At 41.1% G+C, this 144,179-nt stretch overlaps 1 protein-coding gene across 1 annotated transcript; it reads left to right on the forward strand.

Annotated features, from left to right (window-relative positions):
• The first annotated feature begins 271 nt into the window (after positions 1-271).
• Positions 272-98,750, forward strand: PRDM6 (PR/SET domain 6). Its single transcript, XM_061188093.1, has 7 exons — positions 272-908; positions 9,872-10,179; positions 68,104-68,231; positions 71,754-71,878; positions 82,937-83,279; positions 91,775-91,951; positions 98,636-98,750. The coding sequence occupies exons 1-7, from the start codon at positions 272-274 to the stop codon at positions 98,748-98,750; spliced, it is 1,833 nt and encodes a 610-aa protein (XP_061044076.1).
• Positions 98,751-144,179: the final 45,429 nt, after the last annotated feature.

Raw genomic sequence — 144,179 nt, forward strand, 5'->3', positions numbered from 1 at the left:
GGGTGGGCGCTGGGCGCCTCGGGCTGGGAGGCAAGGTAGGGTGCACACAGCTCCCCCCGCGCGGCGCTGCGGCTTCAGAGTAAACTTTGCGCCCCAGCCGAATTGGGAGGAGGGAGCCTCCGAACCGGGTTGCCGCCGGCGGAGCCAAGGACTCAAACTCTCGCTCCAGGGTCTTGGCGGCGGTCCTCCCCGCCCCTCTCGCAGCAGGCCCTGAGTCCGGCTCACGCGCACCCTCCTCTTTGCCCTCTGCCCCCAGCTTGAAGCGTCGGACATGCTGAAGCCCGGAGACCCCGGCGGCTCGGCATTCCTCAAAGTGGACCCAGCTTATCTGCAGCACTGGCAGCAACTCTTCCCGCATGGCGGCGGCGGCCCGCTCAAGGGCGGCGGTGCCGCGGGTCCCCTGGGCGCACCGCAGCCTCTCCAGCCGCCGCCCCCCCCGGAGCGCACTGAACCCCAGCAGGACGGCCTGCGCCCGCGGCCCGCCTCGCTCTCCTCCGCCTCCTCCACTCCGGCTTCCTCCTCCACCTCGGCCTCCTCTGCCTCCTCCTGCGCCGCTGCCGCCGCGGCCGCCGCCGCCGCCGCCGCCGCGCTGGCCGGTCTCTCGACCCTGCCCGTGGCGCAGCTGCCAGTGTTCGCGCCTCTGGCCGCCGTCGCCGCGGAGCCGCTGCCCACCAAGGACCTGTGCCTCGGCGCCGCCTCGGGCCCGGGGCCCTCCAAGTGCGGAGGAGGCGGCGGCGGCGGCGGCGGCGGCGGCGGCGGCGGCGGCGGCGGCGGCGGCGGCGGCGTCGGGGATGTCCGGGGCGCCCCGCGCTTCCGCTGCAGCGCGGAGGAGCTGGACTATTACCTGTACGGCCAGCAGCGCATGGAGATCATCCCGCTCAACCAGCACACCAGCGACCCCAACAACCGTACGTAGCAGCAGCCCGCGTGCTCTCTTTCGGGGCGCTGGCTCCGTCGAGCGCGGGCGCCGGTCCGGGAGGCAGGTCGGATGAGGGGGACACCGGCTTGTGGGCTTTCCAGGCCGCGGGCCCGCACTTCTCAGACCACTGTAGCCAAAGTTTTCTGGGTTAGAGAAGGAAGAAGAACGGTTGGGACGGCCGGGTGACACCTCTGGGTTACCTCTTCCCCCTCCGCTCATTCCCTGCTTTCCAGCCCCGAATCTTTAAGACTCGAGTTGCTCGCGGACCGGGGAGTACAGATCACAGCCCTCCCGCGGCATACTGCGCCTCGCGCGGGGCGGGTACTAGCGGCGCGCGATGGGAGTGTCTGGGGACCGGCCCGGCCTGGCCTTAGAGGGGACAGGGCAGGGACTGTCAGCGGTCCTGGGGAGCGTGGATTCCAGAGCTGATTTCTCCTTCTCGCTATCTTACCTCTGGGGTTAACTGCGTCAGCTCATTTTCGGACCGCGGGGTTGTCGGGGGACCGGCCGGGAGCTGCAGGCTGGCCCGGCCTCGCTGGAGTAGGAGTTTTGGATGACACTGGGTCAGTCTCTCCCTGCAGGCAGGCATTATTCTTAGGTTTACTATTTATTTTAGAAAAGAAGGAAAAGAAAAAGAATGCCAATTGCTTAGTGAGAAAACATTTCCGACTTCAGGGCAGGGTCGTTCACTGCGGATCCCGCATTCTCCGTGCACCCTTGACCCTGCAAACGTTTACAGTCCGTAGCCACGCATGTCGGCTTACGTATTGTTTTTAATGAGGGTAACAGTAATTTAGTATAAGAAGCTTGCTCTTCTTTTCCCGAAATAAATGACAAAATGCCTAAATTAACATCAATTTTCTTCTAGCTTCCGTTCCTGTATTCACAATTTCAAACTCTTGATCCCAAGTGTAGTTCCATTTTCAGGTTTTGAACCAAAACTCTAAATGAAGATCAAGGATGTGTTATTTATTTTTTATATCCAATTCTTTTTGGTAATTTCAGAAGTTATGCTGTGTTTACACTTAATGTGTTGAGATAAATGCTAAGTATACTTCCAGAGACCCCAGGAGAGAACATTAAAGCAGGTCAAGAGTTAGGTTGAAAGCAATACGGGGTTTGAAACAGCGCTCAGCTTCTTTCTTCGTCTCATTCCTTCATCTAGCTTCTGTATGAGGAAAGTTAATTGTAAATGTATATGATCATTCTATTTTGAACAAGTACCTTCTTGCAGAATGTCTACTAATCCGTGAGCTGCTTAATTCGTTGTAAAAGCAAAATAACTACAGGTTGTAGTTATTTAAAGGACTCCCAAATTTATTACTTTGATTAAAAACACTGAGCATGACCCTAGTGATTGAGGTGTATTAATCTTTTCATAATGGTTGGAGATAATTGTTCTAATGGAGATAATTATTATTAATAAAAAGAGTAGTTGTATTTACTTTTTTCCTTTCTAGAGTCTGAGGGTAAAGTATTTGGTTTAAAATGAGGGTTTCAACTCAGATTTGCTCTGCAGTTAAGAAAATTCCTATATTTCAGAGTTCCAGAAAATTTTATAAAACTATGTTGTCTTAATGGATTTCAAAAAATACTTATCTCCTACTGAATTTCTTGATTGTGTTGTTTTCAAAGCAGTTCTTTAAAAATGTAAAATAAAAAAATAAGAAATGCTTTCATAAAAGGTATTTCTTACCCCTAAGTGAAAAATAGTCACTGTGGACTGAGAGTGCTTCATCAGACTTGCAGTCTTTCTTCTGAACTAAATTAGTGCTGGAAAAGACACCAGCAGTGCACCCCAAAGCCCTGGCTGTGCGCTGAGCTAAATGTGTTGTTTACAGTGCAATCTTGAGGTTCAATACATTTTCACCAGAGAAAAACCTAGACTAATCAGAGAAAGAATTGGGACAGATTCCTAATTAATACGTGGCTATTGAACTAGTTTATTGTCTAGGTACCCTTTTTCCGTGGCTGGAGGAAATGAATTATGATTTATTCAGATTCTTCCTATTGTGTTAACCTTCTCATATCTCCTTTTGAGTCGACTGGACTGCTTCAGTGTGCAAAGTGCAGGGGCAAGGACAGGAGAGAAGGGAAGTCAGATTGTCCCATTAGAGTTACACTTCACATTGCTCTCTAATTAAAGGGCAACTGAGAAAGAAAATAGAAAGCTGAGGTGGCTCTCCATGTAATGCTGGGAGACTAGGTCTGCCATGCTTCCAGGAACTTCTCTGGGCAAGAGTAGGCACTCATTTGAAACCATGAGATGTGTTTTACAAAGATGAAGTGAGAAGCGATTGAGTTTAATCTAACTAGGGGATCAGAACAACTCAGAAATGCAAACAGTGCGAAACTGTTTTTTCCCTTGGCAGGGAAAGTTGATGTATCACTTGAAAGATGGTGAATAACAGCTTCTCCCCATTCCCAGGTTGTATGTGGGCCGGGGGTGGGGTGAGAGGCGGGCAGAAGGGAAGCACCTATTAATTTATCAGTCACAGATCTTCCTAGTTTTCCTTTTAGTCTATTGCCCTTTCCCTCTAAAAGAATTCTGTGAAGTGACCACTCAGCATTGCTTCGTTTTATTACTTTGTATTTAAAAACGTATTGAGTCCTATTCTCTTTTTCTTACAAGGCAAAGAAAGGGGCCTCCGTACTTCTCTTCTCCTTTTAGAAGAGTAACTTTTTGCCTGAGATCAGCAACCCAGTAACACCTGTGAATCAATATCACCTTCACCTTGAAACTTTATTGCCACCTATGGCAAATGCCATAAGTGAAGGGTGTTGTAGCTCTCTTTCACACATAAAAAGATTTAAAACCAGCAGAAACTATACAAGCTGGGCCGGGTTGAGCTCTTCCAGTATATATCTAACTAACTCTGTGTATGAAGTTATTCTATGATTGAAGTACACTTTCCACTGAGGCTCTCAATGCTTAGTTGCCTCTTCCTTTATCTCTAAAGTCAGGTGGAGCTTGTGTAATGTAAATGGGGGATGGGGACCTTTCTTCCTCCTGTATTACTGCCCTCATTTGCTGCCGGTTTGCCTGAAGCCATTGATTCCGTCAGGCTCCGTTGCGGTGGCCTCTTCTCGGGTTCCGGGAGTTGGTGCGTTGTTTGAGACCCTGTCACTACTCTTGGAAGGTATTGAGCAGCGGCCAAGAGGGGCGCCGGACGTTTGTTTGTTCGGAGACAGCCGGCCGAGCCAGTTAGCTTTTCATACCTTTTTTTTTTTTGGTTAAGACATTCCTCCCTCGTACCTGGGAGAGAGCAGGGGACTAATCCCGCCTGGGGTCTCTCTGCGGAGAATTGAGTCGGGGCAGTCCGCAACTTCCCCAGCTGGAGGTCTCTATCTCCTCCGTATTTCGGGGAGGCCTGCTGCGCAGGGAACAGCACCGGCGTGTGCGCAGGTGTTGGAGTTGGGCCCGAGGCTCCCCTGTTTGGTAGCGCCATCCTTTCCAAGGGTTTGAGGAGAGATACTGGGGAGAGAAGGAAATCTGGGGTTTGTTTGGTTGAGAGGTCAGGGAAGGAGAGAAAAGGAGGGCGAGTGTTTTCTGACCCTCCCTAATCTCTTCCCACCCAGTTGGAAAACGCAGGTCCTGTTTGGGAAGCTCCCGAGCCCAGTAACCCACCAGTGGGATTCTCCTGACGCCAAGGCACACTCGCTGCGCTACTCCCCGCTGTCAATGGCCAGCAAGCGACTTAGATTTCAGACCTGGTCCCCGGTGGGAGGGAGGCTCGGCCTCACTGTGTGGGCTTTTGTGTTGTTCTCTTTTTCTTTTTCTCTTTGCTCTCTTTTTGTGTGCACGCCCAGCCCCATCCCGTAACACACATAATTTAGCTATTTTACATCATTCGTTATCTAGCGCCCTGAAACTGAACATAGAGCCATATATTAGATTGAGGTTAGAAGAGGTGGCGACTGTTTATTTAAGGTGATAAAACGGTTCATCAGCAGTAATCTCCATCGATATGTGCCACCAGAAGATGAAGGATGAGGGGACAAGCCACAATTAATTGCCCTATAGTTTTGTCGGAGAGAGTGGAGCCAGCCCAGACCCGCTTCGATCTCCTCTCGCGTCTCCTATTCATCATCTCCGCAATGTATATGGCGGCCTCGCAGGGGCAGGGGCCGGCGAGGTTTATCTCGGCGCAATATTCTCTCACCCTCACACACTGGCGCTGCCATTTAATTTATTAATACAGTCATCAGGAGACACATAAAACCCACATTTCCTCCCTCTTTCTTTCCCTCCCCCTTTTGTCTCTCCCTCTTGATCCCAGGGCCAAGCCGGCAGCCAGGCAGAGCAGGGAAAGCCCAGCGCGTAGGCAATTCGTAGGGAAGCCTTAAACTCGCCTAGAGAGAGGCTCCCAGGAGGTTCCTGGGAGCTGGGCCGCCCCGCGGGGGCGAGACCACAATCGGTTCCCCTAGCGGGCCTGCCTCGCCTCTGGATCTGCTCCTAGACCCGCTCCCGGGAGCCTAGAAGACCCCTTCCCGCTGGCAGGAAAGGGGCAAGGCCTTCAACATACAGATTAACTGCTGGGGGGCCTGGCGCCCACCCCGTGCACGGTCCACCGCCATCCCAGCCAGCCAGTGGCTTGGCGCGGGGAGGGCTAAGCAGGGAGTGCGGGCTGGAGGAGGACGTGGAACTCTGCCGCGAGAGACTCTCAGCCACAGCGCTCCGCCTGCCCTCGGCCTCGTCGGCCGGCGCCCTCGGCGACCCCAAGGCCCAGTGCCCCCACCACGAAGCACGCGGAGCTGCCAGCAGGCGGCACTCCCGGGGCCGCGTCGCCGTCACCGGGCGGCGATCGATGGGCGCCGGCCCCCACCGGGCTCGGCCTGCGGGACAGAGGGCCACGACCTCGGCGGCGGTCGCAGAGAATTTATAGCCGGGCGGTTACCGCCGCCCAGGCGGGGAGACAGGCTTTTCAGCTGCTCCTTGGTTCCCTTCCTGGAGGACACGTGAGGGCAGGCGAAAGCGGCGGAGAGGCTTTGGGGAGCGAAGGCCCAGCGCGGCAGGCGCGTCCCGAGGGTCCCCGCTCCGCCTGCGCCCACGCGCTCCTGCCCACCTCTCGAGAAGGCGAAAGAGCCCTGAGACGTTTTATATTTCACCTTTCCTAGAACGAGAAATGAGATACCAGAGAACTCTGGCTTGCTTTGCCCCTTTTACCTTAAAATAGATCCATTTTCAATTACACAAGTCGCACGTGCCCTTGTAAAAACATTCAAACAATACAGAAGGATAAGGAGGGAAGAGTGAAAGTCTGGTCTTCACTCCACTTGGCCTGGCCTTCTGAAGCCAGTGGGTGAACAAGTCTATAACTTAATGATACCTCCTTCTCTTACTTAGAGACCCATAAACAAGAGTATTAACAGATCTATTCAAGAGAGAGAAGAGACCATGATCTCTTACATTCCCTAATGCTAAAATGGCATTTTGAAGTATCTTGCTTGGGGAATATAATATCTCTCACAGATACAGACAACATTTTATGAATAATAATTATGAAGTTGTGAAAAAACTTACCCTGATTTTAAGAGAAAATAGGAACATTTATTTGCCTATTCTTTATGAATACAAATAGACGTACTATGTATTGTTTGGCCTGGAATGCTATATCATATATATAATACATATATATTTTTTATGTGTAGTTTAGGCATCTAGCCCACTTTTTTCCTCAAATCTTTTCATGTAGGTGTTAGTGGCTTGCTGTCTAGAAAACACTCTGCTAGAATGTTTGTCCACTTGGGCCACATTTGTCAACCCCAGCTAATCAGTTACTTGTTTTAGTCATCCTCAAGTTCCTTTGGGACTCCAAGACATAAGTCAGAAGCCACATGTTTTCAGTGGCGGAAGTTTTGTGTATTAAGAAACAGTAACATTAGGATATAACATGTATTTTGACGTAGCCTTTCAGGTAGAGTATTTTGAAATAGCATGAAATGGTTTATAAATGAAGAAAACTTATACTGGATGGACTAATGATGGTGGGTTGGCCTTGCCTACCCTGCAGGTATTCTTCTACCTATTGGGAGAGCCTCAGCTTGTCACTCTGCAGAATGCTACTATTAAGTATTTCAGCACTTCATGGAGACAAATGAAATTTAATAAGTTGAAGAAGTACTTTAGAGGACTTCTTAGAGAAAGGACTAGCCATACTCTATCATGCATAACAAATAACAGGAGTATGCTTGTTGTCTGTGTGGGTGGTGGCCGGAGTTGGCACCTTTCCTCCTTATTTTATTGCTGATGTAGTGGGTGTGATGTTACAGGTTGTGGAGATCTTGTAAGTTGACGGAATCTCTGGTATGGACTGTTAGGGAGGAAATACCAAATGCTCTTTCTTCTCACCCTTTGTTTCACTGAGCCAACCAGAAAGGGAAAGTCTGTTAACTCCCTGGGGTGATTTATTTTTATTTTTATGGGCATATTGCCTTTGCTTATTGTCATTTGTTTTAAGCTATTTTTGCTAAGGTGCTGAAAGCCCATTTCTGAATTTAGGCACTAAAATTCAAAATTATGGACATGATCTACTTACTTTTCAAATCATCCTCTTACGTTAACCTCCCCAAACCCAAGAGTGTGGGAAAAAGAGAGAAATCTCTTTAATTCAATCATGCTACAACAGTTTTGCAGCCCCAAAATAGTGACTTCAGTGAAATATTTCAATTATATTGATTGAGTTATGAGTTTGGATATAAAATTCTCCTAGTTTTCATTAATCTTAGATCTCTAGGTTTGGAGGCTTTGGAGTCAGGCAGACTTGATTGTGAATCCTTCTCAGCCACTTTCTAGTTTCTGGTCCTTGGTCAAGTTACATTGCTCATGAAGCCTCAGTTGCCTCATCTGCAAAATGGGAATTGTGATATTTAGATAATATGGTGGTTGTTTGGTTGAAGGTAGGTGTCTGGCACATAGTAGGCACTTGGTAATTGTGAGTTTTTATTGTCTTTCCTTCTATCCCCCCTTTATCGTAAAGTTTTTGTTTTCACAATCAGAAGCTTGAGAGGGTGTGTGAAGTGTCTGCATTCTGGAGGAGTTGACTTAGGGTAAGGGTGAGACTACCTCCCTCCATCTAGCTCTAGGGTCAAAAGCAGAGCCTGGCACAGTTTTGACATTAGTTTGTGTTGCTGAAAGAGGGGCCTTTGTGTGATGGAGGTCCAGGAGGCATGGCCACTTCACTACCAGAAACAGGTTGCTACTTTTCACTTGAGAGGCCTGGGGACACCCTCAAGAAGCTGAGGTGAAAGGTGCGCTCATTCCCTGGGCTCTTTTGGGGGAAGTGGAGGAGTAGCTGCTGGAGGGGAAGGCGCCGTGGGCTGCAGCCCTTCTTCAATGAAATAGGATACTCACCTAGTCAACCTTCAGTTCGCCGTGAAGCGAATGGCAAAATGGGATCGCACACCATGCTGGGTTGCGATTTCCTCGAAGGTTCCTCAGTGACTCACTTGTCACAAGTTCTTTGGGCATTTCAATTGTTCAAGCACGGATAGGGCACACCCAGGGCGATGCACCAGGACTGGCTGTGACCAAGGCTGGGCGCAGGTGCCCAGAGGGCGACCCGCCGCCTAGCGCTGGCGCATCCGCTGGTGCCCAGCTCTTGCCATCTCCGCCAGTCGGGGCTCGCCCGATATCAGGCCCAGTGCCACAGGGCTCTGTTGCGCAGGGGCGCCGTGGCTCCCCAGGGAAGCTGGGCCAGGGAGGCCGGTTTCGCCGGCGGGCGCCGAGGCCGCCTTCCAGAGGCAGGTCCGCCAGGCCAGGGCGCAGACACGGCGGCTCCGCCAGGCCCATTAATAACCCGGAGGGCGCTGCGATCCGACAGCATGGTCGCCGCAGGCCTGCTTCCCGCGGCTGCTTGACCTGTTCCTGCCCAGTTTGAGTCGAGGGACACTGGAGGTCCACGGCCGGCCGCCCAAGAGGGTGGGGGGGTGCCCTCGCGCGCCGGCTGCTCTGAGGAACATAGGAGAGAGTAGGCTTTACTACAGCTCTCACTTAATTTATAACGCAAAATAATCGCATTTAGCCTCGGGCTCAACCGTCTGGGCAGGATTTGGGGCCCTCTCCATTGAACCTTTATCCTCATCATTAAAGACCCATTATCTTGATCGTTAAATTTGCTGTTGGTTTTTTTGGGGGGCGGGCTTCCGGGAAGAGCTTGCACGCAAGCACAGGGCACCCCAAACCCGACAGAACAGCCCCCCCTTTCCCTACCCGTCCCCACGTGGCTGGAGTGCCCGGTGCGGGCGCTGTCGGGGCGCTCGAGAGACCCTAGCGCCAGTGCGCCCTCTGTGGCCGGGGTCTAGAACTGGGGCTCCGCGGGGCCAAGGCCGGCTCCGCCCACTCGCGTGGACGTTCTCGCGGGAGGGGAGCGTGGGTCGAGGAGTGGGGATGGCGTGCAGCGCCGGACCGGTCGCCCACCTGCTCTGGTGATTTTGAAAGTCTCTTCTATAACTGTAAAGAAAAGAAAACCAGACATACCCTGGCGACCAAGGTAGAATCTCTCCGAGATATCAGATTGGTCGAGAGACCGCCTTTTCTCTCGGTACAACGATAAATACACTTTGAAACACCGCTGAGAGAGAGAACCCGAGGGAACAGGGGAGAGGGTCAGAGGGAGCCAGAGGCAGAAGGGAAGAGGGAGAGAAAGGGGCAGAGGCCGGGGAGAAAAGCCGAGAGCCATCGGTTCCTTGGAGACGACAACGCCGTCTGCACCCAGCTAGGGAGGCTTTTGGAGGCGCCCGGGGCCTCGACCCTGTGCCAGGTGGATTTGGGTGCGACGAATTCCAAGGGAGCGCGTCGGGTCACCTCTCCCCCTGCTCCCAGTGGCCTCGGCGCCCTCCGGCGTCACCTCCCTCGCAGGTGGCTCACCCGGGCGGGGATGCTGTTGGCGCGGGGTTTACCCGGGGTTAACCCTCTCCCTTTCCTCCCTCCCTCTCGCGTGTCTCCGGCAGGTTGCGACATGTGCGCGGACAACCGCAACGGCGAGTGCCCCATGCACGGGCCACTGCACTCGCTGCGCCGGCTCGTGGGTACCAGCAGCGCCGCGGCCGCCGCGCCCCCTCCGGAGCTGCCCGAGTGGCTTCGGGACCTGCCACGGGAGGTGTGTCTGTGCACCAGCACCGTGCCCGGCCTGGCCTACGGCATCTGCGCGGCGCAGAGGATCCAGCAGGGCACCTGGATTGGGCCCTTCCAGGGCGTGCTCCTGCCCCCGGAGAAGGTGCAGGCCGGCGCCGTGAGGAGCACGCAGCATCTCTGGGAGGTAAGTCGGCCGCCACCGAGAACCTTGCCACCCAGCCGGAGCTTTGGCCGGCAGAGAGCCTCCCTTGTTCCCCATAGGGTAGTGGAGGCTCGATTTCTCTGGTCACGCAGATGCCTGGTATTTGCAGCACCTGCAGTGAAGAGGTGCAGAGCCAGGCCCCGCACTACAGCAACCCAGCCAGGAAGACAGGGCTTACAGGTTTCTGAAGATGGAATCACCATAACAAGCTTCCATTCTAGCTGTGATAGATTTGACTGTTGTCTCCCTTGATCTTGAGAAAAAGAGAAAACACCTGAGGAGATAGAACAGAGGAGATTGGGCATTGGGATGTGAGCTAGGTGAATTTTGTGCCCTATTTTAAGCTCTTCCAACATGTTGTTTTTGTTTTTGCCCACTGGGCAAGAAAGAACATAAGCATCAACAGGAGGAAGGAGAGTCAGGTTCATTTTCTCAGATAAAAACAATTTGGTAAACGCTGAATGTGAGAGACTGTAACATCTTTCACAACTTTCACGGTGCCCAAAGTAAAGCAAAATCATACTGTGAATCAGATACCACAAATTATGCTTTTTCTGACAAAGTACAGTTATTCAGTCTTCAACAAGGTACTGTAGGAAAACTCTGAGCAGTTTGGTGTAACGCAATTGATAGTACTTCAATGGTACAATCTTACCTGATGCTATTACTTAAAAGTCAGCAACGTATTTGAAAACTATTAACCTGAGATTTGTCTCAAAGCTTCATGGTTGATTATTGAGGTCCATTCCGGAAGAGACAGACCCTTAATGTAGGTTTTCCCCACACCAGTTTTAGATACTCCCACCATGGAGAGTTATTTATGAAAATAAGGTGCCAGAAGTCTTACTCTTAAGCAATATGTACAATATGTACATCTGACTGAGGCCAGGCAATATAATGGAGTGGGATTTGCCAGAACTTTTTTAAATGCCAGGGGCCAAGTTGGCATGGACCTTAAGGCTCCATTAATGGCTCATTTCTGCAACAGCTTGCCCCCCACTCTTGGCTCAGTAGCCTGCAAGATGATCATTTTTCACTGCAAGTTGCCTTATAGTCACTAACTAAACTCATGCGATTCAATAATCCACTCAGATTTTTGCTGAGCACCCACTCTGGCCAGCACTATGACTTGGTCTCCAGAACGCTTGTATGACTATTGGCAGTGGGGTACTGAGGCCTGTGTCTGCAGAGCTGCCTTTGATTAAAGGGGAGGAACTAAATCTATGAGCTCATAGCCAAGCAGCCCAAGATGACCACATGGTGGCCATTGGGCTGTGTACCCTACAGTTATCCACTGGTGCACTGCACTGTGCCCAGGCTCCCAGGTTCCATTTCACACCCAAACTATTGTGAAATTATTACTGGAAAACAATTATACATTTTTAATCTTTCAGAATAGAATTCTTGAATGAGGAAAAAAAGAGGCATATTTATGTTGCCAAATAGTGCTTTTTTTTTTAAACAGAAATTTTATATAGGGAAATGGGGCAGGAGAAAATGGTCAATACATTGAGTCAAGTTAGACTTTAGAGCTTTTGGATAGGAAAAACGGACATGTGGGAAATAAAGCATCTGGTTTTGAAATATTTTCTAGTTGGTTTTTGTTTTTGACTAATTAGTTGTTACCTCCACTGTGGTTTCAAGTTTATAAAACAATTCCAGTCACTTTTCGTGTTCCAGTGGTATTAGGAACTCTATACCATACAGTTAAAGATCTGCCAATACTTTTCTGAGGAAATCGTAAAGCAATTGCTTAGTGGTACAGATTTGTTCTATCTGAAAATGTTAAAACTGAGCACTATTACATTGCCCTCTGATGCCTTGGGTTTAGTGCCTGTCTATTTTTAGAGTGCCAAGGGACAAAGCCATAAATATGAAAAAAATTCCATAGCTTATTGTAGTTGTTGGTTTTTGTTTTCCTAAAAGGCTTTGAATGATTGGGATGTTGGCAGGAGACCACTATACAGATAGAATATGATGATATATATCAATACTGAAAACTGTGGAGCCTTTTTTCTGCACCTTTACTTGTACTTGATGAAGTTAAAATTCTGTTGTAGCAAAGAGACTGGGGAATTTAATTAGTTTGTTGTTGTTGATGATACTTTGATGGATATAAAGTGAGTTTTACCTGTTGTTTAGGGTATGTGAGTTGAGTGTGTTGGGGGGTGGTACATAGACTTGGTTCTGTGTTACAAAAAAAGACTTGCTGAGTTTATGCTTGAATGATCTACTTCCAAAAAGGACATTATTTATTTTTATCATCTGTAAGAATAGTTACAATAACATGCATTTAGGGGATTGAAGGGATATTAAAACTGAGGCCATGTAATATGTATCAGACTCCTGGGAGATCATATAAATGTGACCGACCAGGGTCAGGTAACTTAGTGCCAATGTCCATGTGTAAGATAAAATACTTATTTAATAGGTTTCAGAGTTTTACTAGTATAATTATTTTTAAGATATGAAGTGTAAGTTTATTTTTAATTTTTAAGCATTATGATTTATTATTTTTATAAAATGTGACTGCTTGAATTGTTACATTTATAACGGAAAATTCTAAATGTTGGATTGTTCCTCAGATTTTAGTCTTTCCTTTCAAATCTAAATTTTATTGTGAAAAATTTTTAATTATATTTTTTATATTAGAAAGAATCAGTAATTGGAATACAGTGAAGGTCTATAGGAAACTTTTGGCAATAATTGTTTAATGACTCATGTAATAATTATCCATTTTGAAAACATACTTTTAAAGATATCTTCCAGACTATCAGATCGACATAAAGCAGATCTTGAAAAAATTAAAAGCAATCGATCATGACTATTTCATTTTAAAAGTCAACTGGAATCGTTTCTCTTTCTCACATTTTTTTTCAAGTCACTTGCAGGTGAAGAAATGTCTTTATATTTAGAGTTCAATACTCAGGTCCTGATGGATCTTACCAAGGTTACTTATCTTTATTTCAGTACAATAAATGGATTGCTAATCCCGTCACTGTTTCCAAGTAGATGATGGATTTTTGTTTCAGTTTACAGTTCATTGTTTTTAGTAAGGTTGTACTTTATTATACACATGATGGCTTATTACAGAAACAATCAGATTCACTTTAGTTACTCCTTTTGTTGAATCATTAAAAGCTCTTTTTTTTTTTGTAGAAAAATGACTTTTTAAATATTTAACATATATCATTTACGGAGAGCTTGTTTGATTGGTTTGTAAGTGTGCTATCATCTTTTAGTTAATATTTTCTTTATGTAAAATCCTGGTTCATAAAAGTACAATTTAAAGAAAGTTAAATATCATTCCACTACCTTCATTATGTTTTGACTCTTTTGGGTATTTGTAGTTTAAGGAGGTTAACAAGCTAAAAGCCAAATTATTAGTCCTTTTTTGGGCCAATTTCTTTTAGAATCAGAATTTTAATGTGTTTTACAAAAAAATAATAAGTTCAGATACTTTAAAACAGAAATATTGCAGGATGGATTAAGCAATCACTTGCCTTGCTTATATACCTGTATTCCAGCAAGACTTGGATGCATGATATATTTCTAGCTATTTGGCCGTAACGGGAAAGATCTTTCTGAATGTTTTGCAAAGAAAACATAGTCTTTCTCAGCAATTAGGTCTTATTGATGAGAGTGAGATAATTTTGTCCTAATGTGTTTTCTAATAAAGAAGTGAAAAGGCACATTTGATTCCAACATTTATGAAAACATTATCTCAATTATTAATGTGCCCCTTTTCCCTTGAGATAAATTAATCTAGTCGTACATGGTTTCCCCTTTCTGCTTAACATCAGAATTTAATACGACTGGAGCTGAGGAATGTACACGGTGTAAACTTTAAATTCTACTGGAAGAAAATACGGAAATTTAAAATTAAGTTACAGTTTAAGATAGCCTAGAATTACTCAAGCCTTTCAACTCAAAGTCTGATTTGACAAGAAATTTTACCAACATTGACAAAATAAATTGCACTTATTTTCACCCTAGAAAAGTTTTTCTGTTAATTGAAATAATGCAGTAACTTGTTAGGATTAGAGTCAAGGTACTAATTTTACAGAATTTCTCTTTGCCTGAGTAAAATTTGAGTGTCTCATTTTCAATTGCACTACGTAGAAAGCTTCATTATTTTTCTTCAGAAAATCAAAGGGTATAACATAATGTGGTCCTTTTTGTGGTTTGATTTTGTGCCATCATATTTTAGATTTAATAAGAGTTTTACTTTGAAGCAAATGGTCTATTTTTCATCATTACTATTTAGCTTAGGTCAAAAGACATTAATGAAAACCAATTTTAAAAATATATTGGGCTTCCCTGGTGGCGCAGTGGTTGAGAATCTGCCTGCCAATGCAGGTAACACGGGTTCGAGCCCTGGTCTGGGAAGATCCCACATGCCGCGGAGCAACTAGGCCCGTGAGCCACAACTGCTGAGCCTGCGCGTCTGGAGCCTGTGCTCCACAACAAGAGAGGCCGCGATAGTGAGAGGCCTGCGTACCGCGATGAAGAGTGGCCCCCCACTTGCCACAACTAGAGAAAGCCCTCGCACAGAAACGAAGACCCAACACAGCCAAAAATAAATAAATTAATAAATTAAAAAAAAAAAAAGTCAGACGCTTTAAAAAATATATATATATATATATTACATGCTGCTAAATGTTTATATTTCAAAGCCATCACAGGTAATTGGTGCTAGAAGGAAATGAATTGATTTCGTATTTTAAGTGTACTCTGTATGTTTCCATAAGCGACCCAACTCCATCTATAGTACTGTACCCATTTGTATATATTTAGATGTTGAAAAAAATCACTTGAAAATAATAATTTTAAATTCAATAAAAATCATTTTTAAATTCAATTAAAATCACTGAAAAATTGTTCCAGTGATAGTGCTGTAACTGTATACTCCATATTTTGCTTTATAGACCTGGGCTCATTTTGGCCTTGTTCACCAAAACACCAGGGGACAGAATTATGTGGCTGTCACAGCTATATTGAAGTAAAAATTGTGTTTCTTAGCAATTTATCATTTAATATAGCAGAGTGCTTGTCATTTTAGTTTTGAATATATCGACTCCAAATATATGAAATATATGAAATCCAAATAATGTCTCCTTCAAAATAAACCATAGTCATGTTACTATTATGTTTTTAATTATGCAGAGTAACAGCTGGTGCATCTCTTTGGCTTTGCCTCATTTGATTTGAAGATATCTTTTATAGTGGTGCCCATTTGATCGAGTGTGAGCATTTTGTAGTTTTACATAAACTGTAAAACCATCTGCCGCCTCTTGAAATGGTTTCCAGAATTGTGTTAAAAATCAAAACTTAGTACTTAAAGTTGGCTTTGAAAAGGTCCATTTAAAGTCCTGGTCCTCTTGGTTTATGTACCAAATGCCACCCTTGGTTTTCGAAGTCCAAAAATGACTCTGCTTTAAAAAAAATTATAACAGCCATTTGGAAATTCTCGTTAGTGAAGTTTAATCCAAATATGCATGTGACACTACAGTGTTTTAGTTGCAAATACTTTATAAAGAATGATGTGTTCTGTATCTGCAGGACTATTTTTCTCATTGGTCAGTTCAGTTTATCTATTGTTTACAGATTGCTTCTTTTGATAGCATTTTGTCCATGTGAAGAAAGTAATTCACAAGTATTTCTTGGTCCATAACTGCATATTTTCTTACATTGTATAATTTTTTTCCTTTTTCCACACTGCCTTAAAAATAGGGTATGGAAATTAAAATCAGAATTGCAGAGGTTACTGGACAGATGAAATCTGCTGTCCCCAATCACTGCGTGGCAGCAAGTGATCTGATGAAAATGTGATTTTGGTAACACTGGGTCAGAGAAACCTGCAGGGGAGCCTTTTAATTTCACTGTGTCAATTAAGGCAGTTTTAATTATTCAAGGAAATCTACTGTGTTACCCAGAAACCACTTGTAGTTGTCGTATAATATTATGAGTTTTAAACGTTTTTGGTTGAATACAGAAAAGTGCCTGTTACTCAGCTGAGGAATCATGTCCACAGTATCAAAATCCTCTTTTCTCAGAGGGTGGATGTGATACATTGGTGTCTGGCTTTTCTAAAAAGTGCTGTGCATGGGACCACTATGAGACTGCCTTGCTCTCCTTTTTTCTTTTTCTTTTTTAGAATCATATATACTCCACAGTTTCATGAGTTCAGACATTCCTTGTGTATTTACACAAGAAATACAGACTCCGGTATAACTACTTAGCATAAAAGCCAGAGCAGCCAGAACAGTGTATACTTTTCCTTGTAAGCATTTGCCACCTCGCTCAGATAAGTTACAGAATTCCATTATCCAAATTGTTACACATGTGTGACAGAGGTTGACCTTTCGTCATGTCAATCCTTTTTGTGTAGGCCCCAGGCTCCAGCCTAATGGCTCAAACCCTGATTTACTCACTGTAATAAGGGCAGGAGGTCGAGCAATTGTCAGGCTGCCTGTTCGTACTCTTCTTGGAGCCTGGTTGAAGGCTGTTAACACAAAGCTTTTCAAAGTGAATTTACAACCAGCACCACTGACAGAGGCCAATCAGTGCACCATAAATGTCAGGTTAGTGAGATTGAGCAGTAAGTAAAGTACTGACAGCACACTATTGGCTGGAATCAATTGGCCAAGGTTTAACTGAGAAGAGCAATCTCTGTGTGGTGGGCTTAGGGAAAGAGCTAAGTGTGCAGTCTGGGTTTCCAGGTGGAGTCTGTAGATTTACCTGTAAGGGTTGGGATGGATGCCACCCATTAGCTGCGGTGCATCCAGCATCATCGTGCCGATATGCTTCACGATCTGGGAGTTCAGAGCGGCAGAGCCTGCTGATTCTGAGTTGGGTGGTAAAAAATGCCCCTAGCATTAGAAAGGAGAGAGAGAGAAAAAAACTATTAAAATATGGGGCTGTCGGAACTGGGAGACACATCCAGTGCGTTACAGTTCAGTGAAAGGTAATTTGTTTAAATTGCAAAACTGTAACAGGGCTTTCTACCAAGGCAGAGAGACAGATAAGCCTATTCTTTTGCTCTTCCTGGGGCTCAGCAGGGTGAAACTTTCATGGAAGTCACTAATGAGTGATTATGGGTTGAGGGTCTGAATATCCATGAAATGTGGTTTCCCCACCAGACAAATGTTTTTATCATTTTATGTAATGACAGCCTGGACAACAATTCATTTAACTCTGAAGGCATCAGCATTAAAATGGAAGAATCCATTAAAATGCTGTATGCAAGGATTTATAAATTAGGCAATTTCCTTGATTATTGCAGTCATTTACAAAATTGATTGTTCCGGTGTGGTATAGGCAGATTTCAGCAACGATCATTGACAACAAGCACATTCTGATATCTATAGCTACTGGTCACTAAACCAGGTCAGTATTCCTCACCCCCCTTCTGTTCTTGGCCTCAAGGTCAGGCAGACTGATTTCAAAGAAGCTTATAATTATGAAGTTTCATTTGTCTTCAGAGGAGACTCACCTAGGCTGTGAGGGTAGGTGTGGGTTGCTCTTAAAGGTTGTAGCATTCTATTTACAATAGCCAGGACATGGAAGCAACCTAAGTGTCCATCGACAGATGAATGGATAAAGAAGATGTGGCACATATATACAATGGAATATTACTCAGCCATAAAAAGAAACAAAATTGAATTATTTGTAGTGAGGTGGATGGACCTAGAGTCTGTCATACAGAGTGAAGTAAGTCAGAAAGAGAAAAACAAATACCGTATGCAAACATATATATATGGAATCTAAAAAAAAAAAAAAAAAAAAGATCATGAAGAACCTAGGGGCAAGACGGGAATAAAGACGCAGACCTACTAGAGAATGGACTTGAGGACACGGGGAGGGGGAGGGGTAAGTGGGGACAAAGAGAGAGTGGTAGTGTATATATAGACATATATACACTACCAAATGTAAAAGAGATAGCTAGTGGGAAGCAGCCGCATAGCACAGGGAGATCAGCTCACTGCTTTGTGACCACCTAGAAGGGTGGGATAGGGAGGGTGGGAGGGAGGGAGATGCAAGAGAGAAGAGATATGGGGATATATGTATATGTATAACTGATTCACTTTATTATAAAGCAGAAACTAACACACCATTGTAAAGCAATTATACTCCAATAAAAATGTTAAGGGAAAAAAAAAAAGGTTGGAGCATTGTTTTTATATTTTAATCATACTTTGTGGGGAGGGTATTGATGATCCCGATATGCTTCAGATCAGTAGCACAGATTTTGAGATATTTCTAACTTAAAAGGAAATAATTTTTGCAAATTGCATCTGTAAATATTTGTTTGATTGAAGATCTAAAAGTCAATAATGTGTTTTATTTGTTGGTCCTTAGAGTTCTAATTACCCAATAGATATATCAGAGAGTCACTGGATTTTAGGTCAATTAATTCTGGAAAGCCTAATAAAGACATTGTTACCAGTGTGAAATGCTGCAGATTTTCCTATATAAGAATGCACACAAGTTCACTTGGTGTTTAATCATTAACCACAAACCACAAAGTTGTCTTTATTTCTGAAATATCAGAGATGGGCATGCCAAATGTGTCTGCAGAGCTCTATCCAATGAAAGCTGGCCGTGCAGTTTATGCTTAGTACAGAATAACTAACTTTAGACATTTGTTTTCAATCATCATTTTGTTTTTAATCGTAATTTCCCCCTTTTGGGACTCTAACACAAACTGGGGCTTGTAAAACAATAACACTTTAGAAAATTGTTTAACACTGTTGGGAAGGCAAAAAATTTTCAGTTTGTCCTGATTTGAATATATAATAATTTGATCTCAAGGTAGTTCTTTGTTTTAAATTGAATATATATTTTTTGGGAAGTCCTGTGGCTTGGGGGCACTTTGCACTTATTTGGCTGTTACTTAATACTGTAAGCCAGAAGTTCATTTTCATTTTTAATTAGTTGTAAAATTCACTACTTAAAAATTGAGTAAAAAAGGCAGTGTTTCAGTTCAGTGTCTTGATATGATCTCTTCATTTTTATTTAAATTTTTTTTTACACAGTATTCTGGTTTCTGTTAAGACTTAAAAGCCATGTGACTAGATCTGTCTCGGGGGAACTCTGAACGAAGCACTCAGTTTTATAGGTGTTTTTGCCAGTCCCCTTGTAAATTTATTTAATAAACCAGCACCTACAGCATGCAATTGTGAAATAATGATATGGGATTAAGCCCATTTTATTAAAATGAACAGTGTTTTTCACTCTCTGTGATCATTTTAAATTAAGCCTGCCTCAGATAATGAAGTGTCTGTAGAAACATTCGGTGTAATCTAATTCAGTAGAAAGTTCTTAAGTGCTTTTTATAATTGGAATCAAATTAAATGTAATCAAGTCATGTTTTCAGTATCTTGTAAAGCACCAGGGCCTCAAGTGTTGTTAGCACACTTGGGAATATTAATGTTTATCGCAAAAGTAACAGTACTAAGTTCCTAGATATACTTGCAAACTCCAAAATGGTAGATAACCCGTAAATAAATTCTAGGTTAGAATATAATGTTTTTAGAACCTGTTGTGTTTGTCCCACACTAATATTAAAATTTATTTTTGATATACAAAATGCACAAATAGTTCCTGGGAGAGAAGAGTCCTGAAAAATATTGGTCTACTGAGGAAAACACTTAATTTCAATTTATTGCAATTAATTGCAATTTAAAATGTGACCTGGATAATCTACAAAGTAGAAAATCTAATTTCTAAACTTTAAAATGGTAGAAATGAAATTTTCTATTAAAAATAATTCTTAACATAAGAAATTTAAACTGTATGAAAGTATAAACCAGTGGTAGCCATTATTGACAATTTTTATAATGGTCTTTTGAGAGATGCCTATGTAATGTAATATACATTTGTTTGTATATGCATTGTATATACATTGAATCACAGTTTTGCTAAAAGATACTTGTGCTATCTCCTTGATACTGCAAAACCCATTTTAAAAGCAGCAACTAATGACACTGTTTTCATAGGATCTCCTGCAGATGTTTAAATTTGGCTCACCCATGAACAGATTTTGATTTTGTGTCTAGTCCCACCCTCCGCTCTCTGTATCTTTCCTGGTGGGAAATTTCATTAACAGTCTGCAGACCCTACTGATACCATAGAAGCATTTCTACTGATATTTTCATGTTTTATAGCACATCTTTAATAAGACCAGAGCCTTTCTGAGATCTATAGGGAGATTTTCATAGTCCTCAGGGAGGAAGGAAAAAATTTCTGTGTTTCTTTTAATACATCAAGGTATTAACAAAAAAGAATCAAATCTCTTTGAAATGCTTTTCTAAGTAAGAAGACTCCTTGATTTATGTAGCTGTGTGTGAGACTTGAGGGAAACTACTTAATTTCTTTGTACCTCTTATTTCTCCATATGTAAAAGAGAGCCATATTGTACTATTACACAAATTAGAGTGACAATATTTATGATGCTTGTTTAACAAAAGAGATTTTCCCTTTTTCAATTGGGGTTTTAATAATAATTTTTAACTCTGTAGTGGACTTGCATATAGTAATAAAAAATCTCATTATTTGTCTGTGGAAACAAAAGATTGTACATGGTAGCCCATGATACACAGTTTGGATTTAATTACTTACTATAAAATCAGGCTTAATAGTTAAATGCAAATTTATTTAGCACTGCTTACAAGTAAGAAAGGATTATGTATTAAGGGGATAACATACAACATGGATGTACAAAAAATCATTGCTGGCTTTAATTTTTAAAAGAACATTTCTAATGGAGGGCAACAGGGTAACTACAAATATTAGACACATAAACAACATTTCCTAGAGGTACATGATTTCAGTAAGTGAAATGGTCACTCATAATCCTCACAACAGAGAACTGACTTGCAATATGAACATGCAAGGGGAAGGACTTAGTAAAATCACCAAGCAGCCCTAAACCTGAAGGTCTTTTGACCATGGACCTTGAATCAGGAGCAATTCATTAGGTAGGTTTGACCCTGGATATTGAATTCTGAATAGAAAAACATCTCAATGCCCAGCATATCGTGACTTGTCAATAAATATTAAATGACAACAAATCAACATAGTGGCACTTTTGCCACTGTCCATAAAAATGTGTGTGCAGCTATGTGTGTACCAGTGAATACCTACGTAATAGTACATTATACAACTTATGAATATGTGTCAGTGTTGATCATATGCAAAGCAAGAATTCCAAGTGACAGAAAATTTTAAATGAAACAATAAACATAAATGCCAAAACTTGTCATAGAGAACAAAAATTAAACTGAAATTAATATTTTTCTAATATATATTTATTGAATATTAACCATATCTCTCATGTTATCTGGAGTTTTTACTTTGATGATCATCTAATCAGGGGTGATAGTCAAAATATTTGACAACCAATCCAGCTTAGACCCTGCCTCATAAACCTGGATGCCTACAGTTGTATCTGTGCTCCGTGGGCTACATATCAGCTCCAAAGCTAGGATAGTTAGCAGAGGTTTAGCAAAGCCAGTAAACAAATAGTCTGTAATGGGTATAAGTTTCAGTTTTGCAAGATGAAAAAGTTCTGGAGATTGATTGTACAATATTGTGGATATTCTTAACACTACTAAACTATATGGTAACTTTTATGTGTATTTTACCACAATAAGAAAAGAATAATAACTATATTTTCAGTGATTTTTCTTCTAGCTCAGTGATTCTTAAACTCTCACATCCTGGAGACAAGAATCTCCAGGTGCAGGGAGCCCAGCAAAATTCAATCTGGATACCTGCCCCCAAAAGATTCTGATTCAGTGGTCCTGCATTGGGACCCAGGAATCAATTTTCTGAACCAATGTCCCACGTGGTGCTGGAACTGCACTTTGAGAAACGAAATGCCAAGTTCCACCTTTCTCGGCCTTACTCCTGAGGTTGTCAACTTCCCTTTGTGCTTCTTCCCTTGTCTTGGCTGCTCTTGTGCAAACCTGGCATCTCTTCGGTTTCCCTTCTATATCTGGTCTCGTCTGTTCCTATGTTAATTCTAGTCTCACCCCTTGCTTTCATTCCTGCTACACCTTGCTAATCTCTGGGCATTTCCAATCTCCTCCCTTACCACCCACACCCCAAGATAGGTAAATAGACAGATAAAAATAGATATAAATATTAAAGAACTACTAACAGATAGCAAAATGGACTTCCCTGACTTTCATATTTTCTGTCTTTCTGAAGTCCATCTGGCCAGGTATAAGGAAGCAGCCAAAAAGGCAGAAAGCTTTCCACTGCGTGTCAGCTGCAGTGTGTAATTAGCCCCTTAGCAATCAAGGTGTGCTTCAGGAGGAGGTGGCCCTCTGGAAGGCATTTGGTGGCGTTCACAGGGCCTGAGTTCCAGCCCTCACTGGGTGTGAGCTGTGTGACTGCAAGCAGACACCTTCACTCCCTCGGCTCTTACCAGTACTACATCTGACGGCACTGTCCTTTCCATGTCTCCTGCCAGCCCCTTCTGTGCAGCCCTATATCGTAGAGAGGCCATATACTCCTTGCATGATATTTGTGATTTGCGGTCTGTAAATTTTCCATATGCTGACTTTATCTGCAAATGTGCTGGTTGTTTTCTGTCTTCCTCTTCGGGTTCCCATTTCTGCCCGTTGAGGGAGCATGCAGCCTGTATTCTGATCACAGCGTACCGTACCTGCTCTTACTGTTTCAGTTGTTCCCTGTGAGAGGTGGCTCTCAGACTCCGTTTCCCGCACTGGGTCTGAGATCCTCTATCCTCGCTTGTCCGTGGGACATCTCCATTTAGGTATCCTGACATTGTTTCAAATTGAGTTCACTAATGGCGGCCACCTCACACCTCCTCAAATAGGAATCCACTTATCCTTAACTTACCGTTCTCTCATTCTCCTTTTTGGCCTATGAGCCTAACATTTTTGGAGTTACTGTAATGGCTTTTTAAAATATTTGTATTTCTGGCAACTAACAGAGTATCTAGTACACAAAAAGCACTTAATAAACACTGTTGATCTTTTTTTTTTTTTTAGAGTTGGAGTTGTTATATGAACAAATTTGAAAAAAATTAAATTTGAGGATCACTCAAGTAAAAGTTAATAGTGCATATAAATTATTTTGTAAAAAAAATCAAAGTCCAAATATGAATCCTAAATTACATCCTTGCTTCTGGCCAGAAGTATCCATTACTGAAAGGCAAATATCCTCTGTTGCTAATAAAAAATAAAAGAATATTTCTTTTTATTCTTGAAATTTGAGAACTCATTTGACATTACTAAAGATGTCTAAAGAAATCTTATCTCTGACACTTTTATAAACAAGGTATTAAAAATTGCAGTGGCACATCTTAGACACAAGCTGCAATTGGTGCTAAGATCCACTTTCAGAGCCTACTTCTGTAAAAAGTAAGGAGGTAATAATCTGACACTGGAAACGCTGTTGATCTGACAGCAGTAATAACTAATACATTTAAGCTGAGACTTTGTGCCAGGCGTTCTGCTGAGAGCTTTATAGGAGTTATCTTAATTCACCCTCAGAATAACCCAATAAGGTAAAGACTACCACAGTATTTTTCAGATGAAGCAAGTTTTTGGGTGAAGGCAGAGAGAACTTAAGTAACTTGCCCAAGGTTGTAGGTAGTAAAGGTAGGATTTCCACTGAGTTGTGTGAGCTGCAGAGTTTTTGCTCTGAACCCATCTGTTGCTGTGCTGCCTGCCCTTTGCACTCTCAGACCTGAACTCCCATCATATTACAGGGCTCCAGTCTCTGCCACAGACTTCTCTGTGCATCCAACCTGGTCTCTGGACCTGGCTGGGAACACTCCCTCCTTGGTGGGCACTGCTTTGGTTTCTCAGACACAGCCCAGCCAGCTTCACAGAGACCCCATAGCTCAGGCCCTTGAGATTAGTCCACCTTGTGTTCCAGGATCATGGGCTCCACATTTATCATCCCAGAAAATGTAAACTCCCCAGCATTCAGAGAAGCACATTTATGGAGAAACTACTGTGCATGAGATGTTGTGCATGTCACAGAGATGGGCAAGACCAACTCTGCCCTCAAGTACTGTAGAGTAGTAGGATTGCAAGTAATTCCAGTTGAAAACAGTGTCCAGAAAGTGCTTTTTGAGGTGCACAGAGGGGAGAGGTTCCTGCTGAGATCAGGGAAGGAGGAGGAATTTGACCTCGGGACATAGATAGTTAATACTCAGAGAGTCAGGGATTGGGAGGAAAGATGCTCCTAGGGGAAGCTCAGCCATCCCCTCATAGTCCTTAGAAGCCCAGCTTTCTCCCTCTCCTCCTTCATTCTAAGTGAACTGCTTCCTGTTCTTTGTCAATGTCTTGCTAATTTCCACTGCTGTGCTTTTGCCTAAACTATTACTTCACCTAGAAGGTTTTTGCTTCTTATTCTGGTCAACCTATATCTTTTACTTTTTTAGAGTCATATCTTCCAAGAATTCATTGGGGGTTAATCCCAGGTCTCCACCACCCTTTCCACAGTCTCTTTCCTTCAACCCTGTCCTTGACAGTTGTTAAAGTTTTGCTCTTTCGCCTGATATTGCTTGCAGCCTCGGTTTGGTAAGCTCATTTTGGGGACGTACTTTGACTAAAAAATTGCTTGTTGTTTGTCTGTGACTCAGCTTTGACTGAGTGTCCTGTATTTTTACGTGTGAAATGTGCAGTCCTATTAAGGTGACAGTTGAGGAGAGACCTGATGAAAAAAGGAATGAACTGTCAGGGAGGCCAGTGTACTGGTAGCCCAGTGAGTTCAGAGGAGCTTGGTGGGAGAGAAGGTCAGAGGTATCTGGGATCAGGTAAATTAGACCATGGGAAAGACTGCATTTTATCCTGAGCAAAGTAGATCTTGAGAGAGGAGTAGCACAGGCCAACTTATGTTTTGTTGTTTTTTTTTTTAATTAATTAATTAATTAATTTTTGGCTGCGTTGGGTCTTCATTGCTGTGTGCAGGCTTTCTCTAGTTACAGTGAGCGGGGTCTACTCTGTTACGGTGTGCAGGCTTCTCGTGGCAGCTTCTCTTGTTGCGGAGCGTGGGCTCTAGGTGTGCGGGCTTCAGTAGTTGCAGCATGTGGGCTCAATAGTTGTGGCTCGTGGCTCTAGAGCGCAGGCTCAGTAGTTGCAGTGCATGGCCTCAGCTGCTCCGCGGCATGTGGGATCTTCCTGAACCAGGGCTCAAACCCTGGTATTGGCAGGCAGATTCTTAACCACTGCGCCACCAGGGAAGTCCCAACCTCTGTTTTAAAAGGATCACTCTGGGGTGCTGTGTGGAAAACAAGTCTGTGGCGGGACAAGGGTGGATGCTGGTAGGAGGAACTCAGAGGACAGGATGTGACTGGAGAAAGAAATAGGAGTTGTGAGCGTTTGGCTGTTATTTAAATCCATAGGACTACTTGAGGTCAGCTGGGCAGTGTGGGTAGGCAGAGCTTTGACTAGAGGAGAGCTACGATGTCTCTAGTTCTAGAAACCTCTGTGAATTGGATCTGCAGGTTGAATGTGGATGAAGGACCATGTAGTTAGGTATAGCTGTGGATGCCTCACCTCATTTCCCTCCTGCGCCAGTAATGGGAACTGTCTTTACTCTTGCCTCTGTGGTTGAATGGCAGTGAGGCAGTAATACAGCGACTTAGAATGATGCTGCCGCTCTGAAATGTGTTGGCATCTGTGAACCATGAAGCCATTATATGTCCTAGATGCGGTCTGTACCAGGATCCTTCCCCAAGGAGAGGATGCTTAATCTGACTCACCTACATGTTCTGTGGAAAATCTCATGCATGTCCTCTATTCGTAGTGAGTCATCCCCATGTTTTGCATTTTTCACCATGCTTCTTGCGAGGTCTTTATTTTTTTTTACGATTATAAGTGCTAAACATATTTATGAAAGGGAATTTGGAAAATGCAGAAAAATATTTTTAAAAGAAAAGAAAAATGAGCTGTAATTAATTTGGTGTCATTCTTATTGCAGTTAGTTTTTTTCATTTACTATACAGACAAAAACATGCCGTTTGCCTTTTATCATAAAATCAATAAGCATTTTCCCCATTTTGAAAATTCTTTGAGTATATAGCCACTGATGTTGATTGGCTATATACTCTTAATATGGTTGAATCCAGTTGTTGAGTACTTGTGTTGGCCCTCCCTCCCTCCCTCCCTCCTTCCCTACCTCCTTTCTTCCCTTCCTTCCTTCCACCCTCTCTCCTTACTTTGAAAGTATTACTAATCATTTGATATTCTGAGTGTATTGGATCATGCTTGCCAAAATACCTGCAGGAAAAAACACACACAGAAAAACTCTGTTTATACTAACAAAAATAACATTAAGAACAACAGGAGACATTTGTCCTGCACTTTCTAATTTATTCGAGATTTCACAACCGGCTCACTGATTTTTGTTGCTGCTGCAGCCTCTCAAATGCAGGGAGTGCTCTGTCCTGCCTGGTATGAGTGAGATGGGGAAGCTGGGTCCTGGGGGCTGCCTGCTCTGCGCTTCAGAAGGCCTGGCGGGTGGAGCTGGCTCTTTTGACCCGACTGCTCCAGGGGAGCTTTCCATCTGTCCAAATGTTAGCCTGGAACTAAACGCCTCCATACAGTGATGAAATCCCTAACAAATGTAGTGACAACACTGAACATAAGGGCTTCATTTTTTTTCAAATTGCTTGCATTTACCGTTAATTCAATTTGAATTATAAGTCACCTCCACGTGAATGACTCACGCACTCATTATTATGAGCTTTGTTTTTGAAAATGTGCAAAACAGGAGAAGTTGGTTTGCAAACTCTGCATTGCCAAGGTAGTATTGAACTGGTTTCCAACTGAGAAAATTGTTTTGCGTCTTTGCACATCTTGTATTCCAGGCCTGGAGTTCTACAAGAAAACAGGAATATCTTTTATGTTTTAATTTAATTTAATTTTTTTTAACATCTTTATTGGAGTATAATTGCTTGACAATGGTGTGTTAGTTTCTGCTGTATAACAAAGTGAATCAGCTATATGCATACATATAGCCCCACATCCCCTCCAGAAATATCTTTTAAAAGCACACTTGGATCACTGTCCGCAGTAGCTCTTGGAGGGGATAAATATGCAAATCAAACTTAACTGTGTAGCAAAATGAAAATTCTTTTTCTCTATTTCAGGACATTTCGTTTCAGGCCAGTTGAAACCCTTTTCCAAGTCCGGACCTTCTGGGATCTAGAGGGGTGGATAGATTAGGCCTTATAGGTTGTGACGAAAGTGGGGAAATGGTTTCAAAAGCAAATCACTTTCACACTGTATAAAAGACCAGAGAGAAACAGTAAGGATATATTCAGAAAACAGCCATATAAATAGGTAATTGCTGAAATATTTGGATAATTTTGAGAATAAATGCAGGCTAACATTTTTGGACAGTGAAATCAGCTTTTCATAATAACTCTGTCTCCCAGCCAGTAATTTCCTTGTTCTCCCTAATTTACTTCACTTTTCTGTAGCTGACAAATTCCTGTGTTCTGTACCTCAAATAAACCGACTTTCCAGCTACCAAGTTCTGTTGTGAGACTCTTGTGTTACCTCCTGCTTTTATGCACAGACTGGTTCCCGCCACCCTGCCAGGGAGCTCTGGAGCCCTGAAAGCTCTGGGCTTTCTGATGACTTTCCCCATGGCGCTTCCAAGGATGCCCGATATCCCAACAGTTCATTTAATTTTGGACCCAGGTCCAGAGTAATTCTAGAGTTATGCAACTTTTAACAGTCTTAGGGCTCCTAATAAGGGGTGTGGGTACTGGGAGAGGGCAGTGAACACACCCAGCAGTCTCTGCTAGGGGGCTTATGGCTAAGTGGTCACAGCCAAGGTTGGACTGCCCTAGAAGGCAGTGGGTCATTTGAGGTACGTTGGGTTTTTGGCTTTTTTTTTTTTCCTGGCCAAGGAAGAGGAACGGTAGTGACTTCTGAAAACTGTTTAGTAGCCTGGCATGATGGAAATTTTCACGCTCTTAACTTTGGATCGCAGCAAGTTTGTGTCTGGAAAGTTTAAAATGGCTGTTTTAGGAACACATTCTAAAGGACTAGGTAACCAGTAGGAAATAAGGTGGGTTTCATTTTGGTGTCTTATCACCTCTCCTGTTTGGCCAGAGTCACCGATGGGTTTTGCTCAGATTTACCCCACTGGCATAAGATGTCTAATGATGGAAGTTCTATTTAAATCTTGCTGAAGTTACCAGAGCAGAGAGCATCACTCAAAGCAACTGTGGAGAGTGTCACATAGGAATGAATGTAAAATCCAAGTAGCATTTGCTTTGCATGCATGATGACTAGCACGCTGAAAACTGGAGCAGAAGTTGTGGAGATGTGTGAAGTGTTAACAGAGGCAGTCCCAGATCTGGAAGAGTTCACACTGTGACCGAGGAGAGCCGCTCAACCAGTCAGTCTATATACTGGGGCTGGCCAAAAATGTTCGTTCGTTTTTTTCAGTAAGATGGCTCTAGTAGCGCTTAGTTGTCTTTAACTTCATTCAAAACAATTTTGTTAGGTCGTGTTGTGACAGCTGTCATATCAGCGTGGAAGTAAAAAAAAACTTATCAAAATCGGTGAATTTTTGTGTAGCCATTTTAATATTGAAGATGGAAGGAAAAAAGCAACATTTTCGGCATATTATGCTTTATTATTTCAAGAAAGGTAAAAATGCAACTGAAACGCAAAAGAAGATTTGTGCAGTTTATGGAGAAAGCGTTGTGACTGATTGAACGTGTCAAAAGTGGTTTGCGAAGTTTTGTGCTGGAGACTTCTCGTTGGGCAATGCTCCACGGTTGGGTGGACCAGTTGAAGTTGATAGTGACCAAATCGAGACATTAATTGAGAACAATCAGCATTATACCACCTGGGAGATAACCGACATACTCCAAATATCCAAATCAAGAGTTGAAAATCATTTGCACCAGCTTGGTTATGTTCATCACTCTGATGTTTGGGTTCTACACAAGTTAAGTGGAAAAAAAACCTTCTTGATCGTATTTCTGCATGTGATTCTCTACTTAAACGTAATGAAAATGTTCCGTTTTTAAAACAAATTGTGACGGGCGATGCAAAGTGGATGCTGTACAATAATGTGGAACGGAAGAGATTGTGGGGCAAGTGAAACGAACCACCACCAACCACACCAAAGGCCGGTCTTCATCCAAAGAAGGTGATGTTGTGTATATGGTGCAATTGGAAGGGAGTCCTCTATTATGAGCTCCTTCTGGAAAGCCGAATGATTAATTCCAACAAGTACTGCTCCCAGTTAGACCAACTGAAAGCAGCACTCGACGAAAAGCGTCCGGAATTAGTCAACAGAAAACACATAATCTTCCATTAGGATAACGCAAGAGCACATGTTTCTTCGATGACCAGGCAGAAACTGTTATAGCTTGGCTATAACTGCTCCTCTCCATTCCTGCTACAGTGACCGGCAGCTTCTGCCTGTGATGCCTAGCCCTGCCCCCTCTTGGAATTAGAGGAATGCATCTGTTTGTGGGCTGGAGATTAGAGTTTCGGGTGGGGGACTACAAGGAAAGCTGTCTTTTTGGGTGGCCTCACAAGACATGCTTCAGACCCGAAGCTGATACTTCTAAACTTCCTTCTCTGATAATCTATAATTTTCTGTTTTTAGAACTACATTGTCAGCGATGTCAGAGAGACCCTTCTCAGATGATTCATCCATTTAAGACTAGCAGTAATATCTCTTGTTTGGAAATTAAGCAACAGAAAGGACTTCAAGGGGGCAAGCTAAATAAAGACATTTTAAATTAAAATATGTCTCTGCTTATACTACCAAGTTAAGTCAGGTCAGTTTTATTCCAGAGCTTTAAACAAGGTTGAAAATTTATATTTTAATTTATATTTTTAAATTTCTTTAATCTGAACATTTTAAGTTAAAAATTATTTTTACAGGTTTTTCCTTCATCATGTCTTCTACAGTGCCCAGTATACATTAGCTGTTTTGTAAAGAGTTATTGCTTAGTTTTTAACATCTTTCATTTTTTCAAGGTGTTTATTTATTCTCATTTTACCTTGTTCCAAAAAGATTTAAAATGGCTCTTAGAAAGTCTACATTTAGAGACTGATAAATATTTTAGGGATATGAAAATGGAAAATAGCAACAAATGTGCATAGCTTAAAAATATTCTAGGTATTGTTTTGGTGCTAGAATGTGTTATATCCAAATAGTGTTGTCTTGACATGGTTACCTGATTTACTCCCCCTCCAAGTGTTCTGTTGTTTATTTGCTTGTAGAATGGGTATGATGTTACCATCATCTGGAGGCAACAGAGCAACACATGCAGAGTTGGGCAGGCTGAAATCTGTCTGTGGGGTGTAGCTGACTGTAGCTGTGCAATGCTGTGTTTCTTTATTAAATTGTTTTTTTTTTTTGCTTATAAAACAAGTAATTGATGTTTATTATCAAAAATTAAAAAAAAAAATTAAATTCTCATAGCCCACCTGGCAACAAACTCTAAATTTTATTTTATTTTATTTTATTTTATTTTATTTTACAAACTCTAAATTTTAAATGTATTTTTAAAGAAAGATATATATATGTGTGTGTGTATTATGTTGAAAAAAATTTTACTTAAAATTATTGCCTAAGTGTGTTGGAGTATAATTAATATTCTTGTAATCACTTTATTTAATATATTGTCTAGCAAATGGATGAGTCAGAATTAGCTTAACTGTTTCCTTATTGTTAGATATTTAGCATCTGTGTTGTTTACAGGTTTTCATTATTTTTATGAACATATTTAGACATGTTACTTACCATGCTTTTGACCTCTGTATATTGGGAATTATTTCTCTCTTACAGGGTTATTGATAATAATGAATAAGGTAATATCTGACAAATAGTAGGTTCTTATTAAATATGGGCCCCCATTTTCTTTACCTTTGGCCTGAATAGGGCTGTCTTAAGATCTGTGAGTTGATGTTTATAAACAGTAACTTACTGATATTTTGAAAATGATAATTACAAAAATGTAAAATTCCTAACTTTATACAAGAGAGAGTTCTGAAAAGTTGCTTTAGGTTCAGTTTTGCAAACTGAATATTTTTAAATCACTAGGGCAGTGGTTCCCAAGCCACTGGGAAGCTTTTTCCCTAACTTTCTATAGAAATTTAAAATCTACCCAAAGGAAGGGAGAGCTAGTATAAGTCCTCTTGTACCCAGCATCTGTTTTGAATAATTTTTCTTTCCATTCTCTTCCTTCTGTTCTATCCTGCCTTTTTTTTTTTTTTTTTTTGCTTGTTTTAATTTTGTTTTGTATTTTTTGTTATTGTTCGAATATTTTAAAGTAAATCCCAGGCACCATAGCATCTTACCTACAGATACTTTCTCTAAAAGATACAGATTTTAAAAACCCACATAACCATAATACCATTATCGCACTCAGCAATATTAACAATAATTTCTTAATATTATCTAATTTGCATATTCCCTAATTTCCTCCCAAGTATTGTTTTTACAGTTGGTTTGTTTGAATAATGATCAAAACAAGATCGTCACATTGCACTTTGTTGAAATTTCTCTTAGGTCTCTTTTAATCTATAACTGTTGAATAGTTGTGGAGCTTTTTTTTTTTTTTCTTTTATGAGAATTCTTGAGTCTTCCCCTCTAACCTACTGAATCAGGATCATCAGGGAGGTAGTCTGACGGTCTGCATTTTGTAGAAGCTCTAGCAGTGATTCTGATGGAGAAACAGCTTAGAGAATCTCTGTATCAAGGAGCATAGTTAAGACACCTTTGGAGTGAATTTTTTAGTAGAGGAGTAAACTTTTTGAAATATTAAAATAATTACCCCCTAATTCCCCGCTTTATTTATTTTATAAATGTGAACCCTTTATTTATTGGATTTTCCCAAAATGAGAATTACTTCTTGTATGGGTGATGATTGAGGTGATTTATGGTTTCTTTTCACAGTAACTTCTTTTTCTCTTGATGATTGTTCCTTCTGATAGGTGTTTTTACTGTTTCCTGTTAAGAAATCAGTACTAAAATTTCTCAGTCTATTTGCATCATATATGTGGTTATCTATCTTTGTAAAAATTTTTTTAAATGAGAATATGTAGGGAAATAAGAAAATAAAAATTATCTATACTCTCTGTTTAGAGGTAATCACTGATAGTATTTTCACTGTATTTCATTCTAGTCTTTTCCTATGACAGTCAACTTTTTAAAAAACAAGGTTTTAAGTTCTATTATGAGCATTTTGGTAACTTTCTAACATGATATATTGTAAATGTTTTTTTCGGTGACTAAACATTCTTTACTATAAATTTAATGGCTGCCTAGTATTCCAGCATATGGGTATGGTCTAATGTTGGGTATTTGTCTTGTTAATTTTTTTCCCTGGTATGGATAATACTCTAATAGAATCATTATAGATTTTTTTACGTATGTATGATTGTTTTCCTGGTTTAACTTTTTATATTTCTAAGCTAAAATGTTTTTACACTTTAAAGCCTTTTAATCTTGCCTAATTTGCCTTCGGAAGGGTTGTATCAGTTTACATTCTTCTGAGTGGATGAGAAACTATTTGTTTCCTTGACCCCATATCTACATTGTACTCTTCTTCTATCATAAACCAGTTATTTGTCATTCCTTCTTTCATATTAGTGGTTTTTAATATAGGACCTCACTTACACTCCGTTATGCTTTCTGAAGCACATGATACCTGATGATTCAGTATTTGATCCTTTTGACTCTTGGAGTATTAGGAAACACACTTCGGGGGTCAGGGATTCCACCTGTGGTCAGTTCAAAACCCTCAGCTCTCACTACAGGGATAAAGGATGGTAGAATCATGTAGCTGCTATTGAGTTTTTTCGTGTAGTTTGATCATTTTAAATATTGCATTGTGGCATAGATAATGAAATATCCTAGTTCTAGAGGTAGCTGCACTTTGTGGATAAGCAAAATGAATCCAAAATAAATGAACTTTGTCAATTATCTCTAGTAACCTTAGAGACCAAATTTGCAGACAAAATATTTTACAATTGGTTGTATAGTTTCCATTTTTATTACCCTTCATTCCTTTTGACATTTTTTTTTCTTTTTTTTTTTAAAGGAAAAACTGTTCTTAAATTTATTTATTTATTTATTTATTTTTGGCTGTGTTGGGTCTTCGTTTCTGTGCGAGGGCTTTCTTTGGTTGTGGCGAGCGGGGGCCACTCTTCATCGTGGTGCGTGGGCCTCTCACTGTCGTGGCCTCTCTTGTTGCGGAGCACAGGCTCCAGATGCGCAGGCTCAGTAGTTGTGGCTCACGGGCCCAGTTGCTCCGCGGCATGTGGGATCTTCCCAGACCAGGGCTCGAACCCGTGTCCCCTGCATTGGCAGGCAGATTCTCAACCACTGCGCCACCAGGGAAGCCCCCTTTTGACATTTATTCTGATGCCATAATAGGCATATGTTCTGTCTCTCGTCCCATGCAAACTCTGATACCACTCTGATACAGTTTGAAACTTTAGTCCTGGGTGACATAGACCCTTAATGTACCTGATTTCTTATCTAGCTTTTCTGGCTCCCCTTCAGTCCAGTCCCTTGTGTCAGATGGGAGCTCTAGGGGCTGTCATTATAGGGTGACTGAAAAAGGAATACCATGGAAAGACAGCTAAGGTTTGGATGGGGAAAGGGAGACCTGGGGTCTTTGAATATTTTTTGAAAACTGTTGAAAACCATGGTTTGGAGTAGATGACAGTCCTTAAACAAAGCTCATCAGAGTGGAATGAGCAAAGTCAGGGAAGACAGGATCCCTTGTAAATTTCAACTTGGCCCAGGGTGGGCCAACTTTGGAGCCTGACCAGACAGGCTGAGCTGCTGTTACTTTTGTGTTGAAGGCAAGTTGGCTGTGCATCTCTGTTGTGTGCGGCAACTGTCCTGAGCAACCACACCAAAATACTTTGCATTTGTGACTTTTTATGCAGCACAACAGGAAGAGTCAATCTGGTGATTTTCTGAATAATTATTTCAGTCTAGATGGCTAGCGGGATAACTTAGACTCCAATGGAAATGATTTTATCTTAAATTGTCCAGTGTAGCCACTCACATTGGTACAATGAATGTTGCCAAATTTTAGCTTACTTTTGTGCTGTTTATACACACTTCATATGGTGCTTTGTTTTAAAAGACCTCAGAGTATTTTTATGGAAGTATTTACAGGAAGTTTGGTTCTCAAGGGCTAAGGCAAAAATATTATTACTTCATTGGTAAATGTATTTATCCAAATCTGCTTTTTAAGACAATAGCCTAATAGAGCTGGCATTAAATGGAATGATTCCGGTCTTTCACAGATACAGTGTCTAATTCAGAAACTCTGCTGTTTTTGGCAATCACACTGCCTTGATTTAGGTGGGACAGGGATCAGGGAATAAAATGACTCCACCCAGGAGCAAAGTGGACAAGTTTGACAGCAGTGAAAACTAAGACATTGCCACATCCGGAATATTTATGGTTAAGACCAGGGAAGTCTGGAAAGTTAGACAACTCTGTCATTTATTAATTTATTAGCCTTTGCATCATGCTTTACTTTAGAAGACTGATCTATGGCCTCTGAAAGGATATGTCTTCTACCTCTGTATTTTTTCTCTTCATATAAAATAAAGATACTCTACTTAGAGTTTTCTAAAAAAGTAAAATAAAGGGAAAAACCATCCATGCTTTTGCATCCAGATCTGTGAAAAAACTGCTTTCTCTCTAGTCACATATTGTGTACCCCAAAGATTCGATGCTAGGACCTCATCATTACAGATATTTCCCTGGAGACGTATAGTGTGGGCAACTTATAAAACATTTTTTTTTGAACCTTGTGTTGCGTTTTCCTGAAAACTCTCCCAGTAGTACCCTGCTCAGTGCACATAAACACACATACACACACACACACAGCCCCCCCCAGGGACTCTTCAGCTGTGGGTGCCTTTCGTGCTGCTAACCCAGCTAGACTTGTAGTACATTTTAAGTCTGATGACTCACAGTCTATTTGGGTTTTTTTTTTTTTGCCTTATTTAAATTGCGGTGTCATAAATCACTCCATTTTTAAAAAATCATTTGAGTAGCAGACACCCCAAAGCATTAAAATTAAACAATGTTAATGGGGATTTACTTTGGCTGCTATTGTTTTAATATGACAAATGGCCATGCATCAAGCTGCGTAGCACAGTTTATTTATGCAGACATAATTGGGCCTTTGAAATGAAATATGCAGTGAGCCATTTGCCAGAAATTCAAAGTCGACTTGACATGGTCCCTCCTCCAATCTTACTCCTCCTGTGTGCTTGATAAGTTTACAGCAAAATGTAAGCTAGATGAATACTCTTGGGTGGGGGACATTGTAATTAGACTTAGGAAAGAAGCTACCTGATATTCAAAATGGAACACTTCCTCCTGCATTTCTTCGGCGTTTTTTGGTGACTTGTAGTGGGAGAGACTTGAAAGTTAGAAAAAAAAATATTTTTGGTTTCAGATGTCTGAAAAAGAGGCCGTTTCCCAAAGTGTTCTCATTGAAGACTTTCGTGGTCTGAAGGACACTGAGCCCTAACATGCAGGCTTTTGGAGAGAAACCATAGAATGTCCTTTCTCAGAGATCATGGAGAACAGTGTACACGCTCTCATTTCCAAGTCCTTGTCAAGCCCATATAGGGTCCTGTCCATCTCTCTCTACGTTCATTCTGTTGTGCTTATGTGAATGGAGGGAGGGATAGAGATATAGTCGTTCATTTATGGCTTTACAGATGTTACTTTAAGGTTGTAATTTCTTACTTTTTAACAGTTAGGAAATAGGGACTAAGTTGGCACAGCAGACAAGTTCTGGGAATGAGGAACCAACCTGTCAGGAATTCTCCCCAATTCATTTCAGCTTCTCACTCTTGTTCATGCCTAACTAGGCCCAATCCCTCATTAATCTGAGAGGGTATTGGGTCGTATCAATAAAGGCAAAGAGAAGGGAGTAGGAGTCCATGAGTTATGTCACATTCGTGACAATCACTATATCTCATGCTTGGAATGAAATGTCAAAGGACACCTCCTTTGTCCTTAGGTGACTGCTTTGAAGTCTGAAAGAAGGGATTTTTTTTTTGTTTTTTTTAACATCTTTATTGGAGTATAATTGCTTTACAACGGTGTGTTAGTTTCTGCTCTATAACAAAGCGAATCAACCATACATATACGTATATCCTCATTTCTCCTCCCTCTTGCAACTCCCTCCCACCATCCCTATCCCACCCCTCTAGGTGGTCACAAAGCACCGGGTGATCTCCCTGTGCTATGCAGCTGCTTCCTACTAGCTATCTATTTTACATTTGGTAGTGTATATATGTCGGTGTTACTCTCTCCCTTCATCCCAGCTTACCCTTCCCCCTCCCCGTGTACTCAAGTCCATTCTCTACCTCTGCGTCTTTATTCCTGTCCTGCCCCTAGGTTCTTCAGAACCTTTTTTTTTTTAGATTCCATATATATGTGTTAGCATACGGTATTTGTTTTCTCTTTCTGACTTAATTCACTCTGTGTGACAGACTGTAGGTCCAGCAGGGATTGTTGACTATAATTGATGATGATTTTCGTAGTGAAGTTTCGAATGTAGCTTCTCTGTAGTGGATCTCTGTAGATCTGAGACCCCTGGCAGTGACCAGTGAACTAGTTCTGTTTGGGAAGAGCATTTTCTCTGGGCTTAGCTAATTAGTTATGGAAATGGTCTCATACCAGCCACCACCATACCCGGGTTCTGAAACATTCTCAGAACCGGTCCAGTTCTTTTTAAGACATTACCGATTTCTTAGATTCTGTTTTAACCAAGTTTTGTTTGTTTAAGCAAGATATATTTCCTAGACAACAGGTCATATATATTCCTACATTTTCTTAGAATGTAGGAAATAAGATTAATTTTAAGGAGAATATTCCTTGCCAATGACAGGAATATCCAAAGGTTTTACACAAAAGAAATCTTCCAGATACTCACCTGATCCTAGTCTCCAAAGATTTTTTTTTATCATAAACATAATTATTAATAAGATTTTTTGTCTTATAATGTGATACAAAGTGGTTTCTTCTGTTGGTGTAAGGAAAGTTGATAAATGTTTTTGTTGTTTTGGTACAAATGACTTAGCAGTAAATTTAACTGAAAAGCCAGACTCCCAAAGCTTAGACAAAGACCGCACCCCACTCCCAACACTTACTTCCTTTTACTCCTATTAATCAGAAGCACTGGGAAAATCTGATAGTTGAGGTGGAAGGGGAAAAAAATCAAGAGGTTGGGAAAAAGTTCTCATTTCTAATCCTTAGAATTGTAAGTTTGAGGGTAAAAGATGTGGTCTTTGTATGCAGCACCATTGAGAGAAGTAAATGGAGAAGTGACTACATATTTGGGGTTGAAAAAAATGAAAACACTGTTAGTAATGAGTCTTATCCCTTTTCAAGGTTTGTTAACTTTTAAATCCATGCCTTGGCAAGACCTGTGGATGAAAATAAAGCAAAGGATTTTGAGCCTAAAACAGAACTTTTAGAGGAATGATATTCTAAGGGATTTCTGGGATAACGTGTTAGTATTTTGAAGTCATTTAAGATTATATGGAATTCAGGACTAAGTATATGGATTATTATTAACAAACAACATCTCCAAAATCTAAGCATAGTAAGAAACTCCTGGGGTGTTCATTAAGCTTTAGTTCTACCCTGAATATACTGATTCAAAGTGTCTGAAAAACACTTTGCATTGTAAACAAGCACAACACCATTTGAGGACGTTAAGTAAAGGTTGTTGTGTGATCTTCCCAGGCATCTTCCTTCCTTCCAGTGCTGTATGAAGAATGAGCCTTTATGTGAAAGGAGCTACGTGGGGTGATGTAACGAATAAGGCCTTGGTAATCATGCAGGTTGTTCAAACCCTGACTCCACTTCATGTGATTTGGGACAAGTCACTTTTAACTTTTCTTAGCCTCAGGTTTCTCATTTGTCAAATGAGGAATACCAGTCTTATCTAACTTTGATAAGAATTAAATACAACTAAGTTACATAAATGAAGCATGCTGCTTGTCACATAGTCAGTTCTCAGTAAATGTTTCCTTCCCTTCACTGCATTTTCAAAAAAAATCTAGAGTATGAAGTTCTCCTCCATTTAACATCTAAGCCAGAGAGAATCAGCAAATCTACTATGTCAGACCTAAGCAATTCCTGTTTATAAAAATAGCGTCTGAAAGGGCTGGCACCCTTTCTTCCTCCCTCCCTCCCTCCCTCCTTCCCTCCCTCCTTCCCTCCCTCCTTCCCTCCCTCCTTCCCTCCTTCCCTCCCTCCTTCCCTCTTTCCTTCCTCCCTCCCTTTCTCCCTCCCTCCTTCCTTCCTTCCCTTCTCTCTTTATCTTTTTCTCAACAGCGGTTAGCCCTGAAACACATCTTGAAGAATCAGGAAATCTTCAACCATGGGGAATAACTCATTTCTTAATACATGCAACAATGCATGTATATTTTTGGATTAGGATCAGACACAGAGGATCTCTTTTGTAATGACTTTATTTAAATACTCTCATTTATTTAGGGATTTTTTTTTTACATGATAAAGTCCATGTGTTCCATTAAAGTGTTTCCAGTATTAAGAGATTAAAAATTGCATTTGAGCCAAATGATAGTCAATAAGCAGTTATGAATTCTCTCAAGAGATGGTCTGAGAAGTTAATACAGCTGCAATTCCACTTGTATTCTTGACAGCGCACAGTATTCCAGGCTACTACATTCTGTTCATTATGTTAAAAGTTATCGTTATTAATATTAACAGCGTTTACCATGTGCCAGGCATTGTTCTGTGCACTTTGCACACGTTATCCATCTTAATCCTTGAATCATCCCTCTGAGGGTGGTTTAATTATGCCCATTTTATACATCAAGAGCTGAGGTCTTGGGAAGCTATATCTATCATAACATCATGGTGCATTGTAGTCATAAAGTTTAATATCTGTATTTCTCAGTAGACTGAATAAAAGCAACTTGAAGTCAAAGGTCATGTCTGACTCAAGTGTCCAGCTGACTCTTGAACATCGTGGGGTGTTAGGGGTGCCAACCCTCTGCCCAGTTGAAAATCCACATATAACTTCCATTCGCTCCTCTGTATCTGTGGTTCCTCCCCATCGCGGTTCTGCACAGAGATTTCAACCAACCTCAGATCTGTGGTACTATAGTATTTACTATCGAACAAATTTGTGTATAATGGGGACCTGCTCAATTCAAACCGATGTTGTTCAAGGGTCAACTGTATATTTTCAGTTTTGATAAATATTTGGTGGATGAACAATGATGATAAGAGTTATCATTTTGAGTGCTTACTCTGTGCCGAGATGTTTTGCATCTAGAATGATCTAGGTTTGTGTCTCAGCTTAGTCCTCTAATAGGAGTGTGTCCTTGGGTAGGTTGCTTAGCCTTTCTGTGCCTCAGGTGCATCAAAGGCAAACTGGGCATAATAATAGTATCTTTTCTGTAATGCAGCTTGATGAGTGAATGAGTTAACATATAAAGCTTTTAGTGCCTGGGACAGAGCAAGCAGCCTGTAAATATTAACTATCATTATTATTTCCAACCCGGGCATGTCTCATTCCAAAGTATGTGCTCTTTTTATAAAAACACCTATACTTCTTTTAAAAAAATTATTTACATATCTTTAAATAAAAATCGTGTATATGTAAGGTGACAGCTTGAGGATTTTGAGATATATATATATATATATATATATATAATATAGATATAGTGAAATGATTACATAGTTAAGCTAATTAACAAATCATCTCCTCGCATAGTTACTGGTTTTTGGTATGTGGTCTTGAAATCTATATTTTAGCATATTTCTACTGTTCAATATGGTGTTATTAAGTATAGTTATCATGCCTGTACATTAGCTTTCTTGCTGTTACGCTTAGAAATGTTCATGTAGAGAGATCCAGACTTCCTTTGTCTATTACTCAAGCTAAATTCCTACATTGTGGTCTTTTCAGCACTGAGAAGCCCATCCGTTAACACACAGGATACATAAATGTGGAGAAACACCTCAGGCCTTTCAAAATTAGAATTATTGCTGGCTCAACCTTCACATAGCGGGATAAACACATTCCTCTGTCCAAGTAACAACGAGTTATGTGGGGTTTTTTGTTTCCTCTTCCTAACTTATCAAAGAGAAGTTTCCAAATCCTGGATGTTCTGTAAGTACTTTCTAATGGGTTTCCTTGTTTAGTTTTCCACAAGAGCAGGTATAACATCCCCATATCTCTGGTGGAGCACTCTTAAAGTGTGTTGACATTTCAGGAAGCTTTGAATGTTTCTAAATGCATCGGTGTTTTGGGCTGAGTGGTTGGCCCAGACCCAGAGAAATGTGCCTACACGAGATAGTTTCCAAGATGATTTCTAACATGGTAGAATTTTGGTTGTACACACATATGTATTATACAGGTTGATATCTCTTCCAGACCACTGCCTTTCTCTTATCGTCATTATTTTAGAGGTTTTAATTATTTATTAAACATTTACTCTCTCAGATGTGTTAGGTTTTGTTAATTTTTTTCTATTTTTCCAGCATGTAGATATTATATCTTTACGGTTGAACTTTGATAAACTCCTACATATTATCTTTGGCAAATATTATCTAGAAGGCTATTTTCTGACGAACAGGACATATTGTCCATCCAATTCTCCAAGCCCTGGAAATGTACAGTATATCCTAGTGAAGGGCCTTGTAAGGAGAAAGGACACATTGATATTGATAACACATTTTAAGTTTTGGAAAGAAGATACAAAGTCAGCGACACCTAGTGTGAGATGGCTATAAATATGGAAGTAAAAAGAAAAGAATGACTTGATTGCAGAAATGGTGGTAATTACCTTTGTTATAATCTCCTTTTCCATTTAAAACAAAGTATTCTTATTATCATAGGTTATGCATTTTGCCAAACTGAGGAGAGAGTAGGAATCTCATATAAATTCTTCCTGTTCAAACGTGTATGTTCCTCCTATAACTGAGAGAAATAACCACCTTTGATAGTACTGGTAGTTTTCTCCTTTTGAAGTGGAATCAGAGTCAAAGCTTCCATCATAGAAAAGGACAAAAAAAAAGAAAAATGTTCTGGTAGCTTATTACACCTTCTTAAAAAGAAAAAAAAAAAGACAAAAGAACAAAACACAACCAAAATATCTTTTTTCATTAAAAGTCATAATTAGCATTGCAGATACAAGCCAGAACTTCAGCACTGTCACATAGGGTGAACCTTTTGATAAATTGAATCTTGATATTTACAGAATCTATTAAAACACAACCTATAGTATGTTTGTTTATATGTTGACAAGATGATATACACCCTGAAGGTCAAGGGTGATGTGAACTGTTATGGTGTTCTTGTCAAAGTAGCTAAGGAAGGGGGGCTATTTAAAGAGTTTTGATGGAATAATGGCTTCACCAGAAGTGTGACAGCAAATACAAGGATCATCTTGAAGAAGTTCAATTGATTTGAAACAAAAATCTGTGATGTTTATCAATCAAAAAAATAAAATGGAAAGTTTCTCTTCCTTCTGTAGCATGTTAAAAAATTGGCAGCTCAAATGGAAAAACAAATCGTGAAATTAAACAGAAAAGCATTGATTTAACTTCTTGGGTGGTTTATCAAATGCCACACTGAAATTTTCATTCTGTCTTGTCATTTATTAATTACCCTCTTTTAATCAAACCAGTTAAGGATCACTTTATAAACTTTTGGGTTACTTCTGTATAAATAGTTCCAGCAACTCAGAGTCACTTTGTCTTTTTACAAAGAGCTTTCTCTAATTGTCAGCCAAGTTGTAGTTCTTTTCCCCTTGTAAAAAACTCAGAATGTATCTGAAAAATAAATGTGAGGTTTACATAATATTTTCCTAGCGTGATTTTACCACTGCATTTGGGTTCCTTGTTTTCTTTTCCTTAACAGTTGTAATGGCTTTAATTATTGGAAACGTTAACTCTAAAATGTAACACCAAAAAGAATGCGGATGCATTCAAAATCAGTAAGTTTTTAAAGAGATCTTATTTTGGTACTTCAAATGAGCATCTAGAAGAAACATAGTAAAAATTGTACATGTTAATTTCAAAGTAATAGATTAAGCTTACTTTAATGAAGAGGGTTGGTACAGTCTGTTAACAAAATATGAATTGGTATAAGGAAATAGATTTAGATGTTCGATCCCCTCCATCTATTTAGAAAGCTTTTTAATTTTTATGTATTTTAAATTATTGTAGCACACAGAAAGCTAATTTACGGGCATATTTTAATTTATTTTTGGAAGGACCTGAACTTGTTCATGTGTTTGTCATAAAATGGAGTCATTAAATGAAATTAAGATGGAATAACTGTAAACAGACATATAAAAATTATTAACCTCACATCTCCACCAATCATTTTTAGTTAAGATTTCTGCTAAACAGTCTATGTGGTTTAGCTTGCAGGAATTAGTTCTTTGAGTACATTTCTATAGACTGGTTCATCTCCAGTTACTGCTCAGCATGCAGAGATGTGTAATAGAACGTTAGAGAAGATGTCAGCGTTTTAAGAAACTGATCACATTGCAGTGCAGGAACGTTTAAACTGCAGTGGTTGACACATTCAGCCTCTGCAGGATATGAGGACACCCAGATCGTACCAAATAAATGCATAAAAAGAGGCAAAATATTCTTTAAGAAAAGCTCATGGATCCCTGTTCTCCTTAAGTAATTAGAAACTTTTGCTGAAAATCAATCTCTATGACTGTCTTGATTTAAAAGATCATGGTCATCCCAGAATTAGCAATTATTGGATGGTTTACACAGGCTGGAAACTATAGTGAGGTAAAATGTATGAGAGTGTTTGGAGAACAATAAAGTTCTACACAAATGCACCGTGATGTCGGATAAACTTGGATGAAACTATAAGCATTGAAAACGTTTTACTCATCTTAACAGAGGGAGGGTTAGAAGTCAGCAGTTCAGATAAAAGTGTTCGTGGAACATCTTTAAGGCAATGTAGGATTGTGAAACTCACCACACTGAAAAAGCTAAGGCCATTCCCCCAAACAAAACACAACAAACCAGAAAGCCATCCCTGGCTCCAAGAGTGAATGCAGGAGTTTCTCCACTGATGTGGCTCCACTCTGTGTTCATGTCTGAAGGCTGTATTTCAGCTTCGTATTAAAGACCTGTGGATTTAATAAAACTTGAGGGTGTGTCCTTGAATGGTCACTATAGATAAGATGTTGGTAATGCAACATTACCCCAAATCACCCTCATCTTCCTAGCCCAGAGCCCCAGGAACTATATCTAAGCCACTAAACTATTACTAAAGCTGATTAATCACCCCTGACTGCTTTGAAATAAGACAAATGATTTAAGAATTAAAGTTTCTGTAGCCTATTATCAAACTCATTAAGTCATCTCAAACTGCTGGATTTTGGATGAATTTCTGAATTCCTTAGAATCTATTCATGCACCATCACCCCCCAACACACACACACACACACACACACACACACACACACACACACACACATATTTATCCATGTTACACAAATATTAAAATAACGAGACCAATCTATTTGGACAGCAGAGTACAACATAATTATTTAAGAATTTCATTAGTTTGTTTTGTTAACTGTCACATTGCCCTGGGATATTTTTTTCAATTTTTTATTACTTTTTCACTCTCACTAAGTGAAGGAAAGTATTAAAATTATATTTGCAGATGGTCTAAGATCTTGTTAGGCCAAGTCTCGCTGTTCTGCTGACATTCATGGGTTTTCAGAGGTCTCTGTGACTTGAGAGCGACCAGGTTTCTTATGAGAACTTTTGGGGAAGAGTTAAATTATAAGGCTGTCTTTTAAGCCTCATCATACTATGAAGTCAGACCTTTATCTCCTTTTGGACATCGTTCCATTTAAGTTTTAGGGCTGTGATCATATGACTGCAACTCTGAATGTATTCTGTGGCATGTTGCATGGTGTCATGTGAACTATGTAGGCCTAAGATGAGCCACACCACTTCTATTTTATTTCTGCTCTAATTGTTTTAATGTGTTTATAGGGTTCGTGTTGGCCAAGAATGGCAGTGAGATATATGACGTTATTCGCCCAATACAGTAGACTGTTTCACAAAGTAGATACCCAAGAGGCCAAAGTGTTTCCAATTGTTATTATTTTCTGCTCTTTTGTAGAAAGAATGAACATGTAAAAAGAAAAAAATAACCTAATTACAAATTATTTAATTAGCCAGTAAATCTAAGAGACTGCAAGTACATTTTCGGCCACAATTTTTCTTTTTAATATGAATCCTTTTGCGGGGGAGGGGCAGGGAGACGCTGGGTATGGATTATTTGGGTTTTTTATTTTTCAGTTGATTGTAGTGCTATTAAAAGGTTTAATATTACTGATGTCATTTAAGCTAAATTTAGTCTAAAGAATATATGTTGCAGTGTATTTCTTTTCAGTTTCCTTTTCATTTTCCAGCTGTCATTCGCTTTCCATATTACTTTTTGGTTCTCTCTCTGCCTCTCCTACTGCTCTCCTCACGTCCTCAGAGTTCTGTCAGCACAGTGTGCATGGGAACCTAAAAGTCCACACTGCTGGCAGGCTTCTGGGGCTCCAGTTCCCAGCTACATCACCTCCTACCTAACCCTATAATCTTGTGCAAGTTCCTTCTCTTCATGCCTCAGTTTCCTATCTGTGAAATAGGCTAAAGAATGGTTGTGAGGATTAAGTGAGATAATATATGGTGCATCCATGGCACCATCCCTGAAACAAGGTAAGCACTAGGTAGATGTTTGCTGTCATTTCCCAATATGCTCATTTCCAAGCCACTTGCAAATTTGTGTGCAAGGTAGGATGAGGATGAAGGAGCACTAAATTGGGAGTCAAGAAACCCGAGGTCTGGATCTGGTTCTGCTCTGGCTTTCTGTGTGCAATGACGGTGCAGATCATTCTAGGAGTCCTGGGATCATCACATTTTAGAATTTAGAAGAGACTTAAGGTTACCCTGACATTACTTATGGCCGAGCAAACCAGGAGATCCACAGAGCCTGTAATTACTCCCTGCGTGCCACATATAACTAGGGCAGAGGTGGCCTTGGAAGCCAATGCAGTGTTCTTATTTTTGAAGTCAGTGTTTGCCAAAGTGTGTATGTTGTTGTAGTTAAAATAATTTTAGGTAGTATACAGAAAAATGTTTTCACTACTACCGTATTAGTGGTATTAAAGTAGTATTAAACTTACTACAGGATTAGTAGTATTAAAGTAGTAGCATTAGTAGTATACAGCAAACCCACAATTTTATAAATAGTGTTGATTACGTCAAGGCTAAGTTATGTGAACAAATTAAATTAAAGTCATTTAAAAAAGGACATCAAGTAGTTAATGGTATAGATAGTGTAAAGATAAAGCAAAAATCATTAATGCCGACGCTGAGGTATGGGAAATCCTGCTATTCCAGGTTCACCCCTGTCCCTTCAGATACTGACAGAGGCCAGAACTATGTGACAGCCCACACAGTTTTCTATGATTTAAGATCTTTTTTTTATTCATGATTATATGCCCAAAGAGACTTCTTTGGCCCGAGGAGTTTTTCCTGTTCTAGTAACTTAAAAAACGGATAAATGGATATTGGTTAACCGTATGACATCCTGTTCTAGAATCCTAAGTGCAAAGGGAAGCAGTAGTTGTTGGCACTGGCACTGAGCTGAGGGAAGTGTGAGATGCACTTTAGAGGGAAAAGGGAGATATGAAAACCCAAATGTCAGGAATGGTTCTGATAGTGGGTTATCTTATCACACACAGATGCATATTTACTCATTCACGTTCCACAAAGATTGTGAAGCGCCCATATCTTCCCTTCTCTGTAGCTGTATGTGCACACACAGGTAAACCCTCTTTCACACAGTAGCTATATTTTTGAAATGTTATAAATACTTTGAATTTGTTTTATTTGGGTTATCCCTTAGGGCTCTGCAGAAGTCGAATATTCTAAGGAAAACTAGTAAAGCTTTTTGTCAAACAAAATCACCCCTTTATCTCGTATAAATTTGGATATTTATGTATCACATTTTTTTTTAAAGCAAAGCAGACATAATTAGAATGTTCAAGATTTGAGCATATTAGGTAACAAATACTTGGTTTTGTTTCAGTTATTTGTGCTGTTTGTTGATTGTTTTTGAAGACATGGAGGGAAGCCCTTGGAAATGTCAGCCGGGTTCATGGAGAGGAGTGACAGGGCTCTCACCCACCCTTGTTTTTTTTTTTTTTAACTTTTTATTTGATATTGGAGTACAGTTGATTAACAATGTTGTGATAGTTCAGGTGACGTTATACATATATATCTATTCTTTTTCAAATTCTTTTCCCATTTAGGTTGTTAAAATATTGAGCAGAGTTCCCTGTGCTATACAGTAGGTCCTTGTTGGTTATCTATTTTAAATATAGCAGTGTGTCTATGTCAATCCCAAACTCCCTAACTATCCCCCTCCCCCTGGTAACCATAAGTTCATTCTCTAAGTCTGTGAGTCTGTTTGTGTTTTATAAATAAGTTCATTTGTATAATTTTTTTTAAGATTCTGCATATAAGCCATATCATACGATATTTCTTTCTCTGTCTGACTTACTTTACTCGGTATGACAATCTCTAGCTCCATCCATGTTGCTTCAACCACCCTTGTTAAGCACCATTTCTCTATCTCTCCCTCCAGGAAAGTGCACTAGGTCATTTTTTTTTAAACATCTTTATTGAAGTATAATTGCTTTACAATGGTGTGTTAGTTTCTGCTGTATAACAAAGTGAATCAGTTATACATATACATATGTTCCCATATCTCTTCCCTCTTGCATCTCCCTCCCTCCCACCCTCCCTATCCCACCCCTCTAGGTGGTCACAAAGCACCGAGCTGATCTCCCTGTGCTATGCGGCTGCTTCCCACTAGCTAGCTATTTTACATTTGGTAGTGTATATATGTCCATGACACTCTCTCACCCTGTCACATCTCACCCCTCCCCCTCCCCATATCCTCAAGTCCATTCTCTAGTAGGTCTGTGTCTTTATTCCCGTCTTGCCACTAGGTTCTTCATGACCTTTTTTTTTTTTTTTTCCCTTAGATTCCATATATATGTGTTAGCATACTGTATTTCTTTTTCTCTTTCTGACTTACTTCACTCTGTATGACAGACTCTAACTCCATCCACCTCATTACAAATACCTCCATTTCATTTCTTTTTATGGCTGAGTAATATTCCATTGTATATATGTGCCACATCTTCTTTATCCATTCATCCGATGATGGACACCTAGGTTGCTTCCGGTCATTTTTTAAATGAATGAAATTCTAATATTAAATTGGCTGTTCTTTGACAAATAAGAAAAAGGAGAAGTTGCTTATTATCCCTCCAACTAGGGAGCTAGCCTGGCTCAAATCAACTTTAAAGTATAACTTGGAATCTTGGTAGATTCTGAAAGCCAGTTCTTTTTTAGGTGGTTTGTGAACTAATCTCCTCATATGGATGATTCAGAAGCACAGCTGGTCATTTACAGATAATATTTAGTGAAAGTTAGGTCTTGCTGTTGTGTTAAAGTTAGCACCCATTTTTTGGGTAATTTCTTTTGTGTGTAGTTTGGGATAGTGCGCTTGAGAGAGAGGAGGATACAAGACAGTGTGGGCCACAGGGTCTTTGCCGTTCTTGAAGGGATCTTTGGAGAGTCATTTCCTTACTGGTATATGCTGAGCCCATCCTTGAGGTCACAGTCTTCCCTTGGTGTGTGCAGGCTGTGCTGGACCCTGGTGCCTTATTTCTATAAAGTCACTGCACCTACTGTTTTGATTCCATTGACTGATCCAACCAATGCTTAAAATGTGGGAATTTGGGGACTTTGGGTTTATTACAGAGGCAGAGTTGAATTGAAAGAGGGCAGAACCTCTTGCTCATTGAGTTGAACTAAATAGGGGAGGGAGGAGTACGAAGGTTGGGCTGAGTGATGGGGGAGGATGACCAGGAACAGGGAAGGATGGGTGGCAAAAAGGATGCTGCAGGAATGGCCTCTATTTGATGCAAATGTTTTTGTAATTTGTTTGTAAAAAGATGTTGACATAATTGTATAATTTATTTCAAACCGTAGTAAGCCCTGCATTTGATTTTTTTTTAAAAAAGAGCTGTGTATTTGATAGTCACATTTTGTATCAAACCATTCAAAAAATGCTCTAAGCACAACTGCAAGGTCATAGATTTCCTAAGTGACATCATAATTTCAGATCATAATTATATCATAATTACCATGCTTATGAAAAAAATGGGTTAAGTTCTAAGATATAAGAACATCTTTAATCTGAAATTATCCGTGCTTGGCCAGATCAGCTTGCCTGTATTTTCTTTCACAAAACATTTGGTCTCAATTGTAGATTTCTTTCTTTAAAAAAAAAAAGGTCAGAAAAAGTTCAAAATGACATGATGAAATATATATTTGTTTGGAAAAATGATCTGGTTATTGCCATGGCAGCTATATTAAATTTTTAGGGTTATGTGATATAGTTCTTATATTAATACCATCTTTGAAATTTATTTATATGATGTAACAGCTCCAATGGTCACATTACATCCTTGAAAGCAAAAATGTACAAGCTAGTCAAGATTTATGCAGCTTCTTAGCAGGACAAAATTATTCAACTTAAAGGAAAAATGTATATTTGTTGGATTTTAATTATGCCATTTAGAATTTGACATGTATTTAATTTATGACAAAAGAAATGTAAAGACGGCTATAGGAAAAAAAGTCAAATAATGACTTGGTAAGACTATATAATTTAACATATCTTGGTAAGACTATATTATTTTGCTTTCTAATGAAAGCAGGGGTCTGAGAAATGGGTGTTATGAATGAGAGAATCTTTGTATTCAGTCTTCCCTCTGGTGCGTGAAATTGTTATACATATTTACTCTTGTTGCTGGTTTGTAAATGGTTTACTGATCAAGAGAAGGTAAGTTGTTAATTCTTAAATAAATTATAGGTATTACTGTTTTTAACTTTTTTTATTGACCTATTATTTCATCAGTCATGTCCTCGCATTTAAATTGAACCTCAGGTTCTAAGGTAAAAAAATTTTTTAAATGAAGTCAGTTATTTTTTAGGGTTAATTATGGTAGTTGTTGCAAGGGTGATTATAGAAACTAAATATTTCTATTGAGATAGAGAAAAATACAATTTTTTAAAAAATTAATTTTTATTGGAGTATAGTTGTTTTACAATGTTGTATCAGTTTCTACCATACAACAAAGTGAATCAGCTGTATGTACAAATATATCCCCTCTTTTTTGGATTTCCTTCCTATTTAGTTCACCACAGAAAAATATAAATTCTGTGAAGCTTCTTGTGATTATACTTCCTTGGTCTTATAACCCAGTTTTGAGTAATTATATCCCAAGCTCAGAATTGTTCTGTAAAATAAATATATCAAATTCTAATTCTTTTGAGGACATAGAAGTAGTATTATTTTCCCCCTCTAAACTATTATTTTAACCTAAAAAGAAATATGATGTGTTACAATAAAATGAGATAAAACTGAAATGACGTGGAAATTTATTTTCAAGTTGGAATGTGCCTCAGTTAATATTTTAAACATTGAGTACCGTGGCATTTATGTTTTTAATTAAAAATAATTGTATAGAGTTTTTTCAGAATTTGTTATTATTTGGCTCTCTTAGTATTTAAGATAATGGGGAAAAATACGAAAATTTTTAAATTTTTCTAGTAATTCTTTTTTGTAGCTGTGTGTCCACCACTATTCTCAGCCTTTGTTATGTGCCTTATTTTTCTCAATCCTAGCACAGCCTATTATTCTTTTTTTACACATGAAAAAATGAACTTGGAAATATTAAGCAATTTGCTCAAAGTCACCCACAACTCAAAGTCACACAGCTGAGATTTGATTCCTATTCTGCCCAATTCCATTGAACACACAACACCCAAGGGATGAAAATTCTCTGTCATTTTCTTCTGTACTTAGTTTTTCAGAAATATTGAAGTAAAGGGAAATTTGTTTTGGAAAGGAAAACTCAAACCCACCAGTAAAAAGCAATGATAATTGGTGCTATTTATTGAGCACTTACTATGTGTCAGGCACTTATATGGATCATCTCATTTCATCCTAACCAAACCCTTTTGAAGTTGCACTAACATCTTCCTCATCTTACAAATGAGATAAGTGTTTTGCCCAAGATGACACAGCTCCTAATTGCTGAATCCAAGATTCAGACCCAGGCTGTCTGATTCTGTTCCATGACTGTGTCTACTTTTCACTGAAATCTGAATGTATCCATTACATATGTGCATAATTGAATTCACTTTCAATTACATGGAATTTAAAAATATATAACTGTTGAAGAGTTTATTTTTGACTTAGGTATACTCTACAGCTTGGAAGGTATGAATTATAATTAAATTGGCACAGATCTAATGAAAAAGTATGTGACTTAAGGTTGTTATTCTACCCCCCCTTACTGGACATAAAAATATTTTTATATGTACTCGAAATGGTTGTTATAGCTTTTATCCTTCCGAGTTCCAGCAACCAAGTACTTATATTTAAGACATATTTACATAGTCATCAATTCATAGGATCATGGAAGTTGAGCTGGAGGATCCCGAAAATCATCTAATTTAACATCCATACTTCACATTGGAGGACTTGAAAAGTCAGGTTAAGTGACTTATCTACATCACAAAGTTAGTACTGGCCAGGTCAGAATTAGAACCCAGGATTCCTATTTTGTAGCTCATCTACCAATGAATTAATTAGGAAATATAAAGGCATAAGGCCGAAGAAGGTAAATAGTGCCTTAATTTAGAAAAACTTTACAGTTTACAAAGCAAGCAGTTCTATTGGGTGGGCTGATTTAGTGTGACTATATACTTTCTTTTTAGTAGGAAAAAATGGTGGCATCAAAGGGTTTGATCAAAGTTGAAAGGGAATGCTTTGGAGTATTAATAACCATTGACTCACTAAATCCAGAATGCTTAACGTCCACCGAGCTGAAACACTGAGCCATCCAGTGTAATCTGGCCCACTCACATGATCTCTAAGCTAAAAATATGTCTTATGAAATAAACCAACCAAAGGTTTACTATTCCAGTTTACTTTTCTAATGGTCATGAAAATGTGGTCAGAGTTTTAGACAAAACCAGTACAACAAAACACAATTATAATCAAATGCAAAATGATCCAGTAAAGGGATCACGGAAAGCTCAGAGTCCCTAGCTTCAGAGAAGAGGAAATGAGAATGAGATCAGATAATTCAGAGACCCAAAGAAGCTTATCAGTCCTTAAAGAGAACCTCACCAAAAGTACATAAAACACTTCAAGGATTCTAGCTCGTCCACAGATGGTCTCATTTCCATTTCTTCATTCACTACTTTCTCCTATCTGAATGTGTAGAATCTGGCAGTAGTTTCGTGTGTGTGTGTGTGTGTGTGTGTGTGTGTGTGTGTAAACACACCCCCTTTGAGAATCTGCTAAATCTACAGAACTTCTTCCCAGAAGATTACCCATATGCACATATGTCATTTTCTTGAGATTGAAGGTATTTGTAGTCTTGCCTGAAACCTCGCTATGGACCCCGGTGTGAGAGATCTCTTTCCATTCTTTCCTTTCAGCCCACAGATGCTTCCTGTGGAAAGAAAGGAATCCTAAGTCTTGTCTAAAAGTTAGGAAGCATGCATGTTCTAACAATGTGATAACTAGGTGTTGGTTTTCTTTGGGTGTTGACATTAGTCACACCTCCGCTAGCCAGAGATTTGCAAACCTTGTGCCTCAGACGTTCAGGTTTACTACTTTTCTTGGTTGGATTTCTGGGGAATCATGCCTTGAGGACTTGACTGCGGATCCAGGAACACAGGACTGTCTCTCTGTGGGAAAATACCATGTTGGCTACACACTGGCCAGCCCTCTGGCCTGACTGTGTAAAAGGAGCTTTATTAACAAGCCCTAACTAGGGCTGTTTAGAGACCTGGGCAACTTCCATTTTTTGAGGTCCTCGATATATGGAAAAATGAAAAAATGCCGAAACAGGGTTACAAAAACAGTGGTATACTTTAAATGTTTATCTTTAACAACTTAATGCTTTTAATACCAGAAACATATAATTGCGCTATTCATAAGTTAATTACAGGATTCATAAAAATGTTAATTTATGGTTTACTTCAGGCAGTGTGGTCTGGTCAAAGGACCCAAGTTCAGAGTTTGCAAAGGCTGCCTTCTTTTAATCCTGTCAGTCTGTCTCCTGATTGTAGGTATAACCTCATTTGGAAATGACTTCAAAGGTCTAAATTTGAGGCTCTTTATGTAAGTGTGGCTGAGTGGCACTGCCGGCACCCCCTGGAGAGGATCTGCAGAAAATGCTTCTGCAGGAGGAGCTGGGGTTGCCCAGAGTCCCTGACCTTCTCCTCCAGGCCCCCCACACTTCCAAAGATACCTGTGCCCTTGACCTGGAGCTGTAGCGGCACAGTCAGTGGCCTCACCCTGCACCTCTACTGAGGACCAAAACGGACCATCTATCTGTGCAATAGAAGAGTCCCAGGGATGGTCATTTGTCCTCCCCAGGATGACTTCAGCCCTTATTATGGTACTTCAAATTCCTTTCAAAAGGCAGACCCCCTTTCAAGTCTCACTTGAAGATAAAGCTCTAAACGCAAAAATTATTTCCAGGAGCAGCATGTTGACCTACACTCAAAACCGGGTGTAAGTCTCAGTTACTGGGAGCCTGATGAGGGCAAGCTCTGGGCCCAGAAGAGAGGGCTGGAAGGATGATGGAAGGTAGAAAATGAGCCACCTAAAGAGAAGAATAGGGATAGTAACAGTGACCCACAGCAGGGGGCAGATTTGGCGGGGGGCAGGTATGTGCCAGGCTCTGGCCTTGCCGTTGACTGAAGTCTCCATCCAGCTGCTTTGCAGTGACCTCTGCTCTGCAGAGACAATTGAACATTTTTAAAGGAACTTAAATGTTCTTACCAAAAAAAAAAAAAAAAAAAAAAGATAAGTCTGTGAAGTGATGGATGTGTTAAGTAACTAGAAGGGGAGGAAATCCTTTTACAGTGTATGTCAAATTATCACCATGTACACTTTAAATGTCTTACAATTTTATTTGTCAGTTATACTTCAGTAAAACTGAAATTTAAAAAAGAAACAAAGAACTAGGGGGAAAATAATAAAAGTACTGTTAATTTTAATTAGTAGGGAAAAGTACACTTTTTCGGCAATGTTGCATTCCTTAAAATTTTCCCAGTTGGATATTCAATTCTGCCTTAGATGTGTTGGCCTGCCCAGAGGGCAGAGAGACATGGTCCAGCCTTTAGTGCTTGGGTACCTAGAAGGCACCTTATCCTATCACCTGTATCCTTCTGACTCTCCATTCATTCATCTATCTACCCAGCCACCCATCCACCCACCCACCCTCCCATCCACCCACCCACCCATCCACCCTCCCATCCACCCATCCACCCTCCCATCCACCCACCCACCCACCCACCCATCCACCCATCCACCCATCCATCCATCCATCCACCCACCCATCCACCCATCCACCCTCCCATCCACCCTCCCATCCACCCTCCCATCCATCCACCCTCCCATCCATCCACCCACCCATCCACCCACCCATCCACTCATTCACCCACCCATCCACCCATCCACTCATCCACCCTCCCATCCACCCATTCACCCATCCACCCATCCATCCATCCATCCACCCTCCCATCCACCCATTCACCCTCCCATCCACCCATCCATCCATCTATCCACCCATCCACCCATCCACCCTCCCATCCACCCACCCATCCACCCACCCATCCACCCATCCACCCTCCCATCCACCCTCCCATCCATCCACCCATCCATCCACCCATTCACCCACCCATCCACCCATCCACTCATCCACCCATCCACCCATCCACGCATCCACCCACTAAACCAACTAACCCAACAGACATTTATTGAACACCAAGCACTACAGTATGCTGAGCTCTCTGTTAACCGTTAGGGAAACTATAGCAAACAAGACATTTTATCTTTGCCCTCATTGAGGTTATAGTCTGGCAGATTTTAATTAAATGTTTGTTTAATGCTGCCTTCACAGTCTACAATTTGTTTAAATAGCTAGCTTTAACTCTTTAAGTCCCGATGTCCTTTTTACAGAATTGTAATGGATTACCCTTCCTACACCTAGGAACCCCATTCTAGACAAATGTTCAAAGATTGGATGGGAAAATCTACAGATGGTCATGCCAGAATAAATGTCTTCTGATTTGTTTAAGTGTGTATCTCTCCTATTGAACTGTAAATTGCTTGAGGGTAGGGACCGAGTCTTAAGTTTTTAATGCCCTGCACTAAGCACGGTGGCTGGCACATAGTAGCTGCTTTCTAAATGTTTGTTGAAAGAATGCTGTCTGGGAAGTCAGAAGTCTCCATTCAAGGCTCACCATTACTGCCATGACCTTCTGTCCTTGCTGCCTCGTCTCCTGGATCTTGATGGGGAGGAGATCTATGGCAAACCAATGTGTTCATTCAGTCCTCTGCACAACTGTGCAAACCTTCCTTCAAGAAGAATGGTTCTGAGAAGCCAAATTTCATCCCTCTCCCATGTTTCTTGCTCCAAGACAAACTTGGAATTTCACTCGGTTTTGCCTATAAGCAGTTATCTTGGGGGGACAGCAAGCTCAGGGGGCTCTCCCTTGAGACCACCTGGTTTAGGCCTGCTTTAGCCTCCACACTCTCACTTTCTTGAGCACCCTGAATCTAGGATTTATTTTGTTTCTTCCATTCTCCTGTGATCCAGGGCATGATGGTGTAAATTGGGAATTGAGGGCATGCTTGGTACTGTCCCAACTTGACGTAAGGAATGTCTCCTGAATTATTTAAGATCTGAAAATATGTTTTCTACGCTCGACAGATGGTCACTTTCCCCTTAATAAAGCGTGTCTGACAATCACACTTTATTGGTGTGGTTAGGAAAAGAATGTCGTAGACTTGAGGAAACATAATAATTTAGAGAGTGACACATTGCAGTGAAGAAATAAAGCTGTAGACTACTTTGAAAAGAAGTAAAACCATAGGAAACCATGATTTCATTGGAACAAACGTTCTGTGTCTTCAGAAAGTTCTTACTAAAAAAAGGAGGGTGACCTCTAGGGCATGGTGTGTGTGTGTCTACACATACATGGAAGTAGCCTTGCTCTGATTTTTTAGGGACATTCTCTTTGCAAACATTCCCCACTTAGTACCTTGTAAGTTTTTTAATATTATCACTAACATAGCAGTTTGCACCTAGGCTTTGGTCCAAGCTGCTTCTTGGAAATTATAGCTACCATGCTGAAGTATAAAATCACTAATCATTTTCATCAAGGTCTAAAGGTCTGTATAGTATCATACCCCGTGGAATTTATAAACCAGTAATTTCTACTACAGTAAGGGTTAAATAGTACCCCATGAGATACAGTGCATGAACCATATGGAGAATTCAAGTGCTTACCACAATGCACTCACTTTACTGTGTTCTTTCGTAGCTTTCAAGTGTGGAACTATTTGGTATACTATCATAGATAATGTGCAAATCCCAGCAGTTCACACTGGTAATATTTCTAGGATTATTTTAACAAAATAATGGTCCCCTTTCCTATTTGGTAGAAAACTAAGGCTTTGTTTTTCCAACTGTAGGAGTATGTTCATTCAAATTTCCCTGTGGTTTAATTTTCCAAAATTGATGCTTTCTCACAAGGAGCACGTTGTTGTTTATTTTTTTCAAAACCCACCTCTCACTGATTTGAGAAAGGATGGAGAGTAGCTGTGCGTGTTCACTAGTCAGAGTCTGAGATCAGTCATAAGGCGGGAGTCTCTGATGCTCAGTGCTGAGATCTGGTTCCACGGATCCCTTTCCACCTCAGCCAAAGTGAAAATGAGAGAGAAGATCAAGAAGGGCCAGAATGGGAGGGTGGCTGGAAGCTGTGGTGTTTTGCTCGTTCATCTCAGTAGATAGAGGAAAACGTGGTAATACTGTGAGCTGCCCTTTGTTTATAATACATACAGTTCGTGGCAGCAGTCTTTATAAGCCCCAGTGGCATTTAACAGATATGAGAAGATACAGGCTTTCTTGATTACTTAGATCTGAATGTTTATTCAAGCTTTCATGAGAGTTTTTCTTCATTTACACAGAGCTCTCTCCACTGAACAAATGTCCATTTTTAAGTGTGGACCCAGTACATATGAAACAAGTTTTCACAGGATTCAAATTCATTTCATTTGGTCAGGACTTCTTGCTGGTTACTTAATTAAAACTGGATTTTTTAAAAAAAGAGTAAAAGCAGTCTTTAAATGGGTGGCTTACATCAAAGATTTTACAGTTTGTGAAAGACATTAGTGCTGATACAAAAAAAAAAAAAGGAAAGAAATGAAAGATAAATTGCTGCATGAAAATATTTCCAAGGCTGTTCTTAGCAATATAGGATTAGCGGTATTTTCCTTTTCAGTGTAGATGTTGTATGGATACTGGAGACAGTTGTGCACTGTGGGTATTACTGCTGTGACAGAGGAGAGGGGAAAAGATAAGTTTGCAGCCGAGCCTGCGGATGGCACCAAGCCAGTGCCCTGAAAAATGGCAAATGTGTCACAGCTCACAGCTGGATGCAGAAATATTTCTCTTTAATTTGGATGGATAAAACTTTTCTCACAGCAGGGCACTCTCAAAAGAGGACAACATCAAAGAGGGTGGGTCTCCCCAGTCAGGCATCAGCGGGCTCCAGGATGGAGCAAAATGAATGAACTGTCAGGACTTTTCCAGCATATATGCTTCTGCCAAGTGAAAAGTTAAAGGTTCAGTGGCTTGTTCGGATCACAGACAAAGTCCTGATAATGCAGGCCTGATCCCCAAAGTCTTCCCTCTGATCAACAGACAGAGGATGTCTGAAGAAGAATCTGGATTGATGGATGGCAGGCTTTGTATGGATGACCACCGCCATCCTCAGAGATAAAGGGATTCACCAAATGCTCAGAGGCTCTCGGGAGCTCCCGATCTCCATGCTGGAATCCTCAGTCACCCACTCTCTGCCAGCCTGCAGCCTCACAGCTGCTACCCCACAGTGTGACCAAAACACCCATCTCATCTCTTCCCACGCCTGGCTCTCTGAGGCAGGCTTCACGGATACCACCACCGGTGTTTTACGGTTTACTGACACTTTTCAACTGTTTTTCTGATTACCATATTTCAGTCTTGACTTATGTGTTAGTATTATCTGCAAAGTCAACATAAACCTCTAATGATTTTCTAATATTTCTGGAACTTGATGAATGTGAATTGACAAAGTACAGTATATAGCTTTATATCAGCATTACTGAAAATACGGCAACGGTGTATATAACCATTACTCATTTCTTGACCTTTGAAGCCTCAACTCAAAACCTTGGCGTTCCAGATATTCCAAAATACTCCAAACCAAAATGAGAGGGAAGAGTTTTCTTATGAAAAATAACAACAAAATAAGTTAATTCTAATGGAGGGAGAAATTTTTGAAATGAAAAAACATGTATAGTATTATATATTTGAGAAAAAAGTGGAAAAACTGAACACAAATAAATCTGGCCACACTAACGAGTATTTGCTTTAATGAAGAAACTTTCATTTTAGAATATGCATCTTCATCCACAGACTTACACTTTGGCCATTTTCTTGGTGGTCCTGGTCATTATGACACATTGCCAGTGGAAGGAGAGTGGGTTTTACAGAGTGGGGGAGTGGTGTCTTTGTCCATTGCATGGTTGCTTTGTGTAAATTTGACTAACAGGTTAAATAATTCTCACTAAATTGACATTTGCTCTGAAAATAGGAATTTGATAATGACATTATTAATCATTATGGACATTTTCATGGCCCTCAGTCCTTCCTTTGAAGAGTTTCAGGTGCTTTTAATGAAAAAGCTCGGCTAGTTCTCCCTGATAAGACAAATGGGATGTGATAAATACAACAGTCACACGGTGGCCCATGATTCAGGAGGGTTTCATCCTTGTCACACTCACAGACCCACTTTATGACTGTGGGCAAGTCATTTCACCTTTCTCAGCCCAAAGTTTCTGATCTGTAAAATGGAATAAATGTTCCAGCCTACCTTCTAGGTCAGTTGTAAGGATCAATTAAGCTTGGGAAAGTATTTTATAAACTAAAATCCCGCTCAGATGTGTATGACCTGGTTATTAGCTGCTGTTCTTTCTTTGTGTTAAGGTGGAGGCAGATGCTTCACTCATTTTTTTTTTTTTTTTGGTGGAGCCACACAGCTTGCAGGATCTTAGTTCCCTGACCAGGGATCAGACCCATACCCTCGGCAGTGAAAACACAGAGTCATAACCACTGGACTGCCAGGGAGTTCCTGCTTAACTCATTTCTAAAGTATTGTTTTGTGGTCTCTCTTCTCAAGGTTTGACCTAGCTTGTGTTGAAAGTTTACAAGAAAAGCTTTTAGGAGACCACAGTGGTGTGGTTCTTGCTGTCTTCCTCTCTAGATTGGGAAGCAGGGCCCAGAAGCCATGGCTGGCAGTGCTCCCTGTCGACCTGATGCTCAAGGCTGCCTTCCACAAATGTCCCCTGCTCCTCACCCACGTGCATTTGACTGCACAGACAGCTCACCTACCTTGACCATGTTCAGTGCTCATGTAGACATGAGGCACTGTGAGTTGGAGCCTCCTCTGGCCAGAAATGTCAGTGTCTTCACAGGTCAAGCAGTCCTACATGGTAGGGGATGTTCAGTAAGAGGGCTGAAGCCACAATTAATTAAAATGCTTGTAACAACCTGTTAGTTACAGAGATACTCCAGGAATGCTCTTAAAGGTGTGGTGGGTGCCTGTGTCTTTTGGGTTACATGTTTGTAACACTGTGTTAACTTTAAGAAATGGAAAATGTAGAACTGAAGAAATACTTCCTTACTGTTTTCTAGATAGTATTCACATTCATCCAGCATTTTTTATATTTTGTTTTATTTTTGGATAGACTCATTGGGGGGGCAAAAACATAAACTAGAACAACTGGTTTATTCCTATACCCCCTTTATGTTATTCCCAATTTTTCCTTCTCTCTCTTTGAACAAAAGTTGATTTTCTGGTGTGTACAAAGCTTTGTGTAAGGTACCGACGGTTAAAATCTTAAAATATTTTAAAATGCATTCCTGCCCTCAATGAGCTTGTAATGTTCCGGTCTTGTAATCTTAGCAGTAATGAGTTTGCAGATGCCACATGTATTATCTTGTGGTCAGTATCCACGAGCAGGTTAGTAGATGAAGTCCAGGCTGACATTTCCCATCTAATTATAGTGATGGCCTAGGGATAGCTAATGCTTTTTGGACTCTTACTGTGTGCCCAGCGCTGATTTAAGTCCTTTACATATACTAGCTCATTTGATTTTCATATCAGCCCTTTGACTGGGACTGTCATTAACACCCTTTTTTTCAAAGAAGGTCTCAGCTTCCTCAGGAGGTTAAGTAACTGCCCAAAGTCACTTGGCCATCCGAGGTGAAGCTGTGATTGTAACTCACACACATTGAAGCTGACACCCACACGCGTGCTCTTAACCTCTGCCCTCTACCCTCTCCAGTTCCTCCTGACTGGGGTGGCTCCTATTGCATGTTTTCATTGGTAATACTTTAGAAATTCTCCTCTAACAACCATACTATTAAAAGTAAAATATTTTATTGAGCAACAAAGGTATTGTGTTTTTTAACTTTTCAGTCCAAACAGTCAAGAATTATTCTTTTGTGTAAACAGTTGTATAACAAAATATTGCACCTCTATCTTCTGATACAAAGGAATCTCACAGTAAAACATTTTTATCCATCTTGCCAAACGGTATAGTTTTCAATTCAATTTCTCAAATTACTAATACACTTGATTATTGAAGCCCTTGTTTTCTGAATTTTACAGAAAGATGGGGTCGTCTAAAGGTAGTGTGTAGAGAATAGGTGGAGGAGATCTGAGAAACCCTCTTTGTATCTGTTCTTCCCTGGATCTTCCATGTGCTGTGAAGGGACTTAAAACAGTGCTGGGTTCTCAGGTCTAAACTGGAAAACTCCCCAAGACCTCTTCTTGACCTATTTCTATGGTAATTGTTTATTACATTTTAATCATCATATGAAAACCACCTTTGCATTTCATAGAATTGAAAGAAGTTAGGTTCAAAAAGGATGTAATATTTTCTTTAAAAAGCCCTGGTTGTTAGCGCTTAGAATGAAGTTTTAATTGCATTTAGTGGCGATTTCTTCTCAAGCTTTGAATAAAATCTGAGATCTTTAAGAAGCTATAGAATTATTTTGAGAATTCATTTCAGTTCACTTCAGCATGTTTTGAGTTCCGCCAACGTGTTAGGCCTTGTGTTAGATGTTTGGACATAAAATATGCACCCTCACCTCAAATTTTGGGGGAAAACTGAAGGAGACTGGTGTTTCAGCACATGACCAAATGCTGCTGCTTGGGCCTAGGCACGGGGACATGCCACGGTGTGGAATCGTAGGAGAGGGAGCCTGAGATGTCTCCCTACTCTCTGAAAATTGGCTAATACTATCAAATAAAACCTTTGGACATTTTCTATTTCCTTTTTTCCATGCCAAAATTCAGAGACCCCAGTTCTGGGAGGAGCAGATTAATGTTTAAGTTATAATTCAAGTTCCTTTTGTTTAAGGTCCGTGGCTCTCTTTAGAGTATCTGTAGGATTAAATGAGGTGTGAGGAGGCCTCATTCTGCCATTGACTAGAGTCTCAGTTTGTCTAAGTCACTCACTTTTGGAGACCCCTTTTCCTTATGTATATAGTCGTCCCTTGGTATCTGTAGGGGATCAGTTCCAGGACCCACCACGGATACCCCATTCTGTGGATGCTCAAGTCCCCTATATCAGGGGTCCCCAACCCCTGGGCCACGGACCGGTACTGGTCTGTGGCCTGTTAGGAACCGGGCCGCACAGCAGGAAGTGAGTGGTGGGTGAGCGAGCGAGCGAGCTTCATCCGTATTTACAGCTGCACCCCATCGCTCGCATTACCGCCTGAGCTCCGCCTCCTGTCAGATCAGTGGTGGCATTAGATTCTCAGAGGAGCACGAACCCTACTGTGAACTGCGCATGCGAGGGATCTAGGTTGCGTGCTTCTTATGAGAATCTAATGCCTGATGATCTGAGGTGGAGCTGAGACTGGGCGCTGGGGAGCAGCTGCAAATACAGATTATCATTAGCAGAGAGGTTTGACTGCACAGAGACCATAATAAATCAATTGCTTGCAGACTCATATCAAAACTCTATCAGTGAGTGACAAGTGAAAACGAGCTCAGGGCTCCCACTGATTCTGCATTATGGTGAGTTGTATAATTATTTCACTATATATTACAGTGTAATAATAATAGAAACAAAGTGCACAATTAATGTAATGTGCTTGAATCATCCCGAAACCATTCCCACCCCCTACCCCGGTCCGTGGAAAAATTGTCTTCTATGAAACTGGTCCCGGTGCCAAAAAGGTTGGGGACCGCTGCCCTGTATAAGCCAGCATGGTGCATTTGGCCCTCTGCCCTCGTGTCTGTGCGCCCTCCGCGATTGGCTGAATACGCGGATGCGGAACTTGCGCGAGAACCAAGGGCTGACTGCAAACTGATCAGGTTAGAACAGGCCATCTCTGAGATTTCTTCCAAATCTCATTTCCCTGGCCTCTAAACTTAGCCAAGGTACTCAGCTGTCTAGCAGAGTTGGTGACTGAAGCCTATCTAGTGGAGGAAGTGCTCTGCCTGTGATTTTTCAAACAGGGTCCCCGCTTCACTGTGGGCCCTTGGTGATGTCCCAGTGACTGCGGCAGACAGCAAAGGTGAGGTTCGCTGAGCTGGTGGGGTGCTTCCTGGTGGACTTGCTTTTCATCTGTTCTTATAGTAGACCACAGCAACTTTTATCTGTTTTTATAGTGTAATTACATTTGTGACTTCTTTGAATTAAAACGGACCCCTTGCTTAAAAAGATTATTGAAAGCCTCTTCTGGTAAAAATAAAAGAAATGAACTCTCTTCTCTGCACTCCCACTCCCTGGAAAACTACAGCACAGATGCTTGGATCTTGGTCAGATGATGGCTTCTGGGCAGCACCCAAGTGATCAATGTTTGCAGTGTTTCCAGGCTATCAGTTCAAACAGGTTTTCCTGAAAGTGCCCCCAGCGGTAGCAGACTGATTTTCATGGGGTAGTAATAATTCCTTTACAGCTGGAATTACCAACTTAATGCTTTATGAGGCCAAGCAGCTAAGTAAATGAGTGAAGTAAGGAACACTTAAGGATAGGGAGTAGTAGGGAGTATGGAGGAGGAGAAAAGCCCATGGCTAATCTAAAGGGGCCACTTTGAAGGGGCCTCAGTTTCTGTGGATTAGTGCCAGAGATTGGGGACCCATCTTCTGATTTTTTTTTTCTCAAGAAAAATTAGAAATTAGATAAAATTTCCAAAATTTTAAAACACCGGAGAGAAAACAAAATTGGTCAATCACGTGAATTCAGCCGGAGGGCCACCAGTTTGCAAATCTTGCTTTAGAGAAACAGATTGCTCAGAGCCACCAATATACACAAATTCTTATCATTCAGAAGATGGTTTTCTTGCTATTATGTTAAAATGGGCCCAAGTCAGTCACTGGCTTACATTGTTTCTATGATTATTATTATTGTTAATGTTAGTTGGCAGCATTCATAAATGACAAAGCTGTGGACAAGCCACTCACGACCCGTGTTTTTAGGACACAAACTGGTGCAGTTTTTACTCATGTTGTTCTCATTTAAAATAGATTCTTGTTCTAGGAAAACAAGATCATAGGAGAGAATGCAGTTTCCTGATCTTCAGGATTGCATGAAATGCCTTTCACATGGTGGTTTTCAGTTAATCTATGCGTGGTTTATAATGAGCAACAATTTGTGTGATCATTATCTCAACCACATGTGTGGCATTTCAGTAAATATTGGGTTGAAAACTATAAAAATTTCCTTAAAAAGGTAAGAACGAGCTCTCCCCCTTACTTATCTTTCTACTCCCACTGATACAGGATAAAAGAAAAAGTACAGACCAAAACCAGTGGTTTTAAAATAGCAACAAAACAATCAGGAAGGAAATCAGTGGCTGATAATGTAGTGATACATATTACCAAGAGTTTCCCAGGAGGATAACACAGATACAGTTTTTAACCTTGGGTAAGATAGTAGGCTTCTCTATTTTAACAACACATGCAAAAATTGAAGTACAGAGAAATAAATGGCTAGGCTTTCTTTTCATTTATTTTTCTCTCTTTGATTTAAAAAGAAATCAGAAAAGTCCAAAGTATAATATATAAATGCCATATACAAGCCACCAAAAAAGTGAGTTAACACTTTGCCATATTTGCTTCAGAATCTTTTTTTTTTTTAAGAAAAATGAAGCATTTCAGATACATGTGAGTTCCCTTTGTTTTCCTTCCATCCCCTTCTTTCCAAAGCCAGGACTCTGATGAAGTTATCATGAATCCTTCCTGTGTGTCTGTTCAGAATTGTACTATATGTATAGATACATATAGATAGGCATATTGCTATATGTATATTACAATATACACTCTTATAAAAGATACTATTAGGGTGTTATTTTGTATGTTTTGAAATGTTGACAAATGATATTATATACTTTAATCTGCAACCTGATTTTCTCAATCAACATTATGTTTTTAATGTTTATATCAACTAGATCTTAATGCAAACAGATCTAGTTCATTCATTTTAAGTGTTCTGTACTTTTTTGTTGAATAAATAAACCACAATGAATTTATTCTTCTGATGATGGATATTTCTCTTATTTCTAATTATTTACTGTTATAAGCTGTGCTACAGTGAATGCCCTTGAACTCATCTCCTTAGGCACATGTATCAGAGTTTCACTGGAGTAATTTCCTAGAAGTGAAATTGCTGAGTCACAGGAAATATGCATTGTCAACTTTATTTCAATATTGCCAAAATGTTCTCCAATGTGACTGTGCCATTTTATATTCCCTTTCAGCAATGCTAGGATTAGCTTTGTAAAACGAATATACTTTCTACAGCTTTGAGGGGTTTCCATTACAAAATTTAACCCCTTTCCTACCAAGTGTCCTGTGTGTTTCTTTACACGTGTTTCCCCTACCTCCAGAGGGTCATTTGTTCAGCTTCCTTAGAAAAAACAGAGCAAATATTAAAACTTTGGTGGTTCATATTCATTCAGAATAAAGTGCACAGTTTCCAGCAAAACTATGCTTGATTCAAGGGTTCTTTCAAGGAATTTTTTTCCTAATCTAAATTTAACTCTTACCTTCATTCTCACCATTTGAATGAATACAATTTCTGACCTTTTCAACATTTTCATCAGTCCTGAGGAGATTGTCTAAACACTTTATGCATGATTTTTGATATTTTTCTGCTTATTTTAAATCTTTTGAAAGGTAATGAAAACAAAATAACTCTTGGTCTTGGCATTAATACATATCCTTAGATTCCTTAAAATTTTTAGACCTATTAGGTATCTAGCTTAAAATTACATTTTAGCGTCACACAAATGTAGATGTTAATGCGGCTTCCAAGAACAACTTCCCGACCTTGAAATTGTTGCAGCTGCTCTAGACTGAAATCTGCTGAAACATTTCCCCACTCGTGGTTCCTCCTCTCCTAGAAGGAATAATGTCAGCCCATCTGGATACAGGGACAGTGTTCTTGTATAGTTCAGATACATGCAGAATTTTATCGCCCTCTTTAAAAAAAATTTTTTTTTAACTAAGCTCTTAAATGGAAGCAAACTTGAGCTAATGATGGAGAGTAATAATAAGACTCAAATTAGGACCCAGAGCTTTTCTGAGAAGTCGTCTTTAGTTCCTCTTTAGAGTGCACATGTGGGTATCTTGGTTTTCCCAATTTTATTCTACTTCTATTAGGAAAATGAACAGAAATAGGCATCACTGCCTTCTGGCCCATTGTTTCTCTTTCAAGAAGCACAGTTTAAATGTTAACTCCTAACAGCAGAAGCCAGAAAGTGCTCCAGGATGGTCTTGAGCCAACTGCAAAGGCACGTGTTTTCGACCCACCTCTCTAAATAACTTAGGTTGGAGGTGCTGCCCGTATTAGCGTGATGGGCACCCTTGAGGAAATTTCACATGCTGTGAATATATGTTGTTATGACTTGACATTTTATGACATTTATGAAGCTTTTATTTTGGGGGGTGTTGAAAAGCATATCATCAGATTCGTGTTTTGAAAGATCACTCTGGCTATACTTTACAGACTAGGTTGGAAGGGCCTGAAGAAGCTGCAGGAAGATCAGTTAAGGGACTTTTGTAGTCCTTCAGGCAAGAGAGGAAACTGGTTTGGGCAGGATGGTGACAGTGGAGAGGGAGAGATGTTTAGGAGGCAGATTCAGCTGCATCTGGTGATAGCTGGGCTCTGGGGGGTTGAGGGAAAGAACAGTGTCAAGGTTGAATGAGTTTCCTCAACTCTGACTGGATGCACACCTGTGCGATCCAACTAGGTACACGGGATTTTCATCAGTTTCATGTGAAATCGTGTGATATCGGTATCAGGCTGAAGCCAGGGAGGCTCAGCCTCATGCTATGCGCTCATTGTGTGATATTTGGGGAAAGCCTGACAAATAGCCATCTACTTTCCTCAAGGCAAGAGGAGTTTCACCAGGTAGGCAAAAATTGTAGGATTCCTGTAATCACAATATACTTAGTTTAAGGAGACTATTGTTGAAACAGTGTGGGAGGAAACTTTTTTTTTTAACATCTTTATTGGAGTATAATTGTTTACAATGGTGTGTTAGTTTCTGCTTTATAACAAAGTGAATCAGCTATACATATACATGAATGGATAAAGAAGGAAACACTTTTTTATACTCATTTTCAAGACTGACTGTGTCTGGTGTTCAAATGAGCTAACGCTCAAGACAACACCCATGACTACATATAGACGTTAGAGAGTTTTACTTGCTGTTGAGGACATTAGCTACAAGCACAAAGGAGAACTGCGCTTCTCCAAATGTGTCATTATTTTCACTAGCAGCTGTCATGGGTGGTTTGTTCATGGGGGAAGGACAGGGCAGGGGGCTGGATCATCAACATTTTGGGCTCCATTATAGATAAACAGTGGCATTCAAAGAACTGATGGCTTTGTTCAGTGTCGCACGGGTTGTCAACAGCAGACTCAGGGTTGAGACTTTGAGCCTTTGAACCAGTTTCCTAAAACGAAAACAAAGGCAACAACAACAAAATAAGTACAGTGTAATAACCTAACCTAAATATGAAATCTGTCATTAGGTTGCTCGAAGAGCAGATGTATCCACTGCATGAAATGTTTCCATTCTCTGCCATCATCCCCGAACTAGGAATTTAAAGTCATTAATCTTAAATATAATATAATCTAGGAATCTCTTCATTCTTCTCAGGCTACATTGATTATCAGCTGTGATCACTCTGGCCTGCTACCCAGTTATAACTTCTCCAACAATTGTATTGGTTAGATTGGTGTCTCTCTTCTGTTTCTGGGGGTTTGTGGAAAGATTGGGGGTGAAGACAAATGAGTTCAAGAAAAGCCAAAAAAAGAAAAAAATCAGCTATTTTAAAATGACTGGTGATGATAAAAAGAACTGTCATCACTAAGCCCTTTGGCCTCCAGAATAGAAATACTGAGCTAAATTAATATGAATGACCCTACTAATTTTAGGGCCGAAATGTAACCAGTGAGGCTCTCTGTGAGACTTATCTGTGTGTCTACTTGGAAAGGAAAAGTGGAAAGGCTGATTAGCAAAGGTAAAACATATTTTCTCAGGATGCTCTGGGGAACAGAATCTTACTGCTGATTTTATTTGAAAAGGTCCAATTTTGCCATGGTCCTTCTGAGAACTGTACCCCTTGCTTCCTGGCTGCCCCTAGGGCTGAGGATGACCTTTGAGAATTGCTGTACATATATAACCCCGGATCTCCCACTCCTCTAGATACCACAGCCTTCAAGGTACCCAGGGCTGACCTGGTTTCTGGAAGTGAGAGCCGATTGTCTCTGCTGTCAGCACTGACTCCGCATGTCCTAGGCTGGCTAGTTGTTTCGCAGAAGACTTTTTGTCCCACACTTATTGCCTGGTTTGAAGCAGATTTCATTTCCTTGAATGTGATCTTGAAAGAAAATCTGCTTGAGGTGACCTAAGGCAATAATTATTAGACCAACCTTAGTTAAGACATTAAAAATCCATAGGAAACAGTTATTATTATTTTTTCTTTCCCTTTGTGAGGGTCTCTCTTTTTTCATGACTCCTCTCCTAATAGTTTCAGGTCCTGACAGCTGAAGTCCTACATCTTCTGCGAGGTGAGAGTCCGTTTATTTCATCTGAATCAGAGTCTGTTTTATCAGTGTGATACAGCTCCATAACGCTCCAACCTCTGCTAGGTGTCACCCAGCTTGTTAAGCAGACGGTCCCTGCCTCCCGAATGCCTTCGAACAGTTATGTGTTTGAGAGCAGGGCCTCTCATGTGGATGTTCCAGCCATGTCAGCGTGGCCTCGCCTCTCAGCTTGCTTTGTTTACCCAGCAGCTCATTACTTAAGAGTAGCCTGTCAAAAGAGGTTAAATATTCTTTGGGAAACATGGTCACTCACATCCTTGAGATGCCACAAATATATTTAATAAAGGGAAGATTGGCTTGATAAGAAAAACGTGATTAACTTGCATCACCAGAAAATGTTTTTCTTCTGTTATTCCAGTTGAGTTTCCACAAGCATTCATAAGCACTAGCAAACCTACGGGCAATAAATTGCTGCAGCCGACACATAAAGACACCAAGGGAAGCAGGGAAAATGATTGCTGATGATTCGTTCTAACTACTTGACCTTCTGACCTCTTCTCTAGATATATGACCAAGATGGGACACTACAGCACTTTATTGATGGTGGGGAACCTAGTAAGTCGAGCTGGATGAGGTATATCCGATGTGCAAGGCACTGCGGAGAACAGAATCTAACAGTAGTTCAGTACAGGTAAAGTATACCTTGATTTACCGCTTACAAAGCCGAAGCCCTTTGCCTTGCATACATAAATTCAGGCTTGCTGCTAGTTTTGAAAAAATCCTGCAGAGTCCTGAAGAACTCTGCAAGGACTGGCAGGAATTTTTTTGCTAGGTTTGTGATATCTCCTTAGTTTTTGTAACAGTAATGTCTTGAGAATTCAGGAAGAAAGATGCTAGGAGAAGGCCTTTTTCACTCACTGCATGTGATAAAGTTACTTCCGCATCATCACCTGAACTTTCATAATGGCCTGAGTGAGCCCAGTGAACTCACTGACTCGGAGAGATTTCCCCCCCAGCAGACGTGTCCACGCGTAAACAGGAGTTTAGAGATTCAGCCCCAGGTCGCTTGCCTTCAGTCCCCTTCAGTCTGGCTGTCTCCTAGAGAGAACAGTTTGATTTGTACAAAGGCATGGGAAATCAAGAACTCTCAACTCTCCCAAAGCTGCTTTTCTAAAACCGTTATGCTCGGCAGCCTTGGCTGAGTCAGAGCAACCTCTTCTGATCCCTTGAAAGGTGCCAAAGCGTTTGGCTTTGGTCCTGCGACAATTCAGAGTACGTTTCAGGGGATGAGGTGGTTCCAGAGCATAGAGAAGGCTCTGGTCTCCTGAGATATTTGGGCAAAGCCCAAAGGGTAACAAAGATGAGGTGGAGCCACCCCCATTGCCCAGAGTCTCATAGGGAGGCCTGGGGTGGGGTAGGGGCATAGAAGCAAGGTGGATTCCCAGATCCTAAGCCACACCTGCCCAGTGCACCTGTTGGTCAGGCATTTCCATTTAATGCTAAAAGCTGGAGTGGAGGCAAAAAGGCAAAGACAGATCCCATAGGAAAAAAGCCCTGCCACTAAGCCTTTTCTCAAAATCCCTCGAAAACATGTGCCATGTAAATATATGACCTCAGTTATAAACAGCCGTGTTCCCTTTCGAATCAGAAGCAACTGTTTAGCTTTACCAGGCACCACAGACACATCAAAGCATAAGGGCCCTTGCTCGGCAACTTGGAGTCCTGCCTATGACGATTTATTTTCATTTTCATTTTTTTAAATGAAGACTTAAAAAAAAAAAAAAGCTTTATTCCCCTTATAGGTTAAAGGCTGCACAAATCTGGCTTGCTCTCCAAAGGCCTCCAAATTCAAAAGGAACATATTTGGGCAGCATGTGACTCACTGCCTTGGTTTCCTAGGCAGTTATCTTTCATTACATAAGGGTTTAAACGAACTTGTGCACGATGGGATCTGGTTACAGTCTGTATATGGGCTTCACCCACCTTCCCTGCAGCTGCATCTCTGTCATGAAGTTTTTATAAACCTCGGAGCTAGAAAATTAGTAAAGGTTGTGCTTGTCCATTCAGCAAGAGATAGATTGGCTGGTTCTGTCATGGGCACCCAGGGAGCTCTTGAGGCAAATTCTGACTTTGGGAAAATAAGAAACCCCTACGAGGAAGGTGGGTATGAGCAAGTCGTTACCTTTCTGTCAATATTAAGTGGGTTTTATTGCTCCCTTTCCTGATGGCACTTACACATCAAGTTCTCTCTGCCGATCTGTTTTCGATTACTTCAGATCTTTATAAAATGAACTACAAAAACACAATTTAAAAACTGGCATCCATCACCGGTGACCACGTCCAAGAGTAAGAAAATAGAAAAGTTGGACCCCGAAGAGCCAGCCTAATTTTTATTGTACATGAATGTCCTCTTCACAAAAAGTCAGCTGGTTTAGATTCATTCTGTTATGATTTGTAATATCTAAATGGAATTTTCTTCAAAGCGCCCTTGATTGATTGACCCTTAGCTGAACGTTTTGTTTTTATTTTGAGGCTGACAATAATGTTTGTTGGCGTGTGTTCTGCTTCAGCTGCGTTGGGACGCCATGAAGCTATCTTTATGAGTCATCCAACCACAATACTAAATACATGTCAGCAAAGGAAATATTATCTGAAAAGGGAAAAATCCCTTTGATGTGCTTCAACATGCAGAGATTTCTGCGAGTTTTGGAAGCTCTGCCCGCTTGTAAGGAACGGTGTACGCTTACACATTTTTTTCCCCCTTTCGGCCTATTCTGTGCCTCAAAAGACCACCCATTGCTCGAAAACAGTTCTGCTCTTTCAGCGGCAAAGTGTGTCATTTGGTTTTAGCACATTCATTTGCCGGGCGCTGTGTTTATATTAAGGGAAGCCAAACCGAGAGATGAAATGTTACAAGGGTGAAGTACAAAGTCGACTCAATTTTTCTCAAGTTAGGAGATGCCAGTGATTTATAGCCCGGCTCCAATTTTGATTTTTTTATGTAGCAGTGGAAAGAATTAATAAAATGCACAGCTCTTGGAGGTGCGGAGGGAGGAAGGGGAGAGAGGTCCGGACAGCTGGCTGGAGTTTTTGTCAGATATTCATAGAATGTTGGGAAAAAACATTCTGCTTAGCTAGCAGTGCCCTCGTGAGACAGAATGGCAGCAAGTAAGGAAAATAACAAGATAAATGAAATTTTTGCAGCTGCAAGTAAAATATTGAGAATCTGCACTTTTTTTATTGATCTTTATGATACTATTGCCAAGAGCCACTTTGTGGTGACAAAATATGTTGACAAGTGCATATCTCACTGCCATGAAAAATGTGGTGAAGGCTTCGCCTTATGTCTGCAGTGTTACACAAGGAACAAATTGCCCTGCTATGGCCAATTCCTTACAGAAAGGCTAAATTTAAGGTCCACCAACCCTAAACACTTTTATCTTGAACTTGAGGCTAATATTTGTAGCAATTCTTCATTGAGAAAACCGGTGGCAGGCTCCTCTTTCTTTTAATCTGTAGATTTTTCTTTACAGTGCCACAGCTGTTATAAAAAAATGGTTATTTCTTGGTACCTTCACTCCATCATTTCAGAGTGTAATCTTTCAGCCAGAGTAAAGTGCTCCTCTTGTATTTACTGAATTTCCATCCATTTCACATAAGAGGGTTTTTCTCTTCTCCTGTATCAAACTTTAGAAAAAAGGCAATGGGGAAGATTTTTATTTCTCTCAGTCCTTATATCACAAAGCTGCTTAATTTTATTACAAATTTGAGAACTCCCAATGCCAAGTTGTAAGAATATACGCAATGCTTTCCCTTTAAATAAGAAATCAATAGTATTAATTTATATGTGAGGTTAAGGCACCGGAGTCTGCAATTTGCCAATAGAGAGAATTTTCTCATTAGTATGAGATGGAATTTTTTTTTTTTTTTTTAATGAACTCTTCCTTTCTGCTGTCTCCCGGGCCAAATATCTGTCTCTTCAGCCAAGAGGTTCTGTGGAGGGACACTGTGGAAGTAAACTGTGAGCTATTTATCATACCAAGTTACAGGCTCTAATTGGTTGTTGGGAACGATAAGGTGGGTGCAGATTTTATTACAAACAGAAACTGTTTAGGTGGAAAGCTGGGCAGAACTTTTTCGGGGCAATAAAAGTGTGGATGGGGCACATGAGTCCTACCGATTACTAAGCTGGGTTTTCTTTTGTTTTGAATAGGTCGAATATATTCTACCGAGCCTGTATAGATATTCCCAGGGGTACCGAGCTTCTGGTGTGGTACAATGACAGCTATACGTCTTTCTTTGGGATCCCTTTACAATGCATTGCCCAGGATGAAAACTGTAAGAATTTATTTTAGCTCTGAATTCACATTTCCAAATACCTATTTCAAAGCTAACTTTTTAAGAGTGTTGTTTGAAACTCCTGAAATGCGGTTCACTCTGCTGTGTAACACAAATGTGCACAAGTCTGTTCCATCATTTTCTTTTCCTTGTATGTCCTTTGCTTTTTCACAGGGAGTCTTGACTTGTACAGGCCAATTTTTCTTCGCCTGCTTATGATTTTAAAACCTTTGTCCTGGTTTTAAATCATTGCCAGCAGAAATGTTAAGGCAGTTGGTATTTACTGAGCACCTACTATGTGCTTGTTTACAAGAGCAGCATAAGATACAACTTCTCTGAAGGGAGGCACAGTCTTGCTGGAGTCGCATTATTTGCAAAAATGAAATAATGAGAAAACACTGCTGTTTAATCAGGAGTAACACCCCTCCAGTCGATTGGCTTTGCTTCCTCTTAAGTAGTCATTGGAATGAGAAATGGTAGGAAAAATCATAGATGTATGATTGAGGAATTTGTCTCTCTCTAAACAACTTAGTCTAAAAGTGAACCATGTAATTTTCTCTATCTTTCTTACCATGGCAATCATTATGTTTAAAAAATAATCTAATGTCTAGGCAGATGCAAACTTTTGCAGCAATTTTCACCTAAACTTTATATATTTGTTTTTATCAGTTCTTTGGGAAAATGTTATAAAGTGATTTCCAGTATTTGGAACAGAATTAAGTGATTCTGATGTGCTTCAGTGAGAAACACTGGTTTTAATGACACTGTTTTTTCTTGTCATCAAATTGACTAATCTGTGAACTGATAATTTGGGATTATACAGTAGAAAAAGAAGCAGAGAGAACAGATCTATTTAAGAAACTTCATTTTGGAAAAAAAATGTGTTATTTTAATTTTTCCTTCTCTACTTACTTTCTCTCACACACATATAAACTCCAAAAAAATGTTTATAATACTGCTGATCGAAATGCTGATCAGATATTTCTTTTCCATGTTATCTTTATTTTCTTTGTAAAAAATAGAATCCTCAAAAAGCATATTACTCTCAACTTTCCTTTTCTACTTTACCCTAACCCCAAACCAATCTCAAATCAAAAAATGAATCTTTGGACATGTAAGTACATTCTTCTTACTTCCCAAGTTTCCATTGGAAAGTTTCTTTTCTGCAGTCATACTCCTGTTTGAGGGAGTGTCTGTTTCATAGGAGAAAATCTCAGTGTTGGACATGAGTGTGTGGTTGGTATTACAGGCAGAAATGGCCATGGCGGCCAGTGTGCTTTGTCTTCCCACAATGGCTCCATGCCCAGCTCCCCTAAAACTAGATGTAGATCCACACACGGAAAAGCACCAGTATCAACTCCCCTAATCTGCTGACATGGGCCTGTCTATACATTAGAACCTTGGTGTAACTTCACCTTCTAAAGGATGGAATCTGATCCAAAAAGATTCCAGAAATCTTATAAGGCCTTCTGTTTCCTCCTTTAGTACAGCCTGCTCCAGACTCTGAAAATATTGTGGTATGTGTATCAAGGAATGTCTGGGAGTAAACATATCAAAGTCTAGAGTTGTAAAGTACATAGCACACAGTCCAAAAATAAATTCATTCGTTCATTCATTCATTGATATTTGTTGAATACTTACTAAGGACCAGCATCATTGCTGGGTGCTACAAATACAGCAGTGAACAAAACAGACAAGAATTCCTGCCCTCCTAGAGCATAGAGTCTAGTAGAGGGAGATGGATTATCAACCTGTATATGAGTAAATAAATAGTTTGCCAGGTGATGATAAGTGTCATAGCGTTAACAAAGCAGAGAAGGGGTGAGGAGTGCCAGGAACTGGGAGTTGCAATTTTGGAGATGATCGGGGTGGGCCCTACTAGGAAGGTGGCCTTTGGGCAAAGACTTAAGGAGATGAAGGAACAGGCCATGTGTTCTTTGGGAACAGAGTGTTGCAGGCAGCTGGACTCCAAGTGTAAAGACCCAAGATGGAAATGCTACTGGCCTGTCAGAAGAGCATCACAAAGATTGACATAGGTGTGTTGGTTGGAGTGTATTGGTTTAAGTGGGGAGGAGTTACCTTAGATTTGGGGGCAGGAATCTTGTAGGGCCCAGGAGGTCACTGTCAGGACCCTGGCTTTTACTCTGTGTGCATTGGACAAAGGGGGTATTGCAAGGTTTTGAGCAGAAGAGTGATATGATCTGAGTGAAGTTGTAACAGGATTACTCTGGCTACTGAGTGGGGACCTGACAGTGAGGGTGAGGATGGAGCAGGATCCAGTTAGAGGCTCTTGCTGGAATTCAGTGGGGGGAGGTAATCGTGGTTTGGACCAGTGTAAAAGTGGTGGAGGTGGTGAGAAGTGGTTGGATTCTGGATATATTTTGAAAGTAAAGTCAACAACATTTGCTGACACATTGGATGCTGAGTGAGAGAAAGGAGTCAAAGATAACTCCAGGGCTTTGGTCTGAGGAGCTGGATGGATGGAATAGCCATTTACTGAGTTATGAGTCAGACATGGGAACTGTGGAACGACTGCTCAGGGAATGTGTATCTCTGGGGTGGAAGTCTCACATCTACGACATTGCTTCCACCTCGTGATGCTGTTACATGGACGAGAGGGATTTAGGGGCTGGGCTGGAGGATTGGGGGTTGTATGTGCCATTCACAGCCACCTGACGATGGTGTCTAAGAGTGTACCAGCTGGTCTCCAGTTTCAGTGTGATAGTGCCATCAAAAATGTACTTTCTGGCAACACCAGGTGCTTTGCTTCTGAGGCCTTCTTTCTCCCATTGTCCAACCTGTGTGAAGCATTCTTGAGGTTGCTGATTAGAGTATTGAATAAACTCTCCCGGGGCACATGTTATGTATCATTTAGCACCTGAAATCCTTGGAAGAAAATTCACAAAGCTAACGCACCTCGAAGTATTATGGATTCAGTAGGTAAACTATGCAGCTCTTTTGGGTTGAGTTCAGAGCTCTAAGTAAGGGTGGAGGGAAGTTTAAAGGGAATTAAGTCATTGACTAAAATGCTCAGCAGTGACCATCCCCCTCCCCCCTAAGGGTATTACAGGAATTTTATTTCAGTTCTTGTCTCAAAGTCATATATCTGTCATGTGATTGGCCACCCAGGAAACGAGCGGAAAGCTTCATCAGATGGCGTGGGGGGAGATATATGACTTTGACTCTAACTCGAAGATGGATTGTCATTCCATATGATTCACGGAGAGACCTAGGGATGCTTTATAATGAGGGATCCTTATTCTGTACTGAGAAAATACTCTGTGTGATTTAAAAGCACAAATGTGTGAAAGGGCATGGACAGATAATTTAACAGATAGCCTTCTGCAACCCTGAGTAATTGAAATCATCTCAATGGGATTAGCAGTTTGAAGGCAATTTTTATCCTACCGAGTTAGCCACAAAATAAATTAGGTACCCTAAAAAGAAGCTTCTTGAGATCAAAGACTTATTTGACAAAATGCTTCCACAGAGCCTCCTTATAGTGCTATGCACACAGTAAACAATTAATACATGCTCACTCGATACATATTGAGAATTTTGTTGCCATTACTAGAAGGGGTACATAGTTCAGCTAGATTTTTTTCTTGGTTAATGAAATTGATACATGGTCCAAGACATTCAAGGAAAATATGATTTTACTTAGTGAATAATACTTATTAAGCACTTTCATTTATAAAAATATCATTTTCTTCTCATGGTTCTTTCAACGTCGAAAGTACACATTTCCTATTGAGCATGTGGGCGGGTTCAGGCTTCAGTCACTGGGCCCTCTGGCAGCGGCCACGAAGCAGTGGGACACACTCACTGCCTGGAGGAGCCATTGAAAGCAGCCTTGCCTCAAAGAGAAGGCAGCGTTTCACACAGGCATTTGGGTTCTGGAAGCAATTCCTATGTTATTTTCTTAAAAAAAAACAAAAAAAACCCATAGTTATAAGTGTAATAGAGCTCCAAAGAGAGCACAGCTCTGTCCACTATGGGCCTTTCAGAAGAGCCTGAAGGAACGCCTGTGTCGACAGATTGTATCCGCAAGAAGGAATGAGGTTCCCCAAAGCTTCCAGTGGGGGATTAGCTCCTGCAGAGTGTAAAGACCATAGTGTATTCATATTCATTTCAGAGGAAATTGAAAAAAGAAACCTGGGAATAAATGTTAAACACGTCTTCCTGCTGCTTTTTCTGTCTTGGCATGTGAAGCTGAGGTAGCAGAATGTGACACTTGATGGCAGCGCAGAGGTTCGCTGCACTGGAGTAAACTCTGCCCGCAAGAGGCCTGCCTTTTTCCTTTGATTTTAATGAGCAGAAAATAAAAATGGGCACCTCTGCACGGCGCCCTGACCCCACCATCCCACCAACAATAAGGAACTAGGCCCCGGATAGAAAGGCCCTGCTCAAGCCTTCTACCTATGAACATTGAGGCGATTACAGTATAGTTCAGTCCAATGAGAACATCTGTGTGCAAGGCCCTGTGGGAAGCATTGTGATGGGGTACAAAACCTCAGACCCTGTCCTCAAGGAACTCCGTGTAGGAGAAGGCACGTAAGCAAAAACTACAACACCAAACCTAACGGAGGTGCCATGTGAGATGGCCGTAGCAGCGAGCCTGGGCTAGGTGGGTGTTAGACCCAGTCTTACTGCAGTTGGAGGGGCCCGGCTCTAGGCTCCTTGTACACAGTGAGCAGCTGGGACTGGATCCTCACATAAATCCAAGAACCAGAAGTCACTGTTTTGTCCCTTAATGGGACTAGAAAAGTGCTACCCTCAAGCCAATAGGCCATTGGTGAAAAAAACAGTATGTCATGCTCCAAAAAACCAGCCCCAGCTATGGGAGGGTACAGGGTTGGATTTTGCATTACCTGCCAGTTGTGGAAACCCTGGGCCAAGAAGTAATATAAAACTTGGCTCAGAGCTGGAGGAACCTGTAGGGTCCTAGAACAAACAGAGGAGAAGTCACCCCAGAGGGATGTCTTGGTATCTGCACAGGACTCTAACAGAAAGCAACAGCCACTGAAAACACCTTCACAGAAGGAAGTGGCAAAAGACACAAGGAAACCTGTTGTCATGAGAGATTTGACCTCTTGGGCTCCTTGATCCTAGCCTTGCTTTAGGATTCAGGCCCTCATTCCCCCATTTCTGGGGGTGTAGAGGGCTGAAAGGTGCTCCCAGATTTATACTGCCAACCCAGACCTCTCACCGGAGCCCAGGCTTTTGTCCACCTGTCGAATTCCCACCTGCACTTGCCTGTCTCACAGGCGTCTCAAACTATACATGGTAAAGTGAAACCATCCTACTCTGTCCTGCAAGCTGCCTCTCCCCCAGTTCAGTACCTCTCACTCCCATTCATCCAATTGTTCTTTCTAGAAACCTTGACACCTTGTTCTTTCTCACCACTTCTATCCAATCATTCATAAATCCCTGTTGATTGTGTATTCTTAAATGAGTTTCTTTTCATTTCTGCTGCCACCTCCCGATCAGCCTCACCATCAGCTTTGGCCTGGACCCCTGCAGTAGCCACCTGCATGTCACATTTTCCCTTTTAGTATCACAGCAGCCAAAGTGAAAATTCACTGATTTGTTGATTTTATTGTTTCAGCTTATTCACTTGTTTTGTTAATAGGTAGCTCGGTTCCATAGATCAAAATCCGGAAAGTAATATAGGCATATAATTCTTCTTCCAAAAGGCAATCAGTTGAAACATTCTTAGGTGTCCTTCCAGATGTATTTTTTGCCCATTCTGTCATTTGAGCATATTCTCCCTCTCTTTCTCTGGCTCTCACTCTACCCCTCCCCTTGTATGCAAATAGCAGCATACTATATATTCTTTGTTCTGCACCTCGCTTTTTCATTTAATGATACAGACTGATGATGCATTTAAAGCATAAATCTAATAACCTTATACCCTAGCTTAAAACCCTTTTTTGGCTAGCCATTACTCTTATAATCAATCCCTGGTTCTTTAATATGATAGCCCATGGGCTACATATAGTTTCCAGAAATGTTTTGTATGGCTCACATAGTGTTTTGCAAAATTCGAATTCAAATATCTTTACACTGGCCATGCCCTATTTAGTTTGCTGAAGACCCCACCATCCTCTGTTGTATTAACCTGCCTCCCAGCACTTATTTCTGCTATGTGCCCTGCTGCCATGGGCATTGGGAATTGTGCTGCCTTCTTCTCCAGCCTCAGCTACAGCCCATCTCTGCCTCGTTCTCTGGCCACGTGAGTCTGCTTTCCATTCCTTCCATGCCCTGAGCTCCTCACCTCAGCATGTCATGCAGACTCAGTGGCACAGCTGCCAATGTGTCATCTCCTCTCATCACCTTTTTCCTCCTTTTGCACCTGTCTGATGCTGTGTACCCTTCAGGACTCACATTCAAGGTCACTGCCTCAGGGAAGCCATCATTCCCACCCTAAGTTTAGCCATCCCTGTTAGACATTTTCTTGGCCTCCTTTCTTCTCTGTCATAGCACTTATTACACTTGTAGCAACTGTATATCATCAATTCTAAAATTCATATATTTTTCACATTTTAATCTTTCTGAACCTGGTAAGCGTGTTATAATGATCAGTGACTTACAATTAACGGTGTGGCTTGCAAGTAATGGAATTTTAGATTTGATGAAACCGAGTAAATATTCACCTGTAAGGACGTTTGTATAATATCTGCCTCTGTCACTACAGTTTACGTGGCCTGAGAGCCGGGGCTGTGGCTCTCTTGTTCCCCTGTATCCTCAGTGCCAGCAATGTCAGGTTTGTCACTGATGCTCTGTAAGCACTTGTGGACTGAATGAATGGATGAGGGTGTAAAGTAGGACTTTGTTGTATAGATCCTGCATTGCATTCTCTCAGGGGTTTAATTTTGCAGGATTTGATGAGTTCATGTTCTTTCCTGACTAAATTCTTTAGGGCTTTGAACGTTTGCCCTCTTTCCCTTAACCTTTGTCTTATAGACTGAAGAGATTTTACTTGCTCACTATGTCTTCATGTAGAAACCCCTTCATCCTTTTGGGGAATTGCCTTAGTCGTTTCTGGGCCTTTTGCAGTGGTCTGGACTGTCATGGCTTGGGATAACATAGTGTTTTCCGATTCATTTCTTGTCATCTTATAATTCCCTGTGTTTTGTTAATACTTTTGTTTGTTGGGCCAGTCAGACTGGTATTAGGAAGAATGATCCTCTGTGTCCTTTTAAGTCCTGCTTAAAAAAGTGTACTTTGTATCTGGACCTCTAGGGTCCTGTGGAAGTGTGCAGGAGCTCTGCAGGACAGCTTCGAGAGCAAATATGGTTGCTTTCATGAAACTTATCCATTCCTAGCCTTACTTTTTTTTTTCTCTCTAAATTATATGCTCATTTCATTCAGCAGGATTGAATTTATTCACAAGTACAAGAAAAGATCATGCCAAAAGCAGAATATAGAGTGCAGGTGTTGCTTCTATATCTTGAGAACATAGTATGTTTGTTTTGAGGTGTCCCATAGGATGAAATAAGACAGAGAATAACCATCCCAACTCTTATTACGTAAATGCTATTATTATCATTAACTCAGATCCCGTTTATCCCAAATCATTACACAAACTGGTATAAACTTTTCTTTATTACTATTTTGACATTGATTATTAAACTTAGAAAAATCCATTGGCCCACACATTCTTTTGTTTAATAGAAAGGTGGTGTGACCTTAACAATTTTTGAAAATGAATTTATTGGGTTATTTTCCAGGAGCTTAAGCGAGAAGTCAGCATTTATAATCTATACTTAGAGTATTATTTGTATGATTTCCCCCAGAGGCATCATATTCCTCTTTCCAGCAGTGAGCTTCTGGCTGGTTTTCCTGCTCTCTTGCATGTTGATGACATCTTCATTCCACAGTCTCCCCACCCCGCCTTCCTTCCTGCTAGTCTGGCCTTCCCAATCCGCAAGAGCTTAGTGTTGCCTGAAGACTTGCGGGTTTCCCTGTGCTTTGTCTCTTCCGGATTAGTTATAAACAGGCTAAATAAGATGAATTTTACCCTAATCTCTGACAATGCTGCTGTTTTTTTTTTTTAATTAAGAAAGAGCCAAAACATAAAACATTTCTCCTTTTCTTTCAATTTTAAAAGTCACAGTCTGTGTACAATCAAAGATTTTTTGAGAGTCTGAAATGTGTGCACACATTTCATATTGGTTATACACTTTGCCCCAGAAGTTGAAATTATACATAAATTTTATATGTGAAATATATACATAAATATGTCTATGCATGTGTATATAAGTGCATATATAACATATGTTTATGCATGGGTATATATATACACACACACAGAACTCCGTACTAGCTGTAAAGTGTCCTTTTTATTTTTGCAACACAGCTATTGAGCAGACACAGAATAGGAGTGTGGTCAGAAAAAACTGCCTTGGAAATCAGAAAGCTAAAGCTTCCAGCTTAGCTGTATCCTTAACCGAATGTATGACCATGGGCAAATTATTAGACCTACTTGGTCTGTAGCATTTTTTTCCTTCTTTCTTTTTTTGGTAATAAGAGAGGGTAGGATTAGATCAGTGGTTCTCATCTCTGATTGTGTATTAGAAGTACTTGGGGAATTTAAAAAAAATTCAGATGCCCAGGCCCTACCAAGAGATTCTGGTATCTAAAAAAAAATCTCCCCTGTGAGTCTAATATGCATTCAGGGTAAAGAACTGCCAACTAGACAAACTCTAGGCTCTCCCCTGGTCTGTGAGTCTCTTGTTTTATTTCTCCTTCCTAGGACAGGATGGGCCAGGCCAACAGAACCCTGTAGGATGAGCTATTCCTTTTGCTGGATTCATCAAATACGTGTGATTATGTAGAACACTCAGAGTTGAAGAGTCCTTAGTGGCGACCCATTAACCTCCACACGTGGTGTCTACCTGTCCATTCAAGCGTGGAGCCTCCTGGTGGTCACGGTCCCCTACCACTCTCTTTTTATAGTTGAGGACGCCTGAGTCTTCGTGCTTCGTAGGACTCTCAGAGATGGTCCGTGTCGGATGAATGAGAGCTCCCAGTTCATGTATTTCCTCCACGTGGCCTTGAACTAGTGGCCAACAGCCATAGTTTACTTCCCATCACTAACCTTTTTGCCAGTCATCCTTTTTAAACTTTTTGGTCTCTAATTTCCTTCTCTTGACCACCCTGTAACCTTTCATCTCTGTGATCTCTGAAATACCAAGAAATACATTTTATTGACAGAGTGGTTACTTAAAAAAAGAATAACAGTTTTTAAGCATATTAGGTTCTAATTACCTCTGAACCTTTGGGTTGACCAGTGAATACATGATATATATTATTAACACAATGACAACTTAAAAAAAAGAAAGAAAGAAAAATTTCAAGTATATTAGGGTTCCCTCCTCAAAAATGTTTCTTTTAATTCTTTCCCCACTCCCACTGCCACCACCCATGCTTGAATCCATCTCCCTTCATTCCAGACTCTTCTTCTAGAATAACAATGGTGGCTGTTGTTGATGGTAGGCCCTGTGATGAGTACTTTCAGTATCTCATTTAAACCTCATAAAAGGGGGTTTAAAGATAAGGAAGCCAGGGCTCCTAGAGCTCAATATCTACTGAGTGGCAACCATAGCATTTACTAGCTGCTGTCTATGCATTATCGCACCCAATCCTTCCAGTAACCACTTTACATTTTACCAAGGACTAAATTGTGGATTCAGATGTTCTGTATATTTGCCCACAGTCACAAAGGTATTACAGTCAGCCTTCTGTATGCAAGGGTCTGCATCCACAGATTCAACCAACCACAGATGGAAAATATTTGGGAAAAAAATTCCAGAAAGTGCCACAAAGCAAAACTTGAATTTGCTGCATGCTGGCAACTATTTACATAGCATTTACGTGGTATTAGGTATTATAACTGATCTAGAGATGATTTAAAGTATCCGGCAAGATATGAGTAGATTATATGCAAATACCGTGCCATTTTATATAGGGGACTTGAGCATCTACAGATTTTGGTATCTGCGAGGGTCCTGGAACCAACCCCCATTGGATACCAAGGGACAGCTGTGAATAGTGGAGTTTAAATTTAGGCCATCTCGACCGACCGCTAAGCCATGCTGCTATTACTGTTAAGATGATTACTTCCATTGTCCTCATTTTACAGATGAGGAAACAAAGGCACAGGGAGATTGCATAACTTGCCTAAGGTCACCAAGCTGATAAAAGGCAGAGTCAGGATTTGAACATAGATCTTTCTGATTCCAAAGCCCGAGTGTCAAGCACCGTGCTCCAAGATTGCATACTCTGTCGCCTCCCACTCTTACCTTACACACCACACCCTGTCTGTGCATCGTGCCTCACTCGGGCCCTTCCTGAACACTGATTCTTTTCTTGCTGTTCCTCTGGTCAGAAACAGTCAGTGTCTATTTCTTAGGCCTGAAGTCTTCTGTTTATTTATTTGGACATTAAAGGCCCTCTGAGATCTGCCCCCCGAAAGCCCATGCTGTGCTCGGTCAGCTCGATTCCCGTGCCATCCCACCAGCATGCCAGACTTCTGTCTCCAGGCGTCTTTCATAGGGTTGCCTTCATCTCTTCAGCCAGTTTTTCTTGAAAACCTGTTTTGTGCTGACAGGGTTGGATGGAAGGCCTGAAATCCTGAAGGCCTGAATCTACCTTCTCTGCTCAAGGCCACCCTCTCTGGGGAGCCCCACCTTTCTCTCCCTGTCTCTTGCTGTACCTCCCATCTGAGAACCCCCAAATCTAGGCTGCAGTGTGGAGCCTCGTTATGGAGTCATTTTATCTCAAGTCATAAGTGAGCTCTGTGAGGGCAAAGACCATGTATGAAAACTCTCAAGCAGAAAATAGGTGCTTAATAAATACAGGCATTGAATGAGTTCATTTGTGGTAATTGTGCTTGCCCCCTTAAATCAAATTGTCTGCTCTATGTCCATTCTGAGTCCAGAAAAACCAATTTTTAAACTGTTGACTTATAGGAATTTTTTAGAAGTGTGTGTTATCATGCTTATTTGAAGGGCTAATAAAACTGATCTTCTCAACCCCTTGCTGTTCTCCCAGTAAATGTCCCCTCGACGGTCATGGAAGCCATGTGCAGACAGGACCCCCTGCAGCCCTTCAACAAGAGCAGCAAACTCTCCCCTGCCGCCCAGCAGCGCTCCGTCGTCTTCCCACAGACTCCGTGCGGCAGGAACTTCTCCCTCCTGGATAAGTCTGGGCCCATGGAATCAGGATTTAATCAAATCAACGTGAAGAACCAGCGAGTCCTTGCAAGCCCGACCTCCACCAGCCAGCTGCACTCGGAGTTCAGTGACTGGCATCTTTGGAAGTGCGGGCAGTGCTTTAAGACTTTCACACAGAGGATCCTGTTACAGATGCACGTGTGCACACAGAACCCCGACAGGTAACCCCACCTCTCGTTGCTCGCCGGCTGTGTTTGCTTCTGAGACTCACTGCTTGCCTTCCTGTCGCCTCCTCCAGTCACACCTCGGGGAAAACTCTGTGATCAGAGGTCTGCATTCTGGAAGGTCAGAGAGTAATGTTGGGCCCCTCTTTGGCTTTATTGTGTAGAAGGGCTGCATGAACAGTGGCTGCAGAAAGGAATCTGCTGTCGCTTTCCAAACAGCTCTGCCCAGGTCTAACGGGAGGCAAAATGGAAGGCACATTGATGAATATCATAGATGGAAAAATGAGGTCAGGATAATTAGAATCCGCTCTGTCTTCCAAAGATAATATAGCTGGCCGCTCTGCTGCTGTTCAGTCGTCTCAGGGTTCACCTCCAGTGTGCCGTGGGTATGAACTTAATTAAGTACTAAGAGGTAATGAATTGGAATTTTTTGCTTAGTACTATTTTTCTTCAGAGCATGCAAACCCATAAATCCTGCAAAGCTGTCAAAAGGAAATACCTACTCTGCTAGTGATGTGGAGGAAAACAGATGCCACTTATTCAATAAACTAATATCCACACAGAAGAAAAATGTTGACTAGATACCTCAGAGTCAAAGTTGCTTTGAAAGTTTGTCAATAAAGAATTTTATGGCCATGAACTGAGGATGAAATTTAGCTGAACAAGTGAATTAAAATTTCAGGTACTCTGACGAGTGGCACAGTAGATATAATGGAACTATTATTTATGAATCAAAACTGGTTTATTCGACAGTCTTGATAGCTGGGAGTGCAAAAGACAAAAATCAAATTAATTCAGTAAGAAAGGACAGTGTTTTATCTCCCCTTCACATCCTATGAAAATTTGATTAAACCCCAAATATCTAAGAATATTTTGAATATAAAAGCAGAAAGTAAATTTTGGAAGTAGGATAGGAGACTCGAAAGCAGGACTCTGGAATTATTTTCTTAATTTGGCCACCGATGATTAACCTTAAGCCACTCAGCTCTCCTTGCCTTATGATACACACCCTACTCTCCCCTCCCAGCTCTGCAGGAAACGACAGTGTACTCAGACCCAAGCAGGCAGGGAGGATAGAAGTGTGGTGGAGAGGGGGTGAATCTTTTCAGAAATAATAATGATCCATTTTAGGGTACATGTGCACATTTACATGTGTATATATTTTTATTTGTGCCATTCTAGAAACCACTTGCTTGGCATCAAGCATTGCTGTGACTGACTGATGTTGAAGCATTTGTATTACAGCTGTTAAGGCGGCTGTGTCTTTATAATCTTTTACCTTCAATAGGAGAGCCCCCTGGTGAAAATATCCACAGACTTCTGCATATCTTAGTACTACTGGCTTTAGAGGGGACACAAAAGTTTTGAAAATGTTTTCCTTACTCCAACAGGGTTTTTTTTTTTAAAGTCTGCCTTCCTTGCAAGTATACAGATAGCCTCAAGATATATCTATTCAGAGTTTGCAAAGCATTTTATTTTTTTAAATATAAAAATGCATTAAAATCTTGTTATTATAAACTTGCTTTTTGAATTGAATGAGTTTAGGTGTATGGATCTGTTATTTGCACAGGTTCATTGTGGTCGTAATAACTGAACATACAAGGTAAGATGAAATGATAGTTGAAAGTTTCTGGATACAGGAAGTGAAAGCTTAGCTTTGGGTATGATACAGTTTTCATGCTGAATGTCATATAAAACAATGAAAATATGTCTTGGTAAATAGAAAGTTAGCAAAACAGACTGTTTTGTCTGACGCCAGTTATGCTTTGAAAACCGTATGTGGATTATGGTTTAAGTCCCTATGAAGTCTGTTCTGTCAAATAATAGTGTCAGAATTTGTAAAGCATCTATGTAATCTGTCAGAAAAGTGCCCTACAAATTAGAAAACTTACATGTACAAAATAGACTTCCACAAGAGACTGTTAGGTCATCGCTGATTCCAAGCTAATCTAGAGTTACTGGCAAAAATCCAAGTGGCTTGAGACTCCCATCCAGTGTGAGACCCTGGTGGGCTTATTTGATGCAGATGCCCAGGTGTCGTTTGGCCAGGTTCCCAGATGAGGTGAAGTAATGTGCTTGATATTCAGGTAGATCACCAGGGTGGAAATCAAATTATTAAAGCAGTGGGTTCCTACTTCTCTCTTCCCTGTGCTTTGTTGGTGAAGACTTGAGAGGTGGTATGATTCACCATCATTCATGAATAAGTTAAAACTAAGAATTATGAGTTCAAAGAATTAGTCCCTTTATAGGCAACGTAAGAAAGTACAATGTTTCTTACTAGTAATGGGGAGATGCTTGAATTACTCCATCACATCTGAGATGATTATTGGAGATAAGGGAAATAGAGATGCCCAGTCTCTTTGACCCACTAGTTTCATTGAGATACATAATTTCATTGAGATACATAATTTGCTTTTAGCATATAGGTTCTATATGGTGTTCTAGAACCTAGCATGCTCTCCTGGTACCAGCAAGTTTTGAAGTAGAAGATACTCTCCCTAATTCTTAACCACACAGGTGAATTGCTAAAGAGGAGAAATATGCAGAACTAAAATGGAACATCTATTTGTGCACGGTTGTGAAATTTGGAGTCTTTCCTCTTATTTTCCATGTGGAGACTTACAACTGCTGAATATACATATTTTCTTTAGTGATTGACTCCATAAATTAGGTGGCTTTTAGTCTTTGGCAGTTTGTGCCCATTCAGCCATATACAGTGAAAAAGCTTAGAACCTGCCAGTCAGAAACCATTTCCCTTCTATTTGAAAAACTCAAACGTTTTATTTTGATAGGAAAATCTTGCTAGAACTAGAGGTAAGAAAGGGAGACACAGAAGACAAAGTCAGAAAGTAAACAGGTTAGAGTTTCAAACACGTCCAAATTTGAAACAGGCCCCCAAATCTTAGGTCCAAAAGATTTTTCACTCAACACACTGAATATTTGGCCATGAAACCCAAGACATTTGAACCTTCATGAAAGAGACTGTGTGTGTCTTTATTTGTGAGCTTTTTCATTTGAGGGACCATCAGTAAGTCTATGCCTTGATATAAAGGAAGGAGATCCGAGGATACCCAGGGTTGTCAGCATTACCATTTTTCACTACCGTGTTATTTACATTGAACGCAGAAAAAAATTCCGTTTGACCTTTCATAGTAGGAATTAACATTAAAGATAAAAATACACCCGTATGAGGGCCCAGGAGCCACAGAATTGTTATTTCTTTATTTTATTCTGTTAATATTAAACATACAAAACCAAAAGTCTCTTCTTCTTTCTTCTCAAGCTACTGACTTTTTCTTTCCTGAGTGAATTCAAAGGGAAGACGCTGTCGGAATCTAGATCTAGACTAAGGACTAGGGACTTAGGGACCTCATAAACATTTGAGGTTTGGCATAAGCTTATTACCTGGGCCAGGGCAGCTTGACTGACTTGTGCCTGAAACAGGAATTAGAAATCCCTTTTCTCTTCTGTTTTTCCACTACAGAAAGTTTCAACAGTCCCATTTGGGGGCAGGGGGAGTCCAGAAAGGGGTAAGCATGCCTTCAATCATAGTGGATTATTTTCTGATTAATATGTTCTCTTTTATTTTCTGCAGAATGTCTTTTTAGTGCTTATCTTTATTTTGCATCCTTTTCCTTACTTTCTGATTGTGCTACCTGGGGAAAGTTTGCCTTTAGCCTCCTGGGCATACTGTCAGCCGTTCACATTTATGTTTTGAGTATCCTTGTTTATAATTGGGTGTGGTGGTACCAGAGGGGAAGATAACTCTAGAAGGAGCTGTTTGGTGGGAGGAGCCTGGAGATAATCCATCACCATAATAGTTTCTTTGGAATGTGTCAGTGTTCTCGTGTTCCATTGTTTCCCCCTCCCCCAAGTGTGAAGGTTACCTTCTTTCCATGTTCTCCCAGGGTTTCGGCTCCATACTTAAGCCACTTTCCTGAAGTCTTTTTCTCCTTACATAGAGCTTAGTTCTTTTCTCACTCCACACAGCTAGCAGTGACCTAAGTAGCGCCCCGTATGAAGTCTCGGGAGATGTGCACTTGGGCTTGACTGACGGGGAGCAAGGAGACATTCCTTGCTTGTTGTTCAGTTGTGGGCCCAACTGAATAACTTTTGTCCTGGAGGCCTTCATGCCATGAAAGAAAAATCAAAGAAGGATTAATAATATTTTAAACCAAACCACACTTAATTTTGTTAAATGTTTCATCCTTTTCCTATGTGTACAGCAAACCAATTACAGACTCAAAGTAAATGAATTGCACATTTTACTGGAGTCATCTTTAGCAGAGGAGCCGCCAGTTGCAGAGAATGCCAGGGGACGTACAAAATTGTCTTGCTGCTTTCTTTTTGCTTAAAAATCTACCGGCATTGATATATGCTAACTAAATCGACCCAGGCTTTGTCTGTGTTTTAAATATTTCATTGTTGAGGACAGAGCACATTCTAGTTTTTCATGAAGCTTGATATTTCTGTGTTGGAACAAGCCACACAAGGCTATTTAAATTTAAATTAATCAAAGTTAAGTAAAATAATACTTCAGTTTCTCAGTCACCCTAGCCGCATTTCCAGTGCTCAGTAGCTGCTTGTGGCTAGTGGTTCCCATATTGGATAGTGTAGATATAGAACACTTCCGTCATTGACAGCACTGTTAGATGTCTCAAGTAGTGTTAAAAAAAAAAAAAAAACCGCCAAAAGCTTTTACTGGTTATGAAATGTTATCTCTTTGTGAAGAATGCTCATTGCATTTGTTTTGAGAATAATAAAATGCTGTATGTGTATGATGACTTGGAAAGAATCAAAGTGCTTTAGAAAGGAGAGTCCCATTTAGCTGCTGAATGACATGAGATCCTACAAAGAGTGAAGCGGAACACAGCACTTGACTATGCCAGTCCTCCTGGGCTGCTTCTGGTATGACACATCAAAGGGAGCAGAACTTGGGATTTGAAACTGATTGTATCCAAAAGTTTAATAAATTAAGGCTTACTTTTTAATTTTTTGGGTTGATGATGATATTTTCTTTTCTTTTCTTTTTTTCACTTTTTTATCCCTTTAGTATTTGTAGAACTTTTCAAACCCCACCCTTTATTCTATGAGTCTTTTTTTTAATATCCAATTTTTAAAGGTTACACTCCATTTACAGTTATTACAAAATATTGGCTCTGTTCCCCGTGTTGTACAATGCATCCTGGAGCCTATCTTACACCCAGTAGTTTGTACCTGACACTCCCCCACCACGATATTGCCCCTTAGACCAGACCTTGAAAAGTTAATGGGAATGTTAGTCATCACAATAAAAAGCTGAGTAATGGCAACTGAGTCTGTGCCCCCAAAGCCCTTTAGCTGTAAACTGAGAGGTGAGGAGTCAGGGTGTGCTACTAAAAACATCCATACAGAGTCTTAAATCCTGTGGTCAGTTGTCCGAAAAGAAGTTGTGATGTCTGAGATTCTATGGTGATGATGATGTTTTCTAAGTAAGCCCTGCTCTTGGGCTTGAAGATTTCATTCTGTCTTGAATGTATTCCTATGCCCTTAGATGAACTCTAGGATACAATTAATGTTAAAATTACTTTTTGATCATTTCCTTTTATTCATTTTTAGGAAATATTGAAAATCTAGGGAAAGCAGTATCTTGTCTGTATTTTCTGAGGGCTAACTTTCCATATATTTCTAGGCTGAGAGAGAGAATCTGTTAACACAGTGGCAAATAGAGTACACATTTTAGTTCTAAATTCTACATGAAATCGGTTTCTGCAATGGTGAATATGACCATATGCTCTAAAATCTTACTCTTTAAGGTACCAGACTTAAAGGGATATCACTTTGTTTTTTGAGATCAACTAAAGTTGGGTCCTGTATTTTGGTACTAGATTTTCTTCTTGCTCTGAATTCTCAACTGTTTACCAAGTAAGTTTAAATGGTCTATATTCTAGTTAGCATGACTAGACACACAAAACCGTGGAAAGCTCTCCCTGCAGGGCACTGGCTGGTACACACGATGGAGGAGGGAGGTCACATCGTCGATGCTGTCTACTGTGAGGCCGTGTCTTGGACAGATCCTTAGGTGGCACGTGCTTGTTGATTATCTGAAAGCAGGAGCAGAACATGATGGGATGCGAGAGGGCATCTAGTTCAGTCCATCCTGCTTACCAGAGAGATGAGGAGATGGAGAGTCAGGGACGTTGGGCGACTTGTCAAGTCCCACAGCTGATTGGGGTCAGAGGCTGAAGCAGAACTCACCTCTCCCATCTCGCCCATTCGAGGCTGTTCCATTCAGTCAGCTGAATTCTGCAAAGTTTTAAAAGCTGTGCCGTAGGTCACGGGATACCTAGCAAATACCGCTCAGGCTGGTACTGGCCAAGGTGATTTTTTATAATCTGATTTGCCTTTCATTGGTGTTACCTTGATATAAGAATTCAGCATAAGCCTCTCTGTGGTCATCTCTTTTGTGTGTAAATCTTTGCCACCTTGACTATTAGCATAAAAAGGATGGAATGACTTCTGACTATAGGAAATAAATCACCCCAACTTTTGACAGCAGAGTTAGAAAAAAAAAGATTAATTGGTTTTATTTAGTGGCTTATTGTTTATTGTGATAGCTATTAAAAATAGATAACCAGAGGCTAATAAATGTTAATGGTCCTTCACTATTAGAAAAATCAATTGTCAGTGGATATAGCATATATTAATATATTATTTTGTTTATAATCTTCAATACATTTAAAAAATTCACCCCTGAGAGAATGATTTCTTGAGGACCCCTTTAAGGTTAATGGTACTACAAAGAATAAATTTGGCAAAAGGATATTTTCATCTACATATGATTTTAATGGCTTGAAAGCTTTATTTCATGATTGTAATAGAATGCATGTGCAATTTGTCAAGTTTGATAAAGTCCTTACCAAGGACTCTTATATATTTCTTTGAAACTTGTTTGAGAGCAGTTAGATAGATTTCTAAATGTAAGTGATTAAAATTGTATAGTATTGAGTTATTGACCAATCCCAGACTATTAATCAAGCTAAAAAATTCTACAATCAGTGCTCAGTGCGCTGAAGCCTGGTAAAATAATCGTATTTGTGTTCAGTGAGGCAAGTAGCCACAATTAAGCACTTCACTTGACAAATGAGAGGGTACACTTTATTTTGCACGTAATTGAATTGTTGTACATGCTTGGTCACCATTGTTTCCTAGCCCTTCATTTTGGTTTCTGGTCATTGGAGCTTATGCATTTGCTAAAGGTAGAGCAATTAAGTCTGCTTTTGCCATTGGCTTTCTAAACGCAGCCAGAAATGTCTGAGCCACAAACCAAGGCTTCCTGAGCTCTGTTGATATCGCTCATGACAGATTATTAATTTTCTCAAGAAAAATTTTGATAAACAAATTAGAGCCCTGTCAAGGAATGATATGAAATAGCCTCGAATAGGGAAAACTCCCCAGGTTTTATATCACTCACCAGATTCTGCTTAAGTAAGCAGAAGAACTTCTGTAGAGAAGACAGAATTTTAATTTATTTTATGAAAACCAAAAATTGATTTCCTTCTCATGAGCTGAAAAGAATGCGCTCTGATAATCTTGCTAATTATCAGGTATTTGTCACAACTTCCTTCCATTTGCTTTTGCATCCCAGTACTCCTCCTGCAAACATAGTGACATCCTGTCATTTCTGTGCTGCTATAAATCATTGCTTGCTGCCAGATTAAACTGGGGAGCCGAAGTTCACAAAAAAAGACCCAGTGGATAAATATGAGTTTAGGTTGGGGCGGGGAGAGAGTAAGTAGAAGTCAGGATTTCTTTTACAACGAAACAAATCTGGGTGCACGCCTGTGTTGATCTGTGCACTATCAGACAACCCCAGGTTGGGGATGTGCTATAGACAGACCCCAGGCAGTCTAGTATCTATTAAAACACACATGCAGCTTGCTGACTTGCCTGCATCTTTACCTGGGACTTAGAATAAGGTCCAGTCACCCTAGAGTGACCTTGACATCAAGAGCTTATTTCCTTGGAGGACAGTTTATCCTCACTTTTCTGAACTGACAGAGATCATAACATCTGCTTTCCCTGAGAGGATTATTGTAAAGATTAAACTAGATAATTGATGTTAAAGCCCTTTGAAAAGTTAAAGGGCCGCAGAATTACGAGAGACAATTACATATCTTCTCTTGTACTATTCTGCTTCATCAAGTCTGTACTCTCAACGCTCCAATATTTGCCCGGGGGTGGCTCAAAACAAGAAATAGGAGTTCTTGAAATGGTATGGCTAATACCGGAAAGGAATATTCTTTGGGGAATATGAACGGGTCTCATCAGCTCTGTTAATTTTGTTCGTGTGGCAACAAGTATAGTAATGAGAACCTAGCCGCCCCAGCGCTATGCTTTGTTACAGAAACTGAGAGAACGTCACCAAAACGTTTTGGCCCTTGCCTCACGATGCTAACGTCTACTGACTGACATGGAACGTAATGACCAGGCAGTGTCTTCGTTTGTTTCAGACCATACCAATGCGGCCACTGCTCCCAGTCCTTTTCCCAGCCTTCAGAACTGAGGAACCACGTGGTCACTCACTCCAGTGACCGGCCTTTCAAATGTGGCTACTGTGGTCGTGCCTTTGCCGGGGCCACCACGCTCAACAACCACATCCGAACCCACACTGGAGAAAAGCCCTTCAAGTAAGTAGCGGCTCGCACTGTACCCCTTCTTTCTCTGAGCCTTTCCGGAGAGCCGGCAGACAAGGTGGCCCAGCACTGCCTGGCTCAGCCCGCTGGTGGAGAAAGCTGTTTAGAAAGTCAGCGTCCAGGCTGCAGAAGGGCCCCGCTTGTTTAGTGGTCGATGCTGGGAAAATGAAGTCAGGAAATGTATACACTGATCCTGGGTTGAGCTGTGCAACCTTGGACGTGAGACGTTCTTCGTGGTCTGTTTTCTCACCAGTAAAATCAGGAAGTAGGAGTAAGTAATTTTAAGATTCTTTCTGGTTTCTGAGGGTCTGTGCTTCTAGAATTTGAGCTAGAAGGCATGCAGAATGCCATCTCTGGCCATCAGCAAGCAAGTCCCCTGACCATCAGCAAGGTGGCCACAATCGAGGACAGCTGAATGAATCGTCTCTTGGGAAATCTGAACCCTTTAGGATTCTGATGAACGATTTCCTCCTCTTTTATATTTGTTAAGGGGGTTTGAATCTATTATAGCAGCCAATTGGTAGCTTTTCAGCGTGCCCTTTGGATCTCAGACTTATCACGTTAATGAAAAAAAGAAAAACCAAACCAAACGTAGGGCATGTCTGAGTCCTTGAGGATTCAGGGAATGTGGAAAGAGAACGGAATTCCAAGGGCTTTGGCAAGGTAAGGGCACCTGAGCGAGAGACTATGTTTCTAGATATAGCACAGTCATGAAAACGGTGGACATCTGAATCCTGCAAGATGGTCTATTCATTCACTCGCTCACTCATTCATTCATTCATGTATATATGTGTTCATTCATTCAGCAAATATTTATTGAACACCTTCTTTTGTACTAGGCACCCTGCTAGGCACAAGAGATATAAAGGTGAATGAAACTCAGCCCCCTAGTCTTTGAAGACCTCATAGTTTATGGGGAAGCCCAATTAATAAGCAAGTATTACCACATAGGGTGAAGGGTACAAAAGTGAAAAACAATAAGGCATGTATATACAGTGTTTCGGGGTAGCACGAAAGTGGAGTAATCAATGCTATCTGGAGAAGATGATGTTTAAGATGTGTTTTGAATGATGAGTAGGAGTTTTCCAGACATACAAAGGAAAGGAGGCTTTCTGGTAGCCCATGTGGGACATGGAAAGGCTTGGGAGGGTGAGCCAGCTTGTGTGAGTGGTTGGTCATCTCAGAGCAGATTTTACTGTCTGTGTGATAGACTCTTTTTGGTTCAACCCTCTTATATCTCTCTTTCCTCATTTGCCATAATGACTTTCCTTGATTAAGGAGGAACATGAAAAGGGCATGGACGAACGGCCTATTTACCTTCTGTAGGACAAGATCAAGCAAGAAAGGAAATGATTCAGGCAGTAGGAGATGAATCCCCTTTCTTGGTCTCAGCCAAGGAGTCTTCCCGGAGTCTCATTACCCATGCTTTTCCCTCTGGACCTGCTGGCGTAGCATGCAGTTGCCATGGTGCTTGGCCTGAGGCTGGGCTCAGCTTGGGGTGGCAGAGTCCTGCTGGTCTGGGTCCTGCCTGCCTCGGTGTCTGCCAGGCGAGGGAGAGGCTCATAAAAGGCTGTCATCTTTACCCACCTCCACTAATGAATTAGTTACCTTTATTCATTATTCTTAACTGTTTTCCATTGTGGTTTAATTTATGATATTAACTAATAATGAAAAGTTTTAATTTTTGTCTGTGTACACAGGTGGGGCTTATTTACTGCATAAAGGCATCTGGCTGAGGGCACTGGATGGGGTCTAAAAATCCAGCCTGCACTACGCCAGCCAAGCTGTGCCCTCTGGGGCTGCCATAGCCCCAAGGGGCCCTTTTTCTAAATCCACCCTTAAGGGCCGGGTAGGTTAGCACAGTCCTCGAGTTCCCTATGGCAGGTGTCTGTGTCTGCACAGTGGGCTTTGTCATTTCCCCCAGGCCCTCGGGGGTTCACAGATTCTGGTTCACAGATTCACCACTGTTCTAGATGTAGAAGATGACAATGGCACGTTCCCTGTGCCTTTGAGCAAGAGAGCTCTTCAAAATCAGAGATGCAGGAGGACTGACAATCCTCCTGGCCCCTTATATTAGAGAGGGTAGCCAGATGGATACAGTGCCAGGAATCAGATTGATTTTTATCTTGTTGCTGTGTAAATAGATTTTAGTAATTAATTGAAGAGGTTTCAGGGTCAGAATGGGAAATAGATTTCTATTAATGTTAAGGTGTTACTTAAGTATAACCTTGTTGACTCCAGTCAGTTTTTTTTCTTTAACATCCTGTTTTTGTCCTGTTTCCAATAGAGGTGCCATTTTAACTTAATTTTAATTCATCAGATTAATATTTGAAGGGCTTTGGTACTTGTATGTTTTTCCTTTCTCAAAGTATTTTTGGGGACCATAACCTAATTTCATCTGGAAAAACAAAAAAGGAAACACCAGAGTTGGTTGGATTAGATTCACTGCGCCTGTTTTAGTTCCTCCTGCTTCTTCTCATATTAAGATAGCCATATGCTGTAGGGTTTGTTTTTTTAATTTATCAAATGTTAAACATATTGCCAGGGGAGAACTGAGTGTACGCTTATTTTATAAGTGCAAGATTTAAACGTCTTCTAGGAAATGGAAAGCTAAATCCTTCAGTGTATACAACCAGATCATTCAGGATTGAACTACCCCAAGGGAATTTTGGGAATCTTCCAACCATAGCTCATGGATATCCATCCCATGGACATTTGTAAATATTATGAGGATATCCTTTTACAAGCCTATAAAACAAACATTCAAAAAAAGTTTGTTGCAGATTAGTCAATAAAATGGATTTTGCCACAATGGTTAATTTTACTACTTCAACTAATGGGTATTGGCTGAAACAATGTTGCAAAGAAAGAAAAGAATCTTGTAAAGATACACAACCCATGCCCCAAATGGCTCAGTCCCCACATTGTCCTACCCACCCAGGGCCTGGGATGCCTTCGCAAGATTCTTAGGGCCCAGGCCACAACAGGGGAAAGCCTTTTCTAGCTTCTAAAATCTTCTGCTGAAAAGTGATTTTTCAAGACAGATCAAGATTATTGCCATACAAGAAGCCTGGAGAAGATTTGGCAGTAAGAGATGAGAGTTTCACTCCAGGCTTTGTCTCACAATCTGATTGGCTGAAATACCACTGAAAGACTCCATCCCCCATGCTCTAGGTAGATCATGGGTTTGTCAGCAGCTAACCTAGGCTGTGGATGCAGAATTTATGAGGTGAAGGAGATCATAGGAAAAGCACATATCAAAGGATCATATTCAAGTTTGTACTTTCCGTTTGTACTGTGAGACTGGAAGTTGTGGAGAACGAGGAACAAAATCAAGACATCATTTCATCTCACAGCAATTGCCAAGCACTTTATCGAAAAGAGGAAAGAAGGAAGGAGGGAAGGAAGGAAGTTGTCAGTCTCAAACTTACTCTTTACAGTGAGAACCCCTCCTCCTTCTCTGTTACTAAACATAATCTCTCAAGATCTCAGAGAGGCCGCTCTGCCCGGGATCCATGTGAGCTGCTTGATGCCTGGGCCCTGCGCCTGGGAAGACCAGGACTTTTCATAGGAGAGTTTCTTTTCTTCCTCTTCATTAGAAGCAGGGGAAATACCACTAAGTTTTTGCCTTAAGTGAAGACAGTTTGGCTTAGTATAAAAAATAATCAAAGGATATTCCAAAGAGCATCTGATATTTTAACAAGATCTAGGCAAAATCAAAGCAAACCAAAAAAACACATCAGTAAAATGCATTAAGCACATCATACGTACGAAGCAATTTGGTTTAATTCAGGAAATATTTGGTGACAGGCTATAGAGGACCAGAAAGAAAGCTTCCTGTAGCTTTTCTGTGAACAGAACTTGACATCGTTTTGCACATCTGTCAGTTTCAGATGACAATTGTTAAGCTCCCTCTGTACCTATAAGCCAGTCAACTATCACATTAAGTAAAGAATGATATCAAATCTAAAAGGAACTCAAGTCTAATTAAGGTGCCCACACTGGCAGAAAGTTGGGAAATTTCTCTTTGCTGAGATATTTGGATGGCTTTCCACTTCACTGTTCCTGCAATGTTTCCTTAAAGGCTGTGACGTCAGCACTGAGAGGAAGACCCTGGGTGCCAGAGCAGTTTTAGTCTCCTGGATCATTACCCGCATCTTTCTTTCTTTCTTATTCTGCTAAACCACATGAAATCCAGGCTTGGAGGTGCCCATGGCCAGTCACTTGGCTGGGATTGTAGTTCAGGGTTAATTCAGTGCCAACACAGCTGAAGTCCAACTCTGACCTGCCAGAACCTAAGTATTTGCATTGAGTCTGTCCTTCTGATGTGTTCCATTAAGCCATGTAAATGATTTGTGAAGGGATTTTTGTTCTAAAATTAAAGATGATGAACATAAAACTGAGGCTCTCCCCTTATTTAAAAATATTTTTATGTCAAGTTCTCTTTACATCCTTAATTATACAAATTACATTCTTATAATTACTAACACACGTAGGTATTATTTCTAGTAGCCCACTTTCCTCAAGAAGGGGAAATTCCTAGGAAAAGGATCCAAGTTAAGGTAATTTTCTACACATCTGCATGTGTTTTTACTCACACTTGGTGAGCAGATGGGCCTAGAGATGATTTTTCAGTGATGATCTCAGGAGAGCCCTATAGACTTAGTAAATTTCCTGACTATGACAACAGATGGTTCCATGACTGTAAATATCTGTGAGGCAGTTAGGCAAACACAGGAGAAAAATGTTAACTCCCCTCTCACTGTCTCTGCCCAATGTGGGTGTTTAATATTACATGTAGACATACACATTTGCCTTATACGAAGCACTACACTTCCCACTTCTGAATTCTTTATATTCTGATACACAAGATCAAAGGTGCAAAAACATGACCTAGGTAACTAGTCATAACTTATAATTTTTGAAATTATTCTGCTCTCTTTGAAATTGATTCTAGAGCTGCAAAATTTTAAAAAAGGAATATAATAATTTGAAAGTTTGTCAAGCAGTGAAAGGTAGTATATTTTGACACACTAATCTAGGAACTAATCAGTTTTCTAATAAACAATCAGCAATTCACTAGCATGTCATCAGCACTTCAGGAGCTCTGGAGAGGGGACGAGCTGCCCATGGATGTTAATGAATACACCAAAAATCATTAGCTGATCAATACTTCTGAGTTATTTTCATTGAGCTGATAGGTCTGATACATTAAAGCTGACATTATACATTTGTCAAGATCACAGTGCAGTTTTTAACAGTGGAACAGGCTGCTAAAAATATCCCCCGAAAGACAATGAGAGAAACACAACTGCCTCATGCTGACACATTCAGCTGGTGCAGGAGCCGTGAAAAATCCAAGCGTGATCGTCAAGCTCCAGCCTCCCAACGATAAAACATATGCAAGACTCCCTAGTAGGGATAGATGTGTTTTATTTTTATAGGTAATTATTTCCCTGGCAAGGCACTTTGTATAATTTACTCAAAAGGAAAAAGACAAGGCTGCCTACCGGGTAGTGGGGCACGTGGCCTCTGATTGGACGTGTGCGGATTTTCTTCTGATGGCTTTACCACAGCCCTACTAGTGCAGGGACCTGAGACCGAAGGTTGCACTATTTAAAAGAAGAACAGCTGTCTGCAGCTCTCCTGAATATCTTTTCCTTTTAAGGTTTCAGGAGAGGACATTAGCGGGAGCGCTGAGGTGGCTGCTGTGCCCTGATGGGTGCTTGGCCAGTGCTCCAGGCAGCCCAGACAAGTGGAATAGTGACAGGAAAGCCACTGTCCGTGCCCAGCTTGCTGCAGCAATGTGCGTGTGTGCATGTGTGTGTGTGTGTGTTGAAGGTTGTGTAGCCATCAAGCTAGTCGGTGTTTGTTACAGGGAAGATGGCTTAGGCCCAGGGTCTCTAGGTTAGCATTTTTTTTAAGTTAAGGAGAGGAGGAGATATTCCTGAAGTGCGATGCCAGTTTTCTCCTTATCAGACACACCAACCCTTAATTACGGCCCACGTGTACATTCTTCCTGCTGTACCTTGTAGAGGTGAATTTGAAGCACACAAACATTGGTTGATTTCGGGTTTTTCTGAGTCCCCTATCCCAACGCAAACATTTTTTAACCCTAACTTTGGTGGAGCTGTGATACTCTAGCTTTTGCCCCGAAGCGGTCACCCACACCCACCCGCCACAGTCACTGAAAACTAATGCACTGCTTCTTCCAGTTTCTGAATTCAAAGATGATGGCTCTCTGGCTGCTGTGCTGAGGGGAGTAGAATTCCCGATTTTAAATTAGCAGCAGGTGAAATTCTATTTGTCATCAATTTCTCTTTGGGGTTACGGAGCAGAAAACTGCAGACAAGCTGCTGCTTTGATGGCTCACTCCTAAAAATCTCTTTTTGTTTTTTATCTATTTGAACTGACAGTGATCAGAGCTGCAGCAGGACAGGGCTCTCTGGAGAAATCACCTTCCCTCTGCCTATTGACAGATCCCTCTGTTCTGCATCAGCCGGGCTTTGTCCTATCACAGGCATCCAGGCCTTGGAAGGAGCCACCAATTAAACCTCTTGAGCCGGTAAAATCTGAAGCCACTTTGGAGTGTCTGTTCTGATTAGGCAGGATGAGAGGAAGTCCATCAACCTGCAGGCCCCGCTCCCTGGTCTCAATTTTCTCTCTTGCCTCCACCAGGTGCGAGAGGTGTGAGAGGAGCTTCACGCAGGCCACCCAGCTGAGCCGACACCAGCGGATGCCCAATGAGTGCAAGCCAATAACCGAGAGCCCAGAATCAATCGAAGTGGATTAACTGATTGACTGGTTGGAATTAAACTTCAAGGAAAGTCATGATTAAATGTCACGGACACTTAAGCAAAACCAAAGATTTCCTCTGAGCAACTTTCAATCAGTCCCGGAAAACCAAAAGCAGTAATAAAATAAGTAAGATGTTAAAAGAGATATTGATCCTGGCGTGGAAGTCAGACCAGGAGAGAGATTATTTATTTATGACTAGGGATGAGACTCATTTCAGTGGACAACTCACCTGGGATGGCTCACATTTCCAGTCCCACCGTGTATTTGCTTTGTTTCTAAAAAGCTTTTTTAAACTGTTATTTAATACCAAAGGGAGGAATCAGATGGGTTCTTCTGCCCACAGTTGTGACTAAGAATGCACAGGGACTTGTTTCTCGTTGCACCTTTTTTAGTAGCATGATTCAAGGGGACCCATTGTACAGCCCTCTTCCTGCTGTTTCAGTTTGGTCTGGCCTGCCTCAGGCTGCCCAGCAGGGACCACAGATTCGGGAGCCAGAGCCTTCGCTGAGTCCAGGCCATCTTCAGCCCCACGGGTGCTCCATTTCTGTGTTTTCCACACTTATTATTTCTCATGCACTTTTCTCATGGCTCCTTCCGTCCAGCAGCCTGGTCTTGATGCAGAAGAGCCTGGAAGTGGAAGAAGATGGTTTAAAATTCAAAATTCAAGGGGAAAAAAAAAAATGGGGACTTACTGTGTCCTGTCAAGATTTCAAAAACATTTAAAATGTACGGAGCTTCATAATACAGTATATTGTTCTGAAGCAGCTAGTGAGAAAATTTTGTTTTCAATAACATTTTAGCTTAAAAAAAAAACAAACACGAAAATAAAGTTCTTCAGTATGAGGCTGAATATAAGGTATTAGGCTTCCAGTAATTTTTTGTTGTGTCTATGAAAGTGTTGAATATGTGAGCAAAAACAGTGCCAAGCCCCACTGTCAAGACCATTCTAGGCACTTTCATGTTCCTTCCTCGTACCTCCAGGGGAAGCCTGGGAGGCCCTCCTGAGTGTGGGGCATTTCTGCAAAAATAGGTGAAAATAGCCCAGACAAGGAAACCTTGAGAGGAGGGGCCACGGAGAGGTTGTGGTTAGAAAAGACTGCCCTGAACAGCTAATTTTATCAAGAGGAGTTACCTTCTCATCCCCTCTGGCCCTTGATAATATTCTTCTTTCAACACTGATCCGCTGAAAGAGAAAGGAGTATGTACACAGTTTCACTGATCTTTGATTGAGTGCCAGGAAAATGGGTGTCACTTCAGCTACCCTTTGGGCAATTCAGCAATGGTGCTCAATCAAATTGTGTCGCATTCCACACAATAATCCCACATCAGGAAGAACTGACGGCTCTTGCATATTAGCCGGTTAACTCCTAGCAGCATCACGAAGACCGAGTCTACCTTGATGGCCGGTGTAAATCTGAACAGTTTAGAGCACTTACCAGCAGCCATCTCTTGTTTGTCGATTTCTTGGTCACCTGACAGCAGGACACAGCTCTTTAAGGAACTCCTTGTCTTTTTAGCCTTGCCATTGTCTTCTTAGCAAAAATGTGAGACATGTAACTGAACTGGCCGCTGAAAGGCAAGGATAGCTGTGGTTTGGTTTAATCTACCATCATGTATTTTGTTCTCAGAAATCTTTCTCTTCTTTTCATTTCACTTCCTCATCCCTTAGCACCCATCTGCTGCATTTAAAAGGGAGTGAAACGGGGCCTCACTAACTGTGTTTGTAACTTATTTATATATGTCTCAAAATAATGTCTCACAGAGGAATCTGGCTAATTCTGACCTCCGTTGCCCAATCTGAAGTCGTTCAGATTTTCCCCCATTTCTTGCTGTCTCCTTGTCATGGAAGTAGTAAGCAATCTGTGCTGCTGTGTAACTGTTTCTGATGGAAAATATTTTCTTTGGTAGATTGGAATGTGTTGTGCTTTTATAGTTTCTTGCCCTAAGTGATAGAGACGTTTGACAAAAGTGTGAGCCATTGGGAAGGGTGGAAAGAATATGTAGCTGCAAAAATCTGCCCAAGAAGGGTGGAAAGCATATGTAGCTGCCCAAATCTGCAAGAAAGTGACAGACTGGCTATACAGATGAGCAAGCTGCTCCATTTATTCAAGTTGAAACATTTGGTTGTACTTTTTCAAAATGATAAGGGACTCATCTGTATGTTTCTAATACTGTTTTCAGTGAGAAAAACCAGTTTTGCCTTTTGCTTCATTTCACAGTTTTACACAGTGCATCCCACCCTGTGCTCATGAGCTCCCACGCGAGTATGAGAAGCCTTCACTCCTCCCTTGGTACCCCGCGTGGGCAGAGTCTCCGTAACAATGGTCTCTACCACTCTAGTGGCTTTGCCAGCTGATCACAAAGTCCCACTTAATATGGCGGTAACCTCTATACTGAAAGATTCTTCTAGCCTTCTGCTAATTTAACTCCCTTTTTCTCCTTTATTTGTAAGGGAAACTTTTAGCACGTCTTTTCTACCAAATTTGGTCTGAAAATATTTGCTACTGAACAAATAGAAAATTGGGGACATTCAAAATTTTCACATTGCTGAGCCATTGCTGACTTATAGCAGACCGGCCTTGGCCATCAGTCTACTGGTAAGATAGGCCTATACCTGCCAATTGACTTGGAGCCCTGAAGCGGGTACCGCCATCACTGGGGTCCCAAATGCTCTTAATTGAAGCTGGAGGCGGGGGGCGGTTCTCCTTAAAACCTCCCAACAATTGCTTTAGCCTTTTCTATTTAAAATTGACAGATATTTCCTAGGGACACTGCAAATGGGTGGTAAACACTGCAGTCATCAAGATCTGTCAGTTTTCTTTATTAGCAACTTCCTAATTAATCATGGTATAAAAAGAAAAAAAGAAAAACTCTGAGTCATTGAGGAGAGGGGAGGATATCTAAGATGAGAAAGGGAGACTCTAAGAGCTGAATCAGTGTTTGGCTTTTGGAGCAATCCTTTTTTGCCCCTTTCTATCAGTGGGGACTGAATTTTTTTTTTTTTTTTTCCCCAGAATAAGACATGCCATCCTAGCACATGCCAGTTTGTCTAGCTAAGAGCCTAAGCTAATGGGAGTGATTCCAGGTGGGTGTGCAGACATCATATTTCTAGAAAAATCTCAGTAACTTTAGGTAAAGCTGAATATTTTCCCCAGGAAATGTGCATAAATATTTTTAAGATAAGCTTTGCGTTTTGGTTGTCTTTATCTTTAAAAATGACTTTTTTTGGGAAGAGATATGCTTTTATAGAGTTGTGTGGATAGTTAAAACTATAAAACTAAATCTTGTGTAATTTATATAATTTGATTCAATTAGTAAATATTTATTGAACGTCCATTCAAGTGTAGCCTTATGGGGGAAAACTGTGTATAATAGAGAAGGCTTATGGTACACTAGTGTCCTCACAGGGCTTACAATTTATTGGGTCGTACTTTGGGAACTTCATTCTAGTCGAGATAAACAAAGATTTACTAACATTTACCAACTCATCAAATTTTTTTGTCAATTGATTGGTTCATTGTTTCATTCATTTATTCATCAAGTATTTATTGAACTCTTATTTTGTATAAAGACCCCATTTTAGGTGTTCACTGTAAGGAGTTTTACTTAATTGAATATTGGTGAGAAAATAATATTCTCCTCCTAAGCGTCTGGCTAATAGCATGGGCCTTTTAGGCCTTTAGACCATTGTCTCAGTGAAGTTACAGAGATTGCTACAACTGGGAGAATCAGAGAGATGTAAACTCAGCTGGGGACCAGAAGGTAGCAAATTTCAAAACAAATTAAGATACACAACTTGGATGTCTTTGGTTGATCAACCCGGCTGTTGGTTCTTAGCAACAATCTCAAGATACCAGGATTAGGGTCTGGGTCTTAAGATTTTTATGACCCTATTCCAGTGATAAGGTAACAAATGGGGACAGGGCTGGAGTTACTCAGGGCAGGAGCTCTGCAGACCCTGTGTGGGTCTGAGTGGCCTTGTGAGTGTCAAGCCTTGGCAATGCAGCCCTTGTCCCCAGTGTGTGGGCTGTGGAGCTCTGAGAGGTTTCAGAGAGCACCATCAGGGTGGATATTCACTGCTGGTTGAAAGGTAGCAGTTGCTTGGTTAAGTTTGTTTTCGAACCTCACTGTCAAGCTCTTTATGCGCTAAAGCTGGAGGATCTTCCTCTTCAGTGGCACCGCCTCCAAGGCCCCAGGTACCTGGCACATCATTGCAGAACTAATTGCTAATAATTGGCTCTGAGTTGTGCATTTAAGAAACTGATGTTTCATTGCTTTTCATAGTAGAAGTAGCATCATTACTGTTATTTGTTTTGCACTGATTTTAAAAATCAAATGCAAGTGTCTGTTGAGTCGTTTAAAATGGGAAACGTGGCACATCTCACAAAGCAGGGCATTTCCAGAACAGCATGGGGTCATGGGTCCTCCGAGCAGGCCCAGGAGCCTGTGTTGAGAAGCAAATCCATCATTCTCATATTAAGGCTACATATGTCTACAGAAACCAGGCCAGGAACAACAAATAAACTAAATAAACACATTTTTTAAAAAGTTGGTTTCATTTTCCTTCCTTGACGTGAATTTAATTTTATTTCCCGTAGCCTTTACCAATTCCTGACACCAAATCCTGAAAGATACTAAGAGATATGCTTCTTTAAGTGATAACAATAGGTTTCAGAAATGTCACTCATTTGTCAAGTTCCTTTCAAGGTGAAGAGGTTCGGGGACATTTTATGAAGTGACAAGATGTTTAGGTCCTTATCCACCCAAGAGTTTGAGGCTTTCCCCATCACTAGCACTTATCTGAACTACCACAAAATAACAACAGAGTCCCAGGAAAAGCCACATATTTCAAGCCTTCTCAAGATTAAATTCTACAAACCCAGCAATCACCTGTCACATACAACTGGCCAAAGAGAGCCAAACTGAAAAGAATATTGCTTTATCTATGGAAGCCTTGCCACAGATGTTTAGCCTGTAATCCACGGTTGTGTTTAACATTTAAAATATTTATTTGATTTATTCTTTTAAGTAATGTATGTCAGATGTTTCATCAAATCAATATGAAAAATGATAAAAAACCAAAAATATGCCATAAAACAGGGCAAAGACATAAAACCATTGAATTGTCTGCCCTGTATACTGAGATGCTACCATTGTACTTAGGATTACGAAAGAATCTGCTGTGTATATTTTAATGGAAAAATAAAATCTGAGCTTATTCCCTCAGATGTCGACAGGAATAATAATAATGATAGCAATTTATATTGTGCAATTACTGTCAGGCACTGTTCTAACTGCTCAACATGGATTATCTGATTTAATCCTTGTAACATAGATACTATCATTATCCTTTTCTCCTATATACTTAATCTTATCTTAGCAGCTTTACATTTTCACCCTCCAAAACCACATGACAGTAATTTTTTAAAAGGGAAAATACCTCTTTATTCAAACTCTTTTTAAGCATATGAGCTTTTTAAAATAAACAAACACAAATATAGTTTATTTATCAAATGCATTTGTGGAAACAATGCTAAAATATTCTCAAAATATGCATTATTATAGTTGCTGATTTTGTATCTCTAAATCTGTGCCTCTGGACAGCAGAATTTCAAATATCCCACTGCTGGCAGGTATTGTTTTATTTTCCTAAACATGCAACTAAAATTCCACAGTAAAAGAAAAAAAATCCTCTCAAGTGTGTGATACACATTAGGACAAATGGCAACGGGCAGGAAGGCAGGTTATGTTGGACACTGGCCAAAAAGGAACTAGGCTTGAACGCTATTGACAAGTGAAAACACATCCTGAATGGGGCTAAGTGAAATCTAGTTTTCTTTCTTTGTTCCGACTAAATGCTAAGTGAGTTACTTTTCAGGCGTCAATGGAGTAATTATGCAGTTGTGTCCATTAAGAATATGAGCTTCTGTGGTTAGGCTGTTGATTTAAAGCACTGAGGTAGAAAGACTGGAGTCATTACAGGTTTGGTTTGTCAAAGGCACAGATAATGTAGTTCTATGCATGAGGTACTCAAGGAACCAGTTCAAGTTCTTAGAAACAATCTAGATGAGACCATTTGTGAGAGGTATTCAAGAAGGAAGTTTACAAAACTTCTTCATGAACTGACTTAATTACAGGGCAGTTCTTTACCATGGTCCTGAAATTACAATCTATGTTACTTTTTTCCAAATATGGATTCTAACAGGCACAATGGTTGTCAAAACGATGAACGTGTTTTCCCCGTCAGTCAAACACGGTGGGCTCCAGTTGGTATTTCCTGTTTCCTGCCTTGCAAAACATCCCTGTTGCTGCTTTTCTCCCCAAAGCTTGGCACCTCACTCCTGACTGAAAACAATCTTGATATAGACTTCAACAACTTGGAGATATTTTTCTATAGCACGACTCATTCATGTTTTTAAAAGCTCCTATCACCACAGATGATAGGTGATCCCCGCATGTTGGGGAGAGCGGCCATTTCAGACCAAGTGTCCACCAGCGTACCGTCCCTGTTGATCCCCATTCAAGCGTTGTCTAGCGCTAAAAATCAACCCTGGTAGACTCACTTTCTCTGAACAATTTAGTACACATACTCAAGCTTCTCCCAACTTGGAGAGAATAAAATAACAAAGAACAGGCAAAATTTCTCTCCTGGGAAGTTCTAAGTACTCTATGAAAGAGGTTTCCCCTGGTACGAATGCAAATGCCAAGTTGGTGACTCAGATAGCGAGGAAAACTTTGGCTTAGATCAGCAAAATTAGTTTGGAAACCTGATGTCCCCTTAATTTATTTTGTTATATCAAGGGGAGGGCATCCAGCTTTGTAATATGCTAATAGAAATGTGATATTTAGATGCTATCAAGGCACTGTATAAATTTCCCTCATATGCTAATTTAAAATTTACTGTAAATGTTCCCCATTGAAATAGAAATATGTCTCTCTTCAACTTCCCCACAAAGAAAATGGCTAGAGTTAGGGCTCAGTTTCTGTTCTTGATTTTTGAGGTTTGGAAAGTTTAAATAAGTCAGTCAAGAGAATGAGGAGAATCTCACCGTGGGTAGTGAGGATCCCTTGCTGTAAAGACCACTGATGTGACAAGAACAAGTATTCTGCAATTAGAATGGTAAACAACTTGCTTATGTTTTTTTAACTTATTAAACTCACATCTTAAAAAAACCACAAAGAACCAATGCGATGATGCATGCAGCTGTACTCTTATGATAGAATCTACCAGGATTCGATTGTGTTTAAATGAAAAACAGGCACACATTTAGAGATAATTGGCCAAGAAGTGTAAATATATTTGATTAATAAAACATCCCTATGATGACTTGATCTGCCCTTGGTTTCTTTCTAGTCCCACATTGGTCCTTTTCCCAAGTGCAAACTGTTCAATTCTAGCATGCAGCTTAGGGACCTAGCAGCCAGTCAACAAACTCTTTGGGGGAAAGTATTAACTAGAAAATGGAATGAGAAAGCTTGTAGAACTTGCTAGCAGAAAGGTTGTTAAAATTCATGCCTGTGGTTTATTAGATATATTCAAGATTGCTCTTTTCTTCACTCCTGTGCTCTCATGCCCGTTTGCTAAACCAAGTTGGGTCCCCTCTCAACGAAACTCATACACAGAGGCCCAGCCACAATTCTGTGGCAGGATGGATTTGATATTTGATCTCTGGCCTTCATAAAACTTCAAGAAGTTTACTTGCTCTGTGAGTAACCTGGATCTGTGACTCTTCTCAATGTCCAAGGCCGTGGGGCTCTCAGTCAGAAAGCTAAAGCCAGCTGTTTGATTTATCTCTTATTCTGTTAGGAAATAAAATTCCACTTGTATCTGAGAAAGAAATATATGAGCGTCAAGGATTAGCAAGGACACTGCGGCTGGAGTGGGTGGAAAGAGGCAGAGATTGTAGGAGGTGAGGTTGGAGAGGTATGGAAAGGTCCAAGGAAATGGTCCAAGGTCCATTATGTGGGGTGGACCATTTAGAGCCTGGGTGGCCATTGTGAGAACTTGGCTGTTTCCTCTGAGTGAGGTGGGGAAAAACTGGCTCTGAGCAGAGATGGGGCATGGGCTGACTGAAAAAAGCTCATTCTGGCTGATTTGTTGAGAATAGACTGTAGGGGAATGTGGGCTGAAGATGGGAGATGGTTAGGAGGGTATCTCAATACAGATGGAGATGATAATGTCTTCTGCTAGGGTGGAAGTGGTCAAGGTGGCCCGAAGTGGTTAACTTCTGGGCATAGTTTGAAGATTGTCAGGATTTGCTAATGGGTCGGATGCGGGCTGTTAGATAAAGAGAGGAGTCGAGGATGACTCCAAGGTATTTTGGTCTAAGCAACTGGAAGATGCACTGTTTCTGTTTGGGAGTTGACACTCCATTTTTCAGTTGCTTGTCCTTTCCATAAGCACCAGGATGATTCCAGTGTAATAAACGTGAAAACGATCCTGCCAACAGGCAGCTGCCTGACAAGGTTGTTGACTCTCCTGAGTGGCCAAGTTCAGCAGCGAACCCCAACCTGGAAACAAGGAGTTTTCAGGTTGCTTCTTCTGTCATACCAAATGGATATCCCATTGTCCAGGAACAACATGCAAAAATTTCTCAAGTAAAAGATTACATCAGAAGTGAGGATCTACTTTCAAAATAGTAGTACTCAGCAGCCACCAGGCACCTGCGTTTCATTCTGGAGATTCTTTAAGGAAAGGGTTCTCTGGGAATACACATGAGACTGTTTTCCTGTGTAGCTTGTTTCTCTGGTCAGGCTCCATGCTTGGTGGAGGGAAGGCAGGGCCAGCCAGAAGGGTATTTGTGGTTTTCAGCCTCCTGGTTGGTACAGTTCTAAGCAGGTTTAATGAGACTTCTAGTCCTTAGACAACTCGTGTTTGTCATTCATCCATTCATTCATACATCCACTTAACAAATATTTTTTAAAATCTATGTGCTAAGATTCCATTTTGCTTAATACAAAAATCACTAGGACATGGTGGGTGATGAAATTTGGAAGCGAGAGAAAGACATGTAATCAAGTAAAATATAGAGGTTGTAGGAGACTGTACAAGAAGCAGTGGGGACAGATTTGAGAGAATAGTCAGTTCTCCCTGCAGGCAGAGTTCAGGCAAGTCCAAAGAGTTGCCTTCTGAGATGTGAGTCGAAATGAACAGAGACAAGTGTTTGTATTCCCTACTAAATAGATACCACAATGAACTGTCCATGCGGGCTCTTTTGCAAGAATTTGCCACCTATGTTGAAGGCTACCCAGTGTGCCCTTCCCTAGGACATTTGTATTATATTTGAATCAAAGTTTTTTTGTTTTATTGAAATTTTATCATTGCTGTCATCCCCATGTGGATAATAAGTTTGCACATGGAAACTAAAGAACTTGCCAAAGGTCAATAACCAACTGATGGTTCATAGCATTGAGTCAACCTGTGGATATTCTTACCTTTTGGGGGTGATGGACTTCTTTGAGAATGTGACTGCTCCACAGAAAAATTTACAAACACACCCAACTTTACATTGAACTTCAGGGAGGGATCCTGGATTTCAACTTAAGAACCCCTGATTCAAGAGTCATGTACCACAATGTTCATTGCAGCTCTATTTACAATAGCCAGGACATGGAAGCAACCTAAGTGTCCATCGATAGATGAATGGATAAAGAAGATGTGGCACATATATACAATGGAATATTACTTAGCCACAAAAAGAAACGAAATTGAGTTATTTGTAGTGAGGTAGATGGACCTAGAGTCTGTCATACAGAGTGAAGTAAGTCAGAAAGAGAAAAACAAATACCGTATGCTAACACATATATATGGAGTCTAAAACAAAAAACAAAAAAAAACATGGTTCTGAAGAACCTAGGGGCAGGACAGGAATAAAGACGCAGACATAGAGAATGGACTTGAGGACACAGGGAGGGGGAAGGATAAGCTGGGACGAAGTGAGAGAGTGGCATTGACATATATATACTACCAAATGTAAAATAGATAGCTAGTGGGAAGCAGCTCCATAGCACAGGGAGATCAGAGCAGTACTTTGTGACCACCTAGAGGCATGGGATAGGGAGGGTGGGAGGGAGACGCAAGAGGGAGGGGATATGGGGATATATGTATACGTATAGCTGATTCACTTTGTTATATAGCAGAAACTAACACACCATTGTAAAGCAATTATACTCCAATAAAGATGTTAAAAAAAAAAAAAAAAAGAACCCTGACTCTAAGGTCTTGCATTTCGAATGGCGCCCTTCAGTTGTCAGTTAGAGCTTCAAAAGTTTGAATGGAAATGAAAATAATAGGTAATAGTTGATATAGAAGTTAATCAAAAGATGTGCATTTCTTCATTCTCTGCATGAAGATTCTAAGTAATGAGGAAGAACAAGCAGGGTGGATTGGCTCCCTCTTCTAGCAAGAGTGACAAGAGGCCTGGGTGCCTGCTTCTGAGACCAAGAACTTCTCTCCCTGTTTATGATGCAGTATGAGGCCCACAGAGACCCAGAAAGGAAGCCAGGCCAAATCAACAAGTCAGAGAGGTCATTTTCTTATTCATTAAAAGGGGAACTCACAGCCAGGCAGAGATTTTTCCCACCTGTCATCCCAGATTATTTCCCTTTCTGATCCCCAAATTGAAAGCAAATCTGAGTGTACAGAAATTATGCATGACATGCATACAATTGTGAGGGAATACTAATTATCTAGAATCCCAGTCACAACCAAAATCAATTCTTTAGTACCTAACAGAGCAGGTAAAATTGAACTTTTAGTCCCAAACTCACCATATAATAAAATGGGGAGTGATCTTACAGGGCCTTTCTGTTAATTTTCCCTGCTTTCAGGTAACCAGTACACACACATACGTACACACATATTTTATAAGAGATAACAATCCATTTTATCTTTAACATCCTTAACAAGACTTTAAAGCTTCCATTTGTATTCTCTTCTGAGTTTTACCATCCTCTTTCCTATTTGTAGCAGGTTGAATGGTACACCCCCCCCAACACACACACAAAGATATGTCTACCCAGAACATATCTTTCTGGGTAGACATATCCACCCAGATATGCAAGAATATTTTGCATATCTGGGTAGATATGTCTTATTTGGCGAAACGGTCATTGCAGATATAATTAAGCTAAGGATCTTGAGATGATCCTGGATTATCCAGGTGGGTCCTAAATCCAGTGATGCATCTTTATAAGAGACAAAAGAAGAGAAGACACACACAGGAGAAGGCCATGTGAAGATGGAGACAGAGATTGGAGTGCTGCAGCCACAAGCCAAGGAATGCCTGGAGCCACCAGAAATGGAAAGAGGAAAAGACTTTCCCCTAGAGCCGTTGGAGGGAACATGGCCCTGCTGACACCATGATTTCAGACCCCTAGAGACTGCAGATTTGAGAGAGAATAAACTTCTGTTGTTTTAAGCCTCCAAGTTTGTGGTAATTTGTTATAGCAGCTATAGGAAACTAATGCACCATTGTAGTTCATAACCCAACATCTTGCAACTAGTGAGTGGCAGTCAAATTCACTTTTGGGAAATTTTCTCCATTAAGGTGATTTCATTTGCTCTTTTCCTCATTGGTCAATGAGGCTTACCATGTCACTTTTGCAATGCAGAATGACAACATTCTCTAATGACAAGTATTCTTGAATCTAACTCCAAGTGCCTGGATCTATACAGAATCTATTCTGCTGATTCTCAGGGTTGGCAAGCTCTTTTTTATAATTTGCTGACCATTGTTTGTTTTTCAAACTTTTATCGTCTACAGAACATATAATGGCAAAGAACATATATGTAGTCCACCAATTTTAGATATAAAGAGTTGTCATAAGTTTTTAAATAATAAAACATTTAAAAATAAATCATAATTTTTTTCATGTAAACAGTAAGAATGATAGCGTCCGTTATCTTTCCCCAAATTGTCTTCCTGAAAGGTAATCTGGTCTGGTTCCATGAGGGACAGCTTGAGCCATAGGTCTGTTTCCATGGCTTGGCAGTTTCTTTTCTTTTTCTTTATTTCTTTTAATTTAGAAACACAATTCCCAATTATATTATTGGCAATGGCAGCAGGTATTTGATGGTCCATTCAGAGTCGTCAACATTCAGGTTAGCCACAAGCCCAGGAATTAAGGAGAATTTTATCACTGAAAATTACTTTCAGCTGTGTGTCAGAGTCTACCCTGAAGAACATACACTGTTTCAAAGCTGGAAATTTGAAATTTCAACCTGAGAGTTAAAGGCAAATGGTTTCCTAAACCACTCTGATTGCATATGGCTGTGGAAAGTATTTCTTCCAGTTCTGTTGTAGTATTTGTTTACGGTTTTAAAAAGTGTCCAAAATCACTGATTTCTTTCCAACAAGTAATAAAAATAATCAAGTATCAAAAAGCCCTTAGCAGTTAGACATTTGTATTCCAGTTTGGTCTTATAAGAAAGTACAATTTTAACTTAAAATCATGATATCTTAGGGCTGATTGTAGAATCAGCGTGCTCTCAAACTGTAGAGCACGTTGTCAGCAGTTCATAGACACACAGCCCACCGATTTTAGGTAAAATTTAAAAATACATCCACTGAAAAATAAATCTTGAGGGGAGAACATTTTGAATCATTGAAATGGTCTTTCCCTTTGCTTCTGTGGATTCATTCCCTTTGCCAAGTTGAGCTTGTAGTTTCGGTTACCAAAGAGGTGGAGTCTATTTCCCCACACCTCAAATAGGGGCTGGCTTTTAGCTTGTTGGTCAGTAGTGTGTGTAGAAGTGACTGTGGCTAGCTCTGAGCCTAGCCCTCAAGAGGTTTTGTGTGTTTCTGCTTGCGCGCTTGTATTTCTTCGTTACCAAGAGAACATGTCTGGGGTCGTCTGCTGGAGGATGCCAGGCCCTTGGAACTGAGCCTCGTTGCCCCAGTAGCCCCAAGCTGAGAGCCAGCCAACCCCTGGATGTGTGTGAGCCCCACCAAATTCAACAGCACTGCCAAGCGAATTCCCAAATGATTCTGACTACATGAGCAGTACCGTTCCATGCCACAAAGATCTGGTGATTCTTAGTTACATGGAATAAATTCTTAGTTACATGGCAATAGATAATCAATACAGTAACCAACATAGCTCAGTGTAAAGAATCTGAGAGCTCGTGTTCCCGCTGCTTTTTCATACAGCACATCAAAAAGACGATCAGTGGCTGTGAGTCCATTATATTTACAATTTTCAGTATTTCCTTCAACATCTAATTAAGATTTGGAGGCAGATTTTTGGCCACCCACTGTTCTTTTTTTTTTTTTTTTAACATCTTTATTGAAGTATAATTGCTTTACAATGGTGTGTTAGTTTCTGCTTTATAACAAAGTGAATCAGTTATACATATACATATGTTCCCATATCTCTTCCCTCTTGCATCTCCCCACTGTTCTTTGTGAATAAAGCTGGCTATGGATTGACACTTATTTAATAATTGACAATTATTTTATTCTTTTATTCTTAGTACATACATATTAAGTACCCCATCAATACTCAAACTGACTCACCTTTTCTGTTATAGCTCACAAAATAATTATTAAGGTAACCCCAAAAGTCTCTTCTTCTGTAGTATTAGATTTCAGTGTTAATTAGAACAAGAGTCATCACACGTTTCTCCCTCATATTCATGTATGCTGAATGTGTACACTGTACATCAGTGGTTTTGTCCAGCTCCAGGGTGGAATGTCTGTTAGCACATGTTTTATTTACTTGTTTGACAAGCATTTATATAGCAGGTACTCTGTGCCAGGCACTGTCCTAAGTGCTTTACATTATTGATTTACTTCATCCTCCTAGCAGCTCTGAGGCGGTACTATTGTTGTCCTATTTTATACACAAGGACATTGAGGCTCGGGGCAGGGGGTAAGGAACTTGTCCAAGGTCACACTGTTAACAAGTGGCAGAGTAGCTATGTGGATTGAGGTATTCTGACTCTGGAGTCCATGTTCTCAATCACTACGCATGATGGAAATTGCTCCTCTTTATGTCATTGTCATGAAGTGGCACCCACAGTGCCATCTGAAAAGGGAGCTTCTCCAATAGCTTGTTCTGCTTTCTTGCCAACCATGATATCAATCAGTAAATATTTAGCTGGCTTTTCAAGCTTATGGGCAATAGTGTGGCTTGTTTTGCTGTAGAGAATGTCACTTTAAATGATGCCTCTGTACTTTTGGTTTCTTGTATGCCTTAGCAGCATAATTTGTAAATTTCTTGCTGAAAAGTATTATTTTGAGCTTGTTCTAGAAAAACTGTTGGTTTATCAGGAAGGTTGTTGTACTGTGTTTAAAAATAAGGGGAAGACTCGAGTTGCTTTATGACACTACAGGACAAAGTTTTTTAACAGAAAGCATACTAGAGACCAGGGGTAAATGGAGAGGGGATCTTATAAAATCTATTTTTCAGATATCATATACTAGGATTCACTCATCCCAGCCTATGTAGATACATATTTTATATATTTGCATTTGAGTTCTGGTGATCATTTACATTTATGACATCATCCTGAGATGTATATTTTTAGTACTATTTTTATTACTTCTTTTGCATTTCAGTGTATCACTTTGGAATTCGTGTGTGTGTGTGTGTGTGTGAATTGGGAATAAAATGATGGATAATTGAGAGGCAGCAGAGGGTCAAAGTTTATTAACTCAAGCTAGATTGCCTGGGGTCATGTTTCAAATCCAACACTTAAAAATTATGTGACCATGAGCTAGGTACTTAATGTCTCTGTGACTCAGTTCTCTCATCTATAAAATAGGGATAGTAATAATAATAACTACCATATGGGATCATTCTGAAGATTAAATGTGTTCACTTGAAACAGTATCTGGCACAGATAAGTGGTTTGTATATATCTTCCATCTAGCAAATAAAAATGTGTGGATAACAAGAATGAAAAATACAAATTTAACTGTTGTTGATAATAACATGCAAATATAATGAAGAACTGTAGCCTGTTAATTGAAAGTTAGCCATGAAAAACTGACTCCATGTAATCCTAATAGTGCATGTATAACTTAAGAATATAATGGTTACTGAGAACAGAATGGGATTTTTGTAAAAATCCTACTCAACCATACATTGCAAATGTGTTACATGTGTGTAAATAAACTTGCCTCCTCACCGTTCCCACTGAAACCACTAAAACTACCAAGGGACACATTCAGACTACCATTGCTGCATAACTAGTTACCCCAAAATTTAGTGACTTAAAACAGCCTTTTTATTTTGCTCACAATTTTGTGGTTAAGGAATTCAGGAAGGGCTCAGCTGGGTGATTCTTGTTTAGAAACTCTCAAGCCAGCAGTTGGATGGGGCTGGATCATCTGTGAAAAGCTCTACTGGGCTGCAATCCAAGATGGCTCTCTGGTGTGGCTGGCAGTTGATGCTGGCTGTCAGCTGGGAGCTCAGCTGGGGCGGTTGACAAGAGTGCCTGGACATGGCCTCCCTAGCATGGCAGTCTTAGGGGAGTTTAAAGTGTTACATGGTGGCTGGCTTCCCCCAGAGTGAACATCCCAAGAGGACCAGGCTTGGAAGTCACATAGCATCACTTCTATCATATTCCATTGGGTGAAGCTGTTACAAACCTGCCCAGATTCGAAAGAGGAGACATTGACCCCCACTTCTCTACGCAAGGAATGCCAAAGAATTTGAGGGCCATGATTTTTTCTTTTTTATAAATAAATAGATTAATTAATTAATTTATCTTTGGCTGTGTTGGGTCTTCGTTGCTGCGTGCGGGCTTTCTCTAGTTGTGTCGAGCGTGGGCTACTCTTTGTTGCAGTGTGTGGGCTTCTCATTGCAGTGGCTTCTCTTGTTGTGGAGCAAGGGGTCTAGGCACTCGGGCTTCAGTAGTTGTGGCACATGGGCTCGGTAGTTGTGGCTCGTGGGCTCTAGAGCACAGGCTCAGTAGTTGCGGCGCACGGGCTTAGTTGCTCTGCGGCACGTGAGATCTTCCTGGACCAGGGCTCGAACCCGTGTCCCCTGCATTGGCAGGCAGATTCTTAACCACTGCGCCACCAGAGAAGTTCCGGGCCATGATTTTAAACTGCTAAAGACCACTTAACAGAATTCTAGTAGCTATCAAAGATCTGCAGAACCATTCGTCTGCAGTGTGTATATCTAGATTATTCAATACCAGTTTATTTTTTCTTAAAGGTCTAATGTTTTAATCTTTGAGCCATTCACAGAGATTTATTCTGGGACTTTCATAGCAGAAATAGCCCAGGACCAGGACAAAGAGAACTTGGAAATCAGCTAAAACTTTGAAAGAGTGAGGAGAATCCTGTGAAGTTCCTTGAAAGTCATTCATAGCAGTGCTCATCTCTCTCAGAGCTTGGAGATCTCACTATTCTGCAACCAACGGGCATTTAAATAGCTCTCTTTATGGGCCAAGTCACACTGACTCAGCAGTGTCTAAAAGTCACTTTTCCTGAGGCTTGGGAAGTGAATCACTATTTCCTGGCCCTGGTGCTTCTCCAAGCAAATTTTGGACATGACTCTGGAAAAAAAAAAATCCCTTCCTCACACTACGCTCCATTTGTCCCCCTTCACGCACTGCCCACTCCTCCATGGGCATCTCCTATGTGAAGGGTTTCCCTGGCTCTGAGTCTTAAAAAAGCCTCTTGACTAGGCCCTCTTCTTTAGGAGCAGGAAGGGACCTGATCCACTGAGTCCCAAATATGAGGGCAGCACCCACGTAAAACAGACCCAAAAGTAACTGCTCTAGGAGAAATTATTCTTAGGTGAATCCTTATGGAAATAGGCCAAAAGCCACAGCTGGATGAATTCTGTTTTCAGGTTTAGAAATAGTTTGCTTTCTAAAAGTTGACATTGTCCATGGGACAAATATGTTTAGTATCTCCCATTGCTACTCACTGGGGGCAACTTTGATACATTTACTTTAGGCCAAATAACAAAAGGCCACAGTCCCTCTGATGAGGCAAATACACTGGATTCAGTGTGGACGTTCCTTGAGTCTCACAAGGTGAGGTTTGAAGAATCACTGATAGGTTTGGCTCATTTTCTTTTAAAAGACCATTTCCCACAGTTAAGAGCTTCCTGCCAGCACCCTGGTCTTTCTCCTCCTTTCCAGCCTTTTTTCAGTTTAAGATGGCTTTCCTAGATTGAGTTGTTTTCATGTGCTTCCTGAGCCTTAGCCTGGTGGGTTACCCTTCTGTCAGCTGTGCCTACATGAGCCAGGCAACCAAGAGGCAAGACCTGGGTCCTGGCCTCCTGCCCTCCCCCTGCTTACGGAACTAGGGTCCATCCCCAGCTCATTCTTCAGGTACCCAGCCTACTGCAACTTTCATTCTGCAGGATTTCCTTCCAACCGTTTCCCTTTGAGCCAAGTTTTGGAAGTGCTCAAACTCCACAGGCCACAGCTTTGGATATGAATTTGAGTCTTACTGGTTTTATGATCTTCTGGCCAATCACAGAGCCTCTTTCATTAAAAACAAAGGAGATAAGAAGAGGCTAAGGTTTTCTTGCACATCAACAAGCTCTTCAAAGCAACATTTCAAGAAGTGCTAATGACTCAGACCAAATGGAGTCCATTTCCCTGAAAAAGACAAGAATATCTAAAGAAGCAGGGAGTGAAGCTTGGGACAATCAGTGTTTTTTGGATTTTCCAAACTCCAGCCTCTTTCCAAATACCATCGAGCTGCATCCTGCCTTCTCTTCTCACCTGTCTACTTGAATTGACACTGCCCTTCAGCCTTTCAAAGGAAACTGACTTAACCCATAAGGAGAAAAACCTCAGACTTCAAACCTTGGGTAGGATTCTCAGATTCCTTCCATTACCAAAATGCTTTTAGTTCAAAGTAAATGTTTTATTTTTTAAATTGTGGTAAAAAATACATAACATAGTATTCTACCATTTTAACCATTTTTAACTGTACAGTTCAGAGGCATTAGGTACATTCACATTGTTGTGCGTCCATCACTACCATCCATCTCGAGAACTTTTTTCATCTTCCCAAACTGGAACTCTATACCCCTTAAACAATAAAACTGGAACCCTATACCCCTTAAACAATAACTCCCCATATTCCTCTCCCCATGGACCCTGGCAAAGACTGTTGCACTTTCTATCTCTATGAATTTGACTGTTCTCGGTACCCACATGAATAGAATCATACAGTATTTGTCCTTTTGTGACTGGCCTATTTCACTTAGCTTAGTGTCTTCAAGTTTCATTCATGTTGTATCATGTCAGAATTTCCTTCCTTTTTAAGACTAATAATATTCACTGTATGTACATACTATGTTCTCTTTATCCATTCATCCACCAGTGGACATTTGGGTTGCTTCCACCTTTTGGCTATTGTGAATAATGCTGATATGAACATGGGTGTACAAATATCTCTTCAACATCCTGCTTTGAATTCTTTTGGGCATATTCCTAGAGTTGGAATTGCTAGATCATATGGCAGTTCTAGTTTGAAGTTTTTGAGAAACTGTCATACTGTTTTCCGTAGTGGCTGTACCATTTTACACTCCTACCAACAATACACAAGCTTTCCGATTTTTCACATCCTCATCAACAGTTGTTATATTCTGTTTTTTGTTTGTTTGTTTGTTTAATAATGGCCATCTTAGTGGTGTGAAGTAGTACCTCATGGTTCTGATTTGCATTTATTTTCCTAATGATTAGTGATGTTGAGTATCTTTTCATGTGCTTATTGGCCAGTTGTTATATCTTCTTTGAAGAAATGTCTGTTCAAGTCTTTGCCCATTTTAAAATCAGGTTAGTTTTTGTTGTTGTTACTGACTTGTAAGGTTTAATATATTCTGGATATTAACCCTTTAGCCAGGGATTATATGATTTGCAAATATATTTTCCCATTCCTTGAGTTGCCTTTTCACTCTGTTGGTAGCGTGTTTTGATGCACAAAATTTTTTAATTTTCATTGAAGTCCAATTTATCTATTTTTTCCCTTTGTTGCCTGTGCCTTTGGTGTCATATCCAAGAAATGATTGCCAAATCTAATGTCATGAAGCTTTCCCTGTATTTTCTCCTAAGAGTTTTATAGTTTTAGCTCTTACATTTCGGTCTTTGATCCATTTTGAGTTAATTTTGATATAGGGTATAAGGTGAGGGTCCAACTTCACACTTTCACATGGGGATATTCAGTTTTCTCAACACCATCTGTTGAAAAGACAGTCCTTTCACCACTGAATGGTCTTGGTACCCTTGCTGAAAATTATTTGACCATCTATGGGAGGATTTATTTCTGGATTCTCAAAGTAATTCTTGACTCACTGGATTCTGTTAACGATCACAGAATTGCTTCCAGGTCCTTCAGACCAGATGCTAGACACTGAGGCCCCCAGGATGTCCTAGAAAGTTGATTCACCTCATAATTAGTTCATTCATCCATGAGCCACTTTGGGGGGGGACATATCAGTTCTTTGTGTGTAAAAGATTTATAGTGCATTTTCCAAGTGAATGAGTTTAACACAGCCCTGAAAATGCTAGTAGGCTGAGGTAGTAGGGAGTGTAATGAACAAGCCATTATATATGTGATGAGTGTAGAAAGTGGGAAACATGGGGTGCCTTTGTATTGTGTAGCAGCTTGGAGTTCGGGAAAGCTTCCTTGACCAAGTGAAGTTCAGTCTTAAAAGTGAAGGACAGTGGGAGATTGGGATTGACATATATATATACTAATATGTATAAATAGATAACTAATAAGAACCTGCTGTATAAAAAATAAATAAATAATTTTTTTTAAAAAGTGAAGGACAATAGGAGTTACTTCAGTGAAGAGTTGGAGAAAGATGTCTCAGGCAAGGGAACAGTGTGTCATCGAGTCTTTTCTGGTCTTCTGAATATGCTTTGACAAGACCAAGAGCCACAGAGAATTAAAATGATGTTTCCTTATGTGTCTCCTTCCCTAGACTTGAAGTTCCTTGAGGGAGGACTGTGTGCTATTCACCTTTGTATCTTCAGTATGTATTGTTGAAGCACCTGCCCACAGTGGGAGTTCAGTACCTGCTTATTTCATCAGACCCATGAACACTGAGCGTGTATCTGTGGTTTCTGACAGCTTCTAAGCCAGATATCACCATCAAATGAAACATTTTCCTGTGTGGAGCCTCTGATTTTGTCCTCATAGCTACCTTGTGAGATAGGCGTTGTTATCTGGTTTAGAGAAGAAAACCAAGGCTCATAGAAAGTAGTTTGTCCAAGGTCACATGGCTAGTGAGTAAAGCAATCAAGATGTGAACCCAGATATGACTTGTAATTACTTCGTGCTGCTTCATTTTGCCCCGGTAATTCAGAATTGTGGGTAGGGAAAACAGCTTTCATTGAGGGCCTAGATATCATGCGAGGATCTTGACTGTCTTCTGATAATAGCTAACTTTCACTGAGCACTTACTATATACCAGCCTATTACTAAACACATTGCCTGTCTTTTCTCACTGAATTCTCGCAACAGCCGTATAAGGTAGACACTATAATTATCACCATTTTACAGATGAGAAAAATCTAGGCACAAAGAGCCAGAATCTGACCTGGGCACACTGACTGGGAGACTGAGCATCAGCCTTGAGTCCTCTCAGTGTCACTGGGAAGCAGTTACTATTATCTTTAGTACCAAGAGGAGGGAACTCAGTCAGAGGGGTTGATATTTATTGTCTTTGCTCTTGGTTTTAAATCATTTTTGTTATTTGGAATGATCTCTTCTTTCTCCCTTGTCCATCCCTCATCTGCCTCCAAATAATCAGAAAACACACTTACGATGGGGTCGAATCGCTAAGAAATTCTTTCTCTCAGCAGAGGCTGAGTCACTTAAACCACCAATCCTTCTCCAAGGTCTTAGTTGTTTGATGTTCTTTCTGCCTTTGGAGGGTTGATGAAGAGCCCAGCAAAAAGAGGAGCTTTAGAGCCTCTAAGTTCTGAAAGGGTCCAGTGACCCCAGGCACCCCAGCAGCTGGGTCAGACATGGTGACCATGATTTATAGACCAATAAACAAAGCCTCTCCAAACCACGTTTCTCCTCCTTTAAGGGAGCAAGCAATGAACGTTTTGAGTATAAAGCCTAGTTTTTGTAAAATATTTTTGTTTGTTATTGAGAAAAGCCTTAGTATTGGGGGTGGGGTAGGGGATTAGTGGGAGCGAGAGTGAGGGATAGGTGAAGAAATTAGACAAAACAGAGACTCCAAATCCTCACAGGCACAAACACCACACATTCTGACTTAGGTGGTTATATCCAAACGCTCTTCGTTTTGTTCCCCTACAAACCATGTTTGCAGACAGTGACTGTTGGCTCATGTGTTCCCCTGAGTAGAAAATTACACATGTGGGAAATGAGCTTCTCCTCCCCTCTGCCTTCCTCCCTGCCCCCCACTCAATGCTATCCCCTTCCCACCCTCCCCTCCCCAACCAAGAAAAAAAAAAAACACAACCCACCACACTTTTTTGAGCTACATGATGCAATGTAATTTTTTTTTTTTCTGAACAGTGAAGCAGCGGTTGTTTCTCTCTCAACTAATTTTTATTCCAAGACCTCACAAGGCGTGAGGAGAATAACTTCCTGAGTGAAGAAAGCATTCGAGTGCCTGCATCTAAAGATACACAAATCCGAGAACTTAATGGGAGGAGGGTGGAGACTAGAGGGAATGAAAACAGAAGTAAGTCATTCCTGCTGCAGGGAAATTAGAAACCAAGACTTTGTTTTGTTTTGTTTTCTTTTCTTTCTTCCTTTCTTTCTCTTTCTTCCTTTCACTATCCCCTCCATCTATAAATAACCCTATGGACTTAAGTTCAGCTTTCTTCAGCTGGAAAAAAAAAAATTCTAAGGCATGCTTTTCTTTTCTCTTTCTTTTAAAGATCTAGGTCACTGATTGTGGAAGTTGGGATATGGAAGATTCTTAGGAGATGTTGTTCCAATAAATTCTAGTCTGACTTATTGGGTTGTTAAATTATAAATTCTATTAAGGCATATTTTCTTCCACTTTCAACTCCGGCAAGTTTTCCCAGTATAAAATCCTCAGATTACACACAAGTGAGCACTAAAGTGGAGACTGCGGGAGGAGGGTAGATAAGGGTTAGGCGTCACATCCAGAAAATTCCTATAGCCATGAACCTTTGGGGCGCACAATTAGCAGGCTTCCCGGGAAGGTTATACATCATGTCCAGGACTTTACATTAAAATGACTTTTTACTTGAGTCATTTGTTAGTCCATTACCAGTTCTCATATCAGATTGCATTTCATCTTGTATTAAATCAAGGTAATCTGGCATGTAAAAATAGCCTCCTTCATGTCACTTCCAACTCTGGACAAGACTTGGAGATTCCGTGGCATTTTGCCTCACCCTCCTCCATGAGACATGCAGAAAGAAGCACAGCCTTTTGCCGAAAGCATTCATTGTTGATTGAATCCCAGATTCTCCCACAAAGACGTGCAATGCGCAAATGAAGGCCGAACCGTGTGTGCTAAATGCTGATTTTTCTCTTTAGGGTTCAACTCACTCTCCTCCACCTACAGTCCTAAAAGGACCTGAAATTGAGTGACTCCTGTTGCTAATCCTGCAATCATTACAGACCTAAAAGACAGAGGAGAGACCCAGAACTAATTACAAAGGAGCAGAGGAGACCTGCATGAAAAAGCCACGTCCTTATATTTTGAGGCCAACTGGATCTTCCTTGTATGATGACTAGCTCCATTTCCAAGCAGCGTGTCCTTTTATGGGGACGCAGGGGAGGGCTGGTTAATTACCAAGACATCACTGGTAGGAAAACCGAGCGTCCACATAATTCACTCTATTTATTGCATGAAGGTACTGTTAGGTTTTTGTGCCACCCGGGACAGGAATGGCTACAGTGTTGGAGTGAAATCCTGCCCTCCGCAGGCCAGGACCACATGTGTCCCATCAATTACATTCCTAATGCTCTTCCCCGGTACCCCTGTGTTTCCAAACGCTTAATGCACCTATGAGTAAATGATTTCTTTCCACTACTTCTTAAAGTGCCAGAGGCAAGAGAAATTTAAACAGACCTAAGATCAACACTGTGCGTTTACTTGGCCTCCCCATCTAGCAACACTGCCATAAATTTCCTCGGCTTCTTAGTTGGGAATTTAAAGGGCCTAGAGTCTTGGCAAGGTTTACATGACAATGTTTCTTCTATGTGGATTATAAACTTGCAAAATCCCAAGCAGTGGTAGGGTATCATATTTGGTCAGTGGGTCAACCTGAGAAGCCAACAGAAAAACTCAATACCATGTCCAGCCAAACCCTTTCTTCTGGGTTTGGCCTGGTGGGTGGAAACAGCTTGGTTGGCTCCATCACTGACAGGGTCAGAAGCTGGGTCTTGGGGGCCTTTTTTTTTGTTGTTTGAGGCTTTGCTATTCTAGAGGCCTGTCTTCTGTGGCCCTTGCAGAGCCAGGGGCCCTAAGCAATGCTCTAGCTGGCAGAGCCCCAGAAGAATGTTCCAGAGGGAAGTTATAAGCTCCAGCTTCGTGAAGCTGTCTCAGACAACCATTCCTCAGAGCGCAGGAATGCACAGAGAGCGGGAATCAGTGCTGGTCTGTGCTGAGGGTTACCCTGGGAGGCCTGGGGTTCATCAGCCAGTCAAGTGTGCTTGCTTCTATCAAAGGAGGCTTTGTGATAAGGAGATGCCCCTCCTTCTCTGCCCGACTACATTTTCCTCTTCAGAAAATGGGTCTTCAGAATGACCTGCTGTGGAGTTATATATGCCTCTTTGCCCAGGTGCCTGGTGGTTGGCATGGAACCTTCTCACACAGGGCTGGTGGGGGATCTAGTAAATGACTTGGCTCCAAGGGGACTGCAAATGTCCCTCACTAAAGCCGAAGAGCATTTCCTTGATGAGAACTGGTCTCCTCCAAATGAAGCTCTTCCCTCAAAACAAGCATGAAATTTTTGCCTCTTATGGGGTCACTCAGTAGAACAATAAGTCTCTTTGCATTGAACATGAGTCCTCATATGCAAAGAGCTATGTGTTAGGAGCTGAAGGCCAAAAGTGGTGTAAAAACTGGCCAGCAATTGATGAGCTCCAGTAACCACGTGTCAGAGTGATGTACGCATGCATGGAAAACCTTTATCTTTTCCTGCTGCCAGGGAAAGTACAAAACTGTGGGACTTTACTCTGACTTTGGAAGGACATTTTGGTTTCACTCTTAGTTAGAAAGACTGTGAAGATTGTTCTCATATCTCGAAATGGGCTGACAAAGAAGTTTGCAACCAGCAAGACTGACCAGTGAGAAGAGGAGGGAAGGCTAAGAAATTCTTGGGTTGGAGAGCAGCAGGAGGCTAGCTTTGCATTTTACCAAGACTTATTAGAAGGAAACTAAAATATAAAGTTATGGAAATGATGCAGAAAACCAATCGGAAGTCACTGGTATATAGTATTTAGACAGAATGAGGCATATCAGGGGAAAAATGACAGACGTTGAAATAATGCATGGTCACACAGGTGTTTCTGGTTTGTTCTCTCATAATTCAAGGCCCAGACAGTATTCAATTAAAATTAAGTCAAAAGGCTTCCATTGAAAATTGATTCAAGGATATACTCTTTACATCTATGCATCATCAACCTCTGAAAGTCATCACCTGGGGGTATCATTTCCGTCCAAGTGAAGTAGAAAAACTTACTAGTTGGAAGCGCAGTTTAGATCAGTAATTTTTAAGCTTTTTTTTTTTAAACAGTGGAACTTTAAAAAAATGAAATCTTAAACAAACTCCCAAAATATAAAACAGTGGAGATGTTTTGGGTGGAGGAGGACCCACTGGCCTCTTCTTTGTCCCTTGAAACACTCATGGCTCCATAGAAAAGAGTGTGAAATTTTGCGTTTTAGGTGATTATTTTTAAAACCTAACCAGTGGGCAAGCATTGACCCAGGTATCCTCAACAAACCTGTTCCCCAGAGACAATGGCTGGCAAAGCTTATAGCCCCAGTATTTCTGGAGCTGAAGCTTCTAGGCTTAGTTTTGCCATGAATGATGCTGTTAGGGACAGAATTAATGCTGCTTGCTGCCATTATTTTCCACTTGCCTCCCTTGGATATGAAAAACGTAGGGTATCCATCCTCTTGAGTCTCTCCTGGGCTGGCAATACCTGTTACAGTCACTCTCTACTTCTGTAATTTGCTGGTGTTTAGAAGTAACCAGTCTGAAAGGCATCAGAAAAACAGATTTTATCACAACTTTGCCTATTGAAAAGGTCAATAATAATTTCCTATCATTGTACTTGCAGAAATATTCTCACCAAAAATTCATGTAGATCTCCAGAGACTGTTAACAAAAGCAAAAGAAGACATTGAAGATTGTTTTCTGACTTCCTGCCTGTACTATCCCTTTCTGAGGATTGCATGTCCATCTTCTTAATTTGGGATGTGATTAAAATGGATTGGTTTTCAAATCAGATATCTCTGCCCTACCTCAAGCCTTAGTTGTGCATGTGATGCCTTACTCACCCTACCTTCTGTTCCACTGGTGAAGCCAGTGCTTCTGGGAGCCAAATTCCTGAGGATTTTGAAAATACATTGTCAGCCCTGGAATTAGGTTAGCTGGGAGTGAAATAAACAGGTTAGCAGAGGAGGTGCAAATCTTATCTAGAGGTCTGTAAATCTAGTAAGGATATTCACTTCCAAATAAGTTTGGAATCAACTTGTTTCTCCAAAGGTAGGTAAATATGGATAAGATGACTCTGCCTTAGAGAGTTGCATGATTCTTTTGTGTTTAAAATTCTGTCAACTTAGCAAGAATTGATTACTAAGCTATGTAAAGAATTCCATTTTATATGGAGATTTGACTCCAAAGTCAGTATTATTTAAGGCAAGAAATGTGCGTAGTCCAGTCATCCTTGAAAACCCCTTATAATGCATGTAAAGTACAGAAATGTATATGTATAAAAGTTTCATTATATAGTAAAGCAATATATAATAAATATTACTTGTGCAAGAAATAATTTTATACTATTTTTAACTGCACAAAAAGACAGACCCACCTGAGTATGTGTGGGCACGCTGTTGTAAGTTAACCTGGTGTGTGTATGGCCTTTCGCTGGCATCCGTGTGTGGGGGCCACACAGGCACTGGGGCCATCGCTGAATAATTCCTCTGTATTCACGGACCGCCACTCCCTGACTTTGTTTATCCATCACCCAGTCCTGTTTTTTATGGTCCCATTTCTTTGCAGTATCTCGTAGCTTCTTGGCATCTGATTTACTTTCCTTGAGATGAAGCATGAGAGGATTGACGTTTCTTATTTAGATTAGTTGTTAACTTTATAATACATTCTTCTGATATGAAGAACTAGTCTGATAGGGGGAGTCAGAAATCAGCCTTGTAAAAGAAAGAGGAATACATGTTTGGACCAAATCAATTTCAAGGGCTTTCCCCCTGCATGTTGGATGAAGGTCAGGTAGGGAGATGTAATGCTTTCCACACTTACCTGATTTAGATGTGATTAAAACCATAGTGTTGAAAAATAGTCAGACTACCAACCATTCTCCTAATATACCAGTTAAGAAGAATTATTTAAAATCTCAAGTAAGCTTTTGCTTCTTAGATCTTGAGGGCAGACCATTTGAATGACCTACATACACGCAGCCGAATGCTCTTGTTGCCTCTTGGAACTGATCTCCCCGTGTTTCTGTTCCTCAGAAAGGAATAGTTGAGATACCTTACATTTATGCAGCGTTTTGTAGCCTAAGAGGCACATACTTTCTTATTTGACCTTCACCATGACCCTGTGCAAGTCATTGTGAGATACAGCAGTGTTATCCCCACTTTACAGATGAGAAAACAGAGTCTGGGGAAGACCAGATGACTCACTGAAGCTTACATGGCTAGTGAGTGGCAGGGCTGAGACTGGAACTCCAGTCTTCTGGTGACTTTCCCCTCACCAGGGAAACTTTCATTTATGATCTTGCTAAGTCAACGTTTACTTGGCCTCTCTGTTTTCTGCGCAGTACGTTGTTGCTGTTTGTGCAGGCGATAAGGAGAATATTTGTTTCACACTACACTTGTGGAAGATAGAGTTCTCAGGCCACGAACTTATAAGAATTGTGGCTCCATTCCTTACATTTCATTTCTGCCTTCATCTGACAGCCGGAACACAATCTAGTCAATTCTAACGTTTGATCCGTCATTTTAAGGGCAGATTCAGTCACTTAAGGGTTTCCTTTTTCTTTCCTTGTCCTGTGACGGATTATGGGTTCAGAAGGTCTTCCTTAGCAATGAATCATCTCAGTTGACTTGAGAGAGTCTTCCTTAGCGATAGAGTGTCTGGGGTGGGTTTAGGGGGGTGCATGAGATTGTGAGGGTGAAAAGTGCTCGGGCTTCTTCATATCTATACAAAAGATCTGGCTTCTGCTAAGAGATGCCATGTATTTTGGGTCTTAGCTGGTCTTCACCTCTCCATGCTGGCATCTGCTCCAGTGAATGATGCTTCATCAGAGCCCTGGCTGGAAGCCCCAGGCCGTATCTCCTTTTGCAGGGGCTGCTTACCCTGGCCTCAGGACCTCCTGAACACTGCCTTTCTCTTCCCTGTCTTCCCACTGCTGCACGCCATTAGCTTGCTTTCAGGGGCACGATGACAAAGGGATTCTAAGGGGCTTGGCCACCTCTCAGTACCCACAATGGAAAACACGCCCAATTCTCTATATCTAATTACTCACCCCCCAACCTGGGCAAAGTGTCCACCCCATCTTATGAACAATCACAAATCCTCTCAGCTCTGTTTTGCTCACCAGCTCTCAGGATCGCTATTTTGGGTGAGAGTGAGGGGTAGAACCCCACAGAGATTAATTAGGTCTCATCGCTTCCTCTGTCAGACTCAAGGATAAGCAGCTTTTGAATTTAAAAACTCATGATTTACCCCTTTGTTCACCTATCCCCTCTGAAATTGCCCTCCAGTGGAGGCCATATGGCTAATGGCCCTAATGGGAGATGCTCACGGGGTCACAGTGCTAAAAAAATGCAAACAAAAGAAGCCTCACATGGTTAATATATCAAATTATTATCCCACCACACTAAAAAGTATGTAGGGATTTGATACATGGCTATTAAATAGAACACCTACATGAACACATAACTTCAGTTCTCTTCTCCAAAAGGCAAAGACAAATGGTCCATCAAAAGGTCTCTAAAGTTACAGCTGAAACAGTCTTGCAAATCATATGTGCCCAAGGAACCATTAAAACATGCATCATTTTAAAGGGCAATGTAAAAGCGGAACCCTCAGAAGTGAATTTCACATTTGGTGAAACCTCAGTATTATAAGTCGAAAAGTGGGTAACTGCAAATGTTCAAGCTTCACTGGTAATCGTTTTTGCAGTAGCAGTGTTTAACAATTGTTAGGAGCTTGTCAAACATTACAGTGGATTTTTAACATTCTCTTGCCCCACACTTAGAGGTAAAATTTATAATATAATATACATATCATTAAATAAAAAATGCAGAATGTCATCTTTGAGGCATACTGATTGATGCAAAATTGAATCAAATAAATGTAGCTTATGGCTATCTTCCAGCAAGTGCTTTCCATGCTAAAGAGTTCCATACAATAGATTTCCATTTTAAAAATCACATCAATTTTTACTTAGAACATTTCTGAAAACAAGTACAGCCACTTCCAATCAGCTGCCTGGTGATAATTTAAGATTCTCTTTCCATTAAGTTGTAAAAGTTTGACCAACACACAGCAGAATCTCACTCCTTTGGTGTCTTGATCTGGAAATCACTGTTTCCAGGGCTGCCAAGGATTGTGCCGTCAGTTGCTGTGGGACGAAAACAAACAAACAAACAAACAAAAAACACCCAGAACTTTTCCTGGAGATGGAAGCCACATCATTTGGAAAAGAGAGATAGGTCTTGGGCCAAGCTCCCTTCCATGACTGCATGTTTGGAACAGAAAGCTTCTCTTTGCTGGAGAATTGATTGATTGCTTGATATTTATTGAGGACCCGTGGTGGGTTTAGTTCTCAATATATATGAACACGTCAATAGTTTTCTTTGTCAACCAGAAACATGATGCCTCAAGACGCTGCGTCCAGTACTTTCCAAGACAACGCTACCTGGAGTCATTCCTATATCCTTTCAGGATGGATATAAACAAAAAAGTAAGTAAACATAGTTTTATCAGAAGTTTCTTGTCCTTCTTATACAGACCCCCCAGTACTTCCCAGTAATGAGTCCAACCTCCGAGTAGAATTAGAATGGCCTTTCATCATCAGTAAAGTCTGTGGGAGCCAGTCCCTCTTGGACCTCCATGGTAACCAATGGTGTATTTCAGAGCAAAGATCATCTGGAATTAAGAGGAATCCTACCATTTCTATCACCGGCAGGAATAAAAGCCCCAGGCTTGGCAAACCGAGTGGATGGTCTATGCTTCCAAAATGACTGCCCAAGAGGATTGCTCTCCTCTGGCTTGGACGATTTCATTAATTGGTGTCTAACTCATAAGTCTGAGTTATTTATTGTAAAACCCAGCAGGGACCATGTGACTTTGAAGATCTGATCAGACCCAGGCTGTGTGGGCCAGACACTGAGCAGATCAAGCCTCCCAGCATTAGTCTGTCACAGTCCATTTTTCACTTGCTAAATCAGCTTTATGCAAATATTCATTCCCCTAGCGGAGCTCACCTATTCAGAAACTCCTCTTCCTCATCTCCAGCATCTGTGGATGTTTTGGAGCTATGGGCACATAACCTTAAGTCTTTAGACGTACACTTCGAATTTTAGAATGGGAAGAAATATTAGCCATCATCTTATTTAAGCCCCAATTTAACATATGGTGAAGTTGAGGTGAAATGACTTGTCCAAGATCACAGAGCCAAAGTGACACCAACAGGAAAAAATTGTTATTACATAGGTTCTGCATCAGCAGTGCTAGAAAGAACCCAATGTTTTATCTAGCCCTTGGAAGACATCCTTCTATTCCCAGAAGCTTGCCACACACACCCCCCAACCCACATTATTTAATAGGTTATAAAAGCAAAACATAATGTAAACAAAAAAACCAGCAAGCAGAAAGTAATATATATTTTGGAAAATTCCCTCTCCTCTACTCAGAAATAACTATGGTTAACATTTTGATGCATATACTTCCACTCTCTGTTTTTAACCTGGGCATAGAAGGCATATGACTTTTTACAAAACTTTGATCCCATTAAAATTGGTGAAAGTGATAGAATTAGTCTATTCTTTTGAGACTTCTTTACTTCATTCAGCAAACAGATTAAGACTTTGCTCTGGTTATTTAGGGAACCACAGGCTGTTTAGGCACAGCCCTGCCTCTTGCATGCATTAACATAGAGATCTTATTTGGGTCCTGATTCTTGCATGGGAAACTCAGGTCTCCAGATTTAGGAATAGTATCTTTCTGTCACAAATCTTGTTCTGTGGATATTTACTCCCTTGCTGCAAAGACTTCTGACACCAACTCCCCAGAGTTAGATTTCGCAGGTTGAGGGCACAGTTAGTCCTCCACAAGACTACCTTCACTTCAAACACCAGCCACAAACGCAGGGCCCCTGGGCCACCTGCACTTCTGACCAACTGGTTACAAATTTGAGGGTTCCCACTACCCCCTCAGGTGTGATAATTTGCTAGGATGACTCACAGAACTGAGAAAGCTGCTTTACTTATGATTACAGTTTCATATGGTGAAAGGATACAAATCAGAATCAGAAAGAAAAGACACACAGGAGGAGGTCTGGGAGGTTCCCAAACACAAAGCTTCTGAGCTCTCAGTGAGCATCACCCTCCTGGCACATCGATGTAGGACAACCATGGAAGTTCACCCCAGCGTCAATGTTCAGAGTTGTTATTGGAGTTTGGTTATGCAGGTATGAATGAGTGAATCTTTGTCCACAGTCCCCGTCCTCATAGATGGTGCTGACATCACATGGCTCAAAGCCCCAACCCTTGAATCACATGGTTGGTCTTTCTGACATCACCAGCCCCATCCTGAGTCATCCCATTGGCATAAACAGGGTTGTGATGGGAAAGGGGAGCACCGTGAATAACAAAGATACCACTGTCACTCCAGAAAGTCTAAGGGATTAGAGGCTTCCTCCCAGAAACCAGTATCAAAAGTTAGCCAAATTCCTGATTATATTGGACCTGCATGAGTACCATTTTTTTCCTATCACTATGCCTGTACCTCCAAAGTAAACTTTTAACACTGGGTAAAGAAATGCATTTAACTGACACCAAGTCTTTGGATTTCATGAGAAGCCGGAGATCTCGTACTTTGTGTCCATCAGCCTTGTTCCCCATATCTGGGCAGGGGGAGGGGGGAGGAGGAGGGGGAGTCTTCCCATCCAGGGTTCTCGTTCAAGACCACCTCCAGTGTATTGACTGTGGCTAGTGGTTGGGTAGCCGAGTCCCCAGTTTTCTAGGTTGCCTGGAATGCTTAAAGACTCAGTGTTGGTCTCATCTAATATCTGTACTTCTCTCTCTCACTGGTGACCTTGATCTTTTAATTTTCTACATTGGTTACTAGGCAAGCCCTCACGTTGAACGTACAGTAGGAGGAAAACTCTCTTGTAGTTTCATTCCTGAGCTGCTGCTATTTTTTTTCCTTTGCAGTTCAGGCAATTTGTCTCTCCCACCTTCCAAAATACTAAGAAGGAAAAAATGTATGTTTTACGAAAGAGAGGTACAGAGTAGATGCTGGAGTGGAGTGGGGTGTTGGGAGCACCAAGAAACACAAACTCCTATCTCTGGAATCAGAGTCACCAGCAGGTCCTGGAGTTGTCCATTCTTTTTGTCTAGCACTCCCTCTAGTGACACCAGAATTCTCTGAGGTTACAATTGGACATAGAAAATGACAAGCATCTTTAAAGAGGCATAAGGTGCTACAAGGTTACAGAGAGGAGTGATTGCTTCCATTTGGAACTAACATTTGATCTGGGACTTGAAGGATGACTACAGTTTGGAAATGTTGAAAGTGCAAAGAGAAAGGATCACATTATCTAAGACCTGGAAGGAAAGAGAATCAGGCAAACAAAGAGTTACCCAATGTGACTGAAATTTTGAGTGCCTAGAGAAGAATTATGGAAGGTAAGTCCAAAAATTTTCCAAATGTCAAGGTCCATGGAAGACTAGGCCAAGGACAATGGAGAGTCCATAACCTGTGTTCTATTCTGAGAAGTGTTTTCACTTCTGAGGATCATGGGCCAGACCCTGTTTATTCCCCATCCATTGAGCAGGAACATATACAAACTGTCCTGGCCAAATGGGTGTTTATCCGGTTATCTCAAAACTCTTTCAGAAAGAAACTACCATTTGATCATAGGCTGCTTTTGAATCCATGCTTTGAGTCTGGGTCTAGGCCTCCTTCATCTATGTATGGGAAAAAGTTGTATAAAGAAAGGGCACTGATAACATTCGGCCATGCCCAAAGGCTGACTTGAACATGAAAAACAAGGTTTCACAGACTTAACTCAAAATACCTCTCGTGTCTGTGCAAAGAAAAAGTGGCCAACTTAATTCTGTTTTGATTTTCCCTGATGTGTGACTTGATCTGTGGGTTGGATTTGCAGAGCCACGGTCGTGCCAAACTCCATTTGTGTTTAAGGCATACTCATGACCAAATATGGATCGCTCATGTTTTGTGTGGACCATGTGTCTCGGTCCAACTACCCAATCCAGGACAGAGCCCTGGCCAGGGCTTGAACAGACACAACATAGACCAGCATTATGTGATGCATAAACAATTTTGCCTGAAATGACAGCATGTGAATAGCTCAGCTGGTAGATTTGTCATCAGGAAGTATGATGTAGCCTGTGAATGGCTGCTGCTAAAATCGCATTCTGATTGTTCCCTGCCAGCTTTAATCTCAGCCTCCAAAGCAAGGACAAGGAGGTTCTTAACTCCTCTTTGGAGCTTCTAAATTCCAGTGTCTTCTAGAGAGAGACTGGTAAAGAATAGTGTGATAGAAAAGAGAAGAGACTAAAAAAGAAGATATAGAAAAGAAATAAGGAAGGAGGGAAGGAAGGGGGGAAGAGAGGGAAGGAGAGAAGGGGGAAGGAAGAAAAGAGAAAAAGAGACTCAGAAAGAAGGAAATAGAATGGTAGCGGGGGTGGGGGTGGGGAGGAGGAGACTGGAGCAGAACAAGAAAGGAAGCAGATAGGAGCAGGATGGAGGAAAACCACTACAGACAAGGGCTGACACTTAGGAGAGTCAAACAAAGCCTGGTGTATGTGGAATCCATCCCTTAGTGTCTGTTTCAGGGGAACTTTGGAGAGCTCACACATTCCATGGCATTGAGAAAGCCTGGCTAGCTGGATTGTCTTCTGACCCACTCCCTGGTATGGTTATGCTTAAATTATTCCAATCCAACGGAACATCTGCCAATGTTGATTTAAGAGGATCAACACCCAACACCATGCTAAGTCTGGGTGTTTGTATTGGGTTTAAATGCAGGGCTTCTTGAACAGTAATCTGCATATCTACTTCACGACGCTGCTGGCCTGGGTATAGCTCAGCTCCACACCCTCCAAGGAAATTAGTCAGGGATAATCAATATCTATGTAGCGTCAGGGTGAGTGTGTGTGTGTGTGTATTTGGATTATTTCTTTTTTCCCTAAGCCATCCCCCGCCCCGCAAACCGTCTCATATATAGTAGCTGCCTGATAAATAATTGTTGTATGAGTGAAGCTTTTGTCTCAGGAAGAATTTTATATGTGCCCACTAAGGTCCACATTCACGTATTCATTTTAACAAACATTATTGGGCACTTACTTTGTGCCAGGCGGTGTTCAGGAGAAAAAAAATCTCTGCTGTCACAGAATTCCACTCTAGCTAGCTTGGACCCAAGGTATCTACTTGGTAACTTCTTTCTGCTGCCATTATTTATTTATATAGACTCTTTTACTACATAGGGAACCTCCCCAAATAATTCTATTTTGTGTTTAAAATCTCTTAAAATTATTCCAAGTGCCACCATGCCATGGATCATTGTGAGGATTAAGTGTGGTAGGGTGAGTAAAGCACCTTACACAAAGTTTGTGCTTAGTAAATATTAGTTCTCTTCCCCTTTCAGGGGAAAAAGTCATTATAGTATATTAACTACCAGTTCAGATCACTCAGTGATTAGGGCTGATGATGGGCTCCACTTACTAACTGTGAAACCTTAACCTCTCTAAAACTTGCTTTTCTCATCTCTAAAATGGGCAGGAGGAAAAGATTAAAGGAAGTAAACACCTAAAGTCCTTAGTACAATGACTCATCATAGTATGAATCCTAAGTTACTGTTCCTCCCACGGGGCTGATTCCATCCCAGTATGGGATAGTCCCAGATGGGATAGTCATCTGGATGATTGACGAAAAATGTGGACAGGCTAGAACACTGGGTTGAAATTATCAAGAAGAAATTAAACAGGATGGATTCTAAAATCTGCCCTTAGATTAAAAGTAATTATTTAAGTTCCACCTGGGACAGGGGCTTAGCAGTGGTGAGAAGGTCTAGGAGTGTTGGTTGATTAAAGTCAGTGGTCCTAGGATGAGGCTTGGCCACTAACCTAACTAGAGGGCTCCTGGGCTTCATGCATAGATGATGATTCCAGAAGAGAGAAGTAATTTAAGTCACATCCCCCTAAATTATTACGTAAATTATTGTGCTCAGTTCTGAAAAAAGGTGGACAAACTCAGAACATCCAGGGATTGTGAGCCAGGGGGTACAGGATCTAGAAGCCTGCTCTCCTGGGAAACAGTATAGCACATTGATTAAAAGCATGGGCTTTGGGACCAGACAGACTGACGTTCTAGCATTGGATGTCCTTCTTACTAAATGAGTCATCCTGAACACGTCATTTAACTTCTCTGATTTCTTCATCTATAAAATGGATATTAAGTGAGATAATGCATTGTATTTATTAAGGTAAGACCTACTGCTGGAACAGAAAAAACTCTGACTTCTCAGTGACCCAATGTAATTCCAGTTTATTTCTTGCCCATATCACAGTCCAATGGGGTTATTCTCATCAGATGGCCTTCCATGAGGTCATTCAGGGACCCAAGATCCTTCTATCTCATGGTTGTACCTGCAGATGAGGTGAGAGACTACTTTCGTCTTAACCTCATCAGCAGGGAAGTGACAAATCATTTCTACTCACATTGTCAAGAATTCAATCCTGTGGCCATACCTAAGTGCAAGGGTTTCTGGGAAGTATACTAAATGCAAGTGCCCAAGAAGAAAGGAAATGAGTTTTGGTGAACACATAGCAGTCTCTGCCACAGTCCAGCATTCTGGTCACCAGTTACTTACTTCCTTCTTCCTCTACACTTACCTCTTTCCCGAAGGAGACAGCTCTGAATCCCATCCAGTTACTGCATCTGGCTCAGAGTCCAGGATCTCTGAAATATATAACCCTTTCTATCAGGTCTAGAAGAGGCTCCTCATGGTCCTACTCTCTACGAGGAACCCTCTGCCCATTGCCCTCCACCTGAGGATCTGGCTCCACCCTCTGAAAATTTCTCCATTATCCTCCGTAAGTACACCTAAGCTGGATATTGAGGAGTGTCCCTTTCAGTCTGTTCAGCTTTCTGATGCTGTAAGTTCAGGGACCTGAAGGATGTTTATCATTTAAACAGTCAAAAGAGTTTTTGTTTTTGTGTTTTGGTTCAGGCTCAGGGTTTCTCTGGCAAGAGAATATTCTCAGAAACTTAGAAGCCTTCTGATCTATTTGCTTCTGTGAATTCCTTGTGCTAGTAACCATACACAAAGTTCTTTGTCAGATATTATTCTCCAACATTCATATTTCTTTGCTTTCTTGTCTCCATCTCTCTCAATTAAATGACAGCTTCTTTGAGGTCATTATATGTAGGGTAATATACCTTTAATCTGGTTTTTGCTCCAGGACTGAGTCACTTTGTTCAACTGAGAAGTCTTACTGGGCCATTATCCCCAAAGCATTCTTCAATTTCATCTCTTAAACTTTGGGGTCCAGAAGTGATTGATCTTTCCAACCTTGTAAGATCCTTGATCCCTAGACTTTCTCTGTTCATTCCAATCTTGCTTGAAAATTGGCCAATTCTTTCCCAAGCTCATCTCTTTCTTGTAATACCTTGCTAAAGCCAGCTAGTAGCCAACCTGCACCAGCACTCTGACCCTTTCTACGATTTCTAGAACTTCTGGAACTAGCCGCTAAGCCATTGCCACACATTTTAGGTTTTTGTTATGGCACCTGACTTCCCCTACAAATCTCTGTATTAGTTAAGGTTACACTGATTGCTGTAACAGACAAACTTCATATTCTCAATGGCTTAACACAGGAAAATTTATTTTTTATTCACATCACAGTCTAATGCAAGTATCATGGTGGGGTGGCTGTCCACAAACAGGCACCCAGGCTCCCATGCTCTTTTTTGCCTCCACTCACCGCTTGGTCTTCAGAATCCTCTCCATTCAGCAGGCAGAAGGCAAAGACATCCTGCTACAGCAGGGAAGACATTCCTGCCCCTTACCACATTCTCAGCACACAATAAATATTAGTTGCTGTTTCTGTTACTACACGTCCGTTGAAAATAACAGATGAAGGAAATGATGTATAGTTTTAGCCTGGAGTAAAGAAAACTTAGAGGAAACATGATAACAGCTTTCAAATGTCATGTAAAAGAGGAATTGGACTTAAGCGTAGCTTCAGAGGGCAAAACTCGGAGCAGCAGGAGAATGAGGCAGTTTTCCATGTAAGGGAAGGAGAACTTTCTTATAATTAGGAATGAATCCCAAATGTGGTCTCACTTGAAAGATAGCAAGTGCTGGGGCACTGGGAGTGCAGAAGCAGAGGCTGCTGTCAAAATCCTTCGAGAGAAGATTCCTGCTTTAGGGAACACTTCCAGCCAGAGGACTCCTGAGTCCTCTTTCAGCATTAATATTTCATTTTCTGTATTTGAGACAGTGGACAGAAAGGATTTTGATTGGTGATATCTCCAGCAATGTGTTGACCTCTGAGATTATTTCTCCTTAGCTAATAACTGCATCTTCTGCCTTTGGGAGCATTTACTATGTCTTTGTTCACACGCTATTGGTAAAATGTTACATCCTCCCTATCTCATTGCTGCATCTGACCCAATAAAATCTCCAAGAGACCTTCTTCAGCCCCACTGCACAGTTAGTCACTGAAGGAAATGGACTCATATATTATTCTACCACCCACCGAATTGTTCAGGCCTGAAACCTGGGAGTTATCCTTGACTCCCCCATCTCACTGACTGCCACATCTGACGCATCACCAAGTACTTGCTCTTCTATTTCCTAAATATTTTGCAAATCTATCCACTTCTTTTCATTCCCACATTTTTCTCTCCAGGACAGGCCGCTATTATTTTTCACCTGCCTCCTTCCGATCCATTTTTCACACAGGAGCCAGACTGAGCCTTTTGCCTTTCGATATGCATAAATGGTATGAATCGTGGCCCACAATGTCAGCTGTGTAAGAAATATCACGGGACTTTATTTTTCATGGATCACCCTTCTCTTAATTTTGAAGGCCAATCCTTCCAGGCCGATAGAAATGTTATCCCCAGGCATTCTTGAGATTTCTCTGGCTCCCTGGAATTGTGTCAGTCTTCCAGGTTCTTGTATGATCAAGGTTTAGGGGCAGCCAACAGATGTCCTCTGGGATGACCATCGCCCACATCTCTGTTTCTTTTTTAGGAGCTCCCTGGTGTCTCACTGCTGCTAAGAGGTTGTCTCCATACACCCACCATTCCAGAGCCTAATAATCACTCTCTTCTTCCCCAAGTCCAAAGGAATCGATTTTTCTAACCTGCAAGGAAGCCCCTATCTCCATCCTCCTTCACCCTACAATGCCTTCCTACTTCCTTTGCAGATCTCCAAGTTCCCTAAGTGCTTAGGCTTTAAAAATTAAAGCAGAAATTCTTGCATGGTGTATCTTCTTACTACCCTGCAAGTAGCATACCTCCCCCAAATACTGGAAAGCACAGTCAGATATTTGTTTAAAAACGAAAAAGATAAAGAAGAAAATGGTGGACAGAAGAAAAAAAGCCTAAACTACTATTTCAAAATACTCTCAGGCCCCATGTACAAATCTGCTTGTGTTGCATCCCCACTTAATTGCTCCTTACTGCCCTTGGCATCAAGTTCAAATGTATCTCACAGTCTTGGGGGCTTTTGCATGATAGCATCCCTGCCCCCGCCCCCTGCAACTTCTCTAATCCCCCTCTTCCTTTTTCTCAGACACTCTGGACAGTCCTCTCTGCCTGCAGTAAACCAGGTGTGGAGTCTCCAAATACATGGGTCCTGGGCTTGGAATGTTCTTTGCTTGCCCCTCTCCCCACCTGGCTCTCTGCTTAGCAAGCTCCAGGTCTGGGCTAAAACACATGTTCCTCAGGGAGGCTGCCCTGCCCTGACAAGGTTTGATCCATTGTTCTGGGATCTCACAGCAGCACCTGTACGGCTCCTTCCCTGGCTGGGCTGTGTGCTTGTTCAGTGTCTGGAAGGCCCACAAGTGTGCTGATGGTGTCTGCCATATTGACTGCTCTATTCCCATTGCTGAGCAAGGGGCCTGGCTACTTGAGAAGCACTTTCTCAGTGCTTCGGAGAAGGCCCTAGAATGCCATTTTACTACTAGTTAACTTGATGCACTGCAGAACTGGAGCGAGTATGTTTGTGATTTTCTGTTCTGGCTTATCTGTGCCCTCCTTTTCCCCCTGTGGAGCTATGAGTAAGGATTTGAATTTAAACCAAACTCATCTATGAAACATTTTACAGACACTTATATTCATCCTTACTAGAGATTTGCTTTTCATTCAGAATATTCTCATACTTTATCTTGGACTTCCTCCTACAAATGTCTGCACAGCCTGGTTTCTGTGGGAGCAAAGGGGAGGAGGGGAGGATAAGAGAGGGAGGGGAGGGAGACTGCATTTTTGTTCACAGAAGCAATGGACCCTAGAATAGCAGGGCTCTGGGAGCGAGGACATTGAAGCTCAATTATTTTTAGGGAATGTATGTTTGTTTTTAACACATTGGGAGCTTGTTTCAGAGATCTCCACGCTATGCAAAAAAGAAAAAAAAAAAAGAGAAACAGGAAATGAAAAAGTCAGCAGAAAGAAGGTCAGACAAAGTTCCCAAAGCCTCCAACATCAATAATTTTTTTAAAAGGGGGGAAAAAAAGCCAATTTTTTTTTAATGAAAAGAAAACCCTGTTTTATTAACTGATGATAGCTTTATGACAGTTGTGTGATCTGGTCTATAATTTCTAAGTCATTCTTGAACTTGGCCCTCTGGAATCTCTCTTCCAGTTGCTCAGGAACTAAATCTCGACAGCATGATTTCTGTGCTGCAAACTGACATCCCGGCCTCCTGGCACAGTGATATTCACATGGCTAAGCAGATGTGAACTGTGTACGTGGGGACATTCCCATACCCTGGTGTCACACCCTTCCAGGGACTATATAACATAATGGTGCAAAAACAAAAGAAAATTAGTCTGGTCCCGCCACATAAATAAGACTTTAATATTGCCAAAAGAAGTTGGCTCTCTTTTTTTTCCTTCCAATCTTTAATGAGTTCCCTTCTCTATACTAAGCACTGAATCAAGCCCTAGATATTTCCAAAACGGAGCTTTGAAATCCTGACTTTGAAAAAGAACAGTGCGATCATATCAAGATATGATTTTCCTAAAAACAGTGACATTTTGAAAAGGGAATCCTCTGAAATTATGAAGTTATTTATTGCAAACTTGAGATCACTTCTCTTATGGCAGACAAGTGAGTGCTCCCTAGGGCAGGGGAAAAAATTCTACTTAACTAAAATAATTGTAGACCTCAAACAGTCTTATAAATAAAGATGAAAAACATACTGGTATTGTACTTTCACTTCTGAAAATTTATCCAGTGAAAATTAATCCTAATGATGGAGAAAGCTTCACGCACAAAGATGTCCAATGTAATTTTATTTAAAAGAGGAAAACAATCTAATGCCTTTAAATTAATTATTTGCTTAATGCAATATTATGCAGCCTTTTAAAATAAGGTGTACAAAGAATTAATAAATGCTTAGAAAGTTGTCATGTTGTCATGTTAACTTATAATGTAAAATTTTAAATACAGTGTGACCACAAACATTCAACTCAATAGCCATGAATAGAGAAAAGAATGGACATAATTTACCAACACTTGTGATTTGTTGCTCTTTGGGTGTTTGGATTATGGGTGGTTTTTCCTTTTACTTTCCTATATAAGTATGTGAAGTATGTAATGTTTACAGTGAAGGAAAAAAAACCTTTATTTTTCCAACAAAGAATTATCTTAGCCTAAGCTTTTCTTCCACTCAATGTATGTACTTGACTCTTTTTTTTTCTTTTAATTAATTAATTTATTTTTTAATTTTTTTAATCTTTTTAAAAATTTTTTTATTTTTGGCTGCGCTGGGTCTTCGTTGCTGCACGCAGGCTTTCTCTAGTCGTGGTGAGCGGGGGCTACTCTTCGTTGCTGTGCACGGGCTTCTCACTGCGGTAGCTTCTCTTGTTGCAGAGCACGGGCTCTAGGCTCGCAGGCTTCAGTAGTTGTGGTGCGCGGGCTCAGTAGTTGCGGCTCGTGGGCTCTAGAGCGCAGGCTCAGTCGTTGTGGCGCACGGGCTTAGTTGCTCCGCGGCATGTGGGATCTTCCCGGACCAGGGCTCAAACCGGTGTCCTCTGCATTGGCAGGCGGATTCTTAACCACTGCGCCACCAGGGAAGCCCCATGCTTAACTCTTAAAGCAAATTGGATGAATGATTTTGACTACTCATCTGCCATATATTGTTATTTAGTTATAGTTAGAGAGTACCACATTAATTATATAAAAATGATGAAAGACCAACTTCTCTTCCTGCTGCCCTGGATGAAATAGTACATACCCATTTATTTTTCAGAAGAAGAAAAATCTTATTGGTAGTTTAAACCTAGGGTAATGAATCTGAATTGCACATTCACTGGTGGAGAATTTCCTGTCTGGGTTGCTTTATCTAGTGTCCAGTTTATAAATTGAAGAAACAAATTCAGCCAAAATAATTATAATAAAATCATAACAAAAAAAAGAAACAAACCCCCAAATGCTAGTTGCTATTAACCAGATGATCCCCAAGCAATTTCTGTACAACTCCTCACTTAATGTCACAGATCTTTAGAACTGGTCCCATTTGTAGGTGGAAAGATGAAATCACAGTGTACAAGTTATCAGCTTCCAGAGGAATTTCATTTGTAATGACGCTATCCAGTTTTTTCTCAATAACATGCATGAATGTAATCCAAACACACACTGTTAGTACATGATAGAAGCAGAACATATTTGGTTTTAATAAGTGACCACATTAAAAAATAATTATGAGTCAGATTGATGAAGATATAGGGGTACATGGGAAAACTGCAAGCTTCCAGCAAAATCAGAGAGAATCTCGAGTAATTCATCCACATGAAGGATGAATCCTTTCTCATGTCAGGAGAAGTTTGTGTAGGAGTCTCAGTTTGTGTAGCTGAAATGTTCTTTTTCAAACTTGGCTGATTTTCTATATGAGGATGTGAAATGACTAAGGCATCATTTTCCTTCTTCTTTTGAAAAAAAAGGGTAATAATAGATTTCTTTTGGTATCTATGATTGTATGCTTTCATTTGCGATCACTAAAGACAGAGGAAATTGTAGGCTATAACTAAACAGGAATTTGATGCAAAGCAGATATCTCCTGTCCTGAGAAGATGACCCTTGGTTAAGGACCATCTTTTTCCCTGTGAAAAATGTGCCTCTTGAATGTGTGACCCCAAATCAGTGAGAAGAGTAGAGTGGGTAGCCTGGGTAAGAGGATGCTCAAGAGAGGGAGGCATCCAGTATCAGGCTGGACACATCAATTTCTAAGCCTCATCTCCTCAAGAAACTCTCTGAGTTAGAAACAACCATTTCATTTTCAACTCTGCCTTATGACTTGCGTGTACCCCAGACTAAAGGCAGCGGGCTGAGCTATGTACTGTGGAGCTCCCTTTGCCTCCAAGGCCATAAGGCTGGCACTGGCTTCTCTCCCTGTCAGAGCCACTGCCAAACACCTGGCAGACAAAATGCTTTTGTTGACTCCCGGGATGGGAGAAAATGATCACATGTGTCCAGCAGTGTATGACAGTGCCTTGTCTTCAGTCCTCTGACTGTGACCTAGAATGGCAGGGATGGCTGGATGCGTCTGTATTTCTGGACGATCCCCAAAGTCTTCCTTCATCTGGCGTTGCTGCAGTTTGGGTCGTGGCTGTTCTTCCACTTGTCATTCTTGTGCTCCTGGGGTGGAGTGTCTCTAGCTGAAACAGGGGGATGGGTGGTAGCAGGAGGAAGAAGGGGAACAGGGGTGACTCCTAGCCCCATACGTCCCAATCCTGCTTCCAACCTATAGACCCAAGGATTTTTTAAAGTAAGTGAAATACGCCTTATGTGGGAGAGAATTATTTGACAGCCAGACCATAAATCCATCATTTCCCCCAACTCTTCCAGGACCCATCCAAAGTTTGCAATGCCTGCCCCCCTGGTCTTTGCCCATCAGAATCTCACCTGATTTCAAGATGTAATTCAAATGCCCTCTTCTCCAGAATCCTTCTCTGATGCCCACAAGTCAGAAGGATCAGTTTTCTCTTCCGTGTGATTATCTGCATTTTCTGTATTGTGTATTAGGACATGTGTAGTGGGAGCTGTATCATGCCTGCTGGCCTCTGCCATAATCCAGGGTTACTGGGGGTGCCTCACACCTCTGGATCAGCAGCAGGCTGGACAGAGGAGAGAGCATGGCATTCACCTTGTAACCCACGTGGGGCTTGGTGGGTCTTGTGGAAGGGAAGTGACTGGCCTTGTGGAGGTTCTGGTACAAGGGCTGATATAGTACAGGCATTTGCAGTGAATTCTCCTAATAATGAAACTTTTAAGTGAGCTGAGGCTTAGCTGCCTCTAAATGATAGCCTAGAGCCTGGGGAGCCAGATGGAGTGAACCGCTGGCTGGGAGAAAACCGGGCCCTGTGATGTGAATGAATGCTTTAGTGCTGCGCCTCACCAGTGCGCCTCCAGGCTCTGAGAAATTTCCTGTTTGATACTGTAAGCTCCCAAAGGGTGTGGACTGCGACGGCCCTACTTGTGTAGCCCGGTGCCCCATGCATAGGACTATTTAATAAATACTGTTCAATGCTGACCACTCTCATAGCACGAGGTGAGGGTGCTCTCCCTGTGCCCCAGGGAGCAGGGGGCTGGCGGTGGCCCACCAGATACAGCGTATGGACTGCTTGTAGTTAATGATGTTTGCTGAATGCTGGGGCAGTAGTGCGATCCTGCCCAGGGTTTGTGGGAAGTAACAGGAAAACTGAACTTGTGTTCTTCTCCCTGAAACCTGCTTATGGTCTGATATAAAGCTTAGTCCCAGAATTTGCAGAAAATAAGGCCAGAGCTGAAGAAATATGTCGAGGCAGGAAGGATTTTAATAAAGATTGCAAAACTCCACCCGATTATTCACTATGAGTCTTCAAGCCTTCTGTGATTGCTGCCTCATTATGACGTAGGAAAAGTGGCTTTTTCTGTGAACTCAATTCTTCCGCCAAAAAAAAAAAAAAAAGAGCAATTACAGGTGTTTTCATGTTTCTGCTTAAGGTAGCTCCATAAAAATCTTGTAAGTTACGTTTTAAAAATTAAACTCCCAGGAATAAGAAGGTTTGCTTCTTGTGCTGAAAAAGGCCATAGCGTCGTATCCGCCTGGGAACAGAAGGAAACAGGTTTTCTCTCTGTTGGCTCATCACGGGTGAGTCCCCTTCAAAACGAAGCCAAACACAGGATTTTCTGTCTTCTTCCCTAATCTTCCATTCGTTCAATGTTGTTCAAGGTCCTTCATATTTTATGGGTGAATTTAGAATTCAGAATCTCTGGAAACATTTGTTAACTTGGCTGATAGGAACACAAGAACTTTCTAACACATCTACCCCATTTCCTGGTCAGAATATGCTCTGTTTTTCTTCCACAAATGCTCGTGTGACCCCTGTTTTCTGCCATTAAACCTCCCCTCTGAGCTCGGAAACTCTTGTTACGTGCTATGCTGAGCGTTTCATATTCGTGAGCTCATTTTATCCTCACAGTAATCTTTCAGACAGGTGTAGTGGACATTCTTCGTGGCCAGCCAGCATCTGAACTCCCTTTCTCTTGGAGGATTTCCCAGCCTGAGGTCTAAGTGGAGTCAGAGACTTCCTTCCTCCCTTTATGGAAGCTAAAACCCCACTTTCTCAGCCTCCCGTGTAGCTGGGATGGGGACAAGTCCCTGAGGCTCCATCAGTCAGATGGACCTGTTCTGGACCTCAACCAGAGAACTAATGACACAAAGGAGCAGGGATTGGCTGGGGCATGTCCTGGTCAGGAGAGCCGTAACCAGGTTCCAACAGCAAAAGTTTCCAGCATCAGCAGCCAGTGAGCACTGCTGTCACAGTGGCATCTCCATGGGACCACTTTGAGGCATGACTTTGGACATGGCTCCTGGCTTTGCAGCCTGGGCCGTCTCCAACTCCTCAATACCCTTAACATGATCCCTTTCTGCTTACATTAGCCACAGTGGCATCTGTTGCTGAAACTAAGACTCTCGACAGAGACATGGATACTATTATTAACCCTGCTTACAGACACTAATACTGAGGCTAGAGATGCTGAGTAACCTGCCTAAGTTCTACCAGCTAACAAGAGGTAGACCTTGGACGCAAACACAAGTGTGCTTGACTTCAGAGCCCATGCCCTTCACGTCCACCTCAGAGTACCCTGGGTGCTACATTGCATCACAGAACTCCTCACACCTCATGGTGTTGAAAGAGGGGGCAGGGATCTAGGACAGATGCCCTCAACGCGCTCTGAACCTTATAGTTGAGAGCACACGAGCTCCCATTTTCTCGGCCCGTAACGTACTGGGTTGGCCAAAAAGTTCATTCGAGCTTTTCTGGAACGTCTTATGGGGAAACCCGAACGAACTTTTGGGCCAACCCTATACTTGGTCTCTTTAAACTCCTATTAATATTATTGCTGTTTCACAGCTAAGGAAGCCAAAACTAAGTAACTGAGGTTGTTTCTTGCCCAAGGCCACATGCTCAATTCCAGGTGATTCCAAGACTGAGCACTTTCCTCTCTGCTGTCTGTTGGCAAATCCTACATCTATACTTGTCTATAAATTATGGACTTTTTATCTATCTGCTTAATCTCGTATCATTATGGGGGAAATAAGGGTGTGATCACTGAAGGTTTTAGGCTAGAGATAGTTTCTTTTGTCTTGATTTAATATTCCTGACTGATAATTTAAGCCATTTGGTAAGATTGTCCCATTTTCCAAGTGGAAAGATTTTCTACTAACAAAAATTCATTTTCTGTGTATGGCATGAGACAAGATTCCAATTACGTGTGTTTTCCCAATGTGAAAAGCCAGTTGTCCAGCACCATTGAATGAAT

Source organism: Eubalaena glacialis, chromosome 4 (genome assembly GCF_028564815.1).
Source record: "Eubalaena glacialis isolate mEubGla1 chromosome 4, mEubGla1.1.hap2.+ XY, whole genome shotgun sequence".
NCBI classification, from domain to species: domain Eukaryota; kingdom Metazoa; phylum Chordata; class Mammalia; order Artiodactyla; family Balaenidae; genus Eubalaena; species Eubalaena glacialis.

Excerpts from the sequence above, each read along its gene's own strand:
- PRDM6 (XM_061188093.1), top strand. The coding sequence starts at position 272 with ATGCTGAAGCCCGGAGACCCCGGCGGCTCGGCATTCCTCAAAGTGGAC. Across the intron at positions 71,879-82,936 it reads CATTGCCCAGGATGAAAACT|TAAATGTCCCCTCGACGGTC; the intron begins GTAAGAATTTAT and ends CTGTTCTCCCAG. Across the intron at positions 91,952-98,635 it reads ACTGGAGAAAAGCCCTTCAA|GTGCGAGAGGTGTGAGAGGA; the intron begins GTAAGTAGCGGC and ends TGCCTCCACCAG.